General features: G+C 42.3%; 1 protein-coding gene across 1 annotated transcript; it reads left to right on the forward strand.

The window, feature by feature from the left end:
* Positions 1–8584: 8584 nt before the first annotated feature.
* On the forward strand, positions 8585–106779 carry RFX4 (regulatory factor X4; the record flags this gene model as incomplete). Its single annotated transcript, XM_082309277.1, has 18 exons — positions 8585–8627; positions 28233–28319; positions 36478–36538; positions 41835–41958; positions 54004–54065; positions 59131–59344; positions 60186–60263; positions 62086–62249; positions 64633–64733; positions 66521–66579; positions 68975–69119; positions 72416–72514; positions 73973–74086; positions 80610–80729; positions 82004–82165; positions 89514–89676; positions 95640–95778; positions 106507–106779. The coding sequence occupies 18 exons, from the start codon at positions 8585–8587 to the stop codon at positions 106777–106779; spliced, it is 2208 nt and encodes a 735-aa protein (XP_082165403.1).
* Positions 106780–109866: the final 3087 nt, after the last annotated feature.

The raw sequence follows: 109866 nt of genomic DNA on the forward strand, positions 1-109866 counted from the left end.
CTGATTTTTACTTTTTGCCTCTCTTTAAGAGGCTACCTCTGTTCCACTGTAACAGACGCCTGCAAGTAATCTCCTGGCAATGGAATAAGCATTACAAAACCAGCAGCAGAAACGGAACAAACAGCTACGGATTCCTGGAATACAGTTGGTCAAAGTGGCAATTCAAGGAATGAATCCTACTGCAGCCAAGAAAAATTAGGATGCAGGGACTGAGAAGGTAAAATGCCTTCTCGGAACCCCAGAGCTGTCACACTGCTTTCCTCTGGTGAGCCTCATCTTTGCAGCCCTTTGAATTATCTTCCTAGCCAACCTCCCCTCCCCCCTTTTTATACAGCGAATGCCTTCACAAAGAGGTCTCGTGTCAGCTAACGGCTGTACTGCTGGCACTAGACTTGCCCAAATCAACCCCGCCATGACTCTTTGTCTAATTGCTGAAAGAGATACAATATTTTGAACAACACTTGACAAAATCTTAAGACTTTAGCACAAGGGGCTGTGGCTAGAAAAGTGCCATAAAGTTTTCATTTCATTGCAGCTTCTTTCTCTCTTGTATTTAGTGTCCAGGAGAGGCTTTCTAGAAATGCTGTTCAAGCATGCAGGTCGCTAGCGTTAGTCCCGGTCCACTTTCTGAGATAAGCTAGACGTGTGTGCTGCTGTTGGAAGAGGTATCTAACTCCGTATAGTATGTCCAAGTTGCCGTTTACTTTGCAGATAAAGGATTAAATGCTATTAAAAGGTAGAAGCATTTACAGGCCTAGAATTCAGTAAACAGGTCTATCATTTCACTGCAAAATGAAGACATTAAGCAAAAGCTACCCCTCCAAACACCATACGTGTCCAGCTCTATTCTTCTGTTGTGAGAAACAGAATGAAGCCAGGGACGGGCTGCGGGATGCTACGGGGCAGAGCAAAGCACAGGTCTTGTAGCCAGTTCTGGAACTGTGGGCAAGGTAGGTCACTTGTTCAGAAAAACAGCTTCGCTTCCACTCATTTACATAACCCTTGCAAGTTTCTGACTTTTTTTTTTTTTTAAAGGTAAATGTTTCCAAACACAGAAACTAAAAAAACAAACTATAAAGAAAAATGAAACCAGACTGGCCAACTTTGGCATTCAAAGAAGATATTATATGAAATATAGGCATACTGAGATTTAATAATTTTAAGATGTGGAAAGTAAAGGGCTCCCACTAAGCAGAACTGGGTTGGTTTGTAATGCCCATATCTCGTTAAAAGTTTTGCTTATAAAGAACCTTCAATGTGCAGCAAAGAGAGCTTTTAATTCTTTGGACTCCCTACTTACTTACTTGTTGCTTAAACAGGGAGGAAAACCAATTAAAAATATAGACCCGTGATGCTGAGAAATTACTGCATGTCCTTTCTTGGGTTTTCTGATGGTAAATAGAAAAATACCTGTGGTTTATAGCAAAACGGGAGTACATCATAATTAAAAGCCTAAAAAGACTGAAGAATATTTCATCTGTTAGTGATAGCACATGGCAAACTAATGAATAGTGCTGTGCATCTGAAAATGGGTGTGTAAGCCCTGCTCGGAACACAGCTGTAAGGCCCGATGGTAAGTGTAACTGCAAAACCAAACCAGAGGGGCTGAAAATGTGTCTGTACTTTCTCTGTCTCGAGGCTCTTGAGGGCGAGGATGGCCCTGGCGCGAGGGAGCGCAAGCCCTGAGACGCCCGGCCTGGCTGCCAGCCCTCCCGCAGTGACCCACGGGAGCAGCGTGGGGAGCGCAAGCCCTCCTCAGCCGTGCCCCAGCAGAAGCGTCTCTGGGCCGTGGCACGGAGCTGGCTCGGCACTGCCGAGAGGCCCCTCCAGCCGGCCTCTCCTCCGGTCGCAGCTGAGGATTGTTTTACAGCCCGTTGCCGATTCAGCGGGGCCACGGGGCACTTGATGAATTCCCGCCTCCGAAGAGGACGTGACTTGCCCAGGGCCACAGAAGGACTGTGCCAGAACCGGGATCAGGACTCCGCAGTCCCCAGGTGCCAGACACGTGCTTGCCTTAAAACTGAGCACTTCATCAAACCATAAAATCCATCCAGATGGTGACTCTTTGCTATTATCTGGACCAGTGCTGGGAGGCTTAACGTGTGCAAGGCACGGGGAAGATCTGGATTCCAGTTTCTGTGTCTAAGGCTCAGCAGCCCAGAAAATGGATCCATGTTTTAGACCTAAATGCTGCTAGGAACTTGAACATGTTTAAACCCAAGTTCTGACTTTGGTCCATCCTTCTCATGAAATGTTTCCGTCTCGGCCTGAACCCACCAGTTTCAGTGGGGAAGTGCTTTCTTTGGGAAGGGGCAGAGAGGCGCCGGAGTAAGAACTGGCTACTTCATCGGCCTTACTCTGCCCCGTGTACATGGCCCCAGCCAGATTCTCTTCTTCCAGGTAGTAAGGACTGCACGAATTGGCCAGTGGATCAGTTTTGCCTCTCGGCAATCATTTAAGAACTTACCGTATGGACCCAGGAGGCAAATACACCCTCTCTGCCTTCCATACGTGCGAACATACGTCCCAGAACACCAGAACTCGCAGTTAAACTCTCCGAACCCAGGTCAGAGCCAATACAGAGATTTTTTGCAGTTGGAATTTTTAAAAAGTGGTTTATATGACTTCATTCCGGCCTCGAAGTCAGCAGCAAAGATGTCCGTTGGCTACCCTGCCAACGGACTTGGGTCTGTCTTTGTTGCATCTTCAGAAAAATCCTTCCAAGCTTGTGAGCGGGCCATTGCTCTTTGTATCTTGCTGCTGGGGGAAAAGAAAAGCAACTATGTATTTCTCCTAATTACAGTTACTCCTTTATTTGTGTATTTCCTGAGACAGGTATCTCTGAGGTGGTTCCAATGACCACGTATTTCTTCCAGTAGCTTCATTGTGCATGTCTGCGTCCCCTCCTCCCAGTCAGTATATAAACAGCGTGTTAGTTCCAAATCAAAAGCAATTCCCTGCTGCTAACTGCAGCGGGGCCTTTGTCTGTCATTAGCAGGAGTTTTGGGGAGCTACTTGACCTATGCGTATGCTTTCCCATTCCAGACGGTGCATGGTAGTTATTCTCCACTCAGACCTAGCAAACAACAACACATTGTAAACAGAAAAATAACTCGAAATCTAAGAAAAGAAATCAGTGTGCTAAACAGCAAAGTTCTAATTTCTTGCTAAAATTATGTTCTAATAATGGAAATGGTTTTCCCTTGAACGCCTAGTGAATTGGAAACTTAACTCTGCATTCAGGCCTCACCCTACCAGTCAGAGGCAGGCGCTGAAGGTAATTCTCCGTGCTCCAGGCGGATCAAAAGAAACTCATTATCAGTCGGTCATCCAAAAGGATATGACAGCCTCACATCCAGTTGTTCGGCAGCTTAGATGCAGTCTGGAATGGATCTTTCCTGTGTCTGTTGTCGTATAATAGCTTTTAGGGCTGGCTCTTCTTCCAACACACAGTACAAATCCTCTGGTAACTAATACCAGCCACACACAACAAAAGCCAGCTGAATCTGGTGTAAGCTCAGAAATCAATGTCTGCTTGCCCTTTTCTCATAGTCAAGTCAGCAAGAGTCACCCAGGCCGAGCCCTCTGGGCGGCAGCCCAGGGGCAGGGGTTTTTCTGGGCTCCGATGGGCACCGGTACTACCCAGAAGAGTGAATTCCTCTCTTCCATGCAGACTGAAGCTGAGCAGTGTGAACAAGGTGTTTTCACTGGTCCCTTTTGGCAACGCTGGCACTGCACTTCTCCATGAACCTGAGAACTGGAGCTGAGCAAAACTCCTTTCACAAGCACTAATAAGAGAAGATCATTTAAGGCTGACCTACGCTCATCTTCAACAAAATTTGGCTTCAGGCTCGTCTGCAGTTACAGCAAGCCAGCTGCAATTCACGTTGCTTCTCTTTGAAACTAGAAAGAAGGTACCCCCTGCCCAGTGTGTGTGCAATCCGTCGTTCGCATGCCTCAGCTCTTGTGCTCGTTTTCTCCCAGCTACCTGCGTACGTGCCTGCCCTCGCCACTTTCTCTCCGTCCTTGTGTCAATTAAAGCCTTTTGAAGGAATCGGTGCACGTGTTTACCGAGGCAGCCTTTTGATGTTCTTCTCCCCGCTCCTGCATCTGTCAGCATCACGCTCCCCCAAGCACATAGGCAGAGCCGATTGCAGAAGTCATCTGTCAGCTTACTCCATATCCTGTCCTTCACCTATACGTATAGCTTCCTCGGGGGTGTTAATATATGTAGCATAAAGTTAACATTTCCTGTTCTGATAATAAAGATGAGTGAGTAAGTGGGAAAGGGAAACCAACAGAGAAACAAGCTCCTCTTCTATTTCTGCCACGGGATTTGCCCAGTGGGTGAAGATGGAGCTGGGAAGGAGGGTGGACAGAAGCCTGGGTTCATTCCGAGAGGAGGCGGCTGCTGGCTCAGACAAGTCAGAAACAGGCTGCAGCCACTGCTAAAATCATGAAGCGTCACTGTGTGTTTGGCTGCTGCCAGCAACCTTACAGTCTGTGCAGAGGTACGTCGGATCCAAAAGGATCCCCTGAGTCACTGAACTCGGATCCCTGCTGTTGCAGACAACTGTTTTGCACCACTCCTTTCACGAGCCATTCACGCTCCTTCCTAAAACTCATGCGAGTTCTTGTCCCTGATAGTCTATGGGAAAACTTCTCTAGAACTTCAGCCTCGGACATTCTAGCTAGATTGACAGACAACAGTTTATACTTTTTTGTTGCTGTGCCAACACTTTTCTTTTTTTGAAAAAGCTCTTCTTGGTTTTTACCCCCGAAATATTTATGTTAGAGTCTAGCACTGATGTTTAGAACCTAGTACCAGCATAAGGAGTTTTGTATGGCAAGAAAAGTTCGTGTGGTCGCAGCCTAATGGCACAATCAACTGCAGAGTGGAAGACAGTCGCAGAAACGTGGTTTTGAAAGAGCTCAAATTATCTGGGTGGTAAGTCGATATGAACTGCCATACTTCCACTCTGCCTCTGCCTTGCTAAACCATCAAAAGAAACTCACTGTCAGCCAGTCACCTAAAAGGCTGTGACAGCTTCACATCCAGTTGTCCGGCAGCTTAGACGCAGCCTGGAACATCTCTTCTGTTCCCTCGATGACCCCGCTCTTCTCTCCATGCACCAGCACAAGTTCGTGTTCCTTCCTGAATAAAGGCGTCGTTCCGTTCACAATCGCAACAGAGTCCCTCTCCGCTAAAAATACATCCTCTGATGCAGCGCAGGGTCATACTCCTTATTTTATGGCTTGTAGATGTTCCGTGTAGGCAAGAACCTGGAGCGAAAATTCCCAACTGTATAGTTTTTGCGTCCTTGCAGAGACCTGCCCTTTACTCTGTATCAAATCACATCCTGCAGCCTACATGTGAAAAAAAAAAAGGCTAGTGGCTCGCAGTGCTTCCATCTGTAAACTGCCAACCTGCAGCACAGCAGGAGATGCTCCACACTCTCAGGAGAATAAAGTACTTTATTCAGTGTCACGTGGGATATCCAGAAGCATGAGATGTTTTTTTTAAAAGATAAGCAAAGTAACAATGACGGAGCTATGGAAGTACACCAGGGCGATCTGGCACGCCGAGGGGGGATTTGGTGAGCAGGAAGACAACAGCATTGACATATTCCGTAAGAATGTGGGGACAGGAACTAATCAGGAGAGGCAGGGAGTAAGCAGGTTGCAACAAGTACCTCTGGTCTAACAGAAGTGCTGATGATGATCCTGCCCGTGCATCACCTATAGAGAACGGACATCTTTGCGTCATGTCAAAGAAGAGCCCAAACCTCCAGACATCCAGGCTGTGCTAAATCCCATCCCTCTCACCCCCCTAGAAAAAACATATCCCTACGGTTATCCTGTATTTTTATTTTGCTTATCTCTGGGACATCAACAACACGGAAGCAGCTCCCTGAAGCTTTAAACTGGACAAGACTGAATTTCCGCAAGCGCAGAGTGCCTGCAACGGAGAGCCGGCAGCGGCCACTCTGGGTCTTCGACACTTCCAGAAGTCAGGCCCCCGCCTGCTGCTGCTCTCCTGCCCGCGGTGTAGCGTGAATGCGCACCTCCCCTCGCAAGGGAGCGTTGGCCAGTGCCCATGGGCTCGTGACTGCCCGGTGCTGGGTGCCTCAGCCCCGCAGTAGCCACCCGCCGGGCCAGGGCCGCAGCTGGAAGCCATTTGGGCACCAGGTAACCCTCCTGCTTACAGACAGCTCCCTGCAGCACGGCCAGCATCTCCTACTTTTTAAAGTTAATGCTGATTTCTAAGTCCCTCGGAGGCAAGCCCTGCTCAAGGCCAAAAATGTCCCTCATGGTTTCGCAGGGCTTCTGCTTCCCCGCAGGGCCCGTGCTACCCCGAAAAGGGCGGGCAGGCCCCCCAAGGGCCCCTCACCCCACGGGCTCCCCTCGGGGCTCGCACCACGCCACGGGAAAACCTTAGGGGAAAAGGAAAGGGAAAAAAAAACGTTAGAAAAGGGGGGAAATGACCCCCGTTTGGCGGCGGCAATCAAAAATACCCTCACACACCCCCCGAGGCCCCCCGGGGCGTTTGGCGGCGGGGCAGAGCCTGTCCCCCGCACTGGCAGCACGAGGTGCCCGAGTCGGCCGCTAACGGTCCCCGCTAACGGTCCCCGCTAACGGTTCGCGCTCAGAGCCCCCGCTAACGGCGGCGGGGGCGGCGGCCGGTCGTCCCGCCGCGGGCCGGTGGCCGGGGGGGGCCCGAGGAGGCTCGGGCGGAGAAGAGCGGGGCGGCGGCGAGCGGAGCTCGGGCGGAGGCCGCCGGCGGCAGCAGCCGCGGGCCGCGCCGTCGAGAGGGATGCGCGGCGGCCACGGGGCCGGCCGTGCCCGCCCCGTCGGGGCCCCGGTCCGGTGCCGCCTGGAGCGGAGCCAGCCCGGCAGCACCCGGGCGGTGGAGGGAAGGAAGAGATGGGACTTCCCCGGTGGGAAAGCCATGGCGGTCGGGAAAAAGCGCAGCCCTTGCTTGGGGTGCGTCCTCTTCAGGCACACCGGGCTCCCCGCGCCAAAACGCGGCCGGGGCGGGGGGGCGGGGGTCTGCAGCGGCCGCGCCCGGCTGCCCGCCCGGCCCCGTCCCGCCGCGGGCACGGTGAGGGTCGCCGGCCCCGCCGCTGCCGGGCCGCCCGGGGATGCCAGGGCACTGCCAGGGGCCGGGTTTCCTCTTTAGCAACCTCGCCGCTTGTTTTGCTGTGTGGGGTTGGTGGTGGCTTTTTTTTTTTTCTTTTTTTTTCTTTTTTTTTCCGCAGGGGAGAGGGAAGGGGGGTAGTCTGGGTGTAGGGAGGGGAGAGGGGGAGAAGAGTGGAAAACGTTGGCTCTGTCCATGGTCAAAGTAATTCAGCTATAATCCCCCTTTCTCTTCCTCTCCTGGAGCTCTATTCATATTCTAATCACAGCTTTTCCTTCCCTAAACCAGCCACTTTTATCAGAGCCCTAGCTTTGCACTTTTACTTCCACTTCCAGCACATACAACCGCATGCAGAATAAGCAACTTTTTCCAGCCCGCGTCCTGCCCCCCTCTCCCCCCGCAACGTGCTAACCCCAAAAGGGATCCTCGCATCCTCGGGCTAAAGCTGGGAAGGGAAGAGGAGTTTGAAAACGCACCCGTTTGGGTCTTCATCTCTCTCGGCCACGGGGATCCCCCTCTCCCCGCTCTCCCCGCCCAGTCCCGCGGAGGCTCCCCGGGCCAGCCGCGCCCCGGGGCGGCGGGGAGCGGGACGGGGGTCCCCGCCGCAGACCGGCCGCGCCTGGCCCAGGCCCTGGCAACGGCGCTCTCCCCTCGCCCCCTCCCTTCCCTACCCACACACATCGCCCTCTTTCCCTCCCCAATAAACTAAGCTTACAAGATATTTGGGAAGCTGTGCAGCTTCCAACGCCATGTGCCCCGCGAAGGATCCCAACCCAGAGCCCACCGGGAGGAGGAGGAGGAGGAGGAGGAGGAGGAGGAGGAGGAGGGGAGCTCGGCGGCGCTGCGCGCACACCCGGCAGCCCCAAAGAGCACAACCCCAAACCTCCTGCCCGTTTGAAGATCTAAGCCAATTTTGATCTCGGGCTGTAATGAGCCAAGGACCTCGGGTGGGGGCTGGGGGAGGGAAGGGAGGAGTGGAAAGGCCGCTGGAACTTTAAATAAGAAAAACGTTTCTAATGCTCTAATAGAAGAGGGAAGTCGAAGTGTTGGGATTGCGTAGATCTAAGGCCCCCCTTTTTGGAGGAAAGCTTTTCTTATTCAAAACAGCATCACAATGGGCTTCACATTGAGCCTTGCCACATCCCCATCTGAGTAGCAGCCATTCATCAGGCTGGCTGGCCTATCAATGACATTTCTCCCATCAGGGCTTCTATAAAATGATGCTTTTTCCCATGAAACATCCGCAAACATTTTGACGGGTCTGGCTTTGCCCTGCTGGATTACGGAGTGTCCCTCTCTCCCGCGCTGCCCCCCCCACCTATCTGCCTCTGCCCTCCCCCCCCACCCCCTCGCCGCCACCCTGCTCCCTCTCCCCCGCGCGTCTCTGAGGCAGGGGCTCTCCACACCCCGGGACCTTGGGGCTCCCGTCCCGTCCATGGGAAGAGCATGCATTGCGGGTTGCTGGAGGAACCCGACATGGACTCCACAGGTAAGCGGTGCCCCCCCCGCGGGCGGCGGGCTCCCCTCGCCCGCCCGGGAGGGCTTTTCAACTTGACCGTGGCGGCGGGGGCAGCGGGGGCGGCAGCGGGGGGGCCGCCCGCCTCGCCGGCCTGGCGGGCAGATGGGCCCGGGCGGCTGCGGGAGCGGGTGCGGGGCCGCGGGGGGGGAGCCCCGCGGTTGCGCTTGCGGAGACGATGGAGCAGAGGGTGGGTTCCCCCCCCCCCCCCCGTTTTTTTTTTTCCTTTTCTCCTCCATAGGCTGCCGGCCGGCAAACTTATTTCCTCTCCGCTTCTAGTTTTAGGCGCTCGCTGAGGTCTGAGCGGAGCCCTTCAGAGGGGCGAGAAAGCGAGGTTTATTAGGGAAGGTGGTTGGCGGGTTCGGGCCAGCCCAGCGCCGAGGTCGCCTGGTGCCGCAGGCAGAGCCGGGGCTGGGCTGCTTTGCAGGGGAGGGAGTTTGGGGAAGGGCAGGGTGGGTCTCCCCGCCGCACCCCCAGGGGATGACTTGCCCGGCCCGGTGGCCGGCCGGGAGAGGGGTGGCTGCGGTCCCGCCAGGCAGAAGCCCCGGCGGGAGGCGAGGGACGGGCGCCGCGGAGGGGCCGCTCGCCCCGAGGGCCGCAGCCCTCGCCCGGCCGCCCGACGGCCGCCTCTGCCGCCCGGCCCGGCCCGGCCCGGCCCCGAGCGGCGGGGCGCCGGCTCCCCCCGGGGGCAGGGCCCAGGCCCGGGGCTTCCCACCGCGGCTGTCAGCCTCCCGACGCCACGGCCCCTGCCCTCCCGCTCTCTCCCGCCGGCCGTGCCCGCGCTCCCCCCGCGCTGCGAAGCCGCTTTCCAGCCGCCGTTACCGCGCCGCTCCGTCCTGAGCGCGGCCCCAGCGCGGCCGCCGCGACGACATTTGCGATTTTCATTTATTTTATGAGCACCGGCAAACACCCCCCTCCCCGCCCGCCCTGCCCAGGCGCTTCCCGGGCGGGCGGCTCGCAGGGTGGGCAGGGCACGGCCCGCGGACGGCTGCCCGCTGCCCGCTCCTGACCCGCCCCGTCCCCTCCTGCAGCCGCTCTGCCGGCTGCCATGGCCGGGGAGCGGGGAGCCGGGCTGCACCGGCCCCGCCGGAGCCCGCAGCGGGATCGGGTCCCCCCCGCGCCTCCCCGACGGCCGCGTTCCGGCGCTCCCCCGGGGCGCCCGCAGCTCCGTCCCGGGGCCGCCCGGCGCCGTGCCGGTGCAGCTGGTGCGGGTGGGGACGGGGCAAGGGGCGGCGGGGCAGGGCAGCCCCGGCCTGGGAGCCCCTCCGCTCCCCGCCGCCCCGAACCCGCCAGGGGCTTTCCCACCCCTCGCCCGCAACGCGGCCCGAAGGGCACTCTGTAAAATTTAAATATTGATTAAAAACAACAACAACAAAAATAAGAATAGAGAAGGGGAGGGGAGGCTGCCCGGCCCTGCTCGGCTGCGCCGGCCGCCGTCCCGGCGCGGGGGCTCGGCGCACCGGGCGGGCTCGGCCCCTCGCCGGCCACCGGCGACACCAGCCGGGCTTGGGCCACTTCTCCTGCCGCGGCCCCGGGACAAAACCCGGGGGGTTGCTCCGGGGAGCGAGTGCTCGGCGGGGAAGGAATCGTTGCGTTCAAGTCCGAGGGTGGGCAGGAGTTGCCAGGGTGTAAGAGAAAGTTGCCCTTCTGTCCGGCGGCACTGCCGGGAGGGAGCTGAGGGCTCTGCTGGCAACTTCTCGTTGTCGGCAGTAACGGGTCTTTCGGGAAAGAAAAAAAATCAAAGCAAACAAAAAAAAGCCCCGCGTTTTCTATCCCTGCATTCAAAATTGTCCATCCTCAGGCTGAGCCTCCGTACTATTCGTTCCTTAAATTCAGCATGGTTATAATAAATGGCAGCGTGATTGATTAAGATAATATTAATCAGAAAACACTTTAGTCTTGCTAAACAGATGGCAAGAAAAGTGGAGCTTTGCAGTTGTCTCATTCAGACACCTTAACCTCCCTTTCAGAGGACTTAATCCAATTAGCTTTTCTCCTGAGTTTCAGTTGTTATGTAAAGATCCTTTTGCATTGTGGAGAAATATGGCTTCATTGAAAAAAATCAGTCATGTTTTAATTTCTCCTTAACAGTTTTCCCTAAACCAGCGGGATTAAAAAAAAAAAAAAAAAATCGCCCACGGCTCTAATTTTAAGGCAGGGCAAGGGTTTGGTTCCTGCCCCTTCCCCCAGCAGCGCCCTGCGCTTCCCTCGAGTTCAGCTCCTGTTCCCCTAACCTGGGCAGTGACCCGCGGGGGCTGTCACCAAGCCTAAACACGTTTCTGGCCGCCCGGGGCCCCGGGCACCCCCCGCCCGGCCGCTCCCCGCCGAAGGCTGCGGCGGGGCGGGCAGGGCAGCGGCAGCGCGGCCGGCCCCGACGGCCCGGCCCGGGCACGGCGCGGCCGCCCCGGCGGGGAGCTGCGCTCGGAGCTCGGGGCACCCGCCCGGGCCGGGGGTCCCGCAGCCCTTCCCGGGCGCTTCGCCGCACCTCTCCCCGCGTCGTTTCGCCGCCGCCGTTAACTCCGCCAGGCGCCCGCCCGCCCCCGGCGTAGCCCCTGCAGCCCGTAACCCCCCGCGCCGGGCCGGCAGCCGGCGAGCCGCCGGGGGAAGTCTGCGGGCCCCGCCGGGGCTCGCCCGCCCGCCCGTCGCTGTGGGGCACAGAGGGGTGGCCCCGGGGGGGCCGTGCCCGGCTTTTGGGGCTTGCAGGGCAAGGAAGCGCCCGCCGCCGCCTGCCCTGCGCTCTGCCCGGCGCTCACCCCACAGCCCCGCCGGCCCCCCGACACCTCCGTGTCCGCCGCCCGCCGGGGGCGGCTGCACCGGGACCCCACCCCTCCCCCGGCAGAGCCCACCGGGGCCCGAGGGAGGGCAGCGGCGGGGCGGGTGCTCGGGGCCGGGCGGGCCAGCAGCCGGGGAGCCCCGCGGGGCGGCCGGGGCGGGGGAGGGAGACTTCGCGGGAGATCCCCGAGTATTAATAACAGGTTTCCACGGCCGCAGCCCCCCCTAGTGACACCGGCACGGTGAGTGCGAGGCGCTGCCGGCGGGGGGTGCGCGCCCGGGGGCGGGATGGGGGCCCGGCGGCGGCGGCGGCACGGCGGGCTGGCACCCGGCGCCCGGGGAGCGCCCCCGCCCCGCCGCCCGGCCCCGCCGCCCGGCCCCGCTGCCCGGCCCCCGCCGCCCCGGCGGAGCTCTCTCCCCGCAGGACCCCCCCGGGCTTCGGGGATGCCGCCCGGCCAGGGAGCTGCGTGCGGGGACGCGGGGCGGGATGGGTTTCCCGGGGGGCTACCCCCTTCCCCGCGGCACCCCTGGGAAGGCTTCAGGGAGCAGGAGCCGAAGGAAAAGGAGGCGCTTTCTTGGAGTGCAACTTTTCTGCATGGCTCAATAAATATCCCTCGTTATTTCAGTGTTGGAGCCAGGCAAAAGCTCGGCTGGTTTCAAAGTGCTAGATGGATGAGATCCTTGGGACGTGAAGCTGAGACTTAGGAGCTGATCCAAACCCCATTAAAATCAGCAGAAAGCCTTTCAGTGCTCTCAAGGACGTTGGGATTAGGCCCTTAAAGCAGTTTGTGTGAACCACGAAAAGCGGGTTCCAGTGCCTGAGAGGAACGCGTTGTGGTGGTAGCCAGATTTCGGTCTACGTTCTTATCAATATATGGTGTTGCAGAGGCAGTGGGTGACCTTTTCTACGAGCTTGCCATTTAAAAAGGATCCAGCATATAAGCACTGATTGAAGAGAACTAATGGCTTTCATACCCTGGTTCAATTAACGAAATCACCAATATTGATAATAAATACTTGAATGCTCGTTGGCAAAGCAGTTGTGACATTTCAGAACGTAGGTATAATGCTAAAGCGTGCGACCCTAGGTCTCGATTTTTTTGATCCAAACGAGTGGGTGATTTTGCTGGTGAAAACTGTTTGCTTTGCTTATTGCAACACAGTTCGCTAATAGATAAAGAGGAACTTGCTATTGTGGGGCTTTTTCTTACTTTGCTTGATTACTTTTTATACCCAAGAAAAATGTGATTTATTTTTGTTCCAATAAGTAAAAAAAGTTCTTTACTGCTCCAGTATTTGTGTTTATAAAGGCTCTTACCTGCTGAGCAGTTAAGATGATCCAATGATTCTTGTGAATCCTAAATTTGATGTGATATGGACATGCAAAAGAAATGCCACTGTTCCTTTATATAATTGGACTTGACTATTTGTCTTATGTCGTTTCATATCTTATACGATTTCACACATGAAAGAAAGGAACAAAAAAAAAAAATCACAAAAAAATGTTTTCTTTCCTGCTGGCTGCGGAGTTCCTGCGGACAATGTTTGCGCAGTAGGGCCTGATCCTTGGCAGCTCCCACTGCCTTCAGCAGCAGCACAACTGGGATCTAAACACCAGTCCCAGCACTGGATCAGGTCTTCATTCCTGAGGGGTTTTTTTTAGAAGTTTGTAAAATCCGTGGGGATTTTTTTAGAGGTTTGTAAATTGGTCAAAATTACCTTAACAAGTTCATCTTCCCAGTCTGCCTCAGAGAAAAGAATGATTTTATGATTTATTTGTCTGCTAATGAATTAATCCTAAAATACTTAGGGAGGGGGAATTGCAGTGCTTTTCACTGCTCAGCAATCTGTTATTTACCTGCAATAAAGAAAAGGTCTTTAAAAGGATGGAATGAAAAAAAGAACTAAAACAAGCTTTTGCATAAGAATAGCCAGACATCTATAGGAAACTATTTCATTCAAGTTACAGTTTAGGGTTTACAGTCCTCAAGATTTTATTTGGGTAAAACCCTCATTAAAGCAGGGACTCGGGATTCAGACAGGTTCAGCTTTTGTCTGTGAGACTGTAAAGAAACCTGTAGCCTCAGTTGGTCTATCGCAGCTGCACCTTGACTGTAGCAAACATCTATTGAGCAAAAGATCTTGAAATTAGATGAGACTGTTTTGTGCTGAGATACGTGTGGTGGGAGTTAGAGCTGTCCCGCAGAAAGTCACCGGTACAGTGCCCTGCTTCCATCAGGGTCCTTGGCTTGGTTGCTTTTAGAAAATAAAGCTGGTTTTCAGCCACGGGTGCAGTGAGCGTGCCGGCAAGGAAGAAGGTTAGCGTAGCTGTAAAATCCGCAGCATTTCCCAACGTAAACACCTTTGCGTTTTTCTGGCTTAATTTGCAAGTGGTTTGCAAGTTAGGACAGCCATAAGGAGGAAGCTGCCCTGGGAGACTATTTCTACACATAGGATTTCACCATAGCAAAATAAAAGTGAAATCGTGGGATCACTGAAATCCGTGCCGTGATGAAACGTTAGTGCCTCTTCGGATGGAAGACTTTTGAAGAGGTGGCCTTAAACACAACCGGGGCTTGATGGTTCATGACAATGCCTGTAGAGCAGCAGTGGGCTGTCATGTAACTAATACAAATATAAGGTCAGTCCTTTGGGGATACTTGATGTGACATTCGAGTCCAAATAATTAGCTCACAATTCCGTGAGCACTGAGGTTTGTGAATTTTCTGAGTTCACCCACTTGTCTGTTTCCCTGCATCTGTGCTGGATTTTCTATTTGTTTCATTGTGTCTGAAAGTGAATACCCCGTACGATCCGACCCTGCTGGAGCCCAGCGCCCCGGTGGCTGAGGGGATTTGATTGCTAACATTCTAGTTAGGAAGATGGATAGCATAAAGGATATTTGATGGCTGAGCGATCCTATAGATAACAAGCGTAGGAAGGAAGAGTACGTGGTCATGATTAAGCCAGTGGAGGCCTGTGTAGGTTTTCTTCATATGTCTGTACTAAAAACACATTTACACACATCTTTTAGGTCCTGTAGAATTGTATATATGTGTCAGAGAGTTTCTGTGAGTATTTAAAACTATAATACAATTTGCTGTTAGAGATGGGTCCTGATCCTGCGATGGCTCCACGAGGGAAACACCTGTTGAAGTCCACGTCTGTGCTGCAGAGAGGGCAGGTGCCCAGGGTTAGCTCGTAATGATCCCTCCCAACGTTGGGAATGTGTAATAACTTAATTGCAGCTATTTTACATGCATAACTAGCAGTGCCGGCCTGTCTTCATTCCCATTTATTTTCTCCCAGGAGATTTGCAGCAAGAGCAGTTTATTAGCTATAAAATACTAGCCAGTGTTAGAAATGGTGCTTAAAGTCAGTGGCAGAGTCTTTCTGGCTTGCTGCAAGAGCTGTGGTTTCATTCTCTGTCTATAAATAAGTGTTGGGTTAAATATTTTTGGCTGTTCTTCCCTTTGTGATAAACTTGAAATCATGAAAAGTGGAGCGGGTTAAATAGAGCCTTGTCTCTCTCTGCACCCAGTAAGGAAGAAAAAGCTCATTTGCAGCTTAAATTGCCTCAAGACTGAAACGCAGGGCTCAGCGCTGTCTCATTTCCTTCACTTCAGCTACAGTTAAGCACTTTGTTTTCTTTTATTGGTAAGTGAACTTAATTTCTCTAAGATGGAATTTGTTACAGGAACCAAGGAGTTGCTTCACAGCTATGAATGATGGGTTTGCAATTAATTAGCAGCTTATCCTGAGCATTTTTACACAGGATCCCAAATATTATGGTAATGGGAAACAATACATTTTAGATAGCTGGAACATTCTCTGAATGAGCAATGCCCCGAAACTCACAGCCCTGGGACTTAGAGGCATTAATTTCAGAGCAGCAGGCTGGGGACATATGCTGGGATTTCATCGGTTTTCTAGACTTGCCGTAGTCTGATGCTGTGGTCGTTGCTCTGACAAACTTCTTGCTGGAGCTCTGGGTGTTCATGAACCCTATGGCATAGACTCAAAGACTTAGAAACACAAAATTCTCTTCTCTAGGAGTTTTGATTTGCTTGTTGAGATCCTATCTAGAAAAAGGCAGATTTGCCTGGAAGTAAGGACTACAAGTTTTGTGTGTTAGAAATTATTGCCCTTTTTTTTTTTTTTTAACTGTCACTAGAAATAGAACTACTTGTTGTTGCTCACCTTCTCTTTCTTCTCTTTTTAAACTTTTGCTCCTTAGAATAATATTATCAGACTATCCGCCTTTCTTCAATGTAGCCATTTTTACTGGTTTGGCTACTTGGGGCAAGACTTGCAGACATTCCCATTAAGTCGGGTAGAACTCATTATATGAAACATGTCTTGTATGCGAATGTAAGTTCACAAATGAGACCCTTAAGTCAACAAAACAGGCATGAGCTTTCTGTTCTTGTATAGATCTGTAAATTCAGATCTAGCTTGTGCTAAACTTGTAAAGCAATAAATTACAAGAAATGCAGTGGCAAAGGGAATTAAAAGTAGTGAAAAAAGCCAAATGTAGGGGTACAGATACCACTAAATGCAATGATAGAAGGGGTAACATACTCCCTCCCCCCCGAATCCTATTAATTGCTAAACTATTTCAGAAGTGCTCAAACTATCTCAGCTGCAGCTGAGGAAGGGCGGTATGGAGGGGGAGCCCAGTTCATCAGTGGGATCTCATGAGTGGTCCTCTGATGCTGGGAGGAGCCACCTGTGTCCTGGATCCTGGTCCCCCACGGGGACAGCAGTGCAGACCTGAGTTGGCAGGCCCCACAGAACATCCTTTCCACAACCCATGGCACTTTCCAGCACCCTGTAACAACGGTGCAACCTACTGCAAAAGACCAAAAACTACAGTGTGTGTCAGAGGACAAGTAGGAAAGGCTGTGTGTTTTGCTAATGTTCTAGGATCTTGCAGAAACAGGTCATTTGTTGAATAAAATTCATGGATGGTCATAGGAAGCAGACCCAATCCTATCCTTCAAAGGTGTGTGTGGGGAATCCTCAACAACCTGACTTGTGTGTTTCCCACCTCATCTGACATTCAGTTTAGCCCTGGACATGTGCCAGGATGTCCTAATTAAGCAAATGAGTATTTAATGCTGTTAGCTTTTGCAACATAGCTTGTAGGTACCCTGCTCTCAGCTGTTGCCATCTTCAATGTTTAGAGAAAAGTAAAATCCTTCCTGTCCCTCTAATCCCTACAAAACCTAAGCAACACAGGGAAACAAAAATTCCTGCCTGGTCCTCAAGGTGATAGTGACCTGATAGACACAGTAAAAAATGTGGTGCAAGCGAATGTGGACGTGGAGTCCCGCTCCACAAGTGCTACATGCCAGGGCGCAGCAGTAGCGTGCTGTTCTGTGACGAGACATGCCTGCTCCTGCGATGGGTCTTCCCCAGGTATCTCGACTCGCGCGTTGGATAGAGGGAACGGGCTTCTCTGCAGATCCCTTCAGCTCCAGGTCTCTGTATGTCAGACCTGGCCAAGCAGCAGGTCAGAGATTTGCTGGCTAACACGCTTGGCACCCCAGGGCCGGCAGGAGAGGAGCCGTGCCCACTTCTGTGTGTGAGACGGAGATCCCGTCAGGGACAGACGTGGCACAGGAGCCAGACCAGGAATTCTCGCACTGAGCACAACAGGTCTGCAACACGCACCTCGTGTCCATAAAAGGCTGCTTCTTCGGGGCTTCTTGGGGTCAAGGGTAGAATGAGCTATATTTTAGTTATCAAGGAAAATTTGGCCTTATGAGAGGCTGCGTGCCAATGGCACTTTTGCTGAATGGCGCGTTGTGTTTGCATGACAGCCTGTGGCCCAGCTGGGCCTCTTGGGTGCTCACTGTGTGACACTGTAACACACTGGCTCAGAGGAGGAGCAGCGCTTAAGAGACCTCCGAGGTCCACGGTAGAACAAGGCAGCTGCCGGGTGAGATTTACTCCGTGCCTCGTGCAGGCTGCGAGCTGGGACACCCGGCAGGGCACCCTGCTCCTCTGTAAATGGCGCCCTGTTCTTCCTTCCTCTCAAGCGGTGGCAATAACAGATCCTGCTGGCCGGATCGACTGGCTAGCACAGGTTTCCCAACGTTGGAGCTCGCATTCCTCTCTTAAACACAGAGTCACGGGGACAATACTGGTGCGGGGGCCCCTCTAATGCAAACAATTTTTTTTAAATGAGTTGTGGTAGGGGCAGCAAATGGCCTCCATTGTAATGAGGTGGGGAGGACTGCATTTACAGAGCAGTTTAATCACATGGATGGAGCAGCGTGTTCACCTCTCCTCCTTGCTGGGTCATTTCCACTTTGAGCTCTGCAAACAGACCGTCTATTGAGCAGTTAGTATTCAGTGCTGAATATTCAATACTAGACTCTTGTTTTGGTGAGTCTTAGGCAAAAAAAAGGAGGAGGAAAGAAGACTTCTCTTTTTTCTCATGTTCCCTCCCTGAGTTTGCTTTGCATATTGTTCAGAGGAGACTGGAGGCTTCTCAGAAAAGCCAGGCTCCTAATTTTAAAAGCACTGGTCCAGTTTCATAGTACTTTCTAAGGGGAGGGAAAAGACAGTGTGGAAGGGACTAAATTCATACAAGGTTTATGAATCTGTAAGTCTAGGCACATCAGGACTGAGTGAAGGCTTTCTGACAAGCACATTTAGGCTGTAAACTTAATAGCACGAAATGCTTGCTCTGTATACACAGATTAGTTCTGAGAGGTATCAATCTCTGTGGGAGTATGTTATGATGATTTATTAATGTCCTCTCTGCTAGTTTTGGTATGCAGATACTCTCTGGGTGCATGTTGAGAGCCAAAAGAAATTTGTTTCTGTCTAGTTAGTGCCATATTTGCTCACAGAAATGGTAGTGAGTAATGTAATGGCTGCATCCTTTGACAGTAGTGAGCAACTGCTAGGTTTGGAATAGATGTGCATAAAGTGAGGAAAAGTTAGTGGCCACCATTTGAATAAATACAGTGTCTCTTTCCTTTGATTCACACTCTTCTCCAGTCGAGTGATTGTCTCTTTCTCACTGCTATGATTACATCCTGACACCTGAGTTTTCTTTGCACATATATGTCTGTCCATCTTTTTCTCTTGTTCTTTCAGTCTGACCAACTGGATGCTGTTTCTGATGAGAAATATTTACTGTAGTCCTATTCCTTCAGGAGCTGACCTCTTTTCTTCCGACTTTAAAAAAGTCCCCTCCCTATAGTTACTCTTTTCTCCTATACTTCATTTTTGAGCATGCCCTTTTCTTTGTCATTCATTCTTTTGTTTCCTGTCCTTTCCTTTTTCACCTCCTTTCCAACAACCAGCCTTCTCCCTCTTCTCTCGCCTCCCTGAGCCCCACAGCCAGTGTTTCTTGCATCTCACACCCATCGCACATCTTTTTCTTTTGTCATCTTTGTGGGGCCCTCTTACTGACGTACAACCGTTTCTGTGCCAAATTGGCTTCTCTGCTGGATTCGTTGGCTCCTGAGGCAGAGGGAAGCATTTCATTGGTACTTGATGCAAATCCTGTTTCTTGTTGAGTCGCAGACTTCCTGTTCGTCCAAGTGACTCCGGCCTTGTGCACTGGTGAAGTGGAGCTGAATTAAGGATTTGAGGACTCCCATGTCTTCTCATGCACACCGGGGAACTGAGGGACCGTGGTAGCAGCTGGAAATGTTTAACCCAAGAAGTAGCGAGTGGAGAGTGCTGTAGGGTAGGAGTGTAAGAGATGTTGTGATAGGTACCCAGAAGTGAAGGCCCTCCTCTTATGAGCTATCTAGTGTGCCACACATCAATTCTATAGCATAAGAAGTTAATGAAATCTGGGGCAAAAAGGGCATCAAGAGCTGTCCTTTATTCTGGGAGAGAATAGGATTGGCAATAATCAAGGGGCGTGTTTGCATTTTCTTGGAAGGAATCATTGCTGATAAATTGGAGACGGTGATGATGGCATTTACGTTGGCTCATGCAGCAGACCTTGAAGGACTGAGGATCTATAACTCATCATGTTGTAGAGGCGTGAGGGTACGCTTTGCTGTATGCCAAGTTGGTGCTCGGAAAGCACATGATATACGTGATTATCCTACTGATGAAAAGACTGGCTGCATGTCGCGCACCCATGTAAGTTAAGTGCCCTGGGAGAGCTGCATTGGTCAGATACCAGTATCACTAGCTTAAATGATCCTAGGTGAAAGTGAGGAAATGTCACTGCACTGAAGTTGGACCAGGTGAGGTTCTCTTCCCTGTTACATGAAGAATGGGCTTGATGCAGCAAAAACCAACTGGCTATTTACTGGTCTAGTGAAACTTACTTTTCAAAATAAAAGGATAGATAGCATCTGTGTGTGACTGGGAGAGGGAAATGGCTACTCCTGATTAACATGCACACTGAGTTGGAAATGCGATATCAATATAATCTGTGATTCTGGATAAGGGAATGGATAGGACTCTGAAGTTCTGTCTGATCCAGGTTGGAAGCTGCCCTAAATCCCAGAATCAATATACAGAGGAATCTTGTATTCTAGGGTTCCTGAGTGTGCTTGATCTACATTTAGGATGCAGCTTCTTAATGAGGAATATTGTTGACAGAATACTTCAATGAAAGTATCACATTTAGATGAACTTCTGCATAGTACACAGAGCAACAAGAAAGCAACATCTCCTAAATTCCAGTTTTCCTACCCAAGTATTCTAGGCGAGTCAAAAGACAATGAACTGTGGTGCTTTTTGTTATATCATTTAAACACAGCATGCAAATTTTTTAATACACCTTATCGCATGGGTTAACAGAAAATCAGTACTAGCAGCAAAGACCTGGCTAAACAAAACAAAAGAGCTCTCACAGTTTCAAGAGAGTCATTCTTTGCATTCTTATGATATCATGGTGAACTTCACGATGCTTCACCAGAATCACGAGTCAAAGAAAAAGGACAAAAACATTCCTGCCAACATCTAGTAAGTGCCCTGGACCAATGTCCATTAACCCTGAAATAGTTCCAAGAGAACTGTATGCCAAGAAACAAGAACAAAAGAAAGGACTGCAACAAGAGTGCCCGACATTTTGCCCTGTTGGAAACGAAATAAAAAGTTAGATTAGCAAACAAAGCACCAAGGTATCTGGCAGCTTGTCAGGGTAGCGGCTCTACCATCTGCACCAAGGCCATGTGTCACTGTCATCCCCAAGGAGCAGGTCTCTTGGAAGAACAGAAGATGGCTATGCAGGACGAAGGAGGACACTGGCATGATTTCCTGTGGAGCCTGAAGATGTTCCTGACAGCTCGCATGCACCGACTGAAGGATATGTGCCTTGCTGCCCGATGGCACGGAATGAGGCAGCGAGGAGCAAAACCAGGCTCTGTGTGGCAGGTCCACCTCGGTGGTCAAAGAGGAGCTGTTTTGTGAACAAGGCGTGTCTGTGATGGAGTAATCGGAGGGAACAGCAGTTGGACGGTGGCCCTGATATGGTCTCACAAACATCTCACTTGACAATGGAGAGGAGGGAGATTATATCACCTATGAAAGCCTAAATCTCAGAAAATCCCCATGTATGTGATTGGCTGTCCCTAATAGCTTGTTCTGCTTGATTTTAGTTGATTTTGCTAAGTTTAATGCCCTCCGTGGGAGGCAGTGGCTGCCAAGCCCTGTCGTGTTACAGGCGCACAGTTGTTCATAACATTGTGCAGAGGCCAGGCTGGGAGATCTTGCTCAGGTCTTGGGTTTACAGCAGATTGAGGTTTCAGAGAAAAGGTGATTCTTATTTGCTTGCTTTCAAACAGTGTGGTTCTTGAAAAGCTTTGAATGTGCTGCTGTAACCAGCCCCCGCAGCACTCCAGCAGCGTTACGCTTCTCAGGTGGCGGATGTACCTGTAACCAGCAGTGCTGTGCTGCAAGGTGTGTGGGAGATGCAGATACATGAATCCTCTGCTTCTAGTCAGAGCAGGTGTGATGTGCAGCAGGTACTAGAGCAAGCTTTTAATAATTTGAGGGTCAGACTTCAGGTTTATCTCCTAATCATTACCCCTGACAGAAAGGGATAGTCTCTTTTGCCTTTAAGGGACTCTTTTAAACTAGTGATTTGTCTTCTAAGTTGACACGACTAATTGAACCAAGACATTGAACAAGGTGTAGTTTTCACTTGCACCAGAGAAAATATTAAATGTACTGGCTCATTTTTTGCTTTACTTTCATTCATATGGCAGGTTTGCACCACACTAATGGATAGTCAAAGCAGACAGACTGTTCAGACTTTGTGAATTTAACAGCTGTAGAGGTTAGAATTTTTCTGTCCACAGCAATGGTGTCACACAGACAGCATGACCAGAGGGTTTGTTGGGTGGTGGTGTGTCTCAGACCATGTTTAGTGAGACAAGCTCTGCAGAGAAAAGCCTCGATGGATCATGCAGACCTCAGCATTTATGCTGAGACAGACAACAGAAGAAGCTGTCAGGGCGGTGATGGTTTTCCTAAAGAAGAAAAGATATAGAATATCATCCCATCAACGCCACTGAAAATTTTTGTGATAGATATGATATATGGTTAGTACCATGGGCTAGTAAACTAGAAATGGGAGGCTCCATGACTTTCGGTCAGCCTCCTGAGCCTCCGAGGTACCGCTTTTACCTGCTAAATCTGCTGTTCGCAACCACTTTCTCTTGGTCTAACAGATCAGATGAGCAGCTAGGCAGTATTGCTGGCCAGCTCGGTACTGAGACACTTGGCAGAGATGCTGCAGGAAGAGATGAGTAACTCTTCCCTCTGAGAACAACGAACAAATAACTCAGAGGGGTGCTAAGACTCCATATGCATGACAGGAGTTCCTCCTCTGTCGCAGGAACTGTAAAATTAAGTCTGTCATCACTTCTGAGTATTCGTTTTTCCAACAGGTCCTCTTGTAAATCCACTAAAATTTGGTGGTCCCTTTATATTTGCATTGTCTACATTTTATATGCCTTTGCTCAAAATTACTTTCTACTTTCTTTCTACATTTGCCTTGAGAAACTGGGGGAAAAATTACAAGAGCAGCAGTGAATAAAAATAAGGAGTCGGACTGTTGCAGCTGCTCCATCCAAGTTGGTACGTGGCTCGGGTAGTAGTTTGGGTCCTGGCAAATCTCTAATTCTTATTCCAGAGGTAGGTCTATTTCAGTGACAAGCAAACTTCTGTGGAAGAAATGCTCGTCCCTGTGCAGAGCATGAGGTAAATTGTCAGGCTTGTTGGCAAACTGCTTTAAAGTTTGGAGTATGGGAGCCAATGTAGAGCTAAATGCGTATGAGAGGGATTTCTGTGCAACTAATAGAGCTGTGGTAAAATAAGCGTATGGTGATTGTGCAGACTGATTGTGATTACCACAGGCTATGTTTCTAGAACATAAGGATTCTCATCTTGTACAATTTCAGTAAAAAATAGCGATTCACAATTATACCAGTGATGTGACCACATCCAGATCAGAGGATATGGCAGAATTGGGGAAAACCAGTGCAGTTAGTACCACTGTAGGGTAAAGAGGCAAGGCAAAATGCAGCTCAGGTTAGGTGACCACAGAGTTTTATTCTGTTCATAAAATCCCTTAATCTCCCTTCAGGATGCACACACACACACACACACACACGTGTGTGTGGCTGCAGGGCTGCAGCCAGCGGCTCTGGGTACTCTCACCTCCCAGCTGTGCGGCACAGTCCCTCCAGCTGCTTTTGCCATCCTGCTTGGGTGCTGAGCAGGACATGGTGGCTCTCAAAGGCCAGAAGAGGCTGTGATTACAGGTTGTGCTAATACCGCAGCAACTCTCAACCCTCCCGGCAGGACCGCAGCTGCAGGAGCCAGTGCCGGCTGCGATCAGGCCCACCTCCTCTTCCCCTCCGCAGAGCGGAGCCCAGGTGGCTCTCGCACTGCTCTCGCTATGGCTATGCACATGTGGGAGCAATGAATGCTTTCTTTTCTGGGCTGCAAATATGCTAAGCCAATAACCATTATACAAACAAGACAGAGTAATTATCTCATTAAATGTACTGGCAGTATGCAGGCACCTCTGCTGTATTCTCTCACCTCGAATGAGGCTCTGTAGGGAGAAGCCTTTCAGAGGTGTCTTCCAGGAGCAAACCCTTCCTTCCGAAGGAGATAATGTGTCAAAATAATTTGTCAAAGATATATTTAAAAAAACAACTCATGCTTCTCTTTCCTGATCATTTACGAACGCTCCTGCCCCTGAGCAGCTCTCATGTTTGCCTATATTTTGGGGAGTCCCAGGCCTGCCTTCCCAGCTCTGTGTTTGAAGCACCATACAAATAAAAATATGCTTGTTGGTGTGAAGAGAAGAGCTGTGATGGGGACAAGGGAAAGCCATGCAGGCCTCTGTTCTGGCAACTTTTAAAAACAATCTCAGTTTAAACTTCTCTTGTTAAAAGTGTGGTGGATACATTTAATGGAAGAGGAATACTCTCATGCTTGAGGTTCAGTGGATGTGTCAGTCTTAGCAAGATTAGGACCAAAAAGAGAAGATGCTGAATGAGGGCCAAAAATAGTTCTATAGTTCTTTTTACATTTTTCAGCATTTCATTGGGAACAATTTATATTTTTTGTTTGTGTCATGATAAATTATTCTGTCAGAAAAATGGCACTGGAAAAATTATTGTAATTTGAATAATCATCTATTTTCCCTCATGTTGGAATCCTGCAGAAGATACAATGTGTTTGCATTTAGTGGTATACAAAATTATATAACAAAAATTATAAGGCTGAGGGACATAGTTGTGTGCTTCATTGTAATTTACTTCTGATCCTTGCAAAATTAAATACTGATACAGCATTTAAAGGTGCATCTTCAAAGTACCATTAAATACACCTTAGTTGCATTCTTTGCTTATAAGATTGTAATAGCTTCCATATCGTGTCACAGTACAGTTATCAGCATGTGACTACACTACATTTTACTACCAGATATTAATTAATTTATTTATTTTGCCACCGTGCTGGTACAACTGAAGGTACAGTATGCTGGGGCTCAGGGTGGGAAGGAGTCCTAGGGAGCAGGGAGGGGAAACGCCTTAAGACTTGATACACTGGAAACACTGAGTAAAAATACACCCTGTATGAGACAGGATGTATTTTCCTTTGCTCTCACAAGTGCTTCCCACTAGAAAATTGGGTTTTCTACATGTTGTGTTAAGGATTCATCATTGTTATCCTGTCTGATACGCGCTTCTGCTTAACCACCACCTGAACTCTCCATTACTCTGTGACTTCTGAAGGAGATAATGTGTCAAAATAATTTGTCAAAGATATGTTTATACATGTTCCCGATGTAAAATCCTGTCTATGAGAAGTTTGTAAGGTTCAAGCGCAATAATTTAGGCTTTAATCATATAAAACCTTCCATACCGTGTGACTCAATGCCTTTTCTCAAACAGCAACGTAGTGTGATTGGCATCAGCCTTGGGAGCAAGCAATGAGACCTCAGACTAGGGGCGCCAAGGGTTAGCCACGGGTCTCTTCTCCGGCGCTGCAACCAGACTGCCTGGGACAGGCAGCAGTGCAGCCCGGTTGTACACCCGTGTGTCGTGAGGACGAGAGCATTCGATGTGTACGGGGCTCTGCCCGGTATTAACTCAGAAAGAAGAGATAAAAATCAGATTAGTTTTGACTTTTTATTTTGTTTGCTCTGCCTCTTTCTCTTTTTTTTTTTGATTTTTGTTTTATTTTAGGCAGGTGCTATTGTATATGGGATCTGTGGGCTCCTGAAGGGAGTATTTTCAGTTTCAGCAAAACTGTGGTTGTATTGTCTTTTAATGCCTGAAGGTATTCTTATTAATACTGGGAGTTAAAAGCTTTGTAAAAAGTTTTTTTCTTTATACAAACAGTAAAAAAATCTACTTATTAATATTTATTTATACTTACATCACTCAGTTTATGAGATAATACAGCCTTTAAATAGCTAGTTGGTTTTGTCACATTTTGTCATCTGCCAAATAATTTGACAAATTTGCCATAAACTCCCTGACATTTTTGCTCAAAAGAGTTAGTTTTCTTCATTCTTTGCTGCCAGACAGGTCATGTATCTTTTCAGGCTTGAAGAATTTCTATCAGCTATTTAAATGCAAGGCCACAAAGACAAAGCCAGACTCAGGCTGCAGCGAGCTGAACTGGGGTGATTCAGGACCAAAGGAGTTGCAGCACATAATTAAACAGTAACTGCGCCCTGCTCCAGAGACTTTATCTCTTGCAGTGTTAACTGCTTGCTTTACCGATGAAAAAGGGGGATATATGCAGTTATCGGGGACAGCACATGAACAAGGATGGTGAAAATTGTTATCAAGTGATACTTAAAAAGGTTTTTTTCCTACTACTTAGGCAGGGAACGTGACTAAAGATGGCTGCTGCCGAGGGAAAAGGATGCATCCCAGCTTCCCAGCTCTCGATGCTGGGAGGAAAAGAAAGGGCAGAGCTGGGCATCGGTCTCTCCTTGGCGCTAATGGCAGCCGCCTTTGCTTTTACTCCCTGCAGCTGGGCTCAGAGCCAAGGGAATTATATACAGCCATGGCTGTGCGCTGAAAGGAGGAGGAGGAGTAGGGTAATCTTTCTCAAGGCTTCTTGCACCTCTCTCTGATGTTGTCCTCAGCAGCAAGTTTCTCTTCACCTCGTAGCGATCTGTGAGGATCCAAGCTCCTGTCCCCCGGCTCGCAGTACTCCAACGGGAGAGGAGAGACGCTATTAGCTCAGTTTTAGGGTAGTAAAAGAAATCTGGCACGAAGCAGCCATCTCGTCGTGTTGGCCTTTAGACAAGGAGGTGATACCCCCCCACCCGATGCAGCTGAGCAGCGTGAGAAGGGAAAGCCTCGAAGTCAGAGTCGCTGCAGGCTTGTGGGTTAGTAACTGAGCAGGAGCTGATGAGACAGAACAGGCCTCGCTGGCAAGTTTGAAGTTGTGGTGTCAGCAACCTTAAAGTGATTTTTATACAAGGCTGTGTTGAATTTGATGGGAGAAGAAATATCCTGAAAAATGTGTTGACAACAAGAGTTATTTTTGCTGATTTTCAGAGAAGTACCTGAAAGGAGCAGGCTATAGGGAAGAGGCGGCGTGGTCGTGAGGCTCCATGGGCAGAGGGCAGTTTGGTGGTCAATGAGGAGGACGCACACAGGGACATGCTTGTACCGATGAAGGCAGCGCCGCAGCCTGTTGTTTACCGCGGTCAAGTAGGCAGAGGGAAGGGAACGGCCTGGAGCGGCCATAACCTCTCTTACACTGCCTGAAAACCAGAAGCGCGCAAAGCAACAGTACCTGGGATCTCGTGGCAGGGCCTGGAAATCAACTCTGAAGGGCTCTCAGCAGACCTTTCTGAAGCCCTACACTGATGCCGTTGCCCTTTTGTTTGTGTGGCAGTGTGGAGTGTGTGTACAGAGTAATATACACGAGTTTGTGCAACTGTCTGGGTTTAAAAAGCATTTTTTCTGCAGGACGTGTTTGGCCATGACTACTTATATACATATATTTATTTATTGGCATCTAGTGCTGAAATGAAGTCATACCAACTTTTACCTTCTATAAATGAGATGGGTGGCTTTCCCAAGGCACTGGGCTTCTGCTCCCCCTTCAAGCCTGCTGCTGCGATGGGCTTTCTCTGGCTGGCAGGCTGCTGCCTGCGCTGTGCTGCTAGTCCGACGTGTCTGGGGGGCGGCTTATGGAAAGGAATCTGCAGCCATTTCCATGTCTTTGAAGGTGTTTCTGGCTCTGGCAGTTTGCTGACAGCAAGGCCTGTTTCCCCTTATTTCTTGTGCATCTCTTCTCTCAGCGGGGTTGTTTCCTGTCGTAACTTGTGGGGTTACCTTGCAGCCTTCCCACCTATCCCTTCTTTTTCTTGCTTTGACCACAGGGAGCTCTGTGAGCATAAGTTCATTTCTGCCCACATGCACGCCCTTGAAAAATAATCTTATGAGGGAGGTCACTTTATTGTAGCAATATCCAGGGACTGCAGGCAAACTCAAGGACTCATATTTCATACTTTGTCCAAGGAAACACATGCAACTTTTGGCCCGAAGACCTGTAACAGTAAATTCTGCTGAGCCTTGTGCATCCTCTAAAGTCATCAGGGCATGTATGTTGTAGCTTCGGGAAAGAGGAACAGCAGAGTCAAATCAACGTAATGCTGTACCTCATCTGACTGGCAGGAATAAATTGGAAGTGAGAAAGAGGGAAGACAGGAGTGGTTGAGTACCCATCGTGGAGTGACAAAGGTTCGAGTAGCTCAGCGGCTGCCGACTCGCTACGTTGGACTCGTACCGGCGCGGGAAAAGATCTCGGTAGGGCCTGGGACTCCACCAGGGTGAATGGGGTCGTAGGACTGGGCTGCAGGGAGCACAGTCTGAGCCCCGCCGGCACAAAAATTCACATGAATGATTGATTTTACACACATGAAGCGTTCTTTCAAAACCAGTGGAAATACTCGAGTTCATAAGTCTTTGCCAGACTAAGACTTGGAAATTAATGCAATTTATGTGTTTCAGTTGCCCACATTTTTAGTGTATCATGTGATGGGGAGGGGAGAGAATATCCTGAGGAGCTCTGTTAGGTGCATGGAAGTGTTTCAGCCTCTGTCGTTTAAAAAACAAACAAACAAAAAATGAAACTAAAAAGCAGCAGCTAAGTTTGAAAGCAAGAAAGGATTTTCTTGCTAAAAAACCTCAGATTGAGCATGTTTTAGCAGACATGCTACAGAACACCATCTGTTGAAAACCGGTGCGTCATTTAGTTTTATATGTTGGAAGTTTATTTTTTATGCAAAGACAAACACAAAAAAAGAGCATCTTTGTTCTTTTGCAGAGAGTTGGATTGAACGATGTCTCAATGAAAGTGAAAACAAACGTTATTCCAGTCACACCTCTCTGGGGAATGTTTCTAACGATGAAAGTAAGTAACTTGTCGTTTATTTAAAATGAGTGTGAATGTACCCAAGTGCTAATTTCCTTCTATATGTTGCTACATCTTGGTGGTATTTTTAGTGCTCTGTAGTTTGAAGAGTCAACTCACTTGCCACATCCAATAGTTTTATTAATTTTTTTCTGAAATATTTGCTGTTTTGCATTATTTAAAAGGAAATAATACTATCTATTAGTTAAAACAACCAGAAGAATTTGTGTGTCACTGAGTAAAGGTTGGATGACCTCTAAAATGTGCTGTTAGTGTTAGCTCATGAGTAAAACCATCTGTTTTGCTTTTCACTGGCGAACACCATGCGGTTAAAATACAGGAAAAATTGTGCTGTTTTACAATACTACTATATCAAATCACACATGTAAAAATCTTTATTTTAAGAATTCAACAATCATCAGATTAAAAAAAATCGCATATTAAATAATGATATTGCTTCCTTTTTAGTCATAGAAAGGGAACAATGATAAATCTAGCTGATTTTAAAATAGCTATTTTTTCTTATCTCTTCTAGTTATGGTGACTTTAGATCTTGATTTTTAAAAACAGCAGGTAATTAAAAAGACCCCAAAGTACCTTAAAATAACCTAGTTGTTTCTTTTTAAAATTGTAAGACAATTTTTAGTTTACCATTTAGTTTTCCCTGTTTATGCAATTTCTGTTCTACTTAATTTGCCTAAAGCAAAATACTCCTCACATTAGTTGTCCTCTCTGTATTTCATGTTAGTTCATATTACAGGATATTAATGCAGACTGAACTCCTTAATTCAGAAAGACTCACATTTTTATAATATTCAAGCACATAAGTTTAGGAAATATATTTTTAATTACTTCTTAATTGCTGAATGTCCCTTTTACTTTTTTTTGCATTTTCAGAGAACTACTTTATTTTGATGTCCCCCATTTTACATGCCTTGCAACACAGTGTTTTAGTGGATCGCAGAATTTGCTATATTGGGGCCCTATTCTTATTTGTCCAGGGTTCTCTTCTGAGGCAATATCTCTTCTGAAGCAGAAAGGAGGTGTTAGAAACATGGTATTTATTCATGACTTCCAAGCTAGGGACAGTGGATAAGAATCCTTAAAGACAGACAATAAAATTTGGACAGGTTTGGGGTTTTGGGGTTTTAAAAATTAAGGCATTAGAAATTAGTTTGTCTTTAAAAATAAAATTGTAGTGAAAACCAAAAAGCATCTGATTGTTAATTTGCATTTTAAGAGACTGTGAGATGAAATTCATTTCACTCTGATGCTACTGAGAAAGTGATGGAAAGAATCTGTAATGAATGAGATGTGACTTCAGACTCTTAATAGGTTCAGAATTCAGGATTCAACCCTATTGATTTTAATGAGCATTTCCTTAGACTCACAGTTCAAGACAGTATTGTCAAGGTAATTATTTAGCACCACTAGCTATATTAAAAAAAATATAATACCATAATTATAGGTCTCCTTCTATGTTCTGTTCTAGATCTGTTACCCTAAACAGGTTGTGGCAAAACTAGCGGTAGTTTGTTACATGTTCTTTCAGTTTAAATATGAGCATGAGAAAACTTCCACATACCTAGGGACAGTAAGAAATGGACCTGCGTGGGTTAGCAAGAGCAGATATTTCAGACAATGGCACTGAGAAGATACAGTCGTTGTTCATTCTGTTTTCTGGTACTGGAATTAAAGGCCGAGCGATGATAATGAAAGGCGGCAAACTTAGAACTGATAAAACAAATATATAAATGAATTTATCACACAATTTGTGTGCAGAAGACATTGTCGCAGTATGTAATGGAAACCCAAATGAGAGTGAGAGCTGATTTCATCTTGCTTCCCTCTTAATAGCCAGTTCTTCCAGATGCTTCCTTTGCACAGATGCCAGCATTTCTGCAGTGCAGATAAGAGAACTAATCCACCTGAAAAGTCATCCTTGTTTTGGGGGGTGAGGGGTGGGGGAGACGGTGAAGAGGAAGTAGGAAAGAAAAATATGTGAAATCCAGAACAAACTAGAAGCTTCACCTTAGAAATCATTGTACTGTGTGCTCCTTTCCAGCCCTTGAGTTCATTCTAACATTTTTCTAACAGTGCCCACACACCAACCAAGAAATTTCTGAACCGTTGTGTCACTCTTTGTCCAGCTTCTGTCATACATTTACAAAAAGCAGGAGGCAAAATGTTTTGAGAAAACCTGTGTAACCCTATTTGAATTCTTCAGAACGATGGTCAAGTTGCTGTTGTCAATGGAGGTCCAGTTTTCATCTGCAGCCAAAAGAAGGCATCATCCATCTTTATCTTGACTACTTAGTTTTTTGTCTCTAAATGCATTAGGTAGCTGTTGGCTAGACTCTACCAGAGAAAATGTGGCTTTCGTGTTGTGGGTTTGTTTTTTTTTTTTGGCCTTGCATCCAGTGAAGACTTTGAGAATTTGCACTGTGAACTGCAAATGTCCTTACTCAGTATCATGCTTGCTCTTGTGACTATTTTTTCCTGGATGTTTTTAGAGTTCATAGGGTTTTTGGACAAGAGTAATAGTTTTGCTGGTCTCCTTTTCTATAGTTGAAGTATGCTACAGAACCATACTTCAGGTCACAGGCTGCAGGGGTCCTTTGCAATCTTCTGTTCTCATCCAGACACCTCCAGGCCTCTTGAACCTGCGTTACGTTGTGAAGGGAAGCAGTGACTCACAGCTGTGGATTCCCATGGCCGTGATGCTTCTTGGGGCACTTCTTACCTTCTTGGAGTCTTTTATGACCTCTCCCCAAACATAGCTTTTACACTCTAATATAAAAATTCTAGGTAATTTTTATTTCAGTTTCCAGTTTTTTAAACATTTTTCCTTCCACCGCTTCCACACTCTACATGTTAGTCAAAAGATCCCCAGGAAAAGGGAATGGTACAACTTCATATCTAATAACTGAAACCGGCCCTGCCCCCCCCACCCCTGCCCCGAACATTTTCTGTGTACTTCATATTGAGCCAGATTCTCCAAATAGAAATTGGGTTCTGGAAGAATACAACTGAAGGATTATGAAAGTTTTAATTTCAGTTCCCTGGGGAAGGAGTCACGACATTACATGATGAAGTGGAAGGGTTGCTTGTCCAAATTTTTTTGCATGTTTAGAAATGTGAATGTGTAGATGGTTCATATGAGATAAAAGATTCAGACTACTTTTTGCACTTCAAAAGCAGTGTTCAAAATCCATATTCAAACTGGCTGAAATGGAAGATTTATCCAATAGTTTCTTATCATGTTTGAACTAAACCTCTTATTCTTCCATCGAAAAAAATGTTTAAAAAAGAGCTACTTGATTTCATTGAAATTTTCCTTGGGGAAAATTCTTTCTTTTTTCAATCATACCTACTCAATTAGAAATATGCTCCCATGATTCTCGGAGGGTTTTAAAAAATCCCACTATTTTAAAAGCAGGAAATACATGCTAATGAGCCTGAATCTTATTTATGGCTACATGTAAGTAAGAGAAAAGGTAGCTTCTTATTATCACTTAATTTTAGCTAAGGGCAAATCACTTCTGAGAACAGTCAGAACCTGGACTGCAGGGGCTACAGAGGAAGAGGCTATTTCTCTGAAATGTGTGGAACTACCTGAACTAAAGGAAGGATTTTATCCATATAAAGCTACTCATAACATACTAGCTCCTCAGAGGTTCTCTGAGACACACAGAGGCAGCACTGGAAGGTACAGGACTCTTGTATTATGTCCACAGTGGAAAGCAGAGATTTAACTCCACTTTAGTTATGACAAACAGACTAACATCAACATTTTAGAAAAAGGTGTACTCATGGAGGGTCTTCACTTTGTGGATGTTCCACTTAAGGCAGCATGCTTAAAGAGGTGCTGAGCATAGCTCCTATTGTCTCCGTGTCTTGCTCTAAGAAGTAAGAAACCCCTTGAGCTGGACCTAAAACCAGACGGCAGAGTTAGAGGATACTACTGAGTGTTCAGGGAAAGCCACAAGCATATGCACAAGGTACAAACAGACCTCTACTCTGGTGGCTTTGAAACAGAATTTTGAAAGGAGAAGGACGGAGCTGTTAGCAAAGAAACTTCCTTAGAGTTTGGGAAGAAAAAGATTCTCTGATATCTCTGGGAGCCAAGAAATATTATTTTTCTAGTACGTTGATGATCCCAGGTTTGAATATCTTTGCAGGCCTCTTCCATGCTGAGAGTTTTACTTGCAACTGTCTAAGCTATTATCTGCTTTCAGCTTGGGATGAGTACCAGGTTTCCCACCTAATCAGGTATCTTGAAGATACCTTTCCTTGGAATGCTGGTAGTCCTCCTACTGGCAGTGGAGTGAACACATTAGCGAACGTTTCTCCCTGAGGTGCTGTTCAGCTGCCATGTGTGTGAACACCTGCAGCTGTGCATCAGGAGCAGGGTTTTCCTCATGACTTAAAGTCCTTTTGCATTTGTCACAGAAGAATTGCCAGCTCTGTTTTTTGACAGTGCCTTGAAGCAAGGCTTCTTTTCAGTGTCTTTATTTCCTTTCTTTACAAAATAGATTGGATTTTAAAAGTATTGAATTTTAAAAGGTATGGGTTCATTTTAATCTACAGTGTTGCTCTGATGGGAACTGATAAAATGACAGGCCAAAAAGTAAGGGCAAACAGCATTCCTTACCTCTTTCATGCTGTACAAAGAGATCCGGGATCAAACCTGCGTCAAGAGGTACACAAAACGTTCCCTGCTCAGTAGGGAAGCCTTTAAGTGCCCTGCTACCAACTAAAATATAAAGAATAGGGATATTTATTATTTTCTGCTAGTTAATTATCTGATGAGATTATATTGTTAAACTATACAAGGTAAAAGAAAGTGCTTGTATAAGTGATACTGAAACTTTGTATTTCTATGTCCTCTCCATTCCTATTCCATGTCCAATTCTTTCTATCTATTTAATAAAAAAGTGAAAGTCTTCTGAAAATAAATATTTTGGCCAACACCTGGTGAAAATAAGAACCATTTTGGCTGACAGCTGGTCTGTTGGCAAAAACAAACAAACAAACAAAAGTTCAGTTTTGTTGTAGAGACTTGATTTTGGGGGAGACAAGCACTAACTCTGTGAAAAAAGTAGTTTTGTTGAAAATCCAATTGTTCAATGGGTAATATTTTGATGGAAAATGGTGCTTAAAGAATTTTTTTAATAAGTTCGAAGTCCATCATTCTCCTTCTTGGTTTCAAGGGACAGTTAGTGGGTGATGGTGAAGAATCTTGAAGGATCACCAGGAAGCAGACATACCTGAGAAGGGAGATTTAAATTGCAGTCTGTGATCTCATTGTTAGTTTGTGTTGTTAAAACAAATCCTTACATGGGAGGAGCTGAGTACAGCTGGCATGTAGTGTGTCTGAGGGCAGGTTAGGTAAAGCACCTGCTCACAGGTGCTCACTCTTAATGTGAGTGAAAAACAGCTGGGATAGGGATGGAAGGGATGTAAAGACTCCGATATTGTATAATTTAGATATTGGCTGGATGTCTGATAGTGCCACATATCCAGGGGAAAATTAGGTCTAGTTAGCACAGGTGAAAGCCATCTAGTAACAGACCTTTGAACACTAGCACCCTTAAATCAAGAAAGATAATCAGTGACTTTCAGCCTTTCCAATTTGCATCCCCCTCGCAATTTCCAGCAAGGTAGAAACCAACTGTATACTGAACTTAGACCAGTGGATGGTAGGCTTTGACACTGACATAGAAAATACTGATTAAGAAAATGGATGACTTTCGCCTGGGAAGCAATAACCTTAATTTGAACAAGAAGACGGTGCGGCACAGGAGGAGGACTGGTCCCCCACGTGCTGCCGATACGTAAAGGCAGCAGCTTTGGTGGTTGCACCTCGCTGTGGCGTCTCCCTCCCCGCAACAGCAAAGGCCTGAATCCCTGCCGTCGGTAGAAAGGCGCCGCAGCGCCCTGTGTTATGGGTCCCTCTTGGCGAGGCCTGCGCACCCCCATGGCTGCCAGCTGTAATTTTCATAACTAAAGCAGGGGAAGCTCCCTGCCCCAGCCAGCACTGTACCCCCTGCAACACTTTGCTGAGACGGGCCGTTTATAACCAGTCCCCTTTCACTTTTACTTCAGGAATGGTTGGGAGGCCACCGGCTGCTGGGCACCCGCGGGGCCTTGGCAGGCTAGGCCAGCCTGCTCGTGGGTGAAGGAAGCTGCAGCACCCTCTGTGCCCCGAGCCTGGGGAGCCATAACTCCCCCTCAGCCCTGGCCAGGACGGTGGGGAAGCCACAGCAGGACGCAGGACTGGACCGGGCTCTGGTGAGGCCACCTGCCTCTTGCCCCTCCAGGGCAACCACAGGGCCTGCCCTGCAGGGGCTCACTTGCCCTCCCAGAAGGCGCTCTCCCACCTCCGAGCCGGGCTCCCTCGTCCTGTCGCCTGGAAAACTGTGAATCCCAAGCCAGAAGACTCTTCCCACCTCAGAGCAGGGCAGACACGGCCGCCCCATCCTCCCCAGGGAAGGCTGGAGTCAGGCATGCTCTTAGGGTGTCCATGCTGTCGGTTAAGGGTAAGGGCAAAACAGTCGGTGTTGGGAGAGGGGACGGCCCTGACTATTTTATCCACCCAGTGGTTTAAATCCGTGCTGCACGGCTCTGCCTCCCACTACGGGGAAGGCGTTTGTCCCGCTGCCGGTGAGGCCGGGGGCTGCTGTCGAGCGTCAGCAGCCGGCGGCAGCCGCGGCCGCTCAGCATTCAAGCCCTGTGTGCCGAAGGTTTGTTGCATGCCGACCGTTTGTTTAGGAAAAACAAATGAAAAACACAATTTAAAAGTGATTTGAAATGTGTATGTTGGTCCTATGCGCTGAATAAAAGCGGGCCCCTGAAAGGCAGGGAAGGAGTGTGCGGTCCAATAATTAGAGGCCTATTGTCATGCAGATGCAGAAGAGGGGCTGCTCGCAGTGTCTGCGGGTAACTGTAAATCTGGATTTTCCTGACGTTCAGGGGACCGGCCCCACAGGCTAAAGGATGTTCGGTTAACACAACTTGCCCTATATGTAATGGAAGAAATATTGTGGCACGAGGGCTGAAGACAGCGTTTTTTCCAAAGTGGGGTTTTATTTGTGTGTGCCGGTTCTTGGGACTGCACAAAAGGCCTCCACAACGGGGTCTGATGTTCAGAGGAGATAGCCCAGCTCCCTTAAGATTCAGCATCCTAAAGGCTCATTTAAATAACTTTTAGAAGTTAACTGTATGAAGAAACGAAACTTGCAGCACGGTGTACAGGCACAGTGGTTTACCTCGTTGTTTAGGTATCAAAGCCTTCTACACTTAATGCTTTTATCAGGGACAAATTTATTAAAATACCAAACTGTGTTTGATACAACAGTGTTTCCCAAAGAATACCTTTCTGGAGATGCTGATTGTGATTCACTCTCAGCTTTCACTTAGGAATGTTTTATAAGCTTCAGAAATCACAATTTAATAGGAATTATTCTAGACATACTTTTAAATTTTTTCAAAGAACTAATGTGAACTGGAAAAAATCCAGTATTTTAAACCAGTTTTGTTTTCATTCTCTTTTTCTTTATCCGTCTTTTATTCAAATTTTTGGAAAGTCAGCAAATCAGAGAGTTACCTTGGAAACAGTTAATGAGGAATACTATCAGAAAAATTATCTGAAAAGGAATAAAGTATATTATAGAATGTTTTTAATTTCAGTTTTTGTTGCTCAGAATTAATCTTTGTAAATTTGTAAACGTCTAGTATATATATGTTAGGATCACAACAGTGGATGAACCCCATTAGGTTAAATGCCTCATGGAGTATAAAACTCGGATAAGGCAACTCTTCCCATAAAGCAGGTGAAAATGGTTTTGTGTTCTGACATCTTGCTAGAGGTCTAAAAGTTGCTTTTTTTTCATATAAACTCATCCTTTCCAATGTTGTTATTCCTATGCACCACTCTGCTCCTGCTATCAGTGATGTTTGCAAGCTTTATTGCCTTAAGCAGTATCTATAGATGCTAGCTTAGGGAGCATCATTATTTACATCTCCACAATTTAGCAAATATTTTGGGAAAGCTTTGACACTTGAGAACATTTTTGATCAGATAATTCCTTACCAGTTTACAAATGCCTGAGCAATTCCTATTGAAATTACATAGTATTTTGTTGTTTCTTAACAGATGAGGAAAAAGAAAATAACAGAGCATCAAAACCACACTCAACTCCAGCTACACTGCAATGGTAAGATGCCTTTTTAAAAAAAAAAAATCAAGGAAACCTGTTAGTGTTTTTTCTTGTCCTTTTTCCACCTGAAGTGAACAGAGGTGTTGGACATCTTATACAGTTCTAAAGATACTTTCACTGTATGTGTTTAATCTGCTCATTAGCATCCTGTACAGCACTTCTCAACAAATGTCTTACTCTTACGGGACTTGTTTGAACATAGGAAACCTCTGATACAGTTTAGAAGATCTACTTGGCGTATTTGTTTGCCACTTTGCCAGCTGGTGATTTGTAGTTTGCCATCCTTGTTATATTTATTACAAAAAGAAAACTAGTACTGAGATTTTTTCAGGATTCATGTTTGCTTCAGTGTCTGATGAAGCCCACCTTTACTGACTGCTTTACTGAAAATGAGATCCCTGTAATTTAACATAGAAGACAACAAAAGAAGAGAGAGAATTTGAGGTTTGATTCATTTGCGAAAATCCCCTTGCAAATTCAGTGAGGGGAAAAAAAGGAAGGATAATTAGGAAAAGAGAAAGAGAGGATGGGGAGAAGAAAGTTTGTGAGTCAGTCTACTGCGCTATGAAAAATGAACAAGTGCAGTTCACTGTGATTTACAGCAGTGGTTTTGGCTCTTTAGCTTGTTTCAAGTCTTTAAAGAAAGGCATTTACTTCACCTGTAAGTAATTCTTATAGTTTTCTGGATGAAAAGATAGATTATTGGCAAAAAATGTGGGGTTTTAGCAAAATGTTAGCAAAATTTTTTTTCTGCTTCTGTCAGTCTCTTGGGAGATCTCACCGAACAAACAGCAAAGAATAATTCATTCAGTGAATTTTACTCTTTTTCTCTGCCTGTGAAATTCTGTGATTCTTAGAAATGTGCATAGAGGTTTATAGATTATTTCATCTATATTTGCTCTTTAAAGTTGATCAGTTAAATTTTAGATTTAAAAAAAAAAACAAACACAAACCTGTGGGTTGATTGAGAATAGGTTGCTGCAAGTATTCAGTGTTCTGCCTTGAAGAAACTTGCAGACACTTCCAGTGCAAATACTGAGATGTGCAAATATAAATAGAGGCATTTCATTCTGAACTGTTGCTTCTTCGTATCTATTTGTTTCACCAAAGTGCTGTTTTTTGGAAGTTCAAGAAAAGTGAATAAAGAAGGGGAGTGACTATAGACAGAGAGAAAATTGTTAAAATAATAGTGAAATGTCATAGATGTATTTTATTATTTTCTGTTATTCACCCAAACAACTTCAACACAGTTCAAACAGGATAACAAAGAACTCTCTGGCTAAAATAAAATAGCAGGCAGGGCTCACCAGTCCCAAATTCAGAATAATGTTTATTTTGCAGTAGAGTCAGTTAAGAGTCTTTTCCACAGGAGCAAATAACGTAGTAGCCAACAAGTCAGAGTTAATTAGAACATGCCAACGATACTGTTCCCAACAGAAAACATGCAAATACTGTAAACAGTCTTTTGCCAAATACTTTCAAGCTTCCTCGGTCGTAAAGGTTAGTAAATCCCTAAACTCCTGGGATATTGAGCCCTGCTGGAATGCAGTGTGCACGCTAATGCTCATTCAGCAGTGTTTGCAATAGATCCTAGAATTTTGATTCTGAAAAGGCTGCTTACAACATCTTCCCTTCCCCCTTGCTAGGGTACTGGCTTACTACCTGTCTGTTATGTTTCTTACACATTTATGGAGGTCAGATATTCTCCCCTTTGAGTCTTTTGGAGCATCTGCAATTTCCTCCATGCAATTTTCCACCCAAAAATACATGAGGGAACAGAAAACAAAGAAGTTTTCAGGTTTAATTTCTTTAGCTGGTGTCAAACTGAATTATGCGATTGGCTCATTTATTAATAGACCTGTAGGTAAAAGTTTCCCAGCTTAGTAGCCATACCATAGAACAGTTTTCTGGTGGTTTCCATATGCTTTTCAGCCTAGGTCCTGCAGCTTTGAATTGGTATTGCCTGGAGAAACTGCTACTGCATTTGATACACTAAACAAAATTACAAGCTGAAAAGTTGTGGTCAAAGTGCTAAAGTAGGAAGCTTGCTTTGTGTGAAGGTGTCGAGTTTCCACTGTTCTGCAAAAACAGACACATTAGCATCAGGTTATTTGTACTAGGAACCCATGGGTCAGTAAACTATCATGGTCAGCACTGTACAAATGCTGCTCTGAGCGCTTCCTGTAGATTTAGCTTTACATGTTTCACATGTTTTGCCTGCTTAGGCCTCAGACCAAGTTTTTGCACAGTGAAGAAAGACAGAAGACTAAATTTACCTGAATATGCCCTGGGTAAGCCTGTGTCCTACCCTCCTAGTGGAATCTCTGGGCCTGAATCTGGCCAAGATGATGGAAGTGGTGGGGTAAATTATTGACCAGACTTCAGGATAAAGTACCAAACTTGCCTTGCTCTGGCAAATGGAAGCACCACAATTGTCTGCAGTGTCTGGTGTCGGCCAAGTTAAAGTTTTTGGTCGTGTTTTTACTGTTAGTGCTACTATCATTTATAGCTAATGAAGGCAAGAGTGTGTTGGAGAACAGAAACAGAGGAAACTTCAGTAGCAAGGAAAAAGAGGAGGAGGAAAGTAGTAGGGAAAGTGAAGCAAGACATAAGGGAAATGTGTACATTTTTTCACATGGTTCATTGCCATCACCTTTATTAGTTATTTCTTGTCTGGCATCTTGCTGAAAAGAGTGAACAACATCAGTCCCACGGGGATCTATCCTTAATGCTTACACCTCTCCAAAGGCAAAATACCCTGAACAGTACAAATGATGAGGAGGAAGAAGTAGCTGAAGATGCCAGAAGCATGTCTGGATGACTGTCAGCCTGGCTAAATATCCTTTTCCTGGAAACAGGAATGATGTTATTGTTTTGTTTTGTAGATGACACAAAATGAAGTGAAAGGCCTGGTAAATGTAGCATTACTGCCAAATACATCATAACTGGGGACACTGCACCAGCTTGAATTTAACCGTTAAAGCATGAATATACCAATACTTGGTATCCTGTGCTTATCTCATGTGCCTGTGTTCATTATTATCTGTAATGCTATAGCTTGCTAAACATGTGGCTCTGAAACATTCATGATTATTTCATTACTGAACTGGTTGACCAAACTGTAAGTGTGAAACTTTATTTTACCTCAGTTTTGGGGTGTGTGTGTGCATGTGTATGTCTACTTCTCCAAACACAGAATTATTCAAAGCACGGACAGCCTAATTCCATGCAGTTTAGTGGCTTACAGTGTAGGTGCTCCAAATAACAACAGTATCGTGAAGCTAAAGTCAATGAAACTATTCTATTTTTTGCAACATTCATAAAAAGAAGTAAAAAAGAGGAAGGTAAAGCACTGCTAGGTAATGGATTCTCCCCAGATTAGTAGTTTCACGGAAATTATTATACTGCATCAAAATTAATCTGCTCTAGAATCCTTTATGTGATTAGTAATGGTAACATCACAGTTGTTCTGTTGCCTTTGTATCTAAAAACAAGTCTGTAACAACACTAGAGACCTGACTCTGCTATAGAATAATTTCATTCAATCTAGAAGTATATAAGTATATGGGGAAACAGTAATAGGGACAGATAAAATTGTCATTCCTGTGGAAGGATTAGGGGTTTTATTGCTACACTGTAGTGGTACAAAAGGTCTCATTGTGAACTGCTGGATTTCACATGGCTTTATTAGGACATTTAAAATGTTATATATATATTATTTCTGATAATGATTTGTTAGGTAGAAGATTGAGTTCATTATCTTTCTATGGTACTGTAGAATGAAGCTGAATTCAAAATATGATAAAGTTGTTAAATAAAAGACAGGAAAATAAAAGAAGTGGAGCAAGATGGGTTTTTTGATCATTAAAAAAAAAGTTCAGGTATAATGGAGCATTGTTCAGTGTCAGACTAATGACTCTCTGTGAAAGAGAGGAGAAAAAGAGAAAAATTCATCAGATATGAACAGAAATAATTAACTGCTTTTCTTTCTGTCCTGTCTTGGTCACGGAAGCTGACATTCCAATTAGTAGCTATAGTATACAAACGAACTCTCCAGGTTTTGAAAGGAGGTTTTGTTAAAGCGCTATGAATTTGAGGAAAGATGCCGTGATGATATTTCTGTAGAAACCAAGGAAGAATAGATGTTGCCCATACAAACTGATTCCATTCATCTAGCCGGATATCTTATTAAAATAGTTTGCAGTCACGAATGATCACGGTAACTGAAATGGAAGGTAGGTAGGTCCTGAAAAAGGCAATGAAAGAGAGAAACTAAGTATTTGGAAGATGTTCTACAGCTATCAAATGACAGGAGGTTATTTACCATAAAACTTGATTTTTTTGAGAATATGTATTAATTTTCTAATATGTTTAAGAGAAAGTTGCACCTACCTTGTCCTCCTAACCAGCAAGGCAGACAAGCATACATGTATCTATATGCATATGAATCACACCATGGATGACAAGATTAATTCTGGTTTAAAGTTAAGCGTGCATATAAATACCTCTTGAACTTTGGATCAGCAGTCATAAAAATGTAATTTCAAAGGAATGTTTCTTCTAATCTATAGATTTATAATGAGCCCGGTTTCAGATTTTAAAGATGAAGCATATTCTTATTCATATATTTGATGCATAATTTAAAATTCTATAGTTGTGTGTTTGCATGTGTAAATGAATAATAATAGTTTCTGCAAGGGAGAGGAGGATGTTATTTCACTATTTTGTTCAGCATTGTATTCAGAACTCTTTTTTCACTTTGCCCATAAGCAATAGCAAGAAAACTTTTTACAGATATGATTTTGTGCACACTCTTGAGTATTTGCAAATAACTTGCACATCTGCTTCCTCAAGGTATGGAATTTTGCAGCTAGACAGGAGTGAAAAGAGTCCTGTAAAGAACTGCTTCCCCTCAGTGAATGTTTGTTGTTTTGTAGTTGTACATATATTTGTTTACTGCAGGATGCTTTTAGGGTATAACAGATTACTAGTATATTTTTTCCTAAAAATAGGACTTTTGGAGGATGGTCAAAACTCAATAGCCCTTTGTGCTGATCTCTACTTGCCTGAGAACTCACAGCCTATGTTTTTTGATAGCAAGCATGAACCAAATGAAGCAAGTAAGCGTTATGGAAGTGAATTGGAAGGAGCACTTAGGAACAAAGCAGAGAAAATTTAGTAGACAAGCAGAAGCCAGAATGTTTGGTCTTAAAGATGCAGCATTGCATACTGTTTACCATACAGGACATCCAACATACTTGCAGTTCTCTCTGTTTGGTATTTGCTTTTTAAGGCTGGAGGAGAACTATGAGATTGCAGAAGGTGTTTGCATTCCTCGAAGCGCTCTCTACATGCATTACTTGGACTTCTGTGAGAAAAATGACACGCAACCTGTTAATGCCGCCAGCTTTGGGAAGGTGAGTCTAAAGAGCATATGATGCCTTGAGGTCTCACCCGGTTCAGGTAAGTTTGGATTATTGAAAAGAATTAAATCATCATTTACCATTAGAGATAGAGGTATATGAATGGAATCTCTTATGTATTCAAGTTATTGGACGAATGCTAAGATATTAAGTATTTAGAAGATTGGAATAATTTCTAATCATGACTCAGATCCAGAATACACTAAATTTTTTTATGACTTTAGGCCCCAGACTAGCTGACAGTGACATGGTATACAATATTGGCAGCTTCAAAGTCGAATACAAGCCAGTGTAAATACATCTGCATTGTGACCTGCACTGCTTTAACAAATATACATTTTTTTAAAAACAGAAGGGTAATATATCAATCATTTAATTTTGGTGCCTGTCTATGCCATTCTTGTAAGCATGATATGGAGATCCCTGAATTAACACCATCAGCCCACAGTGGCAAACCCACATAGTGAAGTACAATGCCTCCAGATGTGAAAGTCCAGAAAGCATCTAATGGCATTTGTGTGGCCCTGCAGATACAGGCTGCCAAGTTATCTTTGCACTATGATTCCTTATGCCTCTGCTTTCCAGTCCAGCTCCAGTAAAAGCCACTGCGTTTATCTCCAGACTCACAGTGGAGACACACTCTTAGCACAGATGCAGCTGTGCATTGTCTGGATGTGAGCAGTAAAGCTCTTATGCGATACATCACTAGCAGACCTTAATGGCTGGCTAGGATGTTACATAAAGTTCTTACTTTGGATTTGCTTGTCAGGTGATGTTTTCTAATCAGTGAAAAATAGGATGATATTTTTATATTTTTAATTTTTTATTTAAAACTGAAATTTTACTATAGAATGCATGACAGGCCTTTAAAACTTGTAGGCTGTGAAAAAAACCAAAGTGTAGAGTTTGCCACTGTTTTTGAAATGCTTGCAAGCATGAATCTGAAGCCAGTTGTCCTGCAAGCTATTCTCTTCTAGTGTTTGCAACATTTGTTCTATAGAAGTGCTGGGTATTCAAAGAAGGAAAAATGTTCCTAGAGTAAGTGCCTGTGTAAAGAGTAGGTGAAGGAGAAGAATGTATTTAATGAGGTGTCATTTTCCATAGTGCGTCTTTATGTAGGCAGTTTGGCAAGGCAAGTAAAATGTACCATGTTGTAACATTACTATGTTTGTTGTGTCTTAAAGACCTGCATAGCTCAGTTCATTCTGTGTTAGGTTTCTGTTTAAATACACTGCATAAGTGTGAATGAAATTGTTTGTTGCACATATTATTGTTACCAAGTGATGAGTATAGTGGCAACACGTAATTTAGGAGTAGTTGAGAACAAGAAACAGATTTCGTGCAGGCTAGCACATTTGGAATGTGGGTAAAATATACACAATGCTACTTTTGCTGCTGCTAAAAACTTCTGTAAATTTTAAGGTGTAAATATTCTGAAGTTATTTCATCAGAACATAAATTTACCAGGGACTTCACCAGTTTTCAGTATGCGGCAGTCTTGTTTCACTGTAAATTACTCCATCCTCCTTCTCGCCTGCCCTTCATACATGTACACCTGTTCATCAGTAGGAGTACTTGACCTAGCAGGACAGGTACAGTGTCTTCCATGCAAAAATCATGTCATTCCAATGTGTTTTTCATGTGCTGTGTTCCAAGCGTTTTCCACTTGGTTGCAATAAAGTTCTGAAGCAGTGATGCATGAAATTTGTTTTCCCTTTTTGTGGAGAGGAAGCCATACAGAATCATCCTAGCACTATCTCAAACTAGTGCTTCTGCACAGGTGCGTCCAGGAACCTCAGATAACACCGGCACAAACAGTGAAGTGAAACAGGCTTCTGCATCTGCAGAACCCGGAACAGACCCCAGTGATTCTTTCCAACCTATTATTGCTAAGAAAATGTACTGCACAGTCATGAAGATCTGTGAGGCAGACACTCACTTCATTCAATCGATAGTTTGCAGTCAGCTTCTCCTTAGGAGCAGGTACACGGATGAAGTTTTAGCAGAGTTGTTACCATGTGACTTAAATACCATATTGGCAATGTGTGTTGCATGAATGCCTTGGAGGCAGTGCAGTGAAATAGGTGCTATTTGAGGGCTTCCGCACTTCGCTGCTGAAACGGAGACCCCAGACATGTTTGTCCTCTTTGGGAACCATCAAGAGCCCTGCAGCTGTCATCTCCTCCAGAGAAAGGAGTTAGTTGTTCTGTGAAATTGTAGGCAGTTTGCCTTTCAATAGACCACATTGAATTTATGATTCATCCTTGAACTTTAACTCTGTGGGCAATGTTAAACATTTAGGCTTTTTCTTAAACAGCCTGGTAGTTTTTAGAAAGAGACATGGTGTTCAGCACATTAAAACAATCTGTGATAAGTAACATCCTAATGTATTGTTACATACTCTGTTGCATCTCGATTAACAGAACAGCGTTGATTTCACTTTTAAAGATACCACTGGAGACATGTGAACCTTGCCTCAAAGTGATCTCTCCAGATTAAGGTTTTGTAGACAATGCTTCAGCCCATGTGTACTTCTTAAGCCTGATGTAGGTCAAATATATCCACAGCAGAGCATGGAAGGGAGAACAGACAAGTTGTTCATGAACAGCTGAACTAATGGACCTTGTTTCCTACCATCTCCTATGTTCCCTAAATCTGTAGCCTCACCTAAATCTTATGTAATATCTCTGTTTCCCTGTAGTACTTTCAATTATTTCCAGGTCCCGGTCACTACATCAAGGTCTTGCTTCTTTCAGTTTTCTCACACATCTGCTGCACCTTCTTTTTACATTATTTTTAGATTTCTTCGTGTCTGTCTGTCTCTCAATTTGCCTGTCTTTTTTTTCTCTCCTCCCCCTACAGCTGGGCAGGAAGGAGCACATGGGGTGACTGGTTCAGAGCAATAGAAGTGTTGACTGGTTGCCTCATACTCATGGTTGTCCAGTCAGGCAGTGCCAACCGGCTCAGCGGAAGGCTGAGATTTCCTCCCTGTCTTGTTCTCAGCATTAACATCAATATACTCTTCCCACTATCCAGCCAGTGTTTTCTATTAAACTTCTAGGACGTGGGCTGGACCTCAGGCATTTGGTAATTTTGGATTAGTGAAACAAAAATTGGTCTGGGAGGGTGGAGAGACTAACAGAGAAATAGTAATATCTCATAGACTGCTTCCTGAGGAAACCAGGCTAATAGCAACAGAAGTAACAAGAAGAGGAGAGAACAGAATTACTGTATAAATAAACACCTTTAAAAAAACAACCTATACTCCTAAACCACTTAAAGTACATATAAAATAAGAAAGACTCTAATATGGTTGTTAATGTGATATATTCTTATATGACAAAAGGAGCTGTAGCTTTAATATATTAGCCAAGATTTTAGTGCTTTACTCACCCAATTAATATGTGAAAATTACAGGCAGTTCTGTCTATAACTAGTGTTTGCCAATCTGCTAATAGCTATGCTACCTAGTCTGTCATTACAAAGCTGCTTCTTGCTCGCAAAAGACAGGACCAAGCACTCTTTTACACATATACTTTAACTAAACAGTGACTAGGGAGGGCCCTGTATTTGCTGGGTACAGCTCGGCATCAGCAAGTGGAGACTCCGGTGTTAAACTTCAGCTCTTACTGTAGGCAGCAAAACATCTTATATTCAAGGGGATCATGATTTCACCCAAAAGTGAAGCAGAATATGTAAAACTTCCATGCAGCCCATGAGAAGACAGGGAAGTACAGTGAGGAAGGGCAGGTATGTCACTGAGTTATTAACAATAAAATGTTGCATATAAGAAAAAGCTTTCTCACAGTGAACATGTTTAGACTGTGAATTAGTCTTCAGGCAGGAGTGAAAGCCCTGTTGCTGAGGTCACTTAAAAAGGACGGCAACCTTGTGCCCCTCAGCCCTGTGCTGCAAATGCCTCGGGCTCTGCTCCGGGACCCTGTGGACTTGGAGAGCAGTTTAAGGTGTTTCCAGCTGGAAGTTCTGCCGCTGCCTGCAGCAGGGAGGGCTGAGCAGGTGTAGGGTTTTTTTCTGAGCAACATGTTAACATAAAATGCCAGAGATAATTAATACACTGAGCTAGGAATTATGGTGGTTGGAGGCTCTGACACATTATTCTCACTGAGTTGAGCTGCAAACAGTACATCATTCCGAATTGGGGCCTTCACTGAATCAAATAAGTTACTTAAAAAGCAGGAATGTTTTGAGCATTTCCAAGCCCCTCATATTGCGTATGGATGGGTTCCATAAGGCTTATTGGTTCTCTCCTAGCGTGTCACCCAGCTGTTCAGCTGGGTTGGAAGGTCTTTGAGCTTCTCTTTCACTTTTATTTCCTCAGCCAACACTCATTTTTGTTCTTTGTTTCTTTTGAGATCCTGTATGAACCTTATTTTCTTAATCAAGCCTCTTGAAAATGTTATCTTCCTCCTCCGCACTGATTTCCCTTATCCTCCGTGTCCTCAGTTCACTGCTTGAAATTTACTGTTCAGTGCTAGGTCACTTCGCGGACCCTGCCGTATCTCTCAGGCAGAATGCTTAGTTTCTCGTGGTGCAACCTCGTTTGCATCCTCATGAGGTGTTCTTCCCACAACTCCCATATGCCCTCTGGAGGTTAAATACTTTCCTCTTTTGTTTTTCTTTTTTTCCTTTTGGTGCTTTCCTGCCATGTCTTTTCACAAGCAGTAGTAAATTAATATTTGAAAAAGAAAACGAAGGATGCTGACACTGCAGGGTGGCTCTCCCCCAGCCTGAGGTCCCTTTACATCGCTTTGGCAGCATAAAGAGGTTAACACGGATGCATGCTCACATGAATTTTACAGCCTCTATTGCTCCCTGAGTGGCTTTGCTGTAAGTGAAAATTAGATTCCAATAAATTTATTTCACTAAATAAAGAAGGGTAAAGTCCACAATAGAGTGGTAATATTAGTTAGGAAAGAGATCTTTTATGTTTTTTACCAATATTTCCACCCCATTTCCAAAAAATGGGCTGAGGCACAGTTATACTAGCAGAAAAGTGCTTTTTTTCCAATAGTTTGCTTTGCTCCAGGGAGGTACAAGCTGTACCAGCCAGAGTCCTCTTTTATCACTGTGCACTGTCTCTATGCCCAGAAGTTTTGCCAGCAGGACTGCTCCTCCAAGCATGATTAGCATAAATAGGATTTAAAGTTTTGTTCTACCATACTATCTATATTTGACGTTTAAAAAGGACAGACAAGTAGCCTTATTGAAACCTCTTTGATAATGACATTGCAATGTGATTGCATTCTACTTTGGTTTTTTATTGAAATGCACACATCTGGAATTTCCTGCAGCACATAAGGAAATACTTCTCCTGAAGATGTATTTTTTTCCCTGTAGTCTCAATTTGCTCCTAAGCAGCCTCAATAGTAACTGGTATAGCAAAGCCAAACTTACTCTTAGTGCTCTCTTCTGACAGACTAAAACAGCACTTAATTTATTATGAACAATTACTACATATGGAATGGTTTTTTTTTTAGACTTTTTTCTAGTCAATATAGAAAAGAAAAAAAGAACTGGGGAAAAATCAATCCAAAGCTGAGGATGTGGTTTCTGTTATTGCATCGAAGGACCATATCAGACTGTCTGCATTATCTGAGCAGTCCCTGCTTCTCCTTCATCCCTTTTTAACAGCTAAGGTTCCTGACCAAAGGACAGTTAACACCAGTATGACTTTTCTTCCTGATGCAGAATCTTCTAGGCCAAGCTCCTCTGAGGAGGCCATAATAACACAAGTACCGCAGAAGTAAGCGGTCATGTAGGTGTGGGGAACAGGGATCCTACCGTGTAGTTGGAAAGCTCTTTGCGCCCTTGCTTCTGCTTCCCAGATCCCTTGTATTATTGTAGGTTGCTGACTATTGCCTTTTTCTCCTTGAGCTTAGGGAGTAAGAAAACCAGCAAGGACACCTCAGTTTCTTTGGAGTGACTTTCCCCTTCCCAAAGATTTGCCCTTTAGCAAATGGATTTTTACGGGCTTTGCCGCTTCAGGCATCTGGCTTCTAGTTAGGTCTTCAGCATGAAGTAGAGCGGCCTCTGGGCTGCTTTACCTCATGCCTTGTCAACACGTCCCAGAGGCTGTTCTTACAGCACAGGGTCTGCCAGAGTGCAGGGATGCTGGCGCTCAGCCTTTTCCCACAGATATGCTGGGTGATGGCAGTAAGTGTGCTGGCATCAGTACAGAGCAGGGGGAGTTGTGCAGGGTTTTAGATCTGCTTGGCTTCAGCAAGTCAGCACTGAAAGTGGCTGCAGCTCAGCTAAGCATCTGAGTCAGAGCATTCGATGTTTGCAGCTTTGTTGGGATGCAGTAATCTGTTTGATCATGCCTTAGGCTGAATTCCATCTGGCCAGTGGAGCTGCTGAAGGAGGATATTATTGTACATCATAGATGAATTTGAGGAGAGGTCTCACAAGCTTCACTAAAGGGTCCAGTTCAGTTGGAGTTCCTCATGGTGTCTGATCCCTGCAGCAGGCAGAATTGGGTGCAGGCATTTCAGAAAGTGCCAGCAGGCTTCTCTGACTTGCAGTATGAGTTGAGATGTATCAGTGCTAGAAACAAGATCTTATCCTACAGCTAGACCATGCCCTGTTCCACAAAATGATGAAAGTGAGTGGAGGGAAATGGGAAGGTTATTGAATCTAAACAGGCAACAGATCTGGGGTCACGAATACTGGACCCGTACACTACAGTCTTCTCTCCTGGGCCATGCAAGTAAGCGAGCAAGGAGTAGAGAGGGTATAGACACAGTCACACCTCTTCTCCTTTTCCTTGCACAGTTTGGTGGATTTGGGGGATGGGAATGATATTTTATAATGGACTAATTTGATTATGCTCTTTCCTATCAGTGGATGTTTCTTGGGGCAAAGCTTTCCTGATCTTTTCCTCAAGGTAATGTGTTGTTAAGCCAGCTCCAAGCCACCTTTGAGCCAAAAGGTACCTGTTAGCACAGGTGTTAATAATAACAGATTGTCTCAGGCAGGATTTTCAAAAGCAGCGAAGCAGACTGGGAAACCCCAGAATGATCTAGCTGGAGCAGTACCAGGCCAAAGATGAATGAGCCTAAAATCCTACACTTATCGTATAAGATTGAGGATATCAGTGTTGTTTGTGTTTCACAGTGGTGAGAATAATGAAAGCATAGCTGTGTTGGCATCACTGGTTTCTTTCCTGCTGCCATGGCAAAGAAGTTTAAGACTGAAACACTACAATAGATTTTAGTAAATAAACACAGATCTTCTGTACCTGACTTCATAAAAGCAAAGCATACCCTCTAGATATGGGACTTGAAACTTGAGTTGAGATAAATAGAGCCAGGCCCTGTTATGAAGAATTGTTATCAGATGAAAGATAATTTATTCCACTGTATTTAGAATCTCTCTAGAACCTCCCAGAGCTCCAGAGCCTGGAGCCTGAAATCCGTTTCTCATTCTGGCAGAGTACAAATGCTGGGTTGCAACTTAATTTGATTTTATTTCATTACTCTGGGAAGTTCTAGAAGCACGGCCAGAATTATTTCAAATAGAAAGGAACAAGGGTCATGAAGAATAACATCCCTCTAGATCAGATGCACTAACAAAATGAACATGCCTTTTGAAAAGCAGCAATTTAAATTATTCCAGGGAAAAAGTCTTCTAAAAGTCATCCTCTGCCTATTGCCCCCAGAGCAATATTTAATATTTTGACACAGTGAGGAAGGAAAAAATCACTTCAGAAGTTTCCAGACATCTCTGGTTTCTTCCGTCCTTATTTGTTAGCATGAAGACAGATGCTTAAGATGCTTTATAAGATGGTTTGGGTTTTTTTTTCCCCCGATTTGTTTTGGCATCTCATATCATAGAAGAATTTAGATGGAATAATTGGGAAACATGAAGTTCACAGTTTGGTAGTGAATGCAATGAGGCGTGATGGGTCACAGTGTAGGCATGAAGGCAGAATAGACAATACATTCTTCATTTTAAAGCTGGGGCCGGCTCTGCTTGTATTGCAGTGTCAATGCTGGAGATGTGAGGAGAGATGCAGTGGCAGAAATTACAGCTGGCAGTAATCAGGAGAAGGAATGCACCTTTGCAGCCATTTGTGGGTAACAGAACAACTCCTGCAGTTAGTCATGTCTAAGGTTAATGGGTTGTGCAGACTGCAATACAGACCTTTACAGAGGAAGTGCATTTTTCTAGTTATTGCTCATAGAGCTTTCTCTGTTTTTCATGGATGCTTAAGTAACTTATTTAATTTTTATTCCATTATTTTAAGAATGACCCAAAATACAAGTAACTAGATATTTAATTTGAGTTTATTCAGACACCTCTACTAGGTTTAAAAACCCAAAATGGGATAAAATTCCTGTTAGCTCCAAGATCTGTGCAATATATGTTGAATGTTATACTACCAGCATTGTAATCTCTGAGAGAATGATATGAGAAGACTTCTCTTTCCTGCATTCACTTTGGCTGCCCCATACATTCAGAGTGGAAAGGTTACTGCCTGTCAGAAAGAAAAAGGTCCCCTCATGTTCTACCTGCGCATGCATTCCTAAAACTATGTATCAGGGTTGTCTGCAAAATGGTTAAACAAATTCTGACCTGGATATACTAGTCCTCTGAAAAGGTGTAAACTATATATATGTTGTTTTATAATGTAATTACTTCTATCTAGCTCTGATGTATACGGTAGGCAATCACCATGGAGTTGCACAAAGATAAGGCAGTTCTTAATATTTTTTTTTTTTTAATCAAGAAAAGCATACAAGATCTTCTATAGGCAGAAGGCAAGATCAGGTCTTGAGCAGGGCACAGAAGAAAGAGATGGGGAACACAACTGAAGTTTAGTAACTGAGAAAGAAATTCAAGGAGCAGTGGTTTCTGAGGCTAATACAGGAGGGATAGAAGTTGTTTGCATGTGAAACTCCTGGTGTACATCTGTCTCAAAACCAAAAAGCGAAGTAACATAAAATAATGCCTAACAGTCAAAACTGCCACATAATTTAGGTGGAATTTTACTTGGAAAATGTAAAACCTGTACCCTGTTACTCAGCAGATCTCATTGGGCAGCTGGATTTGTGGTTACTTTGGAGAAGTATGAGATGAAATTTCTGTTCCATTGAAGGACAATGGTAAAAGGCCCGCTCACTCCAAAATTCCCTTGGATACCACCCATGAGATCTTTTCACCACTGCTTCTGTTGAGAAGCCAGCGCTGCTGTGAGAACGGGGACTGGGCTCCATTCAGAAAGCAGCTCAAACTGCGTGGTCTGGTCTTGATTCGCTTGCTTGCGCAGCCCCACTGCAGTGAGGAAAAGAAAATGATCCAACTTGGTTCTCAGATCCGAACCTGAATTTTCATGTCCAACAATTAGGAACCTCCTTCCCTCCCCACTCAGCTGTAAAATTACCTCGTTTTCTCTGTAGGTCTTTAAAAGTTACTAAACATAAAACACAATGACTATGTATTTTATAGGGTGACTTTTCAGGCTGAAAGTGTGATTTAAAAATCAACATTTTGGACACTCTGCTTTTTCCATTGATTTCAGCACACAGTGAACTCCACTTTGTCCTGCCTGATCTGACTTCCTTGCTCCTTTCAGGGAATTCTCACTGCCTTTGGCAATATCATTACATAGGGATTCGCATAAATGTAGCTGAATATAAACATTTATGTGAACAACTAGTTCATTTAGTACTTGACTTGTTTTATTCTAAACACAAACATAAATACCTATGCTCATGTGTACCAGCACCCAAGCATGAGTATGCCATATTATACACATTTTATATATGCAGCATTAGATCAAAAAGTCTTGACTTTTTTTTCCACAGGTTTCCTAGATATTTTTTTTTTTAATTATTGGAAAAGAATATATTCAGCTGTATTCTGAAAGGTGTATCTCGTTGTTTAAAATATGCTGGATTTAAAAAAGAAACAAAGAAAAGAAAAAGGGATCATCTGATCAACTCCTCCATTTTTCTTCTCTTTTCCTGATTACCTCTGCCCTGGTATGTAGAAATTGGTTGATTTATTTAAATCCCAGGAACTCCCACGGCATATGGTTCATAAAGTAGCATTTACAGTGTGCATTGTAACACTTCATCACTACTAGAAAGACTTTGAAAGTAATATGGGTTCATATTGTTCCAAAAGAAAAAATAGGGTAAAAGTATCTCTAATTTTAAAAAGTATCTCTAATATTTACTTTTGAGTCTACTGCTGTAAAATCAATTTTTTGGAGAGGAATGGTATTTTCTGAATGACAACTGCCACAGAAAAAAAAAAAAAAAAAAAAATTAAAAAATACCCTAACCCAAAAAAACCATCCTCAGAAAGTAGTTCTTCAACACTGCTTTTTTTCCCACAGCCTTGTGGAGCCCCCAACCCTGTCTGCAGAAAATGAAAGAGAGAGGGGTGGGATTAATGTGTAATTAAAGGGAATTTGGAAGGCTGAGATGTTGCGGAATGTTAGATCAGTAGCTGGAACAGCATGTGGTGTTCTTTAGGCAGGCTTCATTGAATCCATACAAAAAAAGAAAGAAGGGCTGCTTGCCTGTCTGCTCATTTATCAAACAGCTAGGCTGAACTTTCACAGCTCCACAAAAGTGTTTTACTGTTTGCTGAAGTTTTGCTCCAGAAATTAAAGCTGAACAACCTAGAGACTCTGAGTCTATGCTGTGTTTTTGACATCAGCCACGTTGTGCAAAGCTCTTGGAAACCAACGCAGGTCAATTTTTAGATGATACAAAGGGAAGCTGATTGTACATTTGCTAAAAAGAAAAAAATCTTACTGAAGAAATGGTCAAATATGTGACATTGTAAAGTCTTTATTTATATAGCACATTTTGATCCAAATAAGTGTTCCAGAGCTTTCAGTCATCAATTGGGATTAAATATTTATCACAGTGGCAAAATGGCTCATGGAGAAAAAATCTATATTATTTAATCAGTTTTAATTGATGTTTTCTTCTGGTTGAACAGCTATATTCTATCTTATATGCCTGTTTTCCTTTAATATTAGTTTGTGTGTCTCCCCAAAGAGGAAACATTTAGCAATTTATATAATGAAAACACAATTAAAATAGATTATAAATTTAAAAAGGAAGAAATTCCTTTTGCAAGTGAATCTTCAAGGCTTACTGCAGTCTTTCTTGCATGGCTGTTCTGCCAGAAGAATTTTCCTCCTACTGCAGACCACACTGAGAATCAGGTTCAATCCTGTGAGGTGCTGAGCGCCGCCTTTCCAGCAACTACAGCAGAGCTTTTTCATGTGGACTAGCCTGGCTGACAGAGGCTCTGATTACTGAAGGCACAATCTACATTCATTAATCCATTTCCTTAAATGCATCTGGCACTAAAGAAGTTTTGTTTTACAGTAGCAATGCTCTGTTAATCTCTGCTGACAGACTAGAGCCCAGATTCTTGATGATACCCTGCTGTTTCTGAGATGCACTTGTTTTCCATAGAGGATAAATTGATTATGAGCTATCTTTACAAATGCAACAGTGAGTCTTTCCTGGTAGAAGTGGTGCTCCTGTCAAATACCAAAATCTTTTCAGGGAATCATCTTTTAGAAAAAGGAATGTTTAATGGCAGGATTGTGAAGGTCTTTAAAGGACTGTCGCCTCCAAAATCCTCAAAAGGGAAGTGTCCTCTCTTTGCAGCAAAACAGTTTGTAAGTCTGTTGATCCTGCACACTGACATATATAAATAATAGGACAATTCCAAGTACAATTCTCCTTAGTTTAGAGCCAGAACTGATCTTAGATTTTTATGGAAATGTATTCTACTCCAATAACTTCAGAGTCTTTATTTAAATTAATGGTAGTTAATGGAATTATACTGAATTTTAAAGTCTCTTTTCCCTCTTTCAGTAATGGAAAAAATAAAAAGCTTGCTTTCTTATTTCTCTTGCCATGTATTTTGCTGACGTTGCAGTACAGTTTTTCTGCTTTTCTGTCTTAAGACAGAAAAATCTTACTAATTAAGTATTAGTAAATGTGCTTTTCAATTTTTTCTAATATCAGTTCTATTTATTTGCAGATCATAAGGCAACAGTTTCCACAGCTAACGACAAGAAGACTTGGAACCAGAGGCCAATCAAAGTAAGCAGTGTATGGTATTATTTTCATCTCACACTGCGCCCCATTTTGCTCTGGTTTTACTTAACAGGATAGTGTAAGATCAGGAAATAATTTGTCCAGTTGGAGACTTAAAACCCAACTTTGAATGAGGTTCCATTGTAGTCTTTACCTTGTCTTATGGATTCAGTGGTGATCCTGCAAAGGTAGTCCAATGGAGGCTTTTTACTGATTTCATCAGCAATATTTTCCATATTGTTCCTATAATGTTTTTCATCTCAACTCACTTTACACAATGTAAAGGACATTCACACCTAGGAGTAATGGAGCTACTGTTGGAGGCTGGGAAATGACAGCTGGTTAACATCATGTTTCAGTTTAGAGGACAAGTGGCAGAAAGCTATGTGGAATTTAGGTAGGAACATACACTGACCTAAACTGAAATTGTCCACAAACCTGGATTTAACCACCATTTTTCCTGTGTAATGAAATCCAACATATCTTTACGTGATCAAGGAATTAGTTTATTGCCTTACCCAAAAGATGGTACTTCCTGGAAACAGTTCACCCTAATTCCAGAATGAGAAATTGGTTCAGAAAGAACAATGCACTTCCTGGAGTATTTGACTTCTTCCAGTTTTTGGCAAGATGTGATTCTACCAATTTATAAAGAGGATACAGTGATGTTTTTATACTTCTTTCTGCTTGTGGGCTTCATGAAATTTTCCCAATGGAGCTTTGGATCCTTTTATGGCAAACATAAGCCCCCTAAAAAAAAATATATATATATTCTTTTCTTGATTAGCTTTCACAGAATCCTACGGGGTAGTCTAAGGGTAGTTTCTGTAGATCACAAGTGGAAAACTATGGAGGGAGAACTGAAAACCTGGGACAGCATGTTTGCAAAATGTTGCTGGTAAAGCTTGTCTTTCAAAACAAAGCCTAGAAACACAATATTGCTAAATGCTGAGAAACAAATATGCTATGAGAATTCAACTTACATACTAAAGCTAGAATGACCCACTCTTTAAAGGAAAAAAGAAATTAAGATGCTAAAGGAAATGCCATTAAAATTAATTTTACTGTGCTCTTCTAATAGGTGGTCCATGCTAAGCGGTATGTCTTTGATGGGACCAAATGTCCTTTCCCCCATCTTGAGATTCTCCTAATTTTTATAACCCAGTTTTCTTTTTCTAGAGCAGTCATATTTAAGCAGCTAATTGAAGATTTGAACTCTCTTCCCAAATGCAAATTCAGAGCTACCATAACATCAGTCATAACGGAGCTACCAAAAATCTCTCAGGTGCAAATTCTGGGCTAGTCCAACAGCATATTAGGAAAGCATAATAGGTCCGGGCTCAGAGAATCAGGATTTAGCACTGAATATAAGTTCTTTGGAAGTTCGTAAAGATGGAGTGAAAGCGTGCACAAGTTGCTTTATGGAAGCGTTGATACGAGAGTACCCGTTGTAAGCCATCAGATCACTCTGACATTGGCTACAACTTTGTTATTTGTCTTCCTGTTTAATGAAAGGAACGAGCACCACTGTATTTCCAAACCGGACCTCCTTCCACAGCTCCAGGAGTCTCTCAGAGGGGCAAGATGCTCTTGATCTGCTGACTGAAGGTGTCTTGCCTCCCCAAAAGCTATGTCTCTTTACTCTCAATGAGGCTAAAAATCAAGGAGACTTATTATTTCTTGCGTATTTTCCCCCCTAACCTGCATGCCAATCAGAGGGGCTTTCAGGTCCTATGCTCCTCTCATGCCACTTTTGCCATGTTTCTGCTCCCTATCTAGCAAATAAGAAGGTGTTTCTGTAAAGCGTGCTGCCTGTACTCTGAAAAATCCTTGGCCTCTGAGAGTCCCTGGTCACCCCTGTGAGGGAGATCATAGTCACTCAAATTTCACAGCCTCAGTAGGTATGAAATTGAGTTCTTCTGCTCCAAAAGAGGATGGCTGTATCTTTGTCAGTGGTTAACACCCCAAGGATTATAGCATACAGAGGAGTCCTTCTCATTTGATCCAGTGAAGAGGAGAGGTATAAACACACACACACACTACATGCACACTGTACTTCTTTACAGTAAATACCCTCCTTGCTAGACCCAGCACAGCTGTAACTGAGCTCTGGTTTTGTTTTCAGAAACATCTGACTGCATTCCAATTAAGTGTTACGTAAAGAAATTACTTTAGGCATTAACACTTCAGTCCCTTTATCACCAGCTGTGCTGACCGATTGCTGCCAGTATGATTTTCATTCTACTTCTCTGATACTGCCAAAGGAAATTCAGCCATAGAAGTGGTTAAGATTATCTGACTTCACACTGTTCTGCCTTCAGTCTTTTTATAGCATGGCTGCCTTGTAACATTACAAAGTTCAGAGCTACAATGGTGCTATACTCTTCGTCATCAGTTGTGAGGCTTTCTTTTTTGCAGCTGGGTTTATTGCTGTAAGCACGCAGCTGTTCTCTCTCGCACTGAGCTTAAAAACAGTTCCACCACAGGTGAGCCATGAGAAGGCAGCTAAACATAAAAGACGATTTCTTTCTCTACTGTAGTTTGAAACTCTTCAATTATGTACACAAGAGGTTAGTTAAACTGATGGAAACTACATGGTGTGAAGGGAATTTTACTTCTTTCTTTAAAGGAATGTTGCAGATACGAGAGCCATGAGAGGAAAAAGCATGCCACTATTTACCACAAAAATAATTGTGTAGTCTGCATGTTATTCTTTACAGATCAAACTTTCAAGCCTTGTTTATTGAATTAAGTTGGGTTTTTTTCTGATAGAAATACAGAAAAGTGCTTGAAAAAGAATCTTTGTAAACTGCACCAGTGAGTTTTTGCCATTTGGGACAGCAGAATTACTGAAGGAGGAAGTGATCTGGAAAAAATTCAAAGTTAATTTGGCTGTTGCTGTCTATATGATTTTGAAGCTACCTGGAAAACTTTTATGTAGTTTACTGCCTAGTGAAATATACCAGAAATTAAATAATGCACAATGAAATTCTACTACATTTTCCAGGCTTTCATTCATTTTTTTCTTGAATTGATTTAAGAGGAAGCTTAATATAAGAGGCTGACCCCTGTTTAAGTTATAGAAACCTCTCAGTCCATCTAGAACCTTTGCAGTCCTGCCTGCTGTAACCTTTTCCCTTTTTCCCCTCCTTTCCCTCAGCCATTTGTGGTGCTAGCTCCCTGCAGCGTTTCCTTTTGGAACCTCTTTGGTTCCCCAGCCCCAGACATCCCACACAGGATGTATGTGAGCTTTATGGCTTTTACACGCAGTGCATGCATGACAGCTGCTAGAGACCAAACTGGGGACTTGAACTGCAAGCTGGAGTTGTTACCATTCAAGCTAAAAAGCCAAACTTCTACAGCTGGTGTTATAGCCCCAGTGGTAGCACAAACTTGCCATTAGCTGTCTGTAAGAGGTTAGGATTGATCTGGAGCCTGGTTTCTGGTGTGGACTATGCATTTTGGCCTAAGCTCTGGTGGACAGTTTTGGAGCAGATAGTGTGGCTTTCTAAGGTATTGAAGCTAGGAAATCCCATTCATACCATGTTAGCTTAATGTTTTAATAAATCTCACTTGGATTATTCAATATTGAGTTCAAGATAGCTTTTATTTTTAATGGACAACATGGAACATCCTCAGTGGGCATGGCAAGGGAGCCACGTACTAGAAGTTTGCTAGAACTCCCCAGGCCTCCTCCCAGACCATCTGTGCTGGCAGACAAGATTAGGGCTTCCAGCTCTTTGCCACCACTTTGTGCTGGAGATTATGACACGCACTAACCTGTGGGTGAATGACTGTGAGTGAAAAAAGGAAAAATGTCACCTGAGTTCGTTTAAACTGCCATCACTTAGATGCTACTCTTTCACTGATTTAATTGATGACCTTTGTAAAACCAGCTGATCTTGCCTAAAGCAAACTTGGGTCCATTCGAGTGAACAGATCTGCTGTCAGCACTCTGAAATCAGTAACTATCTGGGGAGTACAACAAACATCTGGAGATGGTAACTTCTCCTGCCACCATAGTGGGATCCAGAAGACAGTGTCTCATTATGGTCTGATAGGCTTCTGATAGGCTGTAAGGAGAGAACTGGAAGATCATTGAAAATTCCCTCTAGGAAAGTAGGGTGAATCAAAAGTATACGAGCAATACAGTCTTGCAATGCCTTTTGTAATCATTAAAAATTTACCTGATGGGTTGGTGATGCCTTCAGCTGAGAAACTGAAATAAAAGTTGGCAAATTATGGAAGGAATAAGATTACCTTTGCTGCTTGGATGCAAGAGAGAGAGTGGATCATCAGTGCTTCCATTGACACCTATAATAAAGCTAAGTTGTAGCACAAACTTGTGCCGCAAGGCCACAAATCCATTTTTATACCACAGCCACAGTATGTAACTCCCACTGTGGTCTGCACGGATGGAGTTACAGTGTTGTGTAGTATCCCTCACTGATCTAAGCCCAGTGCTGATGCTAAGTTATGAAGCAAATCATTTTGAACTGTACATTTCCTACTGTTCATTGCTTTCCAGCACAGGCCTTTTTTCCCCCCCTCTCTTTTCATTGAAGTGTTTTCAATTTTTGAAACATTTCTGATCAACTCATTTGCAATAAAGACTCAGGATTTTCAGGGATCAAACCAGCCCTCAACAGTCTGAGAATCAGGGAGCTGAAATAACAAGAGAAGGGCCAGTCCAGAGGGTCGGTACCTCTGCTTATTACTAAACCAAAGGAACAGCTGCACAGCAGAGCTCTGCCAACAAGTAACTTTAGGTTGCTTTTTTTTTTAATAATAAGAAAAATGGAAGTCCATTATTTTACTGCCCTGCAACACAGTCAGCTTTATTAAATCTGAAGACAGCTACTTTTAGCAGAAGGAATGAAAATTGGAAGCCCAATATATTACCGCAATGTTCTGCTACTGAATCAATGCTTGTTAATAATATATAAACTATCGCTCAGTCTGTTTTGCTGTAGAAATCATTAGCATTATCAGTTTCTCTTATCCCCATATCTTTTTTTTTTTTAAATTTTAAAACAATCTGCTTTATAAAATATACATCTCTATGTATCAGGTACCATTATTATGGAATTGCAGTGAAAGAAAACTCCCAGTATTATGATGTGATGTATTCTAAAAAAGGAGCAGCCTGGGTCAACGAAACAGGAAAAAAAGAAGTAACCAAACAGACAGTGGCGTATTCACCACGATCCAAACTGGGAACATTACTGCCAGAGTTTCCAAATGTCAAAGATCTAAATCTGCCAGCCAGTCTGCCAGAGGAGAAGGTAACACTTTGGAAATCTTTTCTCGGCTTGTCTTGGGTTTTTTTCCCTGCTCTGGTTGAAAGCTTTGTCTAAAATATAAAGACTTTAAATTAGAGAGAGTTTAATAATGCTTTGACTTTATTTATGGGCGACTTAATTACTTCATATAACAGGAAGAAATATCTTCCCTTAAAATAGGCAGCTGACGCTATCAGCTGTACAATATTTCTAAATCCTGTGCACACTTTTTTTTACAGTTACATTACATAGAGCAGGTGAGGTTTGAGGGTAACTGTTTTTAAGTATGTTGTAGCTCTTTAATCTGCAAACACATTTGAGGGCAAACTGGAAAACAGTTTTGATGCTTTCTTGAGCAGAGAGGGACTTAGTGCATTTCTTATCCTTCTAGACTAGAAATCAAGAGAATCCTATCTGCATATATGACAAAAGTGCTCTGGCCGCTCTTGGCTGAGCTTGCTAGTTTTCTGATGCTATTCACATGTGTAGTATCAATGTAAAGTGGACAAAAGAATAGGGTTTTATAGTTCTTTATGTCCTAATTAGGGCCACATTCTCGTCTTTGATCTCACTGAGGCTTTTTGCTCCTCTTACATTTGAAGAATCCCCATTGACATAGAAAAATCCATGAATTCAAAGGGAGAATTTACTTTTAAGAAGAAAACTCATCTTACAGCTAATCTAACTAATCTAACTAGACTCTAACCGATTTCATTATTTTTGCAATTGTGCGTAGGTCAGATAAGAAAAAACTTACTTTATTGTGCTCTATATTCTGATAGTTTTAAAAGTGGATTTCTTAAAGTAGAACGATCTTTTGTGTGTCTCCCTCATTCTTTTTCAGGTTTCTACCTTTATTATGATGTATAGAACTCACTGTCAGAGGATACTAGACACTGTAATAAGAGCAAACTTTGATGAGGTATGGTTGGAAACTACAGTTGTAATTTAATGATACATAAGGTATTAATGGATGTAAGAGCTTATTTTGAATGCGATATTACAAACTTATGGTTTTGTGGTGGCCAATCCTTTTCACGAATAATGAACAATAGCTATACCTGAGTACATAATATGTGGCCGATAGCGTTAAATCTCACGTGTAACACTGTACGAGTTAGAGGAACAAAAGCAATGGGAATGTGTTTGTCTCTTCATTCTCCAGCAAGATTAAGGTAGCAATGTCCCCTTACAAGATGTTGGACAATCCAGTTCTTACAACTCAAGAAGTGTGTCCACCACCACTTCTCTAAGCTTCGAGTTGGGACTGAGCTCTGTTTGAAGGAATTCCCCTGAGTGTTCAGCACAAACCCAGGGCAGGTGCCACAGCCCAAATGGTGGGCTCTGCTGGTCTATTAACAATGGTGCAGGGCAGTGGGGGGCCTACAGCCTCCCAGACATCCCAGAAAGCTGTAGCTGAAGTCCCTGATTGCTCAGCTGGACTGCAGTGCAGCTAGGAACACACACACTGCTCAGCAGTTGATACAATCCATTAGAGATGGATAAGGTTTGTCCCTGCTGCATATCTGACTGAATCTGAGGGTTTTCCAGCAGTGCGTGCAGACAGCTCTATAATTAGAGCTGAAAAATAAAATATTACTGGAATGCAAGCAGTTTTAGATTATATGTGGAGAACGCCTCTAGCCCAGGAAAACAAATCTGACTATGGAGATGCTGAGGGCCTGATTCAAATATGACATCCAGGTCCTGGAAAAAATCAAAGGAAATGGGTCTTTGACTCTGCGTTCTGAACAATGGCAAGATATTCCCAGCTTTTCTTCCTAACTGTTTAATTCTCACACTCTTCTGGTTTAAAGCTGAGGCTCCTCTAAGTCGTCGTACCCAGTCTATATGTTTCCATGTAAAGAAATATGTAACACATATTCAGGAAGTTTTGCTGGATGAGTTTCAGAATACTTTCTTAAGAGCAGGATGTTACTTTTTGTTAGGGAATCTGTCAGAATCAGTGGTGGGGAAGGGGCTCAGCAGCAACAATATATAAACGGCAAATATTCTTTACTGCACCTGGTGTGGTTACTTATTTCAGTACAGATTGTGTGCAAAAGGTTATCACTTATGAATGCTGGTGTTCTGACCCCTGTAGAACTGATCATATCATTCACTGAGTAACACCTTTATTTCCTAAATGAAAATTTTCAGAGGTATATTTTGCTGTGTCTGAAATCTCCTCCCCATTTTCTTTTTTGTCTTTCTCCATTCTTTCTCCTCTTTCCTTCATAGTGGAGGAAAGAAGAAATCTAAAAATGTAGTGTTTCTTTCCCAAATGAAGACAGAAAATGGTATATTGACCCCTGTAAGCTATGTGCCATCCTCCTCTCCCTCCCTACACCAAGCCCTAGATTGCATTCCTTTGTATACAGAGACAGAGAGCAAAGAGAGAGAAAAAGGCTTGATATGTGGAAGCCAAAGAGTTACACTCACCAGCCATTGATGGAAGGTAAAAATAAGGTGGTTCCCATGGGTCTCTATACTGTAGTAACACAAAGACACCCTGTCACTAACTCAGAGTGTCTCCTCACCTTTTGGTTGATGATCCCATTGTGCACTGCGTTACAGTATAAGCCTGTCTAGTTAAGGAATATGCCTTGCCTGTGTTGTACACCATCAGTCCAGCTCTGGGGTTGAAACAAATGCTATATAAGCAGGGTCATTTAAGGAAAATGGAATTATGTGTCCTTTAATTATTTTCACTTAAACATTCCTGCTTCTTCTTGTGATTGCAGGTTCAAAGTTTTCTTTTGCACTTTTGGCAAGGGATGCCTCCTCATATGCTGCCTGTATTGGGTTCTTCAACTGTAGTGAATATAGTGGGAGTTTGTGATTCAATTCTGTACAAAGCAATTTCTGGAGTTTTGATGCCAACGGTACTACAAGCATTACCTGACAGGTCAGTATAGCTAGCAGCAGTGACCACTTTTAGCTCAGCTGTCTTTGTTATATGTCTTTTCTTCAAGAGTGGCACTAGTTCTCAGAAAGCGGCTTCCGGCCACCCGTTTCCTGAGTTTAAATCACAGTGTCAATTGAAAGGAATTGAAGAGCTGACATGTTCCTGAAGAAATGTTCAGATTTTAACAAGACTTGTATTGTGGAAAAACTTGTTATTTTTTGTGTGATAAAGGATACCACCTTCTTGGCTTATTAACGTGAAGCTGATAGTCATGCCCTAACTTTCAGGTAATGTCAGAAATCTGCAGGCTGCAGAGTGACACACTATCTTCTGAAAATTTCAGACACTTTTCTGCTCGTCTGGGATAACAGCATAACAGTATTCTGAATTATAGTGACAAAAGGAGCTGGCCTGGCTGCTCTATTTGTAAATACTCACGTGCATATTCAGACACTGCAACCTAAGCATTTGTCTGTGTTTACACTCTTGGAACCCAATTGCTATTCTGCTTGCCAGGAGTATAAAACATGAAGATCATACTTGTGAAGTCTTGGACAAGCTGTTTTAATTTAAATACTATCCCATGAAGAACAGATGCATGCTTATTTTAGGATCACTTTATTAATATTAGCAAATATTTGTCTCCTTTGTTTCAAAGCTAAATTCACTTTTCCATTCCATGTGGTGGATCTCAGTTGTTCTCTTCCTGCCTGGAGCTCATCTGAGTCCAAGAAGTCTTGTTTATATAGGTAAAGCAGGACAGAGATCAGCAGTTCCCAGCAAAAAGTATAATCACTGAGTGCAGTCAACCTGTTTCCCCCTTTGATTTACCTAATATGAGCATCAGGAAACTCTCTTTTTCTAAATATATCCGTACACCTTTAGTACTATTTGACTGATGTTTTCCTGAGGTTGAGTAATTTGTTAAGAATATTGCTCTAGGAGTTTATTATTGGTGCTGTATATTTGGCCCTCAAGATTTTAAAGCATCTCTAATTATGGCAAATGTTTTCAAGATGTTGTTCTGCTCTCCTATGTGCACTGTATGACTGCTAAAGTACAGGTAAAGTATTTTTTTCCACAAGAAACCTGTTATAAGCATGGGCTTTCCTTGATAAGACATGTACATTTTTACAGGCTTTGCCCCTCACCCCCCCAAATCTATTTCATTGGAAGGATTAAACAGAACAGCAGTCCTTTTCTCAAGCTGCTTAGTTCTTTCATAGCAAATAAGGAGAGACTTGAGTGTGAATATAGACTTTTGTAATGCATATAAAGGGCCAGATTGTGGCTATTAAGCCATAGCCTGCACTGGAGGGGGTGAAGAAGGGTCTCATTGCAATGGAAGCTCCTGAAGGAAATCTTGCTGACTCAGCCAGAATCCTCTGAGGGACTTCCTGGGAACAAATGTTGGCTGTCCAGAAAAGCCACTTTTTACTGGGTACAGCAGTTGTCATCCATCCCCTGTCCTGTTAGGTGTCTGCGAGGAGCAGAGCAGGCCTACGGCCATGTTTATTTTACCAGCTCTGTTCTCAGTGCAGAGTGTTAGGAGTACAAACAGAAGCTGCCTGGCTGAAAGAGGGAAAGCTCCTTGCATCTTTCCTCTCTCTCTCATCTGTGTCTCTCAAGTATTGCTACGGGCAGTGCAGCTCGGTCTGGCAGAACCAACTGTTAGGCTCCCCTGCACAACACCCTGCAATTTTCCTGGAAACTGTCGTTTTATATTGAGCAGTTCCAAGAAGAAGGGCAGAATGAGCTGGCTACCAAGTTTAGCAGGAAATGATGGAGCCATCAGGAAAGAGTCGTAAGGGAGAAGAGAGAAATCTCACTTGTCTGGGAAAGTTCCTGTCCTGTGCAGAGCTAAGCAGGCAGGTCCTGCTCCGCCCCCACTTCCCCCACCTTTGTGGGCTTGGCCTGGAAATTCCTCCCCACCATCATCACCCACTCACTGGCTCCAGCCTGCAGCAAAGTTGGTTGTTGCTTCACGTGCACATCCCTGTGTACGTCTGTATAAATGTGGGCATAGCTGAGGTGAAATCCAAAGCTTGATCTATTGTCTTCTTTAAAGAGTTGTGATTTTATATATTTATGTTTGAACAGAGTGGGAATGATTTTATTTTAAGCTAAGAATACTGTTTGTAAGTATGAATGCAGTGCAGTACAGAGACTTTCACTCTTTGTGAGGTTTTGAACAAAGTAACATGTTTTGCTTTTCCTGCAAATATTTTCAGAAGTTTTTCTTCACGCCTACAAACCAAAATATGTCGGCAACTCTACATAATAGTGAGTTGTAAGTAACTGACCCATAGTCTTCACACATTCACAGATTTTTAGTATAAAGCACAGAGTAAACATGTTCTGATGTCATGATTTCTGTTTTCAGTTTGACACAGGTGATCCGAAAGTTTGCAAAGCAACTGGATGAGTGGCTGAAAGTAGCTCTCCACGATTTACCAGAAAATCTACGAAATATCAAATTTGAATGTATGTATTGCCCAATCTCTCTCCTATTAACCTGGGATGTATATAGTGTTTATTGAATTACAAATTAATGGGAAGTGAGACTACTGTTCTTTTAGGAATTAAAACCTGTCAGCATTATAAATCTTGTATTCACTTACAATCTCCACTTGTTCATGAGAACCAATTTCATTTAGTGAAATGAGGCACTGCTCAAAATGAGAAGAATTGCTTTTCCTTTCTTGTGGATTCTGATAAGAAATTAATTTTGTTGATAGTAAGCAAACATTAGGGATGATATTAGGCAAAGGAAATTATTAAACAAACCTTTAGGCTAGCACAATTTGAATACAGCTTGAGGCCCTTACTCAAAAAAGTGCCAGAGTTAAAAATGAAGGAGATCAAATTACCCTGTCACCACAGGAAAGGGCACTAGTCCTTTTCAGACATGCTTTGTAGATGCCTGCAGTGCACATCACCTATTGATAAAGCCTGCTTTATTTCACGGCTCTCAATTCTTTGCCTTTCATGAGCACTAAATTCCACACCACAAAGTTAAAGGAAAAAAAAAAAAAACCTAATTTAGGAGAAGGATTAGCTATTTTGATCAGCATGGAAAGTTAGGTGTATATTTTACTGAGAGCAGTCAGGATATAAATTGGAACAACTAACTTTTTGCATTGTTTACTAATTCATTTTAAAAATTACACAAAGTCAGAATTGAGAATATGCTTTATCATATCTTTGTCAGTTCAAAAATATTGAGAATCCGCAACAGCAAAATCTTTTCTGATTTTACAGGAAGAGAGAACGAGACAGACAATACACTTTGTTGTCATTCTTAATCTACTCTTTAACTGCCTCTATGTACAGTACAGAGGGTAAACCTACTCTGTGGCCACATCTAATGCCTGTTTGGATAGATCTGCAAGTGTTTGGTGATTTTAGTGTAAGGAAAAACTTGAGAGCATCCTGGCTTTTACATGAGCCTTTGTTGCTTCTGCAGTTGTTTCTGCCTCATCAGAATTTGTGATAGTGAACACAGCCAATGGAGGTACTGACAGGAGTAACTGCAAGCCTTGGTCAGGTTTACAGTTCCAGAGTCACAGAGTTCAGAAAAAAGATGTACAATAACAACATTTTAAAATCCAAGTATAGGAAACATCTTAATACAAGGTCCATATTGCTTTGAAAGAGCTAAAATAGGAGCAGAGGACTGGCAAGTACCTCCAAGGCCAGCTTACCCCTTAGCGTGTTAGTACATCATGTAATCTCTTTCAGAAAGTTTGATCAAATTCTACCTGAAACTGATTTTAGCTCCTACTAGTCCAGTCGCAAGACTCCTCCAAAACTTGTTTGCATTAAGACTTAGCAACCTTTTCTAATTTCTGCACATAATGTAGCTATCCTTATTTTATGTCCACTTGTTCTTGCACCAACATTTTTCTTTCTATTAAATAGTTCTTTCTGGTCTTCTGTTCCTTTGTATATCAAGAGAAAATTTGCTATGCTGAACAAGTGGAGCCTTTCCATTGTCCTCTACATTTCTGTTGTCATCTCATTATTCACAGCATCTATAAATCATTGCTTGCAGTATGCCTCTGTAAAACTGATTGAGCATCCAGATTTAAGGTTTTCAGGTCAAAGTTTAAACTAAGTTAAAACTGGGCTATTTGAATGAACTTTATGTAGCCACAGTTGTGTATAGGAAACTGGATATATTTTTTTGTTCTTGTTTTAATTTAGTCTTTTCAGAAATAATTTTCTTTATTTGGCACAGTATGTAAATATGTATCTCTTCTTTCCTGCAGTGTCCAGAAGATTCTCACAAATACTCCGGCGACAGACATCACTAAATCATCTCTGCCAGGTAAATATTTGGACAGGCTGGATCGATGGGCTGAGGCCAACTGTATGAGATTCAACAAGGCTCAGTGCTGGGTCCTGCACTTGGGTCACAACAACCCCATGCAACGCTACAGGCTTGGGGAAGAGTGGCTGGAGAGCTGCCTGGCAGAAAAGGACCTGGGGGTGCTGGTTGACAGCTGCCTGAACATGAGCCAGCAGTGTGCTCAGGTGGCCAAGAGGGCAACGGCATCCTGGCCTGTATCAGGAACAGTGTGGCCAGCAGGACCAGGGAGGTGATAGTGCCCCTCTACTCGGCACTGGTGAGGCCGCACCTCGAGTGCTGTGTTCAGTTTTGGGCCCCTCACTACAAGAAGGACATGGAGGTGCTAGAGTGTGCCCAAAGAAGGACAACGAAGCTGGTGAAGGGTCTGGAGCACAAGTCTTATGAGGAGTGGCTGAGGGAGCTGGGGTTGTTTAGTTTGGAGAAGAGGAGGCTGAGGGGAGACCTTATTGCTCTCTACAACTACCTGAAAGGAGGGTGTAGCGAGGTGGGGGTTGGTCTCTTCTCCCAAGTAACAAGCGATAGGACGAGAGGAAACGGCCTCAAGTTGTGCCAGGGAAGATTTAGATTAGATATTAGGAAAAAATTCTTCATGGAGAGAGTGGTTAGGCATTGGAACAGGCTGCCCAGGGAAGTGGTGCAGTCACAGTCCCTGGAAGTCTTCAAACAACATGTGGATGTGGTGCTTAGGGACATGGTTTAGAGCTGGACCTGGCAGTTAGGTTAATGGTTGGACTTGATGATCTCAGAGGTCTTTTCCAACCTTAATGATTCTATGATTCTATGATATTTTAGTTACCCAAGTTTGCTGAATGCCATTTTTACTGACTTTTCAAATAATTTTATGAATTGGCAGGCTGGACTTTCCCCAAAGAGGAAGAGATCATGTTAGCAGTTTGTCTCCAATATTTTTTATGACCATCTTTACAAAATCAAAAAGTAATCAGCAAAAAATGCTTTTATAGACAACTAGCAACCCCTGATAATTAAATTCAGCAGGGAACTTTTATTTAAAAAAAAATATTATTTGATTTGAGGAGATGGTTCATTTCCATTAGATAAATGAGAGGCATTCCTTTGGTTTCAGAGCAGTTTGTATCAGGCCTATTGCAAAGTAAGAAAAATTTCTATATGCCTGACAAAAAATTCAAAGTCTAATTGTATATTATAAATCAAATGCAAATTAGTAAAAAACAAAATGGTTGAACCACTGGGATTTTAAATAGAAATATTCTTGCAACCATAGCAAATGAATATAAAAAATACTCTGAAGTGTTTGTTTTTCACCAGTTAGTTTAGATCACAATTACCTATCAAAAATTCATGAGGCCAAATCCTGTGTAGTACAAAAAGGAGGAGGACGCATTGAATTCATTGATGTTTCACCCAGGTATTGGAGCAGACTCTTTGATTCCCCCTGTCACACTGAAAGCTCCACTTTTGGAAGGTGTATCCAACACCCCAGGTTAGCCCTGTTCGTGGTGAAGCCCACAGGAAGAAGCTCTGAGGAAAAAAAAAACATTCCTGGAAGGACTTCTTTGTAGATTTCTTCCTCCATTATTTTAGTGATGGAGGCAGAGATGCCAGTGCTATCTTTCCCCCAACATTTTGGATCATCACTGAACTTTGGAGGTGCATAGGGATTCAGAGGAAATCAAGATACAGATACTTCTGCATCAGACCTGGGATCAAACAGTTTGCTTACATGAAGGACTCTTCAAATGCATAATTTCTTTGGGGAAGCTGATAACCTTAGTGTGGGTTATCATCTCTGCTTAACTTACAGAGATCTGGTGTATGTTATATGACCATGACCTTGTGTCACTTCTTTTCCTCTCAGCCCATCCTCCCCATTATCAACAGCAGACCCCTGTCTTAACCAGCCAAGAAGCAGATCTGATGTGGAGACAAATGAGCTTTAGCCTTTTCATGTGGCTGAGGGAAGCATGAGAGTCTTCATAGTTTGGGACAGGGGAGGGTGCAAACCCGAGTGGGGTTTGTGTGGTTTTGGCTTGATTTTTCTTATTGCTTTTTGGTTTTGAACTGAAGCTGGTCAAGAAAACCAACAGAGCTGTTAGAGATTAAGGAGTCTAGCAACAGCACCACCAGATTAGGGTTGCTCATCAGGGTTTGTGGTGGATGCAAGCAAAATACTTGCAGTTGATTAGGCAAAATGACTCGGGAGTTCTCTGTGGTTAGAGGGCCCTGTAATGTCCCTAAGACATCAAGCTGGTGGGTGGGGGTGCATGAGGAAAATCAACTTAGTGAGCCTAGCTAAGGAAGCGTAAAAGGGGATAAAGCCTATTTTTTAACCTAATAAGCCATGAACTAATGAATAGATTGGATTGGATTACAGGCATCAAGAACGGTGATCCACAGTGCAGACATCACATTTCAAATGCTCGAGGACTGGAGGAATGTGGATCTGAATAGCATTACCAAACAAACCCTCTATACTATGGAGGACTCACGGGAGGAACACAGAAAGCTCATCATACAATGTAAGAGCAAAACCCTCAAATAAAGCCAGGTGAACTTGGTTTCCTGCTGGAAACAAAGCTCAGTGAAAGTAACACTGGTTTTGCAGCCATTGGTTTGCTTGGAGGCTTAAGAAAATATAGAGACATTTATCAAAATATAAGGCAAAGCCCTGTCAAGGTCTTATATTTTGAGGCATAGATCTGGGCACTCTTCCATTGACAAGTTTCTTTCTAGTATCCAGAACGGCCAGTGGCACAAAACTTGCACCCAAATTCAGGAGGATTTTTTTATATGAACTTGAGCAAACTAAATCTATGAGTTAATCATTGAATCTGATAAACTCCAGTCTCTCCTACTGTAGAATTGCAGGAGAGCTGTCTTTTTAATGGCTTTGATGCTAAAGTGACTGTGTATTTGAGTCCCTTGTAAACTTTTATTTATAAAAATCTCCATTTTACACAGTGTTTTCATAAACAAGATAATTTGATGGGGTAAGCTTTTACCCTGAACTTTTATGAGTAAATAGAAGTCCCGCAACAAGCAAGCTCATTGATTAATGTATATTCTGCCTGGTATAGTGAAAGGCATGAACTGAAAAGTGACTTTGGAGATGTGGCAAATTGGTTTTAGAGTCAAAGATCTTTTGCAAATGTAAAATTTAACTTGCATTGTCCAACAAGTGTGCATGGTTGTAAGTTTAAGTGTAACCCTAAGCGCACCGAGTTTGTCCCTCGGAGGCATCAGAGGTGACCAGCTTTGTCTTTAGCATCATTCATAACCTCAGTTCCCTGTCAACCCACCTGTTGTATTGCCGTCTCTCTCCTGAGGAGGACCAGTCATCTTTTATCCAGAACCAACCTTAATGGGGAGCAACCCAAGCAGCCACTTGTGGGAGCCCTGCAAGGGTAGGTTTGCTGGTGGGGTAACTCTTGCAGTGAGTGGCTGGGAAGAGGAGGGGTGACACCTTCACATTCACACTGGACCCTGCAAGGTTGACTTTGGCACTCGTCCCACCGTGTTGACACTAGAAGTCTTCTCCCCAGTTTAGGGACGGGTCTTGCATTCTCTGTTAGCTCTGTTTTCCAGCGAGAGGTGCTTGGTACTCTTTCCTCTCCTTCTTAACCCTTGATTCATTTCCTGACATGGCCCTCTTCCCTTTTGAGGAGATAGAAACTTGACATGGAGGTAGCGTATAGTGGGACTGGAGTCCAGAAGCTGGGTGCATCCTTCTGTCATCTGTTGTTTTCAGTATCTACCCAACATCCTCTTACGGTCCAAAAGAGAAAGAGTTCTTGAAGTTATAATCCCTAGTAGCAGCAACAGGTTTGGCTCTCATTCAGAAAAACCTTACTGTTTAGGAAAGCTTTTTGTTTATGCGCTATGTACATGTAATCAAATCAAATGGAGTTTTCCTGAATGCTAATGGATTTGAACACGTTTTTCCATATTTTAGGCCCATATAGTCCAATAAACAATTACCCAGAAATGGTAACCTAATATGAATGTTCATCATGAGATGGGATTCCACTGAGATGTGCAGATATGTATAGAGATTATTCTAGAACTTATTTTTTTTTTCCCATCTTTGATGTTTATTCTACTTGGCCAAAGATCTTTTCAAAGATCACACTCTGTAGGACTCATGTGACATGGAATTAAGGCTCGCTTTTCACATTCTTGGTATTAATAACCAAGAAAGTACAATTTCCAGCTACTGTAACTGGAAAAAAAAATGTTTATAAGCCTATAAGCAAGGTTAGAGAAAAACAGAAAAAAATCACTGGGTATAAGAGAAGCTCTTTCCTGCTCTGCTATGGTAGCTGTCTTTGACATGGTTTCTTCTTTATTCCCTCTTTCTCAGATCCTGTTGAGGTATTTTTAACAGTCACTAAAGGCTAAACGTTTACTTTTCTCAAATAGGTCGTTGTACACAGTTGCATTGCTCCAGCAACAAAGCAGGCAACTGATTCATTTTTCCACTCTTGCTCCCTTCTTTGCACAGCGTATGAATTACTTCATCTGTTGTATCAGGCAGTTTTTGTCCAGCCAAATACTCAGGTAAGGAAACAACATTTAGATTTCTCTGTGATCCTGTTCTGAATAAAGAGAGGTTGCCCATTCAATGAAACAAGATAAGGGTGGCCCAAACATCATTATTTCCCTTCTTCCCCAACTGATGTTTCTGACCATCCAGCCTTTGCAAGTCTAAGTTAAACAAAGTTAAAGTCAGGTGTGAAGCAAATGCATTCCTGCTCGTCTTGCTGATCCAAGTTGGAGACCAGGGAGCTAGTTCTTTGCATTATTCTCGGGTAGCCTCTCTGGCTCACTTCTCTAGCTATCATCTCTAAGCTTTGCCTCTTCCACCTCACTCACTATCTTTCCTATGGTGGGAAATTCCTTCTTCCTGTTATTTATAATTAAGCAAAAATGGAAATGCGTAGCACATTGAGATCATCCTGTAACACAGCAGGTAGAAAGTATCTTTCTTCTTGGCTTACTGGGCCTTTTTATTTTACCTGAGTTGAAGAACAGTTTCTTAAGGTGTAAAAGGACATTATTCTTTGTCTTCCAGTCATGGATTCTCATAAACAAACTACAGACTTGCAGTTTTAAGAGCTGCAGTTGAATGACTTGATTGTTTTTACTTTCTATATTAAAATATTAATATGTGTACTTGGGAGAGGTTAAAAAGTATTCAGGTTGCTTTTGGAAACTCTTCTTGATAAATTCAGTATAGCATTTGTGCATTGGTAGCAATTTGTTTTGAAGAAGCAGAAGTTCATGGAAATTCTTTGTGTATGTGTCTGGCATTGCAAACAGATGATTTGCAGAAGTTAAATCATGTTTTTGCAACTAAAGCATTATACAGATGCTTATCAACAATACTCATCCACTCAGTGCTTAGAAGATTCTTTATGCATTTCTAAATCAATTTCATGCATGACCTTTTTTCATCACCAGGGTCAAGGCCTAGCTTCGCGCTCTTCGTAGAGAACACCATAAACTTTTCACTTCCGGGCACACCAGACAGCTGAAGCTTAAATCAAAAGATTAATTTTAAACAATAGTTCCTGATTTGCTCCCATTAAAATACCACTTCCAATGACTCCATCACTTTCAGTAGAAACAAGATAAAAGACCAAGCAAACTTATTGGGTCAGCACCAAGAAAGACATACTTATTATAGCTAAGCAATCTATATTATAAAAAGCACAGCAAACTTGTGATGTTATTGGCAGCTTTTTGTGATTTGTTTCTCTTTTGTTTGAAATGGAATCCAAGTACTGAGGTGGGATATTTTTTCTTTATCTGCCAGTATATCAGGAGTTTGATCACCTTCTGGAGGAGCAGTCCCCCATTGAGTCATACATCGAGTGGCTGGATTCCATGGTGGACAGATGCGTTGTAAAGGTTGGTAAGCAGGACTAAGGAGTCAGTGATGTGCATTATGAGTTTTATTCAGGTCATAGATTTTTAGGAAAAAAAAAAAAAAAGCCAGGCAATGGTCACAAGTAGGAGTAAAGCAGCAGTGGGCAAAATCTCACCAGTTTTCAGGCTCAGTATGAGAACTGCTCACATTCAGGATTCTGCTTTTTTCTGCTCTTGTCTAGTCTATCCTAAAAGGTGATATTCAAGAATGGAATAGGGTTGAGTTTTTCAAACAAATAAATATTTCAGGGGTACGGAGAGATGAGTTCAGAGTCATCCTAACTACATAGTGCAAAGAAAAAGCATAATCTAGTCTGGCCTTTTAAGATTTTAATGAAAGGGATATTTAGGCTAGCTAATTCATTTATATACATTCAAATGTAAAGATGAAAGTCTACATTATGGTTCAGTCAAGGACAGACTTATCTTGCCTTTCGAGCTTGTTTGGGATACCAAGGACTTGTATTTTATTTTAATTTAAGTGCATGCAGAAACCTACTAAGAAATCTTTAAAAAATATTTTCAAAAGTGATCAGGCATCACCATAATTTTACATAGAGTATGAAACTATATGACTGACTATTTTAACTTCTGTCACTAACTATACTTTGTATTATGATGTTCTATTAGGATTTCAACTCTTCATTCCAGTTGTTAGAGCTAAGAAGTAGAAAAAAAATAAAAAATATGCTGCATCTCTCTCTGCTGCAAAAGATCCATACAGAAAACAACAGATACTTCCCCAGATTACTTGAAGTAGTTTGATAGTTTGGGGGAACTTTTCTTTTAGTCAATGGAATGCAATTTGAAATTCAGACCATAACTGTTAATTTTCATGAAGAACTTGACATGAATTTTATTAGCTAACTGGATGAACCTAATTCTTTAACTCATATATGGCTATAGTAAATAAATTTTTGAAGAGTTGATGCCTAAAGTGTGCTTTCTGGAAAGTATTTTTGCCAGTAAAATGAGTACGTGAATTCACAAAAATAAAAACATGAAGGAACAAAAAAATTTCTATTCAATAGTAAACTTTAATTGAAATATTAATATAATTTTTCAGTATCTATCAAGCATTCTTGATTATAAATTGCTTCCATGACTAGGAAGCGAGAATGAATGTGTAAGTAATTAGGTTAAGATGAAGATCAGAGCAATTTTTTTGCAGCCCTTTCATCATTTATAAAGAAAATTCACTCTTGGTGTTGAATAATACTTTATGATTTCCTCTTCCTGAAGGTTGTATATAGTTACAAGGTGGCTTTCTGTGTAAGGTTTTTTTGTCTTTTTTAAATTTTTAGTGTATATTTTAATGTGAAGATAATGGTAAGTAGGTTTTCAGTATTAAAAAAAGAAGACAGATATGTGCATCATTCAGCAGTATTGGGTGGTAGAAATAAAAGTTTCTCCGTGTCAGATATATCTGTTTTCTTGCAGGTAGCTGCCAAGAGACAAGGCTCTTTGAAGAAAGTAGCTCAGCAGTTCCTCTTGATGTGGTCCTGTTTTGGCACTCGAGTGATTCGGGACATGACTTTGCACAGCGCACCCAGCTTTGGTACTTTCATTTTGTTACAATAATTGCATGCCACAGTAAAAATATCTGTATCCTGGCTTGTAATGTACAGTTTAAGTGAAACCATAACCAGTTTTCACATGCCCAGGGCCCTATTAAAAAGAGTTGGGGCTACTGACATTTGGAAATAATGCTCAGACAGATGTCTGTCTTCAAGATCTAGCCAGGGGAGCTGAAAACATTACAACTTCCTTCTGTTTGTTGTTAGCCAGTAGCTGGAGTTATCAGTCACAGGTCAGCTGGAGGAGTTGATTACAGGAGCATTGCCTAATGCACTGCAGTGCAAAGTGAGCCTGGTTACCCGAACCACGCTGACCATGTGTTATGCTAAGAAAGATGACTTTGCACTGAAGTGGATGAAAAGCTCTCCAGCAAACCACCTTGCTAGCTCTGCTTTTAAAGGACATAGCATTTTAAACTGCTCTTTGCAAAATGAGTGTATTTCTATGCCCTGGACAGATTGTCTTCCATTCTATTAGAATTCAGTCAGGGTGGAAAAACAGGCTTTTGCTTTTTGAATGAAAAAGCGTATTGCTTTTTTACAGTTTCAAAAGGGGATTTGTTTTGAATCCTGGGATGCAAACAGTTCAGATTAAAATCAGTTAAAAGCAGGAATGATTGAAAATGTACTGCTGTGTCAAGAGTGTGAACATTCACAATCACTTGGGACCAGATTTTGCATAAGGGATGGTTTTTATAAATGCACATTTGTCAGAATATGTCAGTAGAAGACGAATAATGAATTTACGAAGGCACTGCATTGAACAACTGCAAGGTTTTCTGCCAGATGAGCTTTAATGTCCTTTATGCTTTTAGAACCATCTAATAGCATGAATTCAGATACCATCAAAGAGAGGCACAATATAATCTGTATTTATATTTTAATCTGAAACTACTTTCATTGGCTTCCCATTGTAAAGAGTTTTCCAAACAGGTATTACTGAATCACCATTAGGCAGCAGGATAGTGCACATCCCCAAGATGATCACAATTTCCATCTGCTAGCTTGTGTTTTCAGCACCAGTATCCTGGTCACATCTATTTTCCACCTCCTCTAGGACTCATTTTCTCCTTGAGTTACTGCAGTTTTTCTTTTGTTGTGGGCATAAAAGTAGCTGATACTGCTTAACAGTATACTTTCCCCCAGTGTTCAAAAATCTCTTTGCATGAGTGTTGAATAAATGCTGAATTTTGTTTTCTAGCACTTTGGGTTGCTACACTTCTCTCTGCAGACATAATCCCAACCTGTGAAACACACTGGTACCCAACAAATGAAAAAACATCCTGCATTAGTGTAGTGTTGAGGTTACACTGTTACAAGTCATGAAATGCTGACATTAAAGTACCCCTAAGGATACATTATTCCTACTGAGTTGCACATTACAACATCGTTTTTATTACTGTTCAGGATATGTTTGTAACCTAATCAAGCATTCTCTGTTTCAAAGCATCAGTCACCAAAACATCTTTAATCAAACAGGGATTCCCCAAATAGTTATTAGACCACCAGTTGTCTGGAAGGTCTGTAGAGTGATCCTCAGCTGTGATTTTTTACTTATTAACAGAAACATTTATGAACCTGCCATGTAGTGAGAAAATGTGAAGATCCAGAATTATTCATTGGTTTGAGTTTGGGACCTACTATAATGTAATATAATATATCAGATCTACTAAAACAACTTACCTGTTGTCTCTGTTATAAATTTGGGTCTTGAATTTTTCATTTTTGAGAACTTTAACTGCTCAGCTAAATTTGTAGGTTTTTGTCTTTGTCTTTTTAGTTCACTGAGAATATTTGTGTATACAAAATGCGTGATTCTCCTTCTTACATGGACACATACCTTTTAACATAAATTCGTTATGTTTATATGTAACCATAGTCAGGGAAAGAATGTACTGGTCATAGCTGATGTGTTTTTCATGGGTGTCTGGTGTTATAATTAGAACTGGATCAATAACTGCTTTTCAATTTGGTAACCAAAGCAAGAGTTTAAAAAAAAAAGTCATCTTGCTCAGTGCGAAGCTGACATAGTTTGGGATTTTAATCAATTCAGAAATCTTTCTTTATTTTTTAAAAAAAAGTAAAATCAAAAAGAAGTCTTTTCCATCTGCCATATTTTGGTACTTAGACCTCAGCAGTCTTGAATCAGTGTTAATCAATCACTGCCACAGCAAGATTTCTAACCAAAAGGCTAGAGGATTTGTCCTGCAGGAGGGTTTTCTCATCTTTTCTGTTGAAGCTGTTTCACTTTGTACAAACTACGTAACCACTTGTTGAGCTGCAGAGGTCTGCAGCCTGCTAGGCGGGTTCTCTCCTGGGAGGTGATGTGACAAGCGTTGGTTCAGTCCCTACTCTAACCCTTGTTTATACAGGGTGGAGTTTTCCCTGCGCAGGTGCAACTCCACTGGATGCAGGAGGAGATCTGAGCCTTCAGGTTTTCAAAGGGGAGAATGATACCCAAACCATATCCTCATCCTATCAGGCAGAAGCCTGGGCTATCCCTACCTTGTTTCCCCCCAAATGTCCCAAGTATTATTTAGCCACGGACACAAATTTGTAATAATTATTTGTATTAATGATGCTACTCTTTCGCTGCAAGGCCATTTGACACATTGTTCATGAATTAAAGTTGAGCAAGTTCCAAAAGAATAACACCTGAATGTTAACAGCTCAGACCTAGATGGCAGAAACTCTTCTGCGCTTAATTTAAGACAGTTCCTTCTAGCTTTTCAGAATAATGTGTGCATTTAAGTGAGTTCTATGGAGAGAAACAAAGACTGATTTACTATTCTAAATATTTATACCTATATACCTTTGTTCTTAACTTAGATAAAAAGCTTTACATTTTTACTGCATTGGAAACTATTTCAATGGACTGATTTTTAATTATTTTTTCCACATAAAGGAATATATAGACTCAGATGCTCACAGTGTAATTATTTTTTTAAAAGTAAACCAATGTGTTAAACAATGGGATGTTTACTACATACAGGAGAGTATATTTTTACCTTTGAAGCATATGATACAGAAATCTGATTGGTGGAAATTGGAATACCTGGCACTGGGCTGGCTAGCACAGATTTGATTCTGCAGAGCTTTTAAGCATGGTGGCATGGGCAGGTTGAAACAATCCCTGGCAGAAAAAAAGCTCCTCTCTTGCTCCCTCTCCCTTTTTCTCTCTGCCTGCCTCCCTCCCTCCCTCCCTCCTTCCTGTCTATGCATATCAAAGGCACAGTTGGTGGCAGTGTTTGGGTAATGCATCCAGTGTATAAAGTAACTAATTAGTAATAGAAGCTCCATGATTTTCTCCAGATCTGGAAATCTCACTGTTGTTTTGCTACTTACACATAATTGCTGTATCTGTTAATAGCTGGTGATACTTAACTGTACATTAACTGGGTAATCATTGCCATGATTTCTGTTAACGCCTGAAAATTAGAGCCAAATGCTATTTATTCTTGTGACTACAGTCTCTTGAATGACTTCTTACCTCTTCCTAAAAAAGTGTATGGTTTGCCAGCCACAGTTGGATCTGTTTCAGTACTTAAAGATATACTTGAAAGAACCAAATAGTTTCATGTGAAAAACAGTAGCTTGCAAACACAGAATAAATTATTGTACATTGTGCTGAATAGCTATTCACTGTGTAGCTGAAATGTGTGCCCTGGTACTGGTTTCACTCTATAGCTTACATTTCGTTTGACTCATTTAAAAATGTAAAAATATTGCATTCATTCAGTACCAACAACTTGTTTGTCTAGTGTCTTTCACGCAAATTCTGGACTCAAAAACTCTATACAGAGTTTAAAAATACACAGTGGGAGAAATAATAGGAGAGGAAGAGAGAAATTCAAAAGAGTGACAAAAGCACTGGAGTGTTTTTAAATGCTGCATTCAGTATTGCCAACTCCAACTCTTCAAAATAAAGCATTAGACCCCCCAAAAACAAAGACATTTTTAAAAATAGCAAATCTTGGGCTTTTGTCATTTGCTTGCTAGCATTTTAGTGTTTAGGGTTCGCACTTCCAAACATTTTTATGAAACTACAAGCAACTTTCCTTGAAATTTCTTTTTTTAAATTAAAGCTGAGCAAGGCGTTTGACGGAAAACACTAAATACATTGAGCTTTATACCACCACATGAAGTTTGCCAGCATTTAGGCCTGTTTTTATTACCTTGGAAATACTTATCAGTAGTAAGTGCACTAAAGTCAATAGAAACTTTCCACTGAAAAACTGTAGTCAGAAGAAGAGCGAGCATTTTGTGGAGATTCTTGATAATCTAGGTTTCCACTGGGGAAATCCTAGGTCAGTAACAAGGTGATGAGCCAAGTCTGCTGTCTTTATTGCACTGCTAAATTGAATAGGATATTATTTAACAAGACTTTGAGCCCAAAAAATTTCTAAAGACAAATTCTCTGCAGTAGTTAAGTGAAGATCTCCACTATTTAACCTTGCAAGGCTGGGGAAACTTGTTACCATTTTGATTTGCATAGATATGTGAAACAAATGAAAAACTGAATGCTTCAGGTTCATTGAGTAGAGAAGTTGGGGTAGGGGTAGTTATGCATTGTTGTGGTAAAAGCTGGTATCCCAAGATAAACCTAACTTTCCTGTGAAGAAACCAATCATTAAAAAATTTGATTGAATTTGATACTTGTTGCATCTTTTTCCCATGGAAGTGTTTTTCCTCAAAATGTAGTAATGGATTTTTGAAAGGAACACATCTAGATGAGGCATTTTTTTTTTGTCTGGCAGTAGTTGATCTCCATTTCCCTCTCAGCTGGTGATCTTCCTCTGGTTTAAGCTCGCTGCTGGACTGGCAATTATTTTAACCTGACTGCATTTGCAGTTGCCAGAGTTATTTAATGACTTATATGAACATGTTTTAAATATTCCATGCAAGTCTAAATAAACATAGGAGCTTTTTCTTAAAAACAAAACAAAACACTGTATGATCACATCCTGTCTGGAGCTATTACAGGCACTCTGTGTCATGGAGTCTACTGCATAAACTGACCAAACTCCATCTTAGTATTTGTCAGTCTTCCCCTGCAAATGAATGTTATTCCTTTCAGGAGGACACTACACAATGTCTCAGCTTTGCTGCTTTGCTCCTCTAATTTTCCCCTGAAATGCATCTATGGTCTCTCCTTACACATCTGTTTTTGTGGCTATGTGTGCTCTAGGGCAAACATTTCTTCACCATCCCTGACATGTGTCCTTCTGTATAAATTATGGGAAGCAATTCACTTCCTTTCTGCAAAATGAATCCAGCCATGGATTTTTAGTCATTTAAAATCTACCCATTCCCTGCATCCTCCTGGTAATCTTCTCCATACCAGTTTCATCTTGTACTAATTTTTCTTGAACATGAGTGGCTAGAGTTATATGCAGTATTCTAAGTGAGGTTTTACCAGTGCCTTGTGCAATACTATTAAAACTCCTGTTTCTACAGAGGAACTATATAAATCAGACGATGATATAAATCTCTAAGGGCAGAACTTCTTACAACATGCTATTAAATTTCATTTCCATTACTCTAGTCCATAGCATCACCCAGTCCTTCCTCCTAACAACATTAGCAATGTCTCCATCTGTACTCAAATCTTACTCGAGGATGTGGCGGATAGCTATCCATATAATCTCCTTTTAATTTTCAAAGTGTTTTTTGACTCCATCCCCTGCATTTTCTTTTGTCCATACTCTTTCTTTAAGTCCTTTAGTCCTTCAGCCCTTAAGTTTTTCACATTCCTGTCATGGCAGTTAAGAGATAGTATCCATGGCATCTTCAGAGGTGAGCACAGAAACAGGCCAAATGTTACGCTGCTGATATGATTCAAACTGATAATTAGGAAAAGATAATGCAGCAGGAGTATGACAGAGCAAAGCTTTGGCACAAGTCTTTCCATTCAAGACATCCACAATTGCTGCTAATGCCTCTAGGTTTGGCAGTTAATGGATGTCTCATCCAGTCCAAGCAACGCACTGGAGATATACCATCAGGAGATTTGGAAGATTGTTTCTGCCTTCCTATTGATGAGTCTCTCATTTCTTTGTCCAACGACATAGGTAGTTCAGAAAATTCACGCCAGGATGTGTCACTAAGGCAGCCAGTTCAGGATTCTACTTCTGACAGAAACTTTTATCTGTCCCTTTAGATGAAAGGAAACAGTTCCACTGCAGTATAATCGCCTAAATGGTTCAATGCTAATGTAGGAGAAGAAAACTCGATCAAGTCCCAGCTCTCAGCTAGGCAGCCTCCTTGCACCCTAAACGACAATCATTGGTTGTATAAGCCTGTATAAATCCAGGCGTGAACAGAGTTTGCTAGTCCCCAGTTTTGCTTTGACCTCTCTTACCCTGAGTAAGAGAGAAACTTCAGTGATAGCAGTATATGGAGGCAGTCCTACTCAGTACTGTTTGTGTTGAATACCGTAATCATTGGTTTAATGAGTGTATTGAGACAGTCAATGGCTTTTTTGTTTGTTCACTTTATTACCAGGGTCTTTTCACCTTATTCACTTGATGTTTGATGACTACGTATTGTACCTGCTAGAATCACTCCATTGTCAGGAGAGAGCTAATGAGCTAATGAGGGCAATGAAAGGAGAAGGAAGCACAGGTGAGTTTGTTCTTTTAGTCATCTTTTGTTGTTTTGTTCCACTGGATTCACTATTTTCTATGTTAGAACATTTCTTTATCCTCATCAAACCCAGTGAGGCTTTTTCAGTTCCATCATGATTTGAAATAAGTCATTTGTGAGGGAGGCATCCCTGGTTAATGCATTCTGAAAGAGGCCTGCCTGGTTCATGATGCAACTCTGGGTGTCTGAACCCCATTCCTAAGCACATCATTGGTGTTTCAGTATGAGATTTTGGTACTGAGCCTTTTACCTCAGTTTGTCTAAGCCACCGTTGTATTTCAGTGAGCCCAGTCTTGATTCTCACCCTGGTTTAACACCAAAAAAATTCACTGATATTAATGGATTTTACCAGTCTAAATAAGAGGGAGAGGTGGGAGAAGTGAGCAAAGAGAAAAAACAAAGCTATCATTTCTGGTATGCTTATGTTCTAAGTGCCTGTACAGAAGCAGATTCCGAGTCCTGCTCCACTCACTCTGCGCTGACTCACCAGAACAGAAGTGAACAGAGATTGCCCTTAGTCTCTCTGCTCAGGGCAGCCCCTTGTAATGAGGGGTCCTCAGTGATCTACCATCCTTGCATCTCCTATTAATTTTAGCAAGTTTAACCCCTCTGTCATCTTTAGAAAGTTCCACTCTTCATTTTAGCTGTGGCTAAGTTTGTCACCCTGTAGATTTATGGAAAGAAGAACATTTCAGTGATTAGGGTAATATCTTCTATGTGTTGAAAGACCTGGATTTAATTCATTGCCCTGCCATAGCCTCTTCTTTTTTTGACAAACAAGTTGCTTATCCCTGTGTACTTTCACATAGCCTTAGCAGCTGGAACTATCCAGAGTGTCATCCTCTTTAGTCAATGAAGAGAGAAGGTCATGGCCAAAAGCCACTGGAATCCACTGGAGATTCCTGTTTCTTTCCAATGTCTCTAGAAGTAGTAGGAGTGCCTGAGTCAGACTGGACTCCTAATTTTAGGTATCTAATAGCATATTACAAGACTGTAAACATTAAGCTGTCTGTGCATGAGTTTCCTATCTATACAACAGGAAAAACAGCACTTTCTGTTAAGAGGTCTTATGAAGGTACACTGAAGGTTGTAATGCTGAATGTTATAGAAGTACCCTTTCAAAGATTTGTGATTCCTGCTATGCGTTTCTTGAAATACAGCCTACATAACTGATTGCATTAATTTTTTTAGTTTCTCAGTGTTCCTTGACTCTACCTTTAACTATGTTTGATTATTTTTCTCTCATCCTGCAGCAGAACTACGAGAAGAAATTATTCTGAGTGAACCAGCTCCTCCAACTCCCTCCCCAGTGCCATTCTCCCCAGCTAAATCTGCCACCTCAGTGGAAGTGCCCTCTGCCCCCTCGCCTGTCAGCAATCAGTCCCCAGAGTACGGTGTCATAGCAGCTACAACAGGTAGGCGTATGGCAGCTGGATCTGCTTGAAGATGGCTTTTGCACATGGTCACCTGAAACTGAGCCTGGGAACATGATGTGCTGGCTTTCAAGAGATGAGAAGCCTTCCCAAACAGAAATCTGTTTAAAGTATCAGTTATGCCTTATCACTTTATCCAAACATGATGTGCAATCTAACAGGAAAAAGATCTGATGTTTGGAGTCCAAAGGCCTAACAGGAGATCCCAGACCTCAGCATATCAGAATCTGTTCAGTAGCTGAGGCCTTCAGAAGAGCAGACCTGTCAACTTATTTCTAAATAGTTTTAAAAATCAGTTCAATTTTTCATATTTCTAGCAGTGCCCCAAAATAATTATTTATGAGTATAGCACTTCTGAGCATCTTCAATGACTTCAAGGGCAATCAGTCTCTCTGAAATATTTTATATACTTCAAGGAAATATGCCACATATTTTAAGGTTTATTTAGGTTTTCAAAATCCTGAACCACTAGTGGTTCAGGCATTCCTAGTGGGTAAATGATCTTCCCCTGTACTTGGCACTGGTGAGGCCACACCTCAAATACTGTGTTAAGTTTTGGGCCGCTCGCTACAAGAAGGACATTAAAATCCTGTAGTGTATCCAAAGAAGGGCAACGAGGCTGGTGAAGGGTCTAGAGAACAAATCTTATGAGGAGCAGTTGAGGGAGCTGGGGTTGTTTAGTCTGGAGAAGAGGAGGCTCAGGGGAGATCCTATCGCTCTCTACAACTACATGAAAGGAGGTCTCTTCTCCCGAGTGACGAGGGATAGGACAAGAGGAAATCGCCTCAAGTTGCACCAGGGGAGGTTTAGATTGGATATTAGGAAAAATCTCTTCACTGAAAAGGTAATCAGGCACTGGAACAGGCTGCCCAGGGAAGCAGTTGAGTCCCCATCCTTGGAGGTATTTAAAAGATGGGTAGATGTGGTGGATGACGTGGTGGATGACATGGTTTAGTGGTGGACTTGGCAGTGCTACATTAATGGTTGGACTTGATGATCTTAAAGGTCTTTCCAACCTAAACGATTCTATGATTCTATGATATTTGAGACCCAAATATGTTTAAATAGCTGTGCAAGTTTCTCTTGGGAATGTTGTACACATTGTTGATAACCTTCATCTTTTGATGTTAGAGACTAGGAATTACATGTCTGAAGACTATTTTCAGTTGCATACTCTATTATGGCAACTCATGAGGTAGTTGTATTCTGTTGGGCCCACAGATTAAAAAAATCTGTGCTTAAAGGTATTCAATTTGTGGTCAGGATTGTCAGAAAACAATAAGCACAAAACTGCCTTCTTGTTTTGTTCTGTATAAATGGGCAACCATCCTCTGTACTCTAATGTAAAACTCACTCACTGTGTTTTGGATGTGGGCAGGACAGTCTGCCTGTGTGATCAAAAGACAGTTTTTTCTTAACTCATGGGAAAAAAAAAGGCAGAAATGTGAATGACTTTCAGAGGGCGTTCCAGGCAGTGCAATTCCAGCTTTGCTGCTCCTTAGTGAAATGGCTGTATAATCAGAATGTGGAAACGATCACTTCTGTGACGTACTAGACAAGTTACAAAACCTTCTTGAAGGAATGTCAGAAAGTGATGATTTACCACACTGGAGAATTTGGCAGTGGCTAAAGGACTAATCAATCTTTCTGACAAATGTTTTTCATGTTTTCAAGGGGGCCACAGGGAAGCACAATGCGTAGTTGTGGTGGAAAGAGATTTAAGAACATTTGTCCCTATATCAAATTGTAAGGTTTTCTTACTGTCGGAGACTATACCATCTTTAATGGGAAATAGGATGGTATTACCTCCAGAAGAGTTAGACAAGAGACACATGATTTCGAGACATGGCAGGTGAGCACACTGCTTTGGATCAGGCAGCGCTGGAGGTGGTGTATATGTTTGGGTCTGGAAAAGTTGATTTTTTGGGTAACTTGCTGTGCAGACATTGTGGCCCAATGGGATCGTTGTGATGTTATAACCAGAACTTAGTATGATGCAGAACTGTACCCAGAAGTAAAAGACTGAAAAGTAGGGAACTGTGTGCTCTCCAGTGGCATTGGCAGGAATGGAGATTTGAGGGACTTGTGTTTAGGCTGCAGAGACTGTAACTCTATGTGACATCATAACTATTAACCCAAAGCTTATTCCATATTTATACAATAGCCTATTTGTCAGCTATCTGGGCTTCCACCTTCAGGTTACTTGACTTAGGTACTTGACTCAGGCGCAGATCTAGGCAGGCCTGGGAACTGCAAGGATCTTACCTATCCTTCCTGAATCCCACCAGTAATGCAAGGGAATGGACTCACACAAACATTACAAATGCAATTCCTTTTTGTTTTCATGTTGTTTATTATTTTATTACAGTCTGTTTTATTCTCCTACTCTCTCTAATTTTTTATGTCCTGATAAGGCCAAGGTCTGCTAGTTTGAAGTCTCAAGCCAGAAACAGGATCATTTGGGAATAATGGTTGAAGGACATATTTCCACAGTACAGGCAGGAGAACTTGACATAGTTGTTCCCATAGCAGAACTTCTTAGGCAAGAAACCTATTTCTGATTATTTTACCTCTCTGTTTTTTCCAGCTCTTCATTTTTAGGTTGTTTTAAAAACTTTTGTTTGGTTGAATTGGATTTTATTCTTATGGTCTGGTGCACACTTTTGCAAGTGTGAAAATCATTTTTGCATAGCACAAGCCAAATTTGTCAATGCCAGTAGTGGTCTGGTTAAGATTAAATATAAGTATGTGGCTATTTCCTGGTCTTAATTTGGGCATTTAGTAATACCTCCATTTCCCATGTTCATCATGTAGATGAACTGATCACCTTTTTACTTTGCTAACCATTACACCATGGGATGCAGGGTTCATTCACATAAAGTAGTACAAAATAACAACCAGGTTTCAGCTATAGGAAATTGCTATATTTTAAAATAGGAGTGCTGAAGATGTATTACGTGTAATCAAACTATTCCATATACAGGTTTGTGGCATTAATATATGGAATATTTTGGAACAGGAACCTCTGTTCTGGGCAGATATATTTAAATTACACTCTATTGATTTTCTTATGTGTCTCTTATGAGGTAAATGTAAACTGCTGCAAATGCTTTGCAAATCTTGAGAACTAGTTCTACTGGTTACCACTAGCTCTCAGTTCCCCAATTTAAAGCATCGTTAACTCTTTCTTCCTTGTGACATTGGCAATAAAAGTTAACTATTAAACTTGCATTTTAAGGTTTTTGCCTTCAGTCAGTGGTCAGCACAAAACCATCAAATTAAACTGTTGCAATTACATGATGCTGAGCAAAAGAAAGGTAAATCCTATATATAGCATTCTGTGGTAGAACATCTGGCATGGCTCAGCTAACATTTTGTTTAAAACTTTTTGTTAAGTTACTAGACATTTAAAAGCATAATTAGTCTCCATCTTTTCTAAATCACAAAGGCCAGATTAATGATTGTTCAAATGGCAACAATATTGTAATAAAAGTGATAGCTATATGGCTGACTATGCTATTCTCTCTAAAAGCCCCTCTTAAAGCTGTGATTACTCATTTGCCAGTGCAATGGTTTTTAGACAACCTGAAATGAACTCTGAATTGTAAGTAGTTCCTAATATGTTAGTAAACTAATCTATGCAGTTTACTGTTTAGTTTCAATAAGCATATGTGGGAAATAATTCTTCAGGTCAGCAATGGTCATTTAAGGTCACTGTTCTTCCAAGTCTAGGCTAGGTATTAAAGTTCTTGGAATCTGGCACAGGAGATGCACAGAGCTACCACCTCTCATATTTGTGTGTGTGAGTACAACAAATTTCTGTTTTTTTTCCTAAAGCTTTAGCTCCTGGACTCATATGAATATATGAGAACATTTGTTCTTGTTCAACAATCAGAGTTTAATTCTCATAGCTACAGAGTGTAAAAGTCAAGGATTCCAATTTCAAAAGGCAATTCTCCCCTTCCAAATGGAAGCGTTGTGTTTTTTCTAAAGCTGATAGTTAAGATGATAATCTCTTCGTTGTGTGGGGGCAGAATGGGGGTCTGACTCCAGATTTCTGATTGCTTGAGGTTGACAGTACTGCTTACTATCAGACATAATACACAGTGCTGTGAGTGTCTGGCTTGTACCTGGGTGGTCATGTACTCCAGCATAAAGGAAATATAAAATGCAGCATCTTGAAGCAACTTTTATTTCTTTCTGCACTGGTGTACATGATGGCACCAATGACAATGGGGCCGTTGTTGGACTGATAGCAGTTCCATTTATATTTGGCTCTCCTACAGGTCAGATGGCCTCCTGGTTAGTAACCTCAAAATCAATTTTTTCATTAAAAGAAAAAAGAAAAAGGAGTGATAATAAATGAACTTCCCTATTTTAATCGAACCCTGCATGTTCAGAACACAAAGCAGAGCAAAATGTTGCTCAATCACTATTGTTTTTGCTTATTTCAGAAAGCAGTTCAGTTGGGTTCAGTCATATCTAAAAGAGACTTCATCTCCTGGAGTTCAATTCTGCAGCCAGCTGAGGAAATTAATCATATAGGGCCGGGACATAGGCGGGTATCAAAAAGCTAATTATGAAAAACTTTCAGACTTACCTCATTTCTCCTTTTCTGCCCAACACAATGTTGGCAGTATCCTGGTTGACCCCATATATACATACACACGTCTGCAAATCTGTTGTCTTCTCTGTCCTTCCTCTCTGTCTTTGTGACTAGGTCACTGAAAATAACGGCATCCCTTCCACAAAGGCAAAGAGAAGTGAGGCAACTGTAGATTCCCAAGAACATCCTGAAAAAAAAATTTGAACAGCTTTCTGTCACTCTGTAAATCCAGAGTAAAACCGAACATACGTTTGTTTCTAAACCATAACCGCCAAAAGAAAGCAAGTATTTCCTAGAGCAGCTGTGTGAAGTACTGTCCTGTAGTACAAGGGACAATTCTTGGTTAGGAAAATTAAACAAAGATATTCATAACTCTTCCAGTGCAAGATGTATTCTCTGTATTTGTTTCTGTGTTGTCTGGACAGGCACAAAGCATGTTATACCCTAAACATTTATTTTAAAATTGAACTGAGGTAGCTGCCAGTTAGACTTGAATGCCAGGAGTGGCCAAGTCCTCTCATCCAAGGAGTCTGACTTCCCACAGGGAGCACATGAAACAACTTGCTGTCCTGGACTGACTCATTTTCTTCAGACTGAGATAAGATCCCTACTATTTTTCAAAAAAAGAAAAGGAGGCTGTCACAATGGCTAGGGCCAGTCAAATTAACCATATTTCGTAAATGAAAAGGATCTTTTGGCCCTGTTATTACCGCTTCTTGTTAGACCTAGGAAGGTCAAGAGATTTTTGGCTCAATGGCCAAATTTTTTCTTGGAAAAAATAAAATCAGGTCAAAGTAAAACTTCTGGTTTATGGTGAATTTAAAAAGTGGAAAAGTGAAAAAAAAAAAACAGTAATGTTACCTAAAAGTAAGTATTTGGTTTTTTTCACCATCTTTGTTGTCCTTCTTTTCTTTCTTTTCTCTTTGTTTTTGCCTTTTGAATTTAGGCCTGTTTTGAAACAAAGTTTCAAATATTATTTTGGAAAATAATGCTAGGAAAATATGTTGACCTTTTGAAATTGAAATGTTTCACCAAAATATTCTGCAGACAAGTTGTTGATATTTTCAAAACAGTTTTTCTCTTGTTTTCAAATGAAGCTATTTGGTGACCGTATAAGCAGTTTTGTCCCCTTCCACATAAACTGTATTTTCTAGTGAAGGTAGGCTTCCTTAAACACTTCTCCTCAACTCAAGGAACTGTGACTGCTCATAGCCACAGCAGCACTGATGTGCTAGCTCAAATGTGTATGCCTCGTCTTTGGTCTCAGGGATCTCAATGGTCCTCTTCAACTGGAGGACATGAAAAAACAGAAACTTCAAGAGTCGGTGACAGAAAATGCAGGCATGTGAAAACAGTCCTAGCACAAATATCCTTGGTTGTAACACATCCAAGGCTGTCTCTACTGTAAGAGCACTAAATCACACCCTGCTGGAGTATTTCAAGCTGTACTTACCTCGTGAAGCTCAGAATACCTTCGTTCACACCCAGAATTAAGCATTTCCCATTTCAAAAAAATATTTGTCTGATTTTGCCAAATAAAGTCACGCACACCTGAAGAAAATTATGCACGTCTGAGGTAGGCTTTTCATTCCCCAAAGCCATGGCGTGGACACAGACCTGGTAATACAATCACTTCCCCCCTGAATTAGGCCCTTTCATACTACAGGAAGTCCTAGAATCCACACTGAAAAAAACGAGTCACCTCCTGCAATTCCTTTTAGCTACTGAAAAGAGTCAAGAGTGCCCAGAGACCCCCAAACTAGTGTTCGCATTGGGTTAAATTCAGTGTTCTGGTCCTCATTTGCAGGGTAATCTCAGCCAGTATGGTCATGACCTCCAGCAAGAGCTATGTTATACTGGAACAATGGATCTGTCAGCCTCCTGAGTGAAAGGGGTGTGTGCAAAGGACAAAGGTTTCTCAGCAGCTGGCTCATGAATCTGGAGTTCCTGCCTGGAAGGGATCAGGATGATTAAAAAACTCAGCACCTTCCAAGCAAAATGGAAAACCCACTTCTTTGCTTTGCTCTTCCCACAAACGCTCTACATGAAAAAATAAATTAAGTCCAGTCCCTGCCGACTCAAAAGAAGAAAGAAACATTATTTGCGTCAAGAAAACAGCTAGGCTATTTCTGTCTATATATTTGTTATAATTTGAAGAGCTACCACTGTATTGCCACTACAAAGGCTGGTACCTAGTTGGGTGGAAGATACAAACTGCAAAAGGATTCAAGAAATTTACTTGGCTAACACCCATCTTTTTCTAATCCTTCATTGTTCTGATCATACTTCCTGCCTCACTCCAGGCCTGATCAGCCTGAGAGCTAAACAGGCCAGCAGCCCACTCCATGTGAGAGAGACCTCAGGGTTTGGTGCATCATGCCTGAGAAATATTAGCACTGGTGTTACTCCATTTCTAAGTCCTATCCTAGTTTTTCTGAAAAATGATAGCCTCAAATTACAATACCACACTAAAAGTTCACAGTCTGAGCTATTCCAGATATGTCTCTTACCTTTGGATCTTTGCACACTCAAGCTGATCTACTTGTACTTTTATTTATGCCTCAGACATAACTCTTTTGTTCACTTTGATTGATGCTGTTTCCATTATCAGTGTCTATTTTCTGTCAGTGTTAGGTTGCTGTCCTGTAACCATCTCAAAGCGTAACACCTCTGTGAACGACAGCTGGTGTTAACTGTATTCCTTTAATGCTTGTTTGTCTGCAGGAGCTATGCAATCCTATACGTGGTCACTCACCTACACTGTGACAACAGCTGCTGGGTCACCTGCTGAAAATTCCCAACAGCTGCCCTGCATGAGAAGTCCACATGTACCATCATCATCTGTCACACACCGGATACCTGTTTATCCCCACAGAGAAGAACACGGGTAAGTCACTTCCCAGTGTCTTGGGTTTTTTTGTGTTTTTTGGATGAACCTATGCTTAGGGTTTTTTTGGAAATGCAATGAAATCTGTTTTTTGATGTAGTAAGTCTGTATTGCAAAGTTGCTGGTATCACTATTCTTTGGCTGTTGTTATTGTTGGATGATTATATTGTCTCAGTTTTATAATCTCATTTAATTCTACTTAAAAACACAGTAGGCCGGCAGAATATTTTATAAAAGAGAAAGCTTCAGTAGATTTCTCCTGTGATTCCTGTTTTCCTGTGCCATGTTCTATCCTAAAGGCTAGATGTGTCCAAAGAACTATCCTACTATACCATGTCTCAGGAGAGGTGATCCTTCTCCTCTGCTCAGCACTGCTGAGACCACATCTGGAGCACTGGATCCAATACTGTGCTTCCTAGTATAAGACAGGCACGGGCATACTGGAGTGAGTCCAGAAAAGGGACACTTAGATGATTACAGCACTGGAGCATCTGTCATACAAGAGAGGCTGAGAGAGCTGGGATTGTTTAGTCTCAGGAGGAGAAGGCTCAGGGAGGGTCTTATCAATGTGTATAAATACCTGGTGGGGGATGTAAAGAAGATGGAGACAGATGTTTCTCAGTGGTATCCAGTTACAGGACAAGAGACAATGGGCACAAATTGAAATACAAGAAATTCTGTTCAAACATAAACAAAGAAACAAACAAATGACTTGTTTTACTCTAAGTGTGATCAAACACTGGAATAGGTTGCCCAGAGAGGCTATGGAGTCTCCGTCCTTGCTGATATTCAAACCCCATCTAGATATGATTCTGGGCAGCCTGCTCTAGCAGACCCTGCTTTGAGCAGGGGCGTTAGATTAAACAGTCTCCAGAGGTCTCTTCCAACCTCAATGATTCTATGACTACTGTTAAACCTGCAAATCAAAAATGTCCAAAGTTTGGACAAACAGCCGTATTTTCCCAATAATCTAATCCCATCTCCTTCACCAAAATTTGCTCAAGGCTCTCAATTAAAATAATTACAGTAGAACTTTATATAACATTATTTGATCTTAGAAAACTTCAGAAACACAGGCTGTGTCTCTCAGTGGTCTTTTCATCAAGCAACACTTCTTCTGTGCCATCCTCATTTGAGTAAGTGTATAACTCATAGATATCCATAACTAAAAAGAAACAATCACAAAATAATCGATGGAGAGGGGCCAGGCACATGGCAAGATAAGCAAGCGCCCGGATGCTGACATGAAGCAAGACGTTCAAAAGACTTTACTGAGTTCCTCAGTCTCATTCTATACTCATTACCCTTGCAGATGTGGTTTCCCAGTGTGGAAGATTGTATACTGTTTGGCAGGGTGACAGGTTAATTTGAACCCTGCATCCCCTTCCCTCTTGGATGTGGGCAGGTTTGGATTTGTGTTGGAATGTCACTGCTAAGCCCTTCCTGCAGAAACCTGGATATGGAGATATGGAACATCTCTCCTACCCAGCAATATGACTACTTGGTGGAGGCAGAAACAGGGCAGCAGGGAGGTTCAGGAGCTAACAGGATGCAAGAATTGGAACAGACCACAGTAAGGTAGTATATACATATACATATAAACATATATCTATACACATATGAGACTTCATTGTTACTAAAGGAATCTCTTGCCTTTGGTAGGTGATTTGAGGAAACTTTTTTATCTGGGTGAAGGGACTTTTTCTGAAAGGCAACAAAGACTTCTATAATCTGGTTTCTTTTGCCATTTGGTTTTATGTGTGACAGAAGGATAGAAACATTTTGGTGATGCTTCTAAACATTTCAGTGACATCTGCCTTCTTTTCTGGAATTGACTTTGTAAGCTCATAGGTATAGGGCCTCTCTATGAATCTATGTTTACATGGCTTCTATCACAATGATTTCCTGATCTCATTTGCTCTCTATATAGTACTACTAAATTTTTTTGAATCATTACAGTTTGTACTTATTTTGTATCTACAGCAAAATCAGCATATTGGTATTTCAGTTTTTATATGATTTGAGTCTAATGTGACAGGCTATAAAGACATGTTCCTGAAGAAATGTCTGCAGGGAAATCCAGTGACCTCACCCATGGTCTTCTGAAGCATAAGACTCATTATATAGTTCTTACGGAAGGTACAGTCACAGATTCAAGACAGAGCTTGTAAAAGCATTAAAGAACCTTATCTTCAGAAAGGAAAAGGAAAAATAAGAGACCTTGTATGCAAGATTCAAACAGATGGCTGCCCTGAAAAGAAAGAGAGATCAAAGTCTGCACTAAGATTTGCAGGTTTCTGGAGAAGAGCGAAATGGAGCAAGCAGCTGCCATAGCTCCAAAGACTGAGCTTCACTCCCATGCAAAAGGGCCCAGTAGAGAGCATAAGCAGTATGGAGGCCATGAGCCATTCCGCTGCTGTAGGTGCATTTCCCACCAAATGCAGACTCTTAGCCACCCAGCATACCTGAAAGTTTCCTAACAGCAGTTCTCCTGGGCTTCCTACCAGTCTTGCACACTAAAGATGATCTTCTGTGAAATATAAAGGCTCCAAAGCACCTTGAGATAGAAAGAGAATACCTAAAAGATCAGAGCGCTTTATACCACAATATTCCACAATGTAAAGACATTTAAGAACTGAAGCCTTGGAACAATGTAAAGCCCTAGTAGCTCCCAAGAGAGACTTGGATATAGACTGTTACAGACTGAAATACAGACTGTTGAATTGATTGTGCAAATATTTTATTTGTGCTTCTGGCCAGTTATAGAAAATAAAATGTAAGTTCAATGATAAAAACTGTTCCCTGTAAAATAAAAATTGATTAAGGCCAAATGCATGTTACCAGAAGTGAAGAAAGGGCTACATGATCTGTTCCCCATTATTAAAACAAGCCTTATAGCAAGCAATACTAGCACAGATTTGTGAAACTGGAGAAGAGCATAAGGTTCATAATCTACTCTAGCTCACTCCAGTAAATCTTCTAATCCACAGTGATACTCTCCACACTGTAAATGGAAGATCTGTGGTATTAATAGAGGAAAATATCATTATATCTAATTAGAATTTCAATTGTTCCAACTTGTGTCTGTTGCCTCTCCCCCATCACTGTACCTTTGAGAAGAGTTTGGTTCTAGCTGCTCCATATCCTCCTGTTAGATAGTTGTAGATCATCCCTTTGCCTCTCTTCTTAAGGCTGGACGAACCCAGTTCTCTTCCTGTAAGTCACATGCTTCAGTCTCCTGTCTATCTTGATGGCCCTCCACTAGACTCGCTCCAGTATGTCAGTGTCATTTTTATAGTGGAGAGCTGAAAACAGGACACAACACTCCAGATGTGGTCTCCCAAGTGCCAAATAGAGAGGAATAATGAGTTCTTTAGGCCTGCTGTCTTCACGCCTGCTAATACAGCCCAGTATGTATCTGGTCATCTTTGTTGCAAGGGCATGCTGGTGACTCACGTTCAGCTTTTTGTCCACCAGAACTTCTAGGCAATTTTCAGCAAAGCTGCTTTCTCTCCAAATGGCCCCAACCTGTACCACTGCAGGAGTCATGCCATCCCAGATGCAGGACTTTGCATTATTCTTTGTACAATCAATTGACCGCTCTTTCTGAATCATAGCTGCTAGTCTCTAGAGTAACTGCTAGTTCCCAGCTGGACTTCCTCAAAGACATGCCACCTGTGTATTATCCTCACTACTCAATAGCTATAGATGTGGTTCAGAAGGCACTGTAAGACATGGTACTTGGCAGAAAACGTTTTTGTTGGATTTTTCAGGTGCACTTTCTTCTTAGAGAGATGTAGGGTTCCTCAGCCAAGCACTTTCAGATAGGCAGAAGAATACTAGCCTTGAAGGAGCATGGTCATCTCCTTCTCAGGTCCTTAGTGCTCTCTCTCCTGAAGTTGAAGAGAGAAAGAGGAAGCTTCCTGGACCAAAAATACACAAAAAATACACAATAGAGATTAGGATAAGAAACTTCATAACACCATGCTCAAGTGAATTAAAGTGCTATGTTTTAGCAAAATGTGATGAGTGTTTGAAAGAAGGAGACAAGATCAATAGCTTCCAGACTAGGACATCATAGCATCCTTAATGACTAGAGAAAGCATGAAGTGCCAACGCTGCCTTACAGGACTTGGCTTTGTTTGGGAGTCCAAGGGTAACCCAGACTACAGGAGGGACTAGATAGGTGAGCATCTTCTTCAAGCAGAGAAGGCTGCACCATGAATGTCAGGCGTATGCAGACTGCCAAAAATGTCTGTTGCAGATCTTATTTACCAGTCTGTTGTGTTGGAGGAATTAAAACACAAAATGTCTGCCTACCACAAACAGTGTGCAACAGCTCCATAACAGCCATTCCTCTCTCCCCCACTCTCCACAGAGAGACTATCAAAGTCGTATTATGTGGACACCAGCTTGTCTGAGGTAGATTATGAAAACCACTCATATTTCCCAGTGAATATCAGAATGAGAGCTCAATGTTGAACAACGAAGATGGACATAGGGCCTTATGTCCTGAAAAGGTTTTAGAAGGGGTGCTCTGCTTTCATTTTGAATCTGCTGGATTGTCTGGTACAAGACATGACATGGTATCTCTAGAATACCATTATAAGATCAAAAGAATAAAAGAAGTTTAAACTGTACCCAGTGTAAAAATTACATTGAACTTTCCAGAAAAAGAATAATTCTGTACAAATAATTGCCTTCTCTCTCACACAATGAATTGGTTACCTTGTTTGCTTGTTTATAGTGGTTTGTGTTTCATTGTGTTTCATCGAGCAGGTCCAGGGGAGGGCTGAGGACAGGCTGAGAGAGTTGGGGTTGTTTAGCCTAGAGGAGAGAAGGCTCCAGGCAGACCTTATAGGAGCCTCCCAGTACTTAAAGGGGGCCTACAGGAAAGATGGGGAGGGACTCTTTGTTAGGGAGCATAGTGATAGGATGAGGAGTAACGGTTTTAAACTGAAAGAGGGCAGATTTAGATGAGATATAAGGAAGAAATTCTTTACTGTGAGGGCGGTGAGGCACTGGAACAGGTTGCCCAGAGAAGCTGTGGATGCCCCCTCCCTGGAAGTGTTCAAGGCCAGGCTGGATGGGGCTTTGAGCAACCTGGTCTAGCGGGAGGTGTCCCTGCCCATGGCAGGGGGGCTGGAACTAGATGATCTTTAAGGTGCCTTCCAACCCAAACCATTCTCTTATTCTATGATTCTATGATTTCAATAGCATTATTTTAAGAACCTTTAAACTTCTGTGCTGAATTAGCATCAAATGTTCACATGGCTAGGCAAAGATGGGGAGGTTGCAGAAAACGTCCATGCATCTTCTGCTAGCGAATGGCCCAAATAATGGTGGCGAACAAACACTGACCCTGCAGTTTCTTACAGCTAAGGAAACTGCTCCCTCCTTTACTCCTGGCTGTCCCTAGACAAGGGGTTGGGATAAAAGAAGAAAGTAGGCAGGTTCTCCAACCTCAAATCCCACTCTATTCTTGAGTCGGCTGTGCTAAAGCTGTACATTGTATGCTTCAGATGCAAATTAATACATCTCCCTCCCAGAAAAAGAACATCTGACCCAAGTGCAAGGAGATAGCTGAACTCCAGAGTGTAGTTCTTTAAGTCAAGTCTTACCATACTTCCTCAGCCTGGATAGCAATTTACTAGGAACATGGCAATAAAATAACAATAAAAGGGAAAGACACTTTCTCCTTAGAGAGTGCACAAATGAGTCGGCAATTTAAAACTAGTCACAGAAACATGCTGAGTCACTCTATTTGTTGTTGTGCTAAACACATAATTTCACTAAGTGTCATCTGCTTCCCAGCTGAGCTGGGAAATATCTTTTTTTAAAAGGTTATTTAAAATATCATTCTCCTATTGAAAAAAGTGCAACTGTATGTTTCATAGAAGTTCCAGAATTATTAGTGGAAATATAATTATGCGTACTAAATAGTGTTTTTAAATGGATTTTAGATACACAGGAAGTTACAACTATGGTAGCTATAGCAACCAGCATCCCCATCCAATGCAGAGTCAGTATCCATCGTTACCACATGATACTGCTATTTCTGGACCACTTCACTACTCAGCTTACCACAGAAGCTCTTCGCAGGTAAGTTGGATTTATTACTTGACAATGCTTGCTATAACATTTTAAGTAAAGTTGTGCTTGTAAATTTATCAGCATATTAGCTGTCTGGATCAATAAGCTGTCATCAGTCTAGTCATTGATGGTCCCTAATTTTTTCCTTTTCTAATATTACCCAGATATCTTTTCATTTTGGTGGAGATTCTTTTATCAGAAGTAGCTTTAGATTGTGAATTTAAAGTACTAACTCTAAAATCCAGCAGTCTGGATCATAGAAAGTGTTTCTGTGTTAAGGAGTAGCTAAACCAAAAATGAATAACTTGCATGTTTCTTAGGTGTTGGGAACAGGCAGAGATTCCCAACAAGAAATACAAGTGTTTTCATGTAGTTGAAAGTAGATGCAGAGGCCATAGTGAATTCTTCTGGGGCCTCTGCTTTTGAGAATATGTATGTTTAGGAATTTGCCAAAATTGTGAGTTCTGCATACAGTTTGATTAACTTCAGGATGCCACTGCAAAGAGGTTCTGTTTAATCTGTATGCTGTAGTCTCCTACTGTAATGCTGAGAAATTACGTCAGTAATTATTTCAGGACTATTTCACTTCACAAAACTGAGCCAGTAGGAACCAGCACAGACTAAGTGTGAAGATAATATTTGGCAACAGTTCAAATGTAGCGCCACTGCAATGCTTTATTACATCATGCAACTGGTGCTTCTTCAGTGTAGGAAGCTGCTCTCTGGGCTCTCTGCTGGAAGATTTGCAAAAGGCGGGTACAGGCAGGAGGAGCTGGCATTGGGGTATTCCATCCATATGGCACCTCTTATGCTTTACCTACTGGAAATTTATACAAGTATATTAGGGAACATCATGCTTAACTGTCGTCACTCGACTGGAACAGTTTCATATCAGATACAAAGATGTGAATTTGATAGTGCTTTGGACTAGAACACACGAAACCTGCATCTCATTCTGGTCTTTGGCATCAGTCTGCTAGGTGATCTCAGAGTAGTCATTTCTCTTTTTTATGCTTCATTTTCCCTAGCTGTAAGATCAGAATAATGGTATTGATCTCCTTAAAGCTTTTTGAGATCTGTTGGGAAGATTGTCCTATACAAACCCAATATGCTCATTTGGACCAGCTCAACAATGGCTCCCTAGCTTATGGAAAGAACAAGTCTACAACTTCTCACCCATTTGTGTAACACCTGCTCCATCAGACTACCTGAGGTGGCAGGATTTGTCTGAGGGTTGTTGCAGCTGCTGTATCTTCAATAGGAACAGTGAGTGAAGGTTTAAGCACAGTGTCCTGTGATAGGTTTGTATTCATTGTTTTTTTCAGTACAGGCCTTACCCTGTTATCTCAAGATGTTTTCCAGAATGCATCACTTTTTGACTTAAAATTGGCTTACCAATTTTCTTTACTCTCTCTTATCCTTTACTGCAGAAAACCCATATGAGTGCTGGTTCTGAAATGGTCTGTAAGGCCATGAATCTGTGTAAAACAGAGAATTAGGCTTTTACTGTTTAGAAATGTTATCACCCACACAAGGAGTTTCTTTCTGCCCTCTAACAACTGTCTGTCACACTGGCATAGATGGCACAAGTTAAGCAAGAAAAAAATAAAGCAAATCAAGATCAACACATTTTTAGTTTACTCATGTCATGGTTAACATATTATATGGAAATAGAAACATACATTAAAATCATGCAAATATTTTTCATACTGTAGTAGGCTGTCTCTACAAGTGCAGATGTCAGATCATTTCTTCCTCTCTTGCTAGCCTTTGAACTGTCATGAACATACAAGAACAGCTATGGTTTAATGATCACACTTGCGAGCAAAATGATTTCAACTTGTATTTAGCATGTTCTTTCTCATGCTGCTTGTAAGCTCTCAATGTGCTCATTCTGTATTGAAAGGAGCTACAAACTGAAACCTTACTTTCAAAAATAATCTAAAAGTCTTGAACGGTTTAATATGGAATTTGCTGACATTCTTTTTAAAGCTAAGTGAGCTTCTGTGAAATGCCTGCCCTGATTATAAGTCCTTTCTTAGCTACTTTTAACCAAAAATGTTCATAAGATGTGCCTAATAAGACGTTAGGGAACTACGACAATTCTACTCTTTTTCTAGCGGACTTTCTGAAGGGAACATGGTGCAAGGAATTGCAGCAGGACTCATGACGTTGCAAAATCAAAATACAGGAAGCCAAATTTGCAATGAATATATAAACAGCTGCCACTATACTGAAACTGGAGGAGATGCAATGTGTATGGCTGTGTTAATATAATCAGTTGAGAAGAGGAGGCATTGACCATAACTCTTCAAAAGAACTCTTTGTTATAAGCTACATTCAGTCCAAATATAGAACTCTGGCTCAACTTTAGCTAATATTCTATCATGCTCTTTAGGATAGTGTCTAGGGATTAACTCCCAAGAAAAAAAATCTGTATGTGGGCTAAGTTCTTCTCTACAAACATGGATTCAGTGAGAGACCTTGTCCCAGGCAGGGGTCTGAGCCAAAACAGGTGACATGTAATCGAGGTGGGTTTTAGGCTGCAGCTATAAATTACTATTTTTGTCTCAAAGAACACCATGTCCAATCTCTCTCTGTGGAAGAAAGAAGCATACTCCAGGTTTTATGAAGTCAGTTATTTTGAGGCTATTTTCCATCCCAGAGAAATGTTCCTGAAGAAAAACAGAGAGTTGTGCTTGATTTTTTTTTCGTTTGTTTAGTAGAACTTTAAGATGGATCATTTCACACATACGATTTACAGACCATCAACAAAAAAAAAGTGGAACTGTAGCAAAGGGGATGGAGGGAATAACTTTTATACAGTGGAAGTGGGGAACTGAACAGCTGGGAAAGGGGAAGGGAATGAGTGACCCTTTAAATTGTATTTGCCAACATGCAGCATGTTGATCCCAACCTGACAAAATAATGATGGTTGTATTGTATTCATTTTAAGATGTCTACTGCAGTTTTGTCATTGGAATCTTTACAGTGGGGCTGTGTTAGGGAAGAAGTCACACAGCTGTAGATCTTGTACTATGCACAGCTTTTGAAAAGTGCAGATGGGGGTCCCAAGCAAAGCCTCACTCACCTGATCAGTGGCAAGTCCATGTTAGCGAGAGGCTTCTGGATAATTTGAATCCCTTAGTGTTAGAAGAAATGAGAGAGCAGTAGTCGCTAAGGCTGATACCGCTGAAGCACCATGTGTCACAGCTGCATGCTCACTCATGCCCCGTCCCATAACAGACTGGTGAGAGGTTATTTTTATCTCCCACCTCTGAGACAGTCTTGGAGCTTACCTTGGCTCACAGAGGAATGCGTTAAGTGTCTTGTGACTTTGGGCTAAATAGAAATTTTGATAAGTAGCCTATAGTTTCATAAAGGTCACTGGCTTTCAGATGCACAAGAAGGAAAAAATTGGAGGAGAGGGCTTGTAAAAAACTTTATAAGGGAGTAAATGTTCTGCTGAAGTAATATCTGCAGCTACTAACCCAGCATAAGCCTAAAACTGGCTCCTTCTGGCAGTATAGGCTGACTAATTCCCACTGATGGCTAAGAGTCATTTTGTTGACAGGGACAGTCTGTTCAAACCTTGGTCTTAAACTGAATTTTTTTTTTTTTCTTTCATCAGCATCTGTGAATAGTTTTCAGAACAGTTGCTTCCTTGTAACTCCAGGCCTGATTGCTCATTTCTTGACTTGGCTTACTGGCCAGGAGCCTGGCACACAAATAAAGAAAAACGATGCACAGATTGATTCATTACTACCTGATTCTCTGTGCCATAGTGCAGAAGTGCATACAATCCTATGATGCTACTTCATCATCATATCAAAGGAGACTGTGTAATGTGTGTACATAAACACATCTATACTGACACTATGTTTCATCAGTTCTCTGCCTCTGCAGTTTTATGTACCAGATGTCAGGGTAGAAAATAGACAACAACTCTGTGAGTGTTCTTATCAACTGATGTTGAGTTTAGCAGAGAGGTACCCCCTTCAAAGGTAACGCCTTCACAATGTCACCACCTAATCCACCTCCACAATGTACACTTGACTGGCTTTTGATCACAGCTTTTGTCTGCAAGTTTCACCCTAGCTGGATAGGTCTTGATCCTCTTTCAGGCTACCCATAAATATTTCAATTCATATCATTCCACCTCTTCCTTAAACACAAAGCAATTCACGCTGCAGTAATTTTTCTTTGTAAATCACACGGATAACACTTTTAGTAGGAAGAATAATTAGAGAAATCTGCGGCAGTATATATTTTTATATTTTAATATATCTGGTAACATATAAAGATGCACATCACATGAATGTGCATCACTGTACATGCAGTATGAAAAATGGCAAACATACGATATATATGTGTAAGTACTCTAATGCATGGCTGTAGTGAATCATATTGTAGGTCCATTTATCCAGGTCTTATCTCCAGCAATGGCCAGAAACAAATGCATGGAGGAAAAGTCTTAGAAATAGGGTAAGTAGAGAGTGGTCCTTTCACCAGCATAGCCACGCTGTCTTTGGCAAGAGCTGACCTAGGGACATCCTGAGTAGGAAGCAGCAGCTGGACTGTTGTATTTTGTAGCAAACCGCTCTCCATTACACTGTCTTACAGTTTTTTAGTTCTTTTAGCTTTTTTGTACTTAAAGACTTGGGGATGGGTTGCATGAAACATATGTTCTCTTGTTAATTTTAAGTCTGTTATCTCACAATTGCATTAGGTGCCCTATGTTTTTTGGGTGATGAGGGACAGGGAATATTCATTCCCTATTTATCTACTCTTGCCATTCAAGACATTATAGATCTGCATCATTCCTCTCACCTCCTTCCTGTCATTTCTTTTCCAGACTTAAGAGTTATCATCTGTTCAGTTTCTCCTGTGATGGATGCTCTATACACAGGAGTTATCTAAGGACTGCATGTGCACTGCAGGGCAGGTCTGGTCTGGGGAGCATGCGGACATCCTGTTCTCTCAGTTGTGCTGAGCGGGGAACCTGCTGGAGCTGCAGCTCCCCTCCAGCCTTTCTGTGCAAACCTGATCCCAGAGTAGGTAGGAGGGACTCAGTCAAGAAGCTGCCAGATCAGCCACTTAGATCTGGAAAGCACTGCTAGACCCCGCGCTATGCACAGCCTTATTTTACCTTTTCTTCCTTTGCACTTCCAAAATGGAGCAACCAGCTGCAAATGGTGTATCTCAGGTGGAGATACTTAACAGAGAGCCACAGAAGTGGCATAGTAGCATTTGTTTGTTTTGTTCTTTAGTTTTGAGATGCAGTTCTCACTTTAAGGACAAGCTTTCCCCCCCCCGCCCCGCCCCCGGCTTTTCAGGTATCTCCTGTTGCGCTCAGGAGCATAGCCAGGGTCAGCTGTTCCTGAAGTGGGGCTCTGCCCTCAGGAGGCACTAATCAACTTCTGGACTGGGAGAAGCACGTTTTTATCAGCAAGTGCTTGCACTGCTGTTTTGTTGTTGACAGATTTGGTTTATGAAGAGCATAGTTTACTTCCATGGTCTGGACAGAACAGACCAGTCTGGAAAATGCTGCAGTAGTACAATCTGCTGTTACGTGGTAGATTGGATCTGCACCTCTCAGAGGCACAGAGCACAGTATTGGGGCCATAGTTAAAGGAGCTTTAAGCAGTGTTTGTATTCTGAATCTCCTAAACTGCTCTGAGGACTGCCGTGGTCTCACATAACTTCCCAGAAATGCCCTATGCGTTTCAGCACCACTTGGTTTCTCTGTGCAATGCTGCATGCCACAATTCTACCCAGCCACGTCTTCACTTCCCTTTATATGCCTCAACAGCAGGATTTACAAGGGGGCAGGCAGTACTGGAAGAAATTAGTAACTGGTTTTTGTTACAGTGGGGGAGACAAAGAAATCCTCTCCCAGACAGAGCCCATGCTTTACTGTCTATTCACGTTGTTCTGGCCCATCTACTTCACAAAAAAAAGAAGGGGGAAAGTTCTTGTCCCTCCAGCACACACACAGTATAAGCTCATGACTACACCAGTGCAGTAAGAATAATATACCCTTCCCAATAACCACTCTGTCATCAAACAGCTAGTAATGACAGAAACTAAAAAATACTGTCCAAATCCCACCCATGCAACAAGAATCATCGTTCCGAACTGTATGGCTTCATAACAGACTTGAGATTGTTGGAATGTAATTGAAGTAATTATGTATTGAATGCAACAGGAAACAGATGTCTTAAATTATTTTTAAATAATTACAAATAGCATTTTCATAAGGCTCCAAATACCACTCCCAAAAGTACCAAAATCACTTAGATTGACTTGAAAGTTTCACCCAACCTATTTGACAGACTAATATTCAATAAGCTTCAATCTGTGGAGAAAAGGATCAAATTAAGGGTTATAAAAATGCAATCCATCAATAGTTTTGATTATGTCATTTTTTGACATTTTAAGCGTATTTTTATGAAGTTCATTTATAGCCAGTTCTTTGCAATTGCTATAATTTCTGGTACGAGTTACTTGCAAGTCCTAAAGTAGTGGCTAACATACAACATTAACTTACAGCATTCTGCAAAAGTGTGAGCTAATGCAATGTAAAGTCAGAGCCACATTCATAAGGAAAATATTTTGCTGTTTGGACAGAGACACCTTTCACCTCCATGCATAATCAGTCAGTGAACTGAGGATAAGAATAAAGAGATTATTCTCCATCCTCACACTGCAGGAACCCAGTCTTCACTTCATGGGAGGACATATTTAACGTTGTATTTTCTAAAATAATACTAAAAGAAATTGAATTAATTTTACATTTTTGGGCAAGGCCTGAACAATAATCTGCTCAAAGTCTCCCAGACTTAAAGGGCTTCTTGTCTAGGTCTAACAGCAGCAGTAGCAGCAAGTGTGAGTTAACCCAGAAAATGGTAATTTCCTGTCAAGAGCCCTCCAACAAACGTCGCTTTTATATCTGGCAAAGATCACTAGGCCCCAGTGTTTTGAGTTCAGCGTGCTTAAGCACTCTTCATTAAACCGGATGTAGAGTGTGAAAGGTGATTCAGGCAGCATGGGCAGGCATCCGCCCAGATGGCTATGCTTTGGACACTCCAACAAGGCTGAATAGATGCTTCATTGGGTGAGTTAATAGTCAGGCAGGGGCCAATGAGTACTTTAAAAATATTGTCTTTCAATAGTCTCTTCACTGTAGGGAAAAAGAAGTCACTGACTCATTTGCGATTAGCTGACCTACCATTACAAAACTTTCCATCTTGCATTCAGTCATAACAGAATTTATTGTAAAATACTAGATATTTAGGGTCCATGTTATTTTCAAGCAATTATTCTTTTTACATTCATGACACATTCATAAACACAGCTGCATCGGGGTGTGCTTGATGAAAAAGAAAAGCAGCACACTGTATCCTGTCTCCTCATGCACAGCCATTAGCCCTGCCTTCTTAGTAAGCCTTAGCATGGCCTCTTGACTGCAGATAGGAGGAGGATTATCTTTCTTCTTCAGTGCATCCTGAAGTTCATTCTGGGAGCCAAGGTTTCGTTCCCCCAATGGCACAGATTTAGGTCCAAACTACCTAAAAGACATTATGTGGCTCCCCCACATAATGCCACGTACAACCAGGAGACCCATCACAGTATTTCCAGAGTTCATTTTGTTCTTCTTGCTTATAGAGGAAAGTTTTGCGGTCTACAAATCATCAAGGAGCAGATTATCCTGGCTGAAGCCAGGGCTTTCTCTTGGCATTTGTAAGGGGTATGAAAGCAAGTAATTCCCCTGTTATAAGTCACAACTTCAGTTTCACAACCTCAAAGGAAAATTGCACTGAGTCAGGATGGCAAAGGATTCTGTTATGGTTAACAACAGAGCAGATCAGATATCACATTGGGAAGAAGACAAGAGAGAATCATTGGTGCGTTATAGCAAAAGTCTAGATTAATCTTGTTGTGAGTATATTCTTTAATACAAGAATCTACAGTGACTTCAGGTATAGATCAATGGGTAATAAAGGCAAAGACCATCATAACAGGTATCAGGTAAAACACTACTGAAGACAAAGAAGAATGTTTCTAGCTTGGCCCACATCTTGCAGCTCCACAGGTGGCATACAGAAAACAGAAAGTTAAAAATGTATTATTTGTGTGGTGCGGTTCTTTCCCAATGATCCATCCTGGGCCTGACTCCTACCATCTCAAAGCATTTTGTACACAGTCGTTAGTGGGACATTTGAGATCAGTCAGGTAAAAACAGCTTATGGATTTGACAACTATGGAAAAGAGACTATTATTTAACTTGAGCCAACCTAACTAATGGATTATATCATGTAGCAGGAGGAAGAAAAGAGCCATCTTCTGAGGACTGCTCATCTTCTGTCTTAAATATTTATGTCGAGGTTTGATAAATTCTTCTGGTGGCTGTAGACAGGGCACAAATGACTCACTTTTATTAGATGCCTGACTTTTTGACAACTAAAGTTAGGTGAGATGAATTCAACTCTGAAGCTGTAGTGAATAACATAACTATTTGTCTCCTCTGTATTCATTATGGCAGGAGCTTTGTTCACCAAGATGTTCTGGTGAAGGCAGTGAGCAGGCACTGGCATGAAAATTACTTCAGTGTATTGCCAGTGCAGACCAGGAAAGCGGCATCCTAAATCTACTAGCTAGTTTCCCAAACATTAAAAATATGAAAATTGTTCAACTTTTTCTGGAACCTCTTCTGTTTACTTAGAACACTTGCAAGTTGTTTGTCTTTTAACAGAGTGCCCTGTCCTTAATTAATGAGTTAAAGGAGAGAACCATGATCCTAAATTCAAATCACCTCATATAAAACTTCAAAGCTTGAGTTTCATTGTTGCTGGGCACAGGCAGCTCTTTTCTTCAGCAAAAGCTTCTGGAAAGCAAGCAAGTCTGCACACTTGATTCTTCTGCAGAGGAATATAAGGCTTTCTGCAGTCAGTGCCTAAGCTCTGCTGAATTTTCCTACTGAAAAGCCTTTTGCTGGGGTGAAGATGGAAATTTAGATGATCTTGTGTCAACTTGTTGCCAGTGTTGCCAATACAGCTTATTCTGATAACTGTATTAGCAGTACCAGTTGAAGTGCTGATGCTCCAATATGGTGCTGCCATTTACCTGCCTGTTTCAGCAGCTGATTGCACAGGTAAATCCACAGTCTCTGCGCCGTTGAGAAGTATATGCTAAATAGTGCGTTGTACAGCTTTACTCGCTTCTCTCTCATCTGCTAACCGGCCTGTTTCTCCAGGACACCATGGAATGTGCTAAATCACTAACTACAGTATTTTGGTCAAAAATAGTCTTCTCCCTCCTCTCTAAATAGAAATGGCCAGCACGTGGCTTTTGAGCTGCCTGAGGCTTGTGAAGTGTTTGAATACGTTTGCCAAGGCAGGGCTGCCTTCCTGGCTGCGGTCTGGAGGGAGTCAGCAGAAGCTCCTCATGGAGGCATTGCTGTAATTGCCTTGGGGACCCGCTTACGCAACTGATTAACCCCAGCCCCATCCGGCAGTGGAGTAATGTAATGAGACCCTTTGGGAATCACTACCATCTCCCTCCTAGGAACAACTACAGCAGCTCTTCTCTCCCTGACCCTCCAAAATATGGGGAAGGGGTTTTACAGTCCTCAGCCATATAAAATTTTGGCATGCAGCTTGTAAGGTGTGTAAGCATGAGAAGAAGTGATAGCCCTACTTTGGTGACAGCTTTCTAGTTAAGGAAATACCACAGTGTCAAACAATCCAAGATCATGAAATTTAAAATTCTGACACTTTTTGTAGAAAAGGTACAGCCCTGTGTGTATGGACGCATTTGCGTGTAAAATGGAGAAGCTCTGAAGACACATGGCTGGTCAAGGGGAACAGGGATCCTAACCGTCTCTGCGATGCAGATGGATAATAGGAGGGCAAAACAAGGACAGCCATTTCTTAGGCACAGCACACAGATGATCTGCTCCCGTAAGAGAGGCAATAAGATAAATACGTGTTAAGCAAGCACTCATAAGCACAGTTTACTTTCTGTTGCTGGGCAGCCTGTGGCTATAGAGGGCAAAAGCTGTTCTCTGTTTTCCTGCCTATCCTATCCTCAGCACATCTTCTCCTTACTGGGAGGCATTTGTCGAACTTCTTTGATTTCTAGTTTCCAACTGTCACTGCGAACAGCTGGGGAATAGAGAGATTCTTCTTCTGCCTGCCTCTTTTCATAAGATCTCCAATTAGCTGCTCACTCTGAGGCCAGACCATACTATTTTTCTGCAGAAACTGGCAGGATGGCTTGTGAACATTTAAAAGGGAAGGCACCTTTCCAGTAGTAAAGATCCTTTTACTCTCCTCCCTCAAAACTCAGTTGAGTTAGCAGGAGTTGGGACTTTTTATACTGTTTTTTACTCAATAGCAAGTTTCCAAGTAAAAGCTGTGAAAAAAAGATTAGATTAATTCAATTTATTTTTCTGCTCCCAGATATACCTGCCAGTACTTAGCTCTTTGATAAATCAATTCAATATTTAAATGCAGTGACTGCTTTGCAAGACTTTCCCTGACACTTTGGTTTGGCTGCAGGCACTAGTTATCTGATGTTCCACCTTCGGTATGTTACCTAGTAGTTGTAGAGGGCTGCTAATTCATATGATTTTGGTTTTGTTAAACACGGAATCATGATAGCACCAGCCCTTATTTTAAAATTAAGTACATGGTAGATAAATCTTTAATTTGTTTTTCTTTGGTTTTATTGTAGTACCCTTTCAACAGCCCAACATCAAGAATGGAGCCCTGTTTGATGAGCAGTACTCCAAGGCTGCATCCCACACCAGTGACTCCTCGCTGGCCGGAGGTCCCGGCCGCAAACTCCTGCTACACGAGCCCATCCATGCACTCCACAAGATACGGAAATTCTAGTGACATGTACACCCCCTTGACTACGCGCAGAAATTCTGAATATGAGCACATGCAACACTTTCCCGGCTTTGCCTACATCAATGGGGAAGCCACCACAGGTTGGGCTAAATGAAAATGACTGGTATCAGCTAAGCCCGTATACTTAAAAGAATTCTAAAAACTTCATGTTATGTGGGACTTTTCATGGACGTTCTTCAAGGGAGGCGAAGATGGAAAAGATCCCGGGCAGATAAACGTAGTTCATAATGTGGGCAGATTGCAGACCAGTGTGACTGAATGTTCCTGTAGCCGGAAAAGATTTTTGTGCTATTCTAGACCACTTTTTGGGCCAATCTGTGCCTTTTTTAATTCTGGCATGTGGGCCAACCCTGTGTGATGTCAGTTTGAGTGAGCCATTTTTGCCCCCCTCTCTTATTGACAAATGTTAATGAGTCTTACAAAAAAAGTACTGGAACGGGACCTATTTATAATTTGAATTAAAGACAGAAAATTCACCCTCAGCAAAACTCTGTCATCTGTTCTTCTTTTAAGCTCTTAATGCATTCCTTAAAAACCATTCTGCCAAGTCATCACTTGTTCATATCAATTCCTCTGTCTGGCTCCTTAAAAGACATGTGTTGTTGTAGGCTTCAGTTTCCAGCTAACTTTGTATATTGATGCACCTTTCTGTTGATCCAGTAAGTTTGATCTTTGCAAAAGAGAAGACATGTAGCATTGAATTATACACTGCCTTAAGTTGACTATTGTTCTTATTATATATGTATTTGTGTTAAGTTTGCACAATCTGGAAAAATCTAATTTCTCTGGTCAGTAATGACAAGGTTAAGAAGGGACTTGGGGACTGGGAAGATTTTGGATTCAGAGCCACATATGTTAAATATGATGATATGAAGCAATTATGTAAAGAAAATGACAATGCAAACATGATTATTCATTTAATTACCTATTGACAGGTATGAAACTGTTCTCTCAATTTCTTCACGTGGTGATAATTCTATATACTTCTACAAAAGCAAAATTCAAAGCTGTGCCTTTGAACTTATTCTGTACTGTGTATGTGTGGAAAAATGTATTGTATTTTGGGGAGAATTTTTCTTAGACTTTTTCTGTCAGATTTGTAGCTATTTGTGAGTTTTTGTTAGATTTTATTAACATAGCTTTTTCTTCTGTATTATAAAATGCACCAAGCAATTATGGTGGACCTATTACCCTATGGGTAAGAAATAAATAAATGGAAATATGACATCAGGCATTTTAGTAATTGTTTTGTAAATAAAATCTTTGATAGCACCCAGTGTGATGATAACCATGTTTATGCCTAAAATGGACAAAAGTGTTATTTGTACAGTTGTGCAAGATATATGAGGGATTTTCACACTCAAATAAAGTTCTTGAAATTAAATAGATACCATTTAAATTTACTTAAATACTGAAGGAAACCTTCAAAAAACCCTAAATGTGACAATGCATGTTTTTATCCAACGAAAGACTTGAGAACATCTATAACTCACAGCAAATGAGTAGTCCTACAGCTGTGCTTTCAGCTGAAAGTGCTCAAGGCTATGAATAGATTGCTGACTTTATATTTTGGTTTAAGTCCTGCTGCTGTTGCTCACCCAAGCCAGTGTACTCACTGTGTGTTTGAGACCAAAGTCCTGCTTTGCATTTTGTTACTGAAGCTGTTTAAATCAAAGCATTGATTCTGGCCTATTAATGATTAACAAGCATAGAAATATCTGCCTCATCAAGACTGTGAGAAATGAGTATGGGAAAGGTAGTGTCACTAGAATAGAAAAATCCACTTTCTCTTCCTCAACAAATTCCAAATCTCTGCATCGCATCGCATCTGCCAAGAACCCACTGTGACCCTGTTTGCTCATTTACAAGAACATCAATTAATCTCCAGTTACCTGAGGGACTATTGGCCATGACCTGCCACAGTCCCTCCAAGGACCAGACGCACTGGTGAGATGTCTGTGGGCAGAACTGAGCAGTAACGCAAAGCTGGGTCTTTGGAAAGATTAGGAAGGAGGTGAACCCCATCACAGGAAACCAGGAGCACTTCCTACATTTTTTACGATAACTTGTTAAACCAAATAAAGCCTAATCCCCATTGACTGAAAGAGAGGAGAAAATGAGACTATTTTAGTAGAGAAATGTGCCATATCCTGCAACACATTTGGAGACAACTCAGTTAGCCTGACTTGAAGAGCCGAGGGAGACTGTTCAGGAAGGAGGATGGATATTGGACACGGTGTCAGCCCCAGAAATAATGAAGAGTTGCGGAGCGGAGAACTGTAACACTGTGCGCGATGTCCTGGTAGAGGGAATTTTGACCAACAGCAGCACCACAAAGCTGCTCATGACCAAGAGGCACAGAACATCGTCAGTCAGATAGGGCTTTGAAAGTCTTTTGCAAAAGAACCTCCAGAGTCTGTCTTTTTTTTTTTTTCTTTAATTCATTTAGAAAGCTGTGTTGATGCCACAGGAGTCTGAACGTGCACTTCCAACTACCTTTGAACTGCTTCCTGATGAGGGCTTTGAAATTTAAACTGGACAGACATTCATGGGGAGCAATATATAGACTACCAAACACAGTTCTACAGAGGTCACCATCACCATCTGCACCAGAAGCGCTGCAAGGGAAAGCAGGCCCCCTCCTTGACCACCACAGGTCAGAACCCACCGTATTAATATAACCTGCCACAGCTCTCAGGTCACAGGGGTGTACACCAGGCTGTGAAGTGCAGCGGCTCATGAGAGGATGATAACCTCTGGTAGAATGGCTAGTTAGGGGCAGGAATCTCTTAAATCATCCTAGTACAAATTGCCAAACCTCCTGAGTCAGAGCCTGCAGCCTGTTAATTAAGCCCTTCCTTTGACCATGGTAACTGAAACTGCTGTTTCTTGCCTAGCCATGTATTTATGTGTATATAAAGTGCATATGTGACTACACAAATCTTTCTGAAGAAGCTTTTATACCACATGCCAAAATATTGAATCTCATTTTCACTTTTTCTTCCTTTCTTTTTTCTTTTTTCCTTTTATTTTTTCTATTTCTTTTTTCTTTTTTTGTTGTTTTTTCTTGTTTATTTTTTCTTCTTTTTCTTTTTTCTTGCTCACTTTCTGTCTTTCTCTCTTCTCGCAACAAATAAACATTTTATTAAAAATGTGATTTTTTTCATGGGCTAAAATATAT

Source organism: Platalea leucorodia (assembly GCF_965183815.1).
Source record: "Platalea leucorodia genome assembly, chromosome: 4".
Classification (NCBI taxonomy): Eukaryota; Metazoa; Chordata; class Aves; order Pelecaniformes; family Threskiornithidae; genus Platalea; species Platalea leucorodia.